The 115828-nt window shown below is 47.8% G+C and overlaps 3 protein-coding genes across 17 annotated transcripts; 1 reads left to right on the top strand and 2 right to left on the bottom strand.

Annotated features, from left to right (window-relative positions):
* Nucleotides 1-8949: 8949 nt before the first annotated feature.
* EPHX3 (epoxide hydrolase 3) lies at nt 8950-13770 on the bottom strand. Of its 5 annotated transcripts, none has more exons than XM_085012592.1 (8): nt 13731-13770; nt 12550-12922; nt 12264-12349; nt 11587-11744; nt 11360-11488; nt 9944-10047; nt 9729-9865; nt 8950-9637 (listed from the first exon to the last, which is right to left on the bottom strand). In XM_085012592.1, exons 2-8 carry the CDS (start codon nt 12790-12792, stop codon nt 9412-9414), a joined length of 1083 nt encoding a protein of 360 aa, XP_084868718.1. In that variant the 5' UTR covers nt 12793-12922; nt 13731-13770; the 3' UTR covers nt 8950-9411. The 5 variants fall into 5 exon arrangements, with proteins under 5 accessions (XP_084868718.1, XP_084868720.1, XP_084868719.1 ...); XM_085012594.1 differs by having other exon boundaries at nt 12550-12831; XM_085012593.1 differs by lacking the exon at nt 13731-13770 and adding an exon at nt 13358-13421.
* A 2450-nt stretch (nt 13771-16220) lies between these two features.
* Nucleotides 16221-110981, bottom strand: BRD4 (bromodomain containing 4). Of its 11 annotated transcripts, XM_085009425.1 has the most exons (22): nt 110384-110453; nt 53973-54291; nt 53047-53177; nt 52387-52458; nt 49734-49871; nt 48313-48448; nt 45701-45990; nt 44668-45030; nt 43718-43846; nt 37092-37301; nt 36320-36519; nt 35679-35974; nt 34509-34619; nt 24824-24876; nt 24314-24698; nt 23099-23698; nt 19347-19459; nt 19085-19247; nt 18819-18949; nt 18472-18677; nt 18148-18388; nt 16221-17814 (listed from the first exon to the last, which is right to left on the bottom strand). In XM_085009425.1, exons 5-22 carry the CDS (start codon nt 49842-49844, stop codon nt 17746-17748), a joined length of 3807 nt encoding a protein of 1268 aa, XP_084865551.1. In that variant the 5' UTR covers nt 49845-49871; nt 52387-52458; nt 53047-53177; nt 53973-54291; nt 110384-110453; the 3' UTR covers nt 16221-17745.
* On the top strand, nt 110167-113850 carry LOC146405447 (uncharacterized). Its single transcript, XM_085012599.1, has one exon. It carries the CDS (start codon nt 110307-110309, stop codon nt 110820-110822), a length of 516 nt encoding a protein of 171 aa, XP_084868725.1. The 5' UTR covers nt 110167-110306; the 3' UTR covers nt 110823-113850.
* The last annotated feature ends 1978 nt before the right edge of the window (nt 113851-115828 follow it).

Genomic DNA, 115828 nt, shown 5'->3' with positions numbered 1-115828 from the left:
AATTCAGAATTCCTGCTGTGGCACAATGGGATCAGTGGCCTCTTGGGAGTGCTGAGATGCAGGTTTGATCCCTGATCCAACACAGTGGGTTAAGGATCCGGCATTGTGACAGCTGTGGCTTAGGTCGCAACTACGGCTCAGATCTGATCCCCGGACTGGGAACTCCATATGCTGCGGGATGGCCAAAAAAGAAAAAATAAATTGAGATAAAATTCACATAAACTAAAATTACTATTTTTCGTTGCTGTGGCTATGGCATAGGCTGGCAACTGCAGCTCTGATTCAGCCCTTAGCCTGGGAAATTCCATATGCTGTAGATGTGGCCCTGAAAAGCAAAAATAATAATAATAATAATAATAAATTAACTATTTACATTTAAAAGTGTATGGTTCAGGAATTCCCCCTCTGGCACAGTGGGTTAATGATCTGGCTTGTCTCTGTGGCAGTATGAGTTCGATCCCTGGCCCAGAACAGTGGGTTAAGGATCTGGCATTTCCTCAGCTGTGGTGTAGGTTGCAGGTGCGCCTCAGATTTGATCCCTGGCCAGGGAACTTCCATATGCCTTGGGTGCAGCCAACAAAGAAAAAATAAAATAAAGTACAGTTCAGTGGTATTTAGTGCAGCCATCACCTCTATCTAGTTCCAAAACATTTTCTTCAACCCCAAAGGAAACCCTATCCCAATGAGCGGTCACTCCTCACCCTCCCTCCCTCAGCCCCTGGAAATCACTAATCTGCTTTCTGTCTCTTATGGACCTGTTCTGGACATTTCACATCAGTGGAATCGTACAATCTGTGGCTTTTTGTGTCTGGCCTTTTTCACTGGGTCTAACGTTTTTGAGGTTCATCCGCGTTGTAGTGTTTGTCAGTGCTTCATTCATTTTTTATGGCTGAGTAATATTCCACTGAACGGCTAAACCACATTTTGCTTATCCATTCATCTACTAATACCTTGGTTAAACACTAGAAGAGGAAGAGGTAGAGTTATGATTGTGGCTTAGTGAGTTAAGAACCCAACTAGTACAACTATAAATGCAATACAATTCACTGAGTAATTAAAAAAAAAAAAGAACCCGAGTAGTATCCATGAGGATGTGTATCCAATCCCTGGCCTCGATCAGTGCATTAAGGATCCAACTTTGCTGCAAGCTGCAGTGTAGGTCAAGGCTGCAACTCAGATCTGGTGTTGCCATAGCGTAGTGTAGGCTGGCAGCTGAAGCTCTGATTCAACCCCTAGCCTGGGAACTTCAATATGCCACAGGCGCAGCCCTAAAAAGAAAGAAAAAAAAAAAAAAAAAAAAAAGAGGAAGAGGTGATGGAGGCAGAGAAGTACAATTAGAGAGAAAGATGAATGAAAAGCCCGGGGTGAAATTTGAACAGCTGACTGGAGCCCAGCATGGGAGATGACCCCCAGCCCTGCTGAAGCTGGTAGATAGTCCAGCCCCAGGGGACAGGTACTGAGGATGTTCTGCCATTTCCAACTTGTGAGTGCAGCCTCCACCTGAGAGAGGGAGATTTCCACCCATCTCATGGGTCAGCCCCCATGGGGGTGGGTATCTGCCTATCCTGTGGTGATTTGGCTGGAGGCTTCCTAGAGGAAGAGCTGAGATCTGAACCCAGGTCTGCATGAACCCAGGCCACGTGGAGTAAAAGGGGTAGGGGTGGGGGTGGGGATGGGGATTGGACAGAGAAAAGGACAAACGTTGCATAAGTGGCACAGCCTGATTCACTGTGAGTATGCTGAGTCAACAGGCCCGTGGGGCAGGCAAAGCTTAAGTCTCTCACCAAGCCTATTACACCAGGAGGAAATCCAAGTCCCTCTAGCCTGCTTTCAAAGCCTTCAGACCCTCTCCAGCCCCTCTTACCCCTCTCATCATCACACTGAGACAAACTCCATCTTCATCCAACAGGCTCTGAACTCTCATGGCCTTTGCTCCAGTTCTTCCTTCTGCGTGGGACACCCTGCTAGTTAGAAGTTTGCTTCCTCCCCAAGCAGGAACTCACAGCAGATGTGTTCTCTTTTAAAAAATGCATTTTGTCCTAGTGATAGGGAATGCTCTACTATTTCCTGCCCATGCCACTGCTTTGCCCATGTTGGTCCCTCTTTCTAGAATGCCTATCCTTCTTCACTTCTTATACCTGCTAAACTCCTATTCTTCAAGATTCCAGCTCTAGGAAGCCCTCTCTGCTCCCAACCCCTGGCTCTCTAGCACCCTCTTGCCCTATTACATTGGCCTTGCCCACAAGGGGCTGTGGGTGTCTGTATCCTTCTATTTCTCCCCTCCTCTATACTGGGGGATCCCCAGGAGCCAGATATCACCCAGCATGAGACAGGCACAGAGAGGGCAACATGGGAGGGTTTGGTGCCTCAGAAAGTTGCTGAAGGACTTGGGATGTTCAGCCCAAAGGAGCCATCACCACAGGGACCCAGACCACTCTCTTCAATATAATTCTAGAGATCTTGGGGTTCCAGAGAAGGGTCTGGGGATCCAGGGGCAATGGTAGGGGCTGGGGATCCAGGGGCAATAGTAGGGGCTTCAGGAGTAAGGGTAGCTCCTCCTCTGATCTATCTGAGAAAGGATTTTCTGGTGGAAAGATGTTCTAAGAAGTGCTGAGCACCTCGTCACAATGAGCAACCAAGAACCTCTCCACATTTTGCTAGGCAGGAAGTCCAGAGTCTGCTACTCTGATGATCTAATGGCCCCTAGTCCATGGCAGGCAGACAGAGAGGGAGCATAATGGTAAAAACACAGACTGAGTTCAGCATGGGAAAGAGGGGGGACAAAGGGAAGATGCATTTACAGAGCTTCTATTGTGTGTCCCTCTCTGAATCCCCCACAACTCTAAGGGCACCCTCTCAGCAAAGCAGAAGTTGAGCAAGCCCATTCCAGATTTCTGTTGCTGCCCTCCAGCCATGGTCGTAGGAATAGTCTAAGGTGTCCAGATCCTCGGGGGACAGGACAGTTAGAGCAACCATTCCCACGGCTTTGCAGCAGGCAGCCACTTAGTTCCCAACGTAGTGGGGGTAGGGGTGGGCTTGAGCTGTCTCCCCTGCCCCTGCCGGCCTCCTTGGTCAGGGACTGCATTTCTCCTCAATGAGCTCAGTCCCCTGGGGATGCAGGACCTGGGGCCAGGCCAAGACACAGCTGCTGGGCCCAGGCCTGCTTACTGGGAACCTGAGAACGTGCCCTTGACTTGTCTCTTGGGACCACAGTCCCATCTTCTGCACATGGAAGCTAGGGCCAGACCCTCATGCCTAGGCAGTGGGCCAGGGAGCCCAATAAGAACCAGCAGGAGTGAGGGCTGCCAGCTATGGGACCCGGGAAAATAGTGGGAAGTCTGGACTCCAGTGGTTGTGGGCTGCAGACCTAGCCAGCTATCCTAGCCACTGCCTCCCTGGGGCCCTCTCATGCTCAAACGCTCCATGGTTCCCCACTGCCTAGAGTGACATCCTCCTCACCTCTGCTGGTTTCCCTTCCCTGTCTCTCAGCCTTCCCTGTCTTTGCACAGACTGTGCCCACTGCCCAGAACACCCTTCTCATACTCAGAAGACGGCTTTCTCCTGGCAGCTCACTCCAACCCTCCAGCTCTTCTCACCTTCATTCAATCATTCAACAAACATACTGAGTAACTACTTGGTGCCAGGCCCTATTATAGATGCAGGAGACAAAGATAGAGCAGATTCCAGACAAGAAACAAGAAGGCAAACAAAGAACCATAGGATGTGACATGATAGATGGAGAGATTTCAGTGTAGGGAGTAGCTGACAAGGGGACATTAGAACTAAGAACTGGGATTTCCCACTGTGGTACAATGGGATTGGCAGTGTCTCTACAGTGCCAGGACACAGGTTCTACCCCTGGTCCGGCACAGTTGGTTAAAGGATCCCGTGTTACCACAGCTTTGGTGTAGGTTGCCACTGCGGCTGAGTTCTGATCCCTGCCCTGGGAACGCCATATGCCGTGGGGCAGGCAAAAAAATTTTTTTAAATTGAAGAAATAAGACCTGAAGGAGGAGAACAAGGCAGTGAGGCAAACGGCCTGGAAGCATGTTCTAGACAGAAGCAATAGCACGTGCAAAGATCTGTAGAAGGAATGGGTGAGTGAATAAGGGCCATAAGGAGGCAAGTGTGCTGGGTGCAGAGTGAGCAAGGGGTGGGAGCTCAGGGAAGCTGATGTGAGCCACATTCCAAGGGGGCCAAAGGGTCTGAGGTTGTGTGGAAAGCACAGTGGACAGGGGGAAGCTGAGCTGATCAAGGTTGGAAAAGCAAACATTAGAAGGTCTGCCATTGAGAGTTCCCATTGTGGCACATTGGAGATGAATCCAACTAGTATCCATGAGGATGTGGGTCAATCCCTGGCCTCCCTCAGTGGGTTAAGGATTCAGCGTTGCCGTGAGCTGTGGTGAAGATTGAAGACTTAGCTCTGATCCCATGTTGCTGTGGTGTAGGCTGGCAGCTATAGGTCTGATTTGACCCCTAGCCTGGGAGCTTCCATAGGCTGCGAGTGCAGCCCTAAAAAAAAAAAATCTGCCGTTTCTTCTCCCAGGGACCCTTCCCTGAGGTTTCCCATGGTCTCCTCTGGCTCCCACAGCCTCTTTCATCTCAACCCTGTCCCCATCATGTGATCCTACCTGGTTCCCACATCATTCTGAGCTCTGTGGGCCTATGCTGAATCTCCAATATCTAGCATAGAGCCTGGCATATAGTAGGTGGGAAAATTGTCAGTGGAATGAATGAATGTGCCCAGCACATCTCAGGGGGAAGGACAGGACCCAGGAGTTGCCCAGAACCAGACTTTGAGATGTCCCTCCCTGTCTGAACACAGACATGTCTGGCCTGCATTAGTTTAGGGCTTGGTCAGAGGAAGGGATGGGGCTTGGTGGGGCTTCCCAGAGGAGGAGTGGGTATGAGGGCTGAGTGTGGAAGAAAGAGAAGTGAAAACAAAGGAACTCACTTCAATGAAGCACCTCCTGGCTCTGTAGCTCTGGGAAGGGGAAGCAGGGAGGCCACACCCCACCACTTTGGGGGGGGGGCGCGGTGGATTCCCTGCTTTAAGATTGGGCAGGACATCCAATGGATGTCTTGGCCTCATGGACTCCGGGCTCAGATCACTCCAGCCTTCCTTGCCCATGGCCTCACCTAGGACCTCATTTCCCCCCAGCCACTCCACCTCTGGACTGACATCACGACGTCCTTAACTGCCTCCTTGCCTCCCTGGCTTCTGAAACTTGTCTTCTTTCCTTCCTGCAGGTCTGGCACTTGTCCCCCCACCTTTCCTCCTGCTTCAGAGAAGGGAAGCACCTCCCCAGGGCTTTCCATTACCTTCTCCTCTGGCTTTGGCCATAGGTTGTCTCTTCCATGACAAAGTGAAATCTGCAGCCAGTGCTCATCACATACACACCCCTTCCCCAAGCTCCTCTCCCTCTCCCCTGCATCTCCCCCCATCTCTGGCTCCATTCTTTCCCTTCTCCACTCTGCTCCACTCAGCCCTGAGAGGCTGACCTCTACAGACTATATCAATGGATGTCCTTGTCCTCTAGTTTCCAGGTGGGTTTAGCCAATCGGAAGCATTGGAAGAAGATAAAGCGGGGGTGCTGGGAGGCAGAGAACAGGATATTAATCCTCTTATATCTTTCCCTGTAGGGTCACCACCTTGGCTGACTGTGTTGCCTGACCAAAGTTCCCTGTCCACACAATCCACACAAACCTTTCTCTGGGCTCTGCTAACATCCTTCCTTCCACTTTTGCAGTCAGAGGATCTGCTAACATCTCCTTCCCAGTCAGAGTGACCCAGAGATGTGATGACTCTATAGGGGTGTTCACCGGGTGTATTTCACCAACCCCCAAACCGTTGCATGTGGTCCCTATATCGAATCAGCCTCAAACTGCCTCATCTGAATGTGCCAGTTGTTCCTTCCAGGCTGCCTACTGGGCTCCCCTCTCTTCCCTTCCATCACTGCTTAACAGTGCTGAGAGCATTCAAACCCTCTGTTCTCAGCCCCTCTCGGGTTTCCTTCCTTATGATCTGCATGGCTCAATCCTCTCAGTCTCTCAGCAGTTTTTGACACCATGGGCTATACCCATCCTCCTTGACCCCAGCCCCCAATTCCTGGGGCACCACACTTGTCTGCTCCCCCCGCCCCCTATTCTGTGATTTCTCAGCCTGTCCCCAGTCTTCTCTACTCTGTTCTGGGGTGACTTCATTGCCCTTCTGCCCCACCATACATGGATGCTTGCTGGGCTGTCTTTGTCTTTAACCCATTAGATGCTTTTAAGTCCTGCTTCAGGGGTCTAGCCCTCTCAGATTGAACAGGCCCCAAATCTGTTTCTGGCCTTCCCTGTATATCTGTTCCTTCCCCAAGTGCCTGGAACTGGACCTCATCCTGTTTCCTGGACCACTCACATACTCCTTCCAGGCCTCTCCACCCACTCTGCCTCTGCCTCTTCACCAACCCCCAATAATAATCCAGACACACAGATCTGTCTGGGACCCTCCTCTGCTGGCCTCCATCACACTGGGGATCAAGCTCTTGGCTTGGTGTTTGAAGCCCTTGGCAATCTCATTCCAAACTTTCCTCCCAGTCTCACAGAAATGTTAAATCACCTATGTGTATGGGAGGCTTCCGTGGGTTGGGGCACGTTCTTGCAGGATTCATCTCTAGGACCGCCCCCTCCAATATTTCCTAATCCCCTTCAGGAAAGTGCCCCCCGCCCCCAGTTCCTCATTCCGCTTGGGCCGGCCACCTCGGGAGTGTGTCTGCTAGGCTTGTCTCCGCCCGTCCGTCCTGGTGCGGGGCTATGGCTTACAGCTGGTATGAGGGACAGGCAAAAGAATGGGTGACTGGACAAATGACTGCGTGATTAATGAATAAATGAGGGAAGGTGGTCTGAGGCGGGGGCTCAGAGACGGAAGAGAGAGAGGCCGAGCCTGAGACCGGCCTACGCCAGAGCCGTCCGAGTCCGAATCCTCCCGGTGCAGCTCCCTCCCAGAGTGATGCGCTCGCCTAGTCCCTCGGCCGTAAAAAAGGCGCGCCCGGATTGGCTCAGGCTGGGAGAGGCGGGTTTCGGCCAAGTTACGAACTGCCATTGGCTCACTTGCCAGGACTTTGCCCAATCAACGTGATCCTCCCCACTCCCTCCCCTCTCCCATCTAGTCTTTCTCCGGCGGCAGCCGCGGAGGCGGAAGACTGCGCCTTCTTGTTACCCAGGCGACCGTCAGCGGACCCCGTCGCCCCGGCAACTGTTGGAGGCCCTTGTCAGCCTTCGCTCGGGCCCCTCTGGTCACCCAGACAACCACTACCCGTTCCGGTTAACCATCAGCCCTTTCCTCGTCACCCTGGCAACGGGTCACCAGACCCGACGTCCTGATCCTGCACGCAGGCCTCCTAGTCCCAGGCTAAGGTCCGGGGCTCCCTCCTACTCTCGCCCATCTCCCGGGCCCCAGAGGTGGGAGGACGGAATGGGTGGGGCTCTGGGGTCTGGGCTGCGATCGGAGCTAACAGACCATCGTGTTCAGAGGCTTTGCGCAGCCCTAGGCCTGTCTCCTCGCTTTCACTCTTGCGTGGGACTGTTCAGCCGCCACAGGGAGCTTCTCAAAATGCAAACCATGTTCCTCCCCTGCTGAAAACCCTCCCCTGGCTCCTCTTGAGAATCAAATCCAAATTCTTAGAAGCCCCTGGCGGTCTGGTTGTGGCCTCTTCTTCAGCGAGCCACCCCCCTTGCTCTGCTCTAGTGGCCGCTTAATCGTCATGTTGCTACTCGAATAGCCCAAGCTTATTCCAGCCTCTGACCTTCTCTTTTCTTTTTTTCCTTTTTGTCTTTTTAGGGCCACACCCGTGGCATATATAAGTTCGCAGGCTAGGGGTCGAATTGGAGCTGTAGCCAGCGACCTACACCACAGCCACAGCAAAGTGGGATCCGAGCCGCATCTTCCACCTACACCAGGGCCCGGGCAACGCCGGATCCTTAAACCACTGAGGAAGGCCAGGGACTGAATCCATGTCCTCATGGACACTGGTTGGGTTTGTTACTGCTGAGCCATGATGGGAACTCCAGACCTTCTTATTTACTGTTTCACACTCCCTGAAAATTCTGTCTCCCAGCCAGGAAAACCTTTCCTGGGCCCCAATCTCTCCCTGCCTCTTGTCTGTTAATTTCAGAATGGGGGCTGTGTCCTTATTCACACTCTATCCCCAAGGCCTAGAACAGCTTCTGATCTGACACATAAAATGAATGAAAGGATGTTATACCGGGGACAAGGGAAGGCAGAGGGGGTGACCAGCAGGTAGACTTTGTCTAGGCAAGCCCATTCCAGAGAAAAGAGGATGTATTTCTGAGGTACACTGAGTCCCCAGATTGATTCATCATGTTGTTCTAAATCATGACAGTGTTCCCAAAGGGACAGGGAGATAAAAGTTAATGCTGTGACCAGTCTGGGGCTGAGTGGTTCATCCTTGACTTACACAGCCTTCATTTGGAGGCTGGAGCCAGGAGCCCCCAGAAAGAACCAGCAGAAAATGTGGTTAATCTGGAGAAGATTCCAGGAACTGGAGAGGCAGGCCTCAGACCCCAAGATGATCATTCAGGGAGCTGGTCCCTTCCTGTCCAAAATCTCACATATCCTAACAGAGCTAGGAACTGTTTTCCCATGGATCTGAGACTGGGATCCCAGGCATCTTTCCAGGCTGTGTTGAGAGAACTTGACCTCACAAGGCCTGGAGTCATGACCAGGAGGAATATCATGGGAGCTGCTCTGGATCTGGCTGGAGAGGAGTCTGGACATCCACCTACCTGCCCAAGAGGGTCCCCCCTTGGTGAGGTGGTCAGGAGCCAGGAAGGGAGGCCCCCTACTCTTAGGTTAGGAATACCCTCATCCGAGCTGTCCAGTGGAACACTGAATGCTGATGTGGCAACTGAGACCTTGAAATAGGGCTAGTGTGACCAAGGAACTGCATTTTTCATTGTATTTAATTTTAATTAATTTGCATTTAAATGGAAGTAGCCAGATGGGGCTACAAGTACTATATTGGGCACAGCAGCTTTTAGCTGAAGACTCAGACTGGAGGTGGAATCCAGGGATAGAAAGGTCAGAGTTTATGGTTTGTGCAGCTCTGGGCATTGACTTTGGCAAGAAAAGTGGGACCTCATGGAAGGGAGAGATAGGACACTCAGCATCCAGCTCCATAGAGAGGCACGGCGGGTTCCCAGGGTCAAAGTGCTTGCTCACACGTGCATGCAGTCATGCCTGTGTGTGACCATATGGTGGTGGTGTGCCTGAGGGCATCCACAGAAGCACTTGTGTGTAATCGAGGAGTTCCATGCCTGTGTGCGTCAGGAGTCCATCCATCCATATATATATATACACACATCGTGTGAACTCCTGAGTGCACGCAAGCCAGTGAGCAAGGGCCACTAGTTCAACAGGTCTTGTAAGAAGGTCCACATGTACTGATGCATTTCCTCAGCATTGCTCTGTGGGATCCAGTGCCCCACACCTGGCAGGATGTGGGCCTCCAACCGGCCAGGCACAAAACGGCTGCTGATGGCCCCCACCAGCCCCTGTTCAAGATAGGGGTCCTTCTCCCCCCATAGCAGCAGTGTGCGTGTGGCCAGCTCCTGGGGTTCCAGGGGGAAGTTCCTGTGATTAAGACAGACAGGCAGAAGGATGGCTGCCCCCCTCTCCTCACCCCCACAACTCTCCTGAACTTCTGCCCTGGGTCTGGACTCACCTGAATAGGTTTCGGTAGTAGTTGAGAGGCCCAGTGAGGCCACCAGGCTGGGAGAAGTCATAGAGGAAGGCTTCAAGCTCATTGGGGGTCAAGTGTGGGATGCCCCTCTTGCGGTGGGTGAGGGTGGTCTTCAGGATCTGGGCACACAGCAGGACACTGCTTCGGTCCCATCCCACGACCCTCCACCCAGCCCTGGGGCCTTTACCCTACCACACCTGGAAGTCAGACATGGACAGCAACTTCTCAGGCAGCCAGGGAAGCTGGAACAGGAACACATAGTTGGAACGGAAGAACTGGCTGATGTGGCGCATAGAGTAGTCTGGGGGTAGGGAGGAAAGTCAGGCATGAGGCCTGAGTCTGGGGTGGCCCCACACCACTGCACTCCACACACACCCAGGTCAGGCACACAGATGTGCCAATGCTCAGGAATGCCACTGCTGCCTGCCTGAGCCTGTGAGGACACTTACTGATCCTCTTGGCTGAGGCATCAGCTTCCCTCTGTGCCAAGTGTCACTGTACCCAGAAAACGAGGGTGCTTCTCTGTACAGCTCCCTGTAGCCCCCACAGCCACTGGAATGCTTCCCTACCTAGGCTTTGATGAATTTCCCCTGCCTCATTTGGCAAACGTTTATTGAATACATACTGTATACTAGACTCTGTTCTAGAACCTGGAGACAAAGCAGTGAATGGAACAGACAAACTCCCCTTTCCTCAGGGAGCTGGAGCTAGAGATAGACAACAACAAAAAGAAAGAGAAGCGCTCCTGCTGTGGCACAGTGGGTTAAGAATCTGACTGCAGGGAGTTCCTGTTGTGGCTCAGTGGGTTTATGAACCTGACTAGTATCCATGAGGATGTGGGTTCGATCCCCGGCCTCTCTCAGTGGGTTAAGGATCGAATGTTGCTGTTGCTCTGGCTGTAGCATAGGCCATCAGGTGCAGCTCCAATTTAACCCCTAGCCTGGAACTTCCATATTCCACAGGTGTGGCCCTGAAAAGCAAAAAAAAAAAAAAAAAAGTATCTGACAGTGGGCTGTTTGCTATGGAGAAGTGGGTTCAATCCCCAGTGCTGCACAGTGGATTAAAGAATCTGATGTTGCTGTGCTATGGCTCAGATTCAATTCCTGGCCCAGGAACTTCCATATGCCTTGGGTGGAGCCATAAAAAAAAAAAGGAAAAAAATTAAGAAAGAGAGAGCTTAAGCTGGGACTACAATACCGAGAATTAAAATCAGGTGAGATGTTAGGCATTGGGTAGCCAGAGATGACATCTCATGCTATTGCAGTCGCTTAGTTACCTATGTCTTCTCTGCCAGAAAAAAGCCATTGAACATATCTCGCCTCTGTTTCCCCAACTGGACCGTGGGTATAATAACATTTTCATAAGCCCAGGAGGCTTCTGTAGGTTACGCTATGCAGGCTCCTATCACAGCAATTGTTATCTGTAAGTGCTCAAAAATATTTGAGTCCCTCCTAGGTGTATTGTCATTGACTGTAGATTGGGAGCACTCCAAGGAAAGGGGCCCAGATTTACTGCTGTGCCCCCAGGCCCTGGAGTGTTGACTGGTGGACACAGAAGTGCTGACACAAACACACACCACTTCACACAGGCACATCCCAGACTCCCCGACACACCTTGGTACACTGACATGGGGGCAGCGCTGACTACTACCATCCGCTCCACCAGGGATGGATAGTAGATGGAGAAATTCCAGGCGAGGAGTGCACCCCAGTCATGGGCCACAAGGATGCACTTGGAGTAACCTGGGGGGGCGGTCAGAGGAACCAGAGTAAGTGAGTTGCCAGGAAGAGGAGAAGAAGGGGTGAGGGAGGCCAGGGATGGGATGGGGGCACATCCCCACCCAGGCCCAGAATGACATCCTGGATGTCTGCCATCAGCAGGTCGATGGTGTAACAGTCCATATCACTTGGTGCATCGGAGGAGCCATATCCCCGCAGGTCCACAGCCACCACGTGGAAGTGGCTCTGGAACTCCCGGATCTGGTAGCGCCAGGAGAACCTGTCAGGCGGGCCAAGGAGGGAGGTTGAGTCAGGATCCCCAGGCTGCACCTCTCCCCTACGCCCAGCAGGGGCCCTGGGCAACCCCACCTTCCTGCCCTGGACGTCTCAGAAGGAAGGATGGGGAACCCTAGCCTGAGAGTGAGGTCAGCAGTGCCTTGGGTCCAGGACAGCTTCAACATCAACACATTTTATTTTTTGGCCTGGCCCTCAGCACAGAAGTTCCTGGGAGAGCCATTGAACCCATGCTACAGCAGTGACCACTGCAGTGACAACGGCCAGGTCTTTAACACACTGCACCACAAGATACTTTGACCAGATATTTTGTCCCATCCCTTCAGGGCCTCCTGTCCCCATTTGTTTTCGTGTAGACCTCTTTCCCTGAGGGGCCTATCCGGGCCCTATACACTTTGTGCCCCCAGTCTACCTAGCCCTTATCCGCGCCTCCTGGCTGCCCTGGTGGTCCAAGCTCCACCTCCCCCAGCCCTGTGCATTCCAGGCCTTTGGGTCTCAGACATACCAGTTCTCCGGGAAGCCATGCAGAAACAGCATGAGGGGACCATTGCCGCGTCCAGCAGAGACATAGTGCAGGTGCACGCCTGAGCTCTGGGAAAGGGCACAGTATGCGACTTGGGAAACCCCTCTTCCCTAAGAAGTGTGGGAACACTTCACTTCCCACACCCCCCAGGCATGCGCAGATCCAGATTTGGATTCAACTATTTGCCACCCCGCACGGGTCTTAGACAGCCCCGCCTCCCTGGCTCCTTGACCCTCGAAACCCCGGTGGTGCCGCCCCACGCACTCACCTTGAGAGTCAGGAAGCAGTGCTCGCCCAGCGTGGGGTCGTTTAAGCAGGCGGGTGGGGTGCGCCGGGGTCGGCCGCAGCAGCCGCGTCGGGGCCGGCACAACACATGAGTGAGAGCGATGCAGCCGTAAACTGCTGCAGCCACTAGGGCCGCGGAGAACACGAGGCTCCACATGAAGGCGCGAAGCAGCTTCAGAGTGAGGCGCGATGGCGCCAGCAGGGCCGTCACCACCAGCTCGGGCATGTCACCGCGTTCCGGCACGACTGCGTGGCCGTCTAGGGTCTGGGCAAGGGGCACTGGCTGCAGCGGCAAGGCGGGATCTGGGCTGCGGAGCCCACCGCCTTTGGTCTGGGGTCCCTCCGTGCTGTCGGGGCTTGAGGAAAGCGCGGAGAGAAGAGGCTGGCAGCTCAGACCGAAACTGTCACCGCGCACTACTCACCTAAGTGCTAGGTAAACACCTGAGCGCGACGGTGATGGGGAACAAGGAGGCTCGAGGTGCAGGGGTGGAACTGCGAGGACCAGCCCTAGGGTGGTTGGGGTGGAGTCTTGGCGAGAAGGGAAGCTTGGGGCCAGGACTGTGGGCAGGATCAGAAATGCTTGGGCGGGGCTTAGGGGGGCGGGGTCTAGTAGGCCTCCCTGTTGGGTGTGTGGGTGGGGGTCAAAAGTCGAGAGGGAGAGATAGGGTCCTGCACAAACAAGAGACAGGGGGGCACCGTGGGTGAAATGGGCGGAGCCTGAGATAAAGGGGCGGGGCAGTGCAGGGTAGGTACCGCCTACCGGCTGGAAAGGTGAACTCAACTAGGCCTACCTAGGAGCGTTGCGAGGGCTTGGGGCGTGGCTAAGGAGGGTGCGGACGAAGGTGGAACCGAAAGAAGGCGGGGCCTAACGTTGGGCCGAGAAGGTCTGAGGCTGGGCCAGGATGGCTTGGGTGCGAGGGCTGGACCAATGAGCTGGGGATCGGCCTGCATACGGGCCAATGAGACGGAGGGGCGGGGTCGGAACCTAATATGGCGGGTCAGGCGGGTCCGGAAGCGGAAGGTGTGGGACAGACGGTGCCATGACTGGGGTTGGGAGGGTGGCGTGGGGTGTCGCCACGGCCAAAGCATGCCTTGGGAGACCCTGCCGTCGCCCTCTCTGGAGCTCCCCACCCGGAAACGCGCGACCCTCCCTCCTTGCAGCACCTTCTCCAAGCCCTGGTTCCAACGGTGGTTCAGCCGCCTCGACCCCACGATAGCCTCCAGTTGGTCCAGCGGACCCGTCGGCCCGCCCCTGCACAGATGTGATTGGACAGAGGCGGTCATTGACTTACCAATCTGCGGTTGTAGACGCCGGGGCTCCGCGGGTGGCGGCAGCAGGCGGGAGACTGACTTCTAAAGGATATATGCCTGAGCGCCGAAGAACAGGGATGGTTGTCATTGGGACTCTGGCCAAAGAGGTAGCTGAGTAGGGCCAGGCGAGAAGTCTGGCAGGATACCTTCTTCCTCCTGTTTTGCAAACTTCCCCCAACATCCCGAACATTTCAAGGTCATTCATCATTTAACCCTTACAACAACCATTAGTGTAGGTAGTATTATCACCTCCCTGTATTACGGTATAGATCACGAGCCTGAAATTCATTTGCCTAAAGCCTAATAGCTGGTTCAACAGCAATCAGAACTTGAGAAAAGCAGCAGTCTTGGGCTCCACCTTTCCTTCCCCCTGGAGGCAGCCATTGGAAAGATTTTAGCTTTTTTCTGGGGGTTGGTTACCTAGCTACCTCTAAATGTGCTTATGTGGCTACTTCCTGATTTACCTATTTGGGGCATTATCCATTGACTGTATCACTGTCACCACCACTGCACAAGCATTTTCCATGTTTAGTTTTCATATTTCTTTTAAACACTTCACCTATTTTTCATCACTTCCCATTTTCCCTGACACTTAGCACTGTTAGCCTTACCTTGGTATTGTCAAGACTGCTAAACATTATACTTGTCCTAGGACCATAATTAAGCCCATGGGTCCTTACTTAAAGGGAAATAGTGGTTTACGTGGTGCTGCCTCAGTAAACAATGCATTTCAGAGCTTAATAGGTGCCTGTGATTACACTGCTCATACTGCACAAGTGTTTGCCCTGCACACTTACCACTTACCTATTTTGCATGATTAGGCTGTATTGTGGCTTTGGCTTCATTTACATTTTCATCAAATCAATGGTCCAGCCACTTGATGATGCTGTATCCTGCCTGAGTACTCTAATCTGGCTGCAAGGTCTATGGGTGTGGAACTCCCTTCTTCCTCTGCTATAGAACACTGATTCCCACATTCCCCCTACACCCCCAGCTCTACCCTTAAAGAAAAAGACAGCAGTAGTCACAGGACAGTGATTTTATATTCAGTACAAATGTTTATTTTTGCAATGAGGACTGCACAACCCCCCCCAAAAAAAACCAAACCCCCCAAAAAACAAACCCTTTAGTAAATAAGTGAAAAGTCTACGAATTTCCTTCTACAAATGTCTAAAGTGTTTAATACAAGTCTCAGATTCACTGACATAATTATTGGCCAAGCAATCCGTGCATACAGTACAGTAGGGGCTTGTACACACCTCTTACTCTTGTATAGAACTAAGATTTCTAGTACTGTGGGAGGGATTGGGAAATGGCCAGAGAAATTAAATAGTAGATCCAAGTTCTAATTACAACTCAGAGAAACACCCATCAGGGAGGTGTGGAGAGGGCCATGGCAGTTAAATCTTTAGAAGGAAGGTGCAGACAAAACCATTTCTCCAGCTGAACAGTCAGACTTGGCCTGGGTAAGGTTCTGAACAAAACATGGAACAAAAATGAGAAGTGGGATGAGATGGAAGAAACCCCAAGGAACCAAAATGTAAGTTACACTTGAAGCAGCACTGGCTTATGAGGAAGTGTTGTGGGAGGGAAGGGAGGAGTGCATAGCAGGGGTGGGGCATGTCTCTGGCTGAAAGCCTTGAACTATACCATCAGCTAGGAGGTTTGGCAGATCCCAAACACAAGACAATAAAGGTCCTTTCTGGTCGAAAAATAAAGGGGGAATGTGGGTTAATAAACAGTGCTGGAAATGTTCCAATCACTTTGTGTCTTTGCATAAGTATAAATGATATACTTTCAACTTACATCCTGGAGGCCACTCTTGGGTACTGCCCTTGCCCTGTGGCTGGGGTGTTTGTGTGTACAGGTGAGCACACAGGCAGGCCAGCAAGATGCCCACCTAATAGGCTTTTGCAGGCAGGAATGTATGTGCGTGTGTGCTTGGGTTGGGGTGGGGTGGGTGGAAGATCCTATTTGGGGGTACGTACACTTATTTAAGAATATCTGGTTAACCCTGAGCTTAAATGAAGGGAAGAGTTTGGTAGAGGCAGAAAGTGGGAGAAGCGGCTCAAGTCCTCTGGTGAGCAGGGGACCAGGATGGAGGAAGGGTTAAGGGGAAGAATACTGTCTGAAGTTTGGCCAGGTTCTGCTGATGCATGTCACCAACCTAGGCCAAGGTCCACAGGAAGAATGGGTACCAGGGATCCCAATCACATCTTCGGCTTGGGGAAACAGCTCCTGGTCCCTCGTGATAGTTCTTGTACAGAGGTGGTCTGGGGGGCGCCCATGGGCCTAGCCTTGGCAATAGGTAGTTCACAAAGAAATGTCAGGGAGACGCCAGCATTAAAAAAGAGAGATGTGTTTATTCCATGATCAGTACAGACCAAATGCATATTCACTGTATGAAAGTCAAACCAGTCAGTGACTCCAGAGTTTGGCCAACACTGAGGCACCAGCGTCGTGGTGTAGAGTGGGTTTTCATGGCACACGTAACCTCACCAAGGGCTCCAATTATAAAATTAAAAAAAACAGTGGGGGAAGGGGCAGCCAGTTGGTAGGGGCAGGCATGAGGCAGGGAGCCTCTGCTTCAGGGTGGCCTATTGCCTATGGCCCCTTGGCCCTTCCTTTCCTGGTTTAAAAAAAAAAAAACTCAACATATTTGATATTAAAAAACAAAGAAGCCAACAAATTGGGGGGGGGAGAGAAAAAAGGTAAAAGAAAATGCATTTCTGGTTTTATAATTAAAAATAGACTAGTAAAGTTTGAAACAGTAAAATATAGCAGGTTTTTTTGTGTGTTTTTTTTTTTTTTTTTTTGTGGGGCTTTTTTTTTTGAGGTTTTTTTTTTGAGTTTTTTTTTTTACACCAGTTTGGTGGAGTCACCAACAAACTTCAAACAAAGATATGCCAACTATGTTTCACTACACAGTACAGCCACGGTCACACACTACCCACAGCGCGGTGGCAGCCGCCGCTTAATGAGGAGACGATCACACCATTTTTGAGATAAGCAGTGCCATTGTGTCTGGAGAAGAGAGAATTAAAAATAAAATAGAATCCAACAAAAAATATATATATAGGAAAAAAAATAAAACAAAAAAAAAACACAAAAACCCAGAAACACAGGTGGGAAGGAACTGACTTTGGTTGGTGGCCTCACTCGCCGGGCGAGGCCGGCCCACACACGCGCGTGTGACAGTCACCTCGCTCCAGATTGCCATGGACACACACACACCTCCACGGCACTATTCCCTTTTGCAGAAGCGAACACTTACAGAGAGCGGCTCTCGATTAAAGGCTTGTGGGGGGAGGGGAGGGGAGGGGAGGGGTGGGGTCTGTTCAAGGCAAAGTCAGTGCCAGCAAGGGGGTAGGCCAGAGCCCTCACCACTTCCAGCTCTTGCAGGCCTGCCCTGGTCTCCTGGGTGTGGGCAGGAGCAGCTGGGGTGTGGGGAAGGACTCCTGGCAGGCAGGACGTCACAAACGTCACGTTCTTGGGGACAGTCAACCAGTCACGGTGGTGGCAGCAACGATGTCCTGTGTATACTGTGTAGACATTTGGCGGAGAGAAGGGCCTCTGCCCCACACGCGGGGACTCAGGCTTGGGTCTGGCCGGCACTTGCCCATAGTGAGGTGTGCTCTGAGCCGACGTCCTGTGGCGGGTGGCGGGTAGCGGGACGTCCGGCTGGCTGTAAGGCAGACAGGCTCTGCGATCCTCAGCTGCCTATCAGGCCTGCCCCAGGCGTAGCATGCAGGAGGGCCAGGCCAGGAGACACCCCCTTGCCGCTGCTACTGCCTCCACCACTGCCCCTAACACTATGGAGAGTCAACGTTTTGCCAGAAAATCAAAGTCAGAAATCACCTAGGTGCTCTCAGAAAAGATTTTCTTCAAATATTGACAATAGATCACTCTGGAAATTCATGTCAATGGTAGCTGCCATCTGGAGAAGAGAGAAGGGAGGGAGTGAAACTTGGTGCCCTGTCTTTGCTGTGGCTCCAAACCCCCATCCCCATCCATCAGCATTGGCTATTTTCTCAGGGCCTACACTCCAGAACCTCCTAGCACTGGGCCTGAGCACCTCTGAAGCCTAGATGCCAACATGGTGCAGACAAGAAGTCCTGTTCTGACTACCCACCCAATAGTTCTCTGCTTGCACCCCACCTCTTAGAATGTGAACGCCCCCTGCCCTCTCTGGATTCAGGGTCCCTTTTCTCAACTCCTCAAGGGTGGATGGACCTGCCCAGTGGTTCCCATCAGAGACCCACCAACTCACCGCTTCCCGGCGCCTTCGCTCCTGCTCCTGCTTTCGGGCCAACTCCCTCTGCTGGTCCAACATGGACTGGGGCTGGGAGCTCCGGGCCTGGGGGGCGGCGGCAGCAGCTACAGCAGCAGCCTGTTGTTGTTGCTGCTGCTGCTGCTCCTGTCGTTGCTGCTGCTGCTGCTGCTCCTGGCGCCGGCGGGCCTCCTCGTGGGCTCGCCTGGCCTGCTCCAGTGCATCCTCATCCTCTCGGCTCCTGAGCAGAGCAGGGTTTCTTGTCAGGATGGGGACCACTGTGAGCTCTGGGAGCCCCTGCACCAGCCAAGAGCCCTCACCCACCTCATGCGCTCCTGCCGAAGCCGTTCCTTCTCCTTCTCTGCATGCTCAGCTTGTGCCTTCAGGGCCTTCTCACGCTCCTCCTTTTCCCGGGCCGCCCGGCGGAACTGCTCAAAGCTGTCGCTTGATGACTTGGCTGTGGAGGACGGGGTGGTGGGATGCTTCTGCACCAGGCTAGCCCAGGAGCCCATGTTCTTGATTTTTAGATCCTGCGAGGCAGAGAGACCATAGGGACTGGTGAGGGACTCTGCTCAGGCTCCTCCAAAGAGGCCCAAAGTCCAAGGACACTCATAACAAGGCATCTCCCTGGGGTGGGGGGTGAGGAACACTCATGAATCCTCTGCTCCTACCTTTTTGGGTGCAACTGGTGTCTTCGGCTCCTGTTTCTGTTTGTCCTTGTCAGGGGCCCCTGGTGGGGGTGCATTCTGCTCAGGGGGCCGAATCACGGGCCTCCCAACATCCACGGGCTTCATCTCAGGCCCTGGAACACAAATAGTCCATGGGCCTGGGCCCAGACCCCCCGACAGTGGGGCACGGCTGACTGGCCCACAGAAAGCTCATATCCAATGCAGGCCTGGGGACCTCAAACTTGGCTGGGGGTGAAGAGGGCACTCACGCTGGGGCAGATGGACGGGGGCCTTGATGCTCTCCGGGTGCTTGGGGGGCTCCGGCCGCAGCGAGGGGCTGAAGGGTTCACTGCGGATGATGGGTGAGTGGATCTTCTCCTCCTTCACCACCACCAGGGGCTGGGGCTGGACCACAGAGGCCGCACGCAGCTCCTGGGATGGCACAGGTATGGTGGCCGGTGAGGCGGAGAGGTGCCCCTGGATCCGGCCCGTGCCTGTTTCTGGGGGCTGTGGCCCAGCCCTGCCCTTTACCTGCTTCTTAGGCTGGACATTTTGCTGGGGTGGTGACTGGTGGGTCAGGCTCTGGAACTGTGGCATCTGGGGGGAATGTATCATAAGCGGAGAGGGGGCTTCACGGAGGTGACCTAGGAGAGGGGACAAAGAGCTTATCAGTATGTCTGATACAGAGGCCAGGCCATCCCAACCCAAGGGAAGCCTCACAACAGCTGAGCCCCCAGTATATTGGTCCTGTGCTTAGTGGGCAGCAGGGCTTTGTGGAGCCATGAGCTCAGTCCTGGTGTTTGATACTACTGTAACTGTTTCCATTAAGAAACTTTGAAAAGTACAAATATATATGATCCTAGATGGGGACTGAGCTTGAGTACTTTTTAAAAGCTCTCTAGATGGTTCTGCGGTATGACCTGGGTTAAACACAAGGTATGTTAATGACCCCACAGAGCAGGCAGCATGGTTCCCAACTGTCCCCATGTGGCTTGGCCTGTCTGCCTGGACAGCCGCTTTGGGTCTAGGGCCAGATACCCAGGAAACTTCCTAATACAACTCAGCCTGCAAAGCCCACACAAGAGGAGGAAGGATCCAACTGGCCTGCATTGCAGCAGAACTAGTAGAACAGGTGTTGAAGTAGTTCTTGGAGAAAGTGAGCCAGCCCATCCACCTTCATCCAATCAAAGGCTGCGGGTACCAGGCAGCCAGCACAGGGTAAGAGCCTGAAAAGAGCCCCTGGGAAGGGCTCATCAACCCAAACTTTTGGGAGTTCCCATCATGGCTCGACAGAAATGAATCTGACTGGCATCCATGAGTATGCAGGTTTAATCCCTGGCCCTACTCAGTAGGTTAAGGATTTGGAATTGTTGTGAGCTGTGGTGTAGGTAGCAGACATGGCTTGGATCTGGCGTTGCTGTGGCTGCAGTGTAGGCTGGCAGCAACAGCTGTGATTAGATGCCTAGCCTGGGAACCTCCATATGCGGCAGATACAGCCCTAAAAAGACACCCCCCTCAAAACATTAGCCTGACACTTACACTCCACTGTTGAGGAAACAACCCCACATCATAGTGGGCCAACACCTCAGGACCGAGCAAGCTGGAAGAGCTGAGTTCTGTCCTGGACAATTCCACCACCTCAACCCCAGCATGTGCACACCCTCTTGTAAGAATCCTTGATCTCGGGAGTTCCTGTTGTGGCGCAGCAGAAACGAATCTGACTAGGAACCATGAGGTTGTGGGTTCGATCCCTAGCCTTGCTCAGTGGGTTAAGGATCCAGTGTTACTGCGAGCTGTGATATAGATCAAAGACACACTCGGATCCTGCCTTGCTGTGGCTGTGGTGCAGGACCGCAGCTGTAGCTCTGATAAGACCCCTAGCCTGGGAACCTCCATAATGCCACAGGTGTGGCCCTAAAAAGCCAAAAAAAAAAAAAAATCCCTGATCTGGTTGGTCAGCTCTGGCATGGAACAAGCTATATTTGCTCACAAAGAAAAACCACCTCTTGGGAGTTCCTGCTGTGGTACAGTGGGTTAAGGATCCAGCATTGTTACCAGAGCAGCTTGAGTAGCTGCTATGGCACAGGTTCAATCCCTGGCCTGGGAACTCCCACATGTCATGGATGTGGCCAAATAAAGGAAACCATCAAGAAAATTAAAAAAAAAAAAAAAAAAAATAAGAATCTTACTGCAGTGGCTTGGGTCACTCTGAGGCACGGGTTCAATCCCTGGCTGGGTGTAGTGGGTAAAAGGATCTGGCAGCTGCAGCTCATATTCAGTCCCTAGCCTGGGAACTTCTATATTGCCATAGGTGGGAAAGCAAAAACAAAAAAAACCAACACAAAACCACCTAAGTGCAGCACCTATGCTCCTGAACAACCTAAGCTGGATTCTGCATGCCAGCCTTTCCACTGACTTCCTCCAGGACTGCCTCCAGCTACTGCCTGACAGCACTGACACCCTTGGGCCCTCCACAGGTTCTCTGGCCAGGGCACTCCTTTTCCTGGGCGTAGAACAGACCACAATATCCCTAGGTGTGGTGGACCTCCTTGCCCCTCTTTAGAGCAAGGAGACTCTTAATCTTAAAAGGCAGAACAGCTGTTTGGAAATGGTGATGAGAACCCCTCTGTTCTGTGCCCAGGCTCCCAGCTCTGTGTGGCTGGTTTTGCTGGCCCTGGTCTGGGCCTGCCACCATTCATAAACATGTAACTACAACAGCCTCCTGTCTGGAACGGCTCCCTCAGGAGCAATCTGTTAAGGCTGACCTGGGCTATGGCAGGCTCTCAGGACTATGACCTGTAAGAATCTCCTGCCTGCTGGTGGCTTTATTATCTCGCAGCACCTAGAGGGGAGCCCAGTAGCTCTGGGGCAGTGCCTGCAAGCTGGCCAGGTGCCCAGGAATCTTTGCCAAGTTTCCTTAGACTCCAACAACTTGTCCTTTGGCTCAAAGCCCCCGGCTGGGCTCCAATGCACATCACTCACTGTGACCCATTCCAGGCCACAGGAGCTCAGGAGGAGATGGGCCTAGACACACTTGAAGCACAGGAGCCAGAAGGGACCTGCTCTGTCCTGAGTGCTTACTCTTCCAAAGGCATCTCACACCTGCCTACCAATGGTCCCGACAGGGAAACTCAACCTTGCTCAAAAGTGGAAAACAAACACAACTGCATAGCTGCTGGGGACCAACACTGGTCCGTCCCAGAGAGGACAGCCAGCTGTTCTCAGCTCGGTGCACAATCCGATTGGCACCTGGCAGCTTTTGCTGGGTTTAGGAGCAATCACAGCCTGAAGTCAACAGCCTTGTGGTTCAATTTGCAAGTGGCGCCCACTGCACATGCCCCCTACCACCGCCCCCCAAACCAGGCTGCATGATTACATACGTCAAGTACTGGAACCTCAACTCTAATCCTCAGAACCATCTACCAGAACATTGCTCCATCATGGTCGGCCAGAACGGTTCAGTCACAGACACCTAAAAAACAAGCGCTCACGAAAGGGAAGAGGGCATGGCCTGCCCAATGCTGTTGTTGATGGAAAGCAGAGCCCCTGTTTCTGCAAGTTTCCAAACAGCCCTCACTGCCCAGACATGTTCTTAGCTCTGCCTAGACCTCATACCACACTGTTAAACTATCTCCTACTCATTTTCTGGTCACCTCCTCCAAGAAGCCTGACCCAACCCTGAGGAATGGAGCAGGTGCCTCCCCTGGGCTCCTGGCTTCCCCACATAGCAGGAATCTCATTGTAGTGTTAACACTTTTTTTTTTTTTGCTTTTTAGGAACGCACTTGTGGCATATGGAGGTTCCCAGGCTAGGGGTCTTATCAGAGCTACAGCTGCCAGCCTATACCATAGCCACAGCAAGGCAGGATCCGAGCCACATCTGTAACCTACACCACAGCTCACGGCAACACCAGATCCTTATAAAGCGAGGCCAGGGATCGAACCCGCAACCTCATGTTTCCTAGTTGGATTTGTTTCTGCTGAGCCACCACGCAACTCTGTACTGTGACACTCTTTTGACTGTGAGATCCAAGAAAAGGGACAATAGAGACCTTATCCTGTCATCTCAGCTTGCAAGCAAGATGGACACCTGATTAAAACACTGTATGAAGTATCACTGCATCCTTCCGGCTCTCTCTCAAACCAACCTAGAGCTTCTGAGGTTCAGTTCTGAGTCCACCTCAGCTTGCAGCACAAAACTGACCCAACTGGTTTCTCAAAAGACAAAACCTTGGGCCTAGGGCGAGCCTCCCTGGAGCAGGGGCAGGGTGGTGGTACACTTACCAGTTGAGTAGGGGTCTGACTTGTGGTGCCGGGGTGAAGGGTGATGTTGGATGACTTGCTGAGGCTTGGCAGGCTGCGGCGGAGGTGGCTGCTGGCCCGTGGGTGGGTGAGGAGGCTGCTGGCCTGGGGGAGGTGGGGGCTGCTGGATATGGGTAGGGAACTGCATGGGCTGCATATGCACGGGCCGTGGCGGTGGCTGGTGCTGCTGCTGGGGTGGTGGCTGTGGCTGGGGTGGTGGGGGAGGTGGCTGCTGCTGCTGCTGCTGCTGTAGCTGCTGCTGCACAGAGGGGTGAGGAGGGGGTGGCAGAGGGGGCGGGGGCTGGGACTGCACCTTCACGGAAGGGAGTAGTGGTGTGGGGGGCTGCACCTTCTGCAGCTGCTGCAAATAGAGCTGCATCTGCATGGAGGTGAGGGGTGGAGCAGGTGGATCTTCATCCTCCTGCAGTAGCACTTGGGGGGGCTGAGCCATGGGGGGTTGTGGGATCAAGGGTGGCTGGGCCAGGGCAGGTGATACAGCTGGGGGACGGGCAGTCTTGGGGGGCAGGGCGGCAGCTCGGTTACTGGGCCGTGATGGCTGCTGAGGCAGCGCATTGTGCAAAGCTGGAATGACACAACAGCGGGGCAGTGAGGCTCACATGCCCAGTGGCTCCCAGTCCAATCTTCCTCTCATTCTCATCTCCTACTTGCCTCCTTCAACTGGAAACCTCCCCCCACCCTCCTTGGCTTCCCCCAACTGCAGTATAAGAACAGTGTTCAGAGAGATCTATAGAATCGGGCCTCTCACCTGCACCCTCATGCCCTACACTCCTCCACACCTCCAACCTTCCTCCCTTCCTTCCAACTGCTCTGCGGGACAAGTCCTCCCTTATTCCTACAGTTATGTGCTCTACAGTATGTGTGCCCTTCAAACCCTCTATCCCGGACGAGAAGCCACAGAGGGATCACATCTTTCTCCAACTCACACTATGCCTAGCCTAGCAGAAGATACGAATCAGTATCTTCTGTGGCACTAACTTTCTGTGCAAGGTCTGGCCTGGGGTCTCTTGTGTAATTTCCATGATGGCTCTGAGAAGCTGCTGACTTCCTCTTAGAGAGAAGACAACTGAGGGTAAGTTAAGAGGAATTCTACAGGTTATGCAAAGTGCCCCAGCAGTGGGTAAGACCAGGGTGGGAAGGGGCCCTCCCAACACCTTGGTAAGCATGGTTGTAGCTCACCTGGAGGAGAGACCACCGAGTGCTGGTTAAGATGAGGCGGAGTGCTGTGCTCGGGAGGCTGGGGCAGGTGAGGGGGCAGCTCAGGCTGCGGCAGGTGCAAGATGGGCTGGGTGAAGTGACCAATGGGGTCGAACACGCTGCCTGGGAGTTGGGGTTCCAGGACAGGCACCTGCGCGGCGATGAAGGGCGGAGGCGAGGACTTCATTGCAGAGGCTGCCTGCTGTGGCATGGACGGTGGGGGAGGCGGGGGTGGGGGCTGCTGTTGCTGCTGCTGCTGCTGCTGCTGCGGCGGCGGCGGCGGTGGGGGCTGCTGGGGAGGCGGCGGGGGCTGCTGGGGCATGGGGGCCGGGGCCTGCTGCATCTGCTGATGGTGGTGGTGATGGTGCTGCAGACAGACAGACTGACATCAGGCAGGGCGACCCAGCCTGGATCAGACACAAGGTCCCCCCAGCGCCTACAGAGGCAGGTGGCTACTGCTCACCTGCCAAAGGACACCCAGAAACCACATACCTTCTTCTGCTCCCTCCCAGGGTGCCCCTTCTTTTTTGACTTCGGAGCCATCTCTGTGGAGGAAAAGAGAAGGTGGTAAGGCTATAGGGAAGACTGGGAGTTGGCCTTGAATGCAGAGCAAGGAGAGAACAGAGGGTGAATTCAGGAGAAGGACCAGTGACAGTGACAGGGAAGGTGACTGGGTTCTGTATGGAATGGGAGTTGGTCACAGGGAAGGGAAAGACTTGTGAGGTGTCACCTACCCATTTGCCTGCCGCCTTTTCCTAGCAGGGACCATGCCCAAAAAGCTTCCCTGCCAAGCTCCAAACCACTAGCTCTACTAAAAGAAGATACCGAATGCATTGGGAGCTGAGCTATGAGATCTCCTTGTGGGTCAGAGGCCTAGTCTAGAGTGACCTGAACAATTGCACCCCAACTGGCTTTGCCTTGGAACCATGTCAATGTCCATCTGACAGCTTAGCAAAATGAGGCTCGGAGAAGTTAAGGGACTTGCCCCAGGTCACACAGCTAAAAAGTTAACAATTCAGTGGCCTCCAAGGGCACCACCTTCTGAAGCTCGCTCCTTCCTACTCTCCCAGGGGAAGCAGAGATTTGAGTTGGGGTGAGAGAGACCACTGTTGCCAGCATGGGCCAAGGCCTGGCCACATAGCTGCGGGACAGGTAAGGAGAGTGCTGACAAGGGAGAAGGACACAGTGTATCGCACTTTGCAGAGGGAGAGACGGAAGCAGGCAGGTCAGCCAGGCAACCTCCCTGGACAACCAGGAGCAAATGGGGGAGGTGCTCAATGTCATAACTAGTAAAGGAAACCTCTGGCCAGACTCCCCTTCCTCTTAGGAGACGGGTGCCTCAGAAAAGTCCCTGTGTTGGGATGCAGTCAATGTGCTGCAGGGAGAAAGCAGTATGTGTCCCAGCTCCTCAGGAGCAGATAACTTGTTGCTACGAACGTGTGGTGTGTGCCTGTCTCTGTGAGGAGTGCACAAGAACCAACATGATCCCCTCTGCTCCCACTCCAGAGGTTTATGCTAGTGAACTTCTGTCAGCTGGGTGTCACTGCTGGGTGCAAACCTTGGAGAGGGAGAAAGGGAAAGTAGGCCCAGAAGCCCAAATAGTGCTAAAGAGTTAGGAGATGATGAAGTCACTAACCACCAGGTGGGAGGTGGGACCTATGTTGCCTTTCGGATCCCTGTCACTGACAGGCACCTCATGGCTTGGCCTGGCATCCCCTGGGCTCCCTGCCAGGGTGATGGCTCTTGATGCTGGTGTTGGAGGACACATGCTTTTGCCCAAAGTGGGGGCTACCTTTGCTGGTAGCTGCTTCATGGAGGACCGTGCTAAGCTTCTGTGAGGTGCATGGTCTCAGGGTGCAGCATACGACCAAAAGTGATCAGAAGGGGCCTTTTGCCCTGCAAGAGCTCACCATTTCATGCAAGAGACAAGACAATGACACAGACCTCAGCAGCTACTGACATATGTCCTCACACAAATGGCAGCAACTGGGGACACCTGGGACAAGGGAACTGTAGGCCCAGCCCCAAACCCAGACACTAGATATGCCAGGATATAGGGCTCAGGACTCTGGGTCACATATGAAACCTGGTGAGGACACTCTTGTGGTTCACACATACAAAAGGGAGCCGTGTGGGTGATCTGCAAGATGAGGGCCGCAGGACAGAGTAGGAACACTGGACTACACAGGCCGGAGGCCCAGGACCAAGGGGACCCTATATACATAGGGGTAAAGCATGGTAGAGAGAGGATGCTGAGCCAAGGGAGTGGGAGAGGCCAGGGCATCTCTCCAGGCCCAGATCCTTTCTCAGTATGGATTCCGGTAACAGAAACTGCTGTTCAGGAGAGGCTGGGGGCAGCTGCTTGTGCACCTTTGGGGGGCTGGGGTAGGAAGTGGGCCAATGGGTAAAGTCTGATCAGGACAGGACATTGTGCTATGCAGAGAAGGCTAGGCAGGGTCAGGGGAAAAAACACTTTTTTCTACCATAAAAGAGGGCCAGTGGCTCTGAGCCCAAACTCCCCACAGCCATGAGGAGAGGCCCACATGGGAACTAGTAGAGGCAAAATGTGATGTGGCCCTGAGAATCTATGGAGTGAGTGGATTTCAGCTGCCTTAGAAAGGTCACTGGGAGTATGTACTATTCCAAGGCTTCAGAGAAGTGCTGGGCAGGGCAGGCCTGAATGGGAAAGAAGGTGGGAGGTATATAGCAGACCCCAGGACCAGAGGACCAAAGGGACCAGCAGTGCAGACCAAAGGATGCTGGAGCCTGTTTGGGACAGCCACATTTGGTTCACTTGAACCAAGCCACATCTTGGTTCACTGGTTCACCGAGCCTTGTGTTGGAGTTACTGGTAGGGAGACAAGACAGGAAATGCACAATTTCACAACACACCAACCCCAAGACACCCCCACACAAAACTCTCTAGAAAGGGTTACATGAAGATGGCCTCAAGTACTGTGTTATCTTTATTCCATGAAAATCTTGAACTCAACACAAATTTCATCTTTACATAGGATGGTAATTGTACAAAGAAAACGTTTTTTTGTAAAATCTGATTAAAACACTGATTCCTCCCCACTCCCCCACCCAACTCAAGGGAAGGAGACAGGATAGAAGGTAAGGGCAGAGTTGCAGAGCCCCTCAACTGAACCAACTGAGAGCTTCAGCACTAGGAGTTGCCTGGGCCTCCCACTCCTCCTACAGCAACTCCTCAGGCCCAGCTGGCACCTCCCACTGCCCGCATGCTGGAGGCTGCCATCAAGGAGTGAACGGGCTTCTGCTCTCTCTGTTCTGTTCCTGGGACACTGGGCATAGATGGCAGTCAGGTCTAGAGATCAAGTTCTCTGCCAGATGGAAGCCCCATAGGCAAGAGGGATGGGATCCCTGGACAGTAAGGGTGCGATGACCACACATGACAGCTGGCCTGTGGCTATAGCTCATGTGCACGAGTGGGAAGGGGTGGGGCAGCACACAGGCCAACACTGTGGGAATCTAGCCTGCCATCTGTTCCAAGACAGCAGAATCTTCCCAGAAAGACAATGCCAGCGGCTTCCCAACTGTCCTGTGGGAATCTCTAGGCATAAAGCCCCCTGGCCCTAGACAGGCCGAGCTGTACTGGGAACCCATAAAACACAGGCCAAAGGGCAGCTCAAAATAATTTGTTTGGCAAATGGAGTTTGACTGGAAGCTAACAGGACAGAGGACCAGGGAGCAGCCTAGGAACTTTTAAGTATCACTGCAGGGCCCTGGAGGCTCTGGGAAGGCTGAATCTAGAACCCAAGGCCAAGGCCAGTCTAGGGAAGTTAGAGCTGCTTGGGCCCAAGGCCTTAAGGAGCTGAGAGGAGTGCCAGGGTTTCTGCACAGGTGGTGGCCAGCTGCACCTCCTCAAGGCTGCTTCTAGCTTCAAAAGAAAGCAGACTCCAAGATGCCAGGAGACAGCTAGGCTTTAAAGAAGTACACACAAACTACACTTAAAACAAAAAAGCTCTTTGAAACGCAGATGCTATTTCTTAGGGGACTTTTCATGTCAGGCAATTTTCTGCTGAGATGCTGGATTCATGACCAAAAAAGGGCCAATACTTATTTTGAGAGAGAGAGAGAGAGAGAGAGAGAGAGAGAGAGAGAGAGAGAGAGAGAGGGAGGGAGGGAGGGAGGGAGGGAGGGAGGGAGAGAGAGAGAGAGAGAGAGAGTAGGAAAAAAAAAAAAACAAAAACCCCAAAAAACTCCCCCCAAAACACATATTCAGTACCTCTCAGAGGGCTTGGATGATGTGGCCACCCTGACCTGCCACACTCCCAGTGGTTGCCATCATTTAGGAGGGTACTTGCACTGGCAATGCACCTCAGAGATGTGCACAGAACAGGCCTCAAAGGCTCTGCCGCCCATAGTGACTGATCTGCTATTGTGGGTTTTGAGAGCCCTTTCTTTCACACTAGGCCCAGATCCCAACTCCACTGGGGAAAGGGATGATGGGCTACAGGAGCCAGGTCAGCTGGCTGCATGGCCACTACTCCCAGGATACCCATCACTGATGGCCTGGCAACTCCTGCCCACTGTAGCCTGCTTCTAATTACCTGGGAGGAATGGGGAGGCAGCCTAGGAGGTACTTTCCCTATGTGACTTTAGGAGAAGAGGCCAAAAGAAGTTGGGAAAATGCCCAACAGACAACAACAGGAACAATGAAAACAGAAGAAAGACTGCAGGGGAACTGTGGGTCAGCTGTGGCTGATGACAGGATCCAGCTAATGGAGCCTCATGGGCCACCAGAGCAAAGGTTTACTGGGGGTCAGCCCCAGTGAGCCTTGCGGCCCAGCTGGCCTCGTCTCTAAAACCCCATTTCTCACTTCGGAAAGCTCTAGATATCAGGGTGTTCTTCCTTAGGCTGAGTGAGATCTTCCCTGGGCTAGTATCATTGCAAGGTCCAGGAGAGAAGCAGTTAGGATCCAGAGTCCCAGAAAAAGACGGAGGGGTGAAGAGAGAAAACATATTTGTGATGGGTCCTTGCACACAGAGCAGCACCACATGTATGTGTGTGCAGGGGGACTGTCATCACCCTTTGGGAGATGCCACCCCACCAAAGGATCCCAGACGACCAGGGAGGCTGGGCAGGACCGCCAGGCAGTCTTTACACAGGAGGCCCGGGTGAACAGCCAGGCAGGCAGCCTTCCCGGAGGCGGGACTAGGCGTGAGCTGCTGGGCATGACTAATCCACCCCAGGGGACAGGCCCAGGGCTCTGAGGAATTCCATAACTTGATGGAGTCCTGTCCCTTTCACGGAAGAAAATGGACTTAAGCTATAGCTTGCTGGGAAGGAATCTGGAACTGAAGACCGTTTTATTAAGAGTCCGTGTCCAATGATTAGGCAGGACCTACATAGAGGAAGAGAGAAACCAGTGTGAGAGAAATGGTGTGGAATGTACCATTCAAGTCATAAGAACAGAAGAACCACAGACTGAGTCAGCCTCCTCTTCCCTGCTTGCTGTCAGGGCTCAGAGAACAGCACCGCAGACTAGGAGTTCCGCCCCCTGCCTAAACAGCTGTGGGTGGGGACAGACCCACCTTCCCCTTGGAAGAGCCTCGGATCCAGCAGGCGTAAATAGCTCCAGAACTGCCTGAGCCTGTTTATGCTTCTAGACAGAACTGCTTCTAATGAGTTCCATGTGTGCCAAGTGCAGGCTGGTGCCTTCTTTTCTGGTCTTTGCACCTAAGAGGCTCCCCTGTCTATCCTTCTTGCCATCACTTCTGAAGAACTGGTGTGTCAGGCCCATTTGGCATCCACTGATGCTGAGATTATCCTCCCAGAGTCTGCTTTTCTGCACCATGTCTATCTCAGAGAGGTGATGCTGACTTTTCCTCAGGGCTTGGTGGAGATAAGAAACCTCAAGAAAGGGGCTCTGGAGTGCAGGACCTCTAGCTTACAGCCTCACCTGCATTCCTTCAGACCCCAAAAAACAAACACAGAAAATTATAAAAAGAGGAGCTGGTTACATAAACTGTTGAGTAGAACAAAAAATAAAAACAAGTTCAGGAAGAAAGTTGTCCTTTCTTTTTTCTGCAGCTCCTCTTGACTGGGGAAGGGGCATGGGGCTTGTTTCCAACCACATAGCAAAGCAGACCTTCTGTTGGAGAGGATGCAACCAACACTGCACTCCCATGGACTCCAAGGGTGTGTATGGGAAAAACCCGCTCACCAGATGGCCTCTCATTCAGGGCACATTCCACAAGGCTTGCCTTCACCCATGAGCACCAGATTCCCTCCAGCTACAACCCCTGTGAGTGGTGAGGGGTTACCTGGCGGTGCAGGCAGACCAGCTAGGCTGTGTCCCTCCAGTTCTCTTCTCACCCCAACCCCTGCCAGGGGACTTACCCCCTTCCCAAGAGCAACTGTCACACCCTTGGAACAGCAGCAGCAGGCCCCAAATTGGGAATGGAATCAAGTCCTCCCAAGACCCCGGGGATCGGAAGCTGAGGCTGGTTGTCTGGGAAGAATGCCCCACGGCCTCTGTCTGCACTTTCCAGCTCAAATCTTTCCAAAACATCAAGCATTCCTTTTCCCCCTGGAGCTATTAAGAAACACCCACATGCTCCGATCCTGGGAAAAGGAAACCAGGAGACAAAAATAGATGGAGTGCACTCCCTCTGCAACTAGAAGACTAGGACCAAGTCCAAGAGAATAACCCCATACTTCCCTGAACTCCTGGTCCCAGCCCAGGCTAGGGCCACTCCTGAGAGGGACAGGAGCTGTGTGTGTCCACCCCTGGCCCCCAAAAGACCTGTGGGTAGCATTTTGGAAGAGTCAGACATCAGCAATGTGATGGGGTGAAAGCTTAAGATGGCTCAGCAGCAGTGGGATGGTGGCACTAGTACCAGCAACCCCCATTCAAATACTGAACCTTCAAGTAGATCCAAAATTTAGCTAGGATCAAAGCCCAATGGAAGACTACGACCCAAGTAACAGCTGGGTTCAGAAGATGTGATGGGACTGGCCAACAGTGCTGCATGCTACTGGGCAGGAGGAAGAATACATGGTGGTCTGAGGCAGAGTTGGGAAAAGAAACACCCCCCCGCCCTAGTCTGCAGACCACTGCTTCAGCCCAAGGACCTGCCCATGTTCTAACAAGTTGGTGGCATCCTTGCCTATGGACAGTGGCCAGAGAGGAGTCTGTGTACCACTACCTTAGCCCCAATTTAGTGCCTCTATTCTTTTGGTGATTCATGTCTTTAGGCTGTGTTGGCAGAAAAGACAAAATAGGCCCTTATAGGAATTTCAGCTCTAATCCAAATGGAGAATAAGAACAAGGAGAGCAAAACAAGCCCCCAAAGACCAAGAGAAACACCTTCAATGCCCCCCGCCAAGCCCCATCCCCCCAAGGCAGAACCACCTAGAACTGGTCCCAGCAAGAGCAGCTGCTGGAGGAGATGCCTTGAGAGCAACTGCAGTTTCCTGTGCAGAACGGGACAGCAGATTGCTACATTCAGTGGAAATGGGGCACAGGCTCCCACTTTGGCACCTGAACTGTCTGAGCTGCAGGGCACAAACCTATAGTGTGGGTAAAAGCTCTCAGCTGGCCCAGACAGAGCTCTCCAGCGCACATGGATGGCAAAGGAAAAGTCAGGACCACAAAAACCAAGGAGAGCCTCAAAAAACCCAAGGTGGGGAGAATGCCTGGGAAGGAAAAGGAGCTAGTGCAGCCAAGGGAGCCGCCAGGGCTGGATTTCTGGAGCCTGGGAGCCTGTAGGCTGGCGGCTCCAAGACTGTAAATCTCGCCCTCTTTCCCGCCAGGACAGCTGTTCCCAGGACTCTCAGATTACTTGTTGCACAATCTTTCCATTTCTTTAAAAGGGGGAAAAATGTGAAAAAAAAAAATCTCGGCAGCAGCAAAGACCTGTTAGAAATGCTGTTATGGTCGCTCCACAGCAGGCAGCATGTAGGGCACTCAGAAGCATAGGAGTGTTACTGCAAATGTACCCTGAAAAGCTCAGGGGCCAAGGACAAAGGCCACAGTCACAGTTTGCAATTGAGACATCAGGATGTGATGATCATAACCCTGTAAGGTGCCACACTGGACGGGACCAAGCCACGTTCTTTTGACAATCAGGTCCTTTGCCAATTTCAACTTTGGGGGTTTTTTTTGGTTGCTCAGATCTTAGGAAAAAAGGCTGCGAAACCTGGTAGGAGAAGCTCGATAAAAAACTCAGGAGGTACAAAACTCCAGAGGCAAAAGCAAACCCAAGTCCTGGCAGGCAATGAAAAAGAGAAGTTAGCAGCCATCAGGAATGCTAATTGGATCCAAGAACATGGCCATTCACCCTGCTGAGGGTGGTGGGCCCTGGCCTGGGACCAGCTCTGCTTGAGCAAGTGCAGGGGTGCAGCACCCCCTGCTGGTCAGCTGATTTTTTTTGTGTGTGTGGTCTTTTTAGCGCTGCACTCGCAGCACATGGAGGTTTCTCAGGCTAGGGGTTGAATCCGAGCTGTACCTGCTGGCCTACGCCACAGTCACAGCAATGCCAGATCTGAGACGCATCTTCGACCTACACCACAGCTCATGGCAATGCTGGATCCTTAACCCACAGAAGCCATGGGTAGAACCTGCATCCTCACGGATACTAGTCAGATTAGTTTCCGCTGAGCCATGAGTGGAACTGATTTTTTTTTTTTTTTTTAATAAAAGCAATGGAAGTGGGTCCTAGTGAGGAAGAAAAAAGGTGAAGGATGGAGACAAAGGCAGCCAGCAAACTACCCACAGCAGTCTCTGCATACAATTTACAGAACATACTTAAAGAATTTATCACTCTGACCCAAAAAAATGAGCATTTGGCATCCCAGAGAAGCCCTTATCCACCTCATGGTGAGCCCCCCACTCATTTGGGAAGTTTGGTGTCCTTATTTATAAAGGGGAAGAGGAACAGGGACAAGGCCCAGAGGCCTTCTTATCCTCAGCTTCCCTGGACAGAGCTGGGTTGAGCCCACACAAGGACCTGTGGACCCACACACCAGAGCAGCACCGCTCTTTCCAACTGCTCTAAGTGATCCTCAAACTTTCTTCGCATCACCAGGTCACATTATTTATGTGAAAAGATTAAGTGGAACATACTGTTTTTTAATGTTTATTTTTCTTTTCACTTTTTGTTTTGTTGTTTTGGGTTTTCTTCAGCCGTGCCCGCAGCATGGGCAAGTTCCCAAGTCAAGGACTGGAGCCGCTTGAAGTGACAATGCTGGATCCTTAACCTGATGCGCCATAGGGGAACTCCCTTAAGTGGAGCTTATTGTTTATTTTCAGTAAGAATAAAATATCAGAGATGGGATAGGTACATGAAAAAAAATGCCAGGAGTCTTCATTGCCCAAACATGTTTCCCACTGTGAATATGCACACTGCAGCCTGCCTGCTGAACTGATGGAGCTGGGCCTGCCCAGGGACAACCTTGCTTGCCCAGACAGAGAAGGCCAATTTTGCCTCACAGAACAAAGCTGGTCACCAGGCTTCTTCCCTAGTCTCTCCTCTGGGCAATCTGAGCATCTACTCCCCTGAGAATAATCAGGAAAGCTTTATTTGGAGGAAAGGTCCCCTTCCCCACCACACAGCACTCAGCATCTCCACCTGCTTCTACCTCCCATGTCGAAGCTGTTGCTCAGGCACACCAGGGGGTACGCGTGCAGGCCCATGGAGCATGGAGAAAAGAACTGTTAGAGGTACTGGACACGCAAGTCTAAGTGCGTGCAGTTAGGAGCAGCCAAGGCAGCAGTAAGCACACTCTGCGGAGGTGGCAGTGCCCCAAGCCCTGGGGACAGCAGGGCTAAAAGCAGACTGTTCCACACCTGCCAAAGCACATCACCTGGAAGGGCTGTGCTGCATGCAACTGTGACACGGAAGATTGTGAAGCCTGCCAGGTCACATCAAGGTTAATTCCATCATCTGCCCCTACTTTGTTTTCCAGGGCTCTGCAGTGCCAATACCCCTGGCCCACCTGTCCTCCCCGCAACCCAGGCCATGGGGGTACAAAGTGCAGGGCTATCCACCCACATCCTCCCTCCTCTGTTAGAGGTTAACATGATGGCCAGGTAGATGGGAGGGCCCAGCAGGTTCTCATGACTACCATCTCTGGTCTCTAGCAGCCTGGATGCAAGACTGAGCACAGGCAGGAGTGCAACTAGACTCCAAGTTAATGACACCTAACCTGTTTCAGAGTCTTCGCTGTCAGAGGAGCTGGACTCGCTGGTGCTTTCTGACTCTGAGGATGAGAAGCCCTTCATCTTGGAGGAGCCAGCAATCACGTCAACTTTCTCAGCTGCAATAAAGCAACAGGGACAGAGTCAAGCAATGCCCAGAATCCCACAAGCCAGAGGGATGCTCCAAATGGCCAGCTGCAATTGTTCCAGACCCTGACCAGTCCCACACTTCCCAATGGTAAGCTACTAGCCCTACCACACTTGCCAGTCAAAACCTTGACTTAAACTGGACTTTCAAGGCCCTTCCAACCTCTCAAAATACCCCTCTGCAGGACTCACTGAGGATTAAGAGACCAGGGCAGGATTAATATAAGGAACTGATGGGCTTATGCTCTCTTGTTACTTCTCTGGCAGTGAGGAGAGATGATCTAAAGGGAACATGAGGGAGACAAAGCAAGACAAGGAAAGAGCCCCAAGGGATATCCTAGCACCTCAGTGTGCAGACTGAGGCTAGTGCCACTGGCAACGTGCCAGAGAGAGAGGGGCCAAAGGACCCCAAAAGTCAGCCTGCGTTGGAATGAAGGCTGTGTGCAAAACCCTGATGTGGATCCTAAGTTGTACTCATCTTAAGACAAAAGCTGTGAGCCAAGACAAGGCACTGATACAAAAGAGCTGCTTGGAAGATTTGTAGACAGGAGATCACAGTGAGGTAGAGAAGACAGTAGGCAAGTGCAGTAGCGACTTAATGTCTTTCCTCCTAGCCATGGCCCCCAACAAAGAGATCTCAAAGAAGTAGGGGAGGGTGGCTTTTGGGGAATACTCAGTGGCAGGCAGCAGAAGATGAAAACTGCTGCTGCTTAGAACAAGGCTTAGGACATCGAGGTGCAGGTGGATCCAAGACGGCCACCCAGCAGAGGCTGAGAAAGACACCAACAGCTCATGGTTGAGCGTGACGTCACAACACTTCAGCAGTTTTTACACTGAGAACACAGATTTTATAATGGTGGGGGAGCCTATGGAAGAAGAGGGCTGAGACTGGAAGGCAAAGTTAACTGAAGGTGCCAGTGGGGTGGTGGGGCAGTGGAATTGGGCAGCTCACCAACAGAGGTGCAAGGGTGGCAGCTTGGCACGACTGCTGAGCACTAGGAACACCCCCCCCCCAGGGGGCCAAAGGGCACCTTGAGGTTTCCTTTTCTTCCGTAAACAGGAGGTGACATAGCGCTCCAGTTCACGCAGAGTAGATGGCTTCAGGGTCTCAAAGTCAATCTCAATCTCATCAGGGTTGGAGTTCTTGAGCGAGGGCTCTCGAGACTGAATGATGTGCACCACGCGGCCCAGCTTTTCGCCAGGGAGCTTGTTGATGTCCAAGCTAAGCTGTCGCTTTTCCTCATACGACATGGGCTTGCACTTGTCCTCTTCTTCCGACTCATATGCAGGAGGGGGCTTGTTCTTCAAGGGTGCTGGCTCCTTCTTGCTATGAAGGGGTGATGCAGACACTATTAGGAATGGGCCCCTGGGGAAAGCTGGGCACCCATCCCTCCATCTGGGGCTTGGGGAGGCTTCCACATCCCCACCCAGCTGGTCTTCACAGAAAGCAAGGGATGCCAGCAATACCTTTCTGGGAGCACACGGGTGCAGCTGAGACTGCAAAGGGTAAGCCAGGGGCTGTTGCAGCTTGTCTTTGCTGTCCACACCATGCTACCTGAGATATCCTTCCTCCCTCAAAGGTCCATCCCAGAGAAAAGGGAAGAGAGGCAGCCTCCCCCTACCATCAGGAGTCCCCACCTGGCATTCTTGGGAGCAGGGGTGGCCCACAGACCTTGTGTTGCTGTTGCTGCTATTATTTTTCTTGGTCTTTTTGGGAGGAAGTTCCTTGGCTTTGCTTTTCTTATTCTCCTCCACCTCCTCTTTCTTTTTGTGCTTTTCTTTTTTCTTTTCCTTTTTGTCTTTCTCCTTTTTCTTTGGTTTGTTCTGCTGGGGCTGTGAAAGGGCTGCAAGCTGCTCGTGCACGGCTTTGAGCTGTGGAGAAGACAGGCAAGACACCCACCTATCACCCTGATCTCTGCATGGATCCTTAGCACTGGGGTTCTACAATGAAGGAGGCAGAGGGTGAGGGCTGGCCCTCAGCTCCATGACCTGTTGTCTCACCCAGATTTCCAAAGTGCCCATGCTCAACAGAGACTGTGAACACAGGAGCTACTCAAGCCCCATGGCAATCCTGGTTCTCTTCTAAAGAGGTTGAGCAAAAGTGCATAAACAAATGTGGCCTAATGGCCAGCTTTAAGGGAGAGGAGCATATAGGAAGGCCCAGGAAAGACAGTCATAGTGGCTTGGCTTCCTTCTAGACACGAGAATAATTCAGAAGCTTCGCCGCTGCCGAGAGAATGGCCATGTCATCCCACCCCCATACACAGTTTACATGTAAGTATGATCGATATGCATTTGGCCCAGCACAAGGGGGACCAGTGGGAATTCTGCTTTTGCTGGAATTCAATGCCAAGGACATCACATGGAGACCTCTAGTGAGGTACCTATCCCTGGACCATGAATTAGAAAAGAGGAGAGGGTGAAAATGGAGCAGGTGTCCTCACCTGCTCCTGGAGCTCAGCCAGTCGTTGGGCTCGTTCCTCCTCGGAGTCATCAGTGGAGCTGTCACTGTCTGAGGAGCTATCACTGCTGCTGTCACTGGATGAGGGTGGGGCCACGACCTTGGTGGGTGGTGGCACCGCTGGGGAGGACACAGCCACTACAGGCTCTTCGGGCTCGTCTGGCATCTTGGCAAAGCGCATCTCAAACACATCCTGGAGAGGGGGATGGTAGGAAGAAGCCATGCCCATGAAGGCTGCTGGGTATGCAAGCACATGGGCTGGGGGCACCTGGACCACAGCCCAGCATCACCACACTATCACTGGCTGCTGGAGTTGACTCAACAGGAAGCAAGAGCGAGGTTCAAAAAGGGCTGGGCCAATGGTGAGCCCCTTCCTGCCACCCCCCACCGCCCCCCGGCTGCTCTTCTAATACTCCTCACACAAATCTCTTCGAAGAGAAAGGTGCTCCTGACATGGCTTGGTACCCATTCCCTGGGAGACACAGCCCAGGTAAGGACACATGACCCACATCACAGGAGATAGCCAGGCCCAAAGAGGATAGCAGTCTGGGGATCCTTGACAATGGCAGGCCCAGATAGGACCCACAGAAAGAGTGCTCTGAGGCTCCTGTTAGGTCACTGCTCATTCAGTCAGCTCATCTCCAGGGAGTCTTCTGGATGCTAGGCCAAGCACCAGGACACAACAGTGAACAGGTTGGGGCCTGCAGTTTTACAATTCCAGGCAGAGGGAACAAAGGCCTGGAAGTGAGAGTGTGTCCCACACAAAGCTCACGGCTCAGTGAGGAGATCAAGTCCTTGCTGCGGCTGGCATATAATTGAGAAGAGCCATGTCACTGGCTGGGGCATCTTCAAGGTACATCAAGCAATGTGAGAAATGTATAGAAGAAATAAGGGGCATTGAGGAGACAGGCTATGAGAGAGAGCCAGCCTTGTGAGGTGCAAGCAACCTGAGCAGAGATCCTGGGCTGACTGAGTACAGGATTCCATCCCAGGAGATGCTGACCTTCCAATTTTGAGATTCAGAAATCTGATGGAGTTGTGTGGGTAACAAAACCTAGGGGGCAGCAACCCTTCCTGGGTACCTGGAGGTTCAGCTGTGTGTTGCCTTGCTAACTAGTTGACAGGTCCCTCCCCATCCCAAGGGCTCCATCACCAAAAATCCAGTGATGATTTAGGAGTGAGGAGAGCAGTGGAAGGAACAGGGCTGGCTTCCCAGCAGGATTCTGAGACCTGCTTTAAGCCTGGAATAAGTCAGTCAACATGGCAAATCACATGATAGAAGGGGCCTTTCTCAATTGTGAGTCGATGCCTGAGAGAACAGCACAGTCCAGAAAGGCCATGTGGTCGAGTTCCAAGGCTGCTATTAGAAACAGGTGTATTTGACAGAGCCCACCCTCTGCTATCTTGGTGGTTTTGAAATTAAGTACTAGAAGGTCAGTAACTTTCTAATTTATTTCAGAAATAAATGAGCAGATCTGAGGGCAACAGAGAAGACAAACAGGAGGGATTACCAGAGACCATCACTGCTCAGGATGCCAGGGAGAGGAAGGCTTCATACCAGATGAGCAAGACCCTCTGCCTACAACATCGTGGATATGGGCAGGCTCAGGTTCCTAACACACATAAGCATCTGCAAGAACCACGCTTGCTGTTAGAGAAATGTGTCTAAGAAGGTATCAGGGCATCAGGATCCAAGGAAGGGAGGAGGTGTTAAGCAGGACCAAGAACTTGGTGCTGCTAGGAGGCGACCCTTTACCAAGTGGAAGCTGTGTCGTGTCACTCATCTGAATCTAGCCTCCTCTGCCAGATGCCAGACAGTGCTACCCTTGCCACAGACATCCTTGCTCCTCCCCTACAGGCTGTGACTATTACGGAAATGGCAAGGCACCCACCCTCAGGCCTCCCCTCACTCCCTAGCTGCTTCTGGTCCTTGCCCTCCCAAGGCCCCAAGACAGCAAGGAGTATAAGACGAAAGGCTGCCGGCTTCCTGGTTGTGTCCAGATGAATGACCTTTATCTCCCACCTGCTCCTGCCCCAGTGCGGGGACATCCTGGGAAACACACTTGGGCCTGTGTGCCAGTAAGCCAAGGACTACCGCAGAAGACCTTTTCGAGTGGCAAAGACAGTCTCATGCCTGCTCTGTGGTAGATAGGAATGATGTGCTCCCTCAAAGGACAAACACAAATACCTTTAAGAACTCTGAGTGCTAAAGTAGAAACAGCAAAGGGTGGCAAAGAGCCTTTGGGGAACCTGAGACGTAAGAATGAGAGGGGCACAACAACAGCAGCAGCAGAACCTGGGAAGAAGGTATGAAAGACAGAGAGGTCAAAGAGGCATGTAGCCAGGCAAAAGGATGGTAAAATCGAATGTGATACAGCCAGGACAACTATCTCAAGAGGCAGAGAGAAATGAACACCAATAACCAGCACCCACCAGGGGAGCAGGGGCTCAGGCCTTCTGTGCTAGGGCCATCAGTGCCTCAAGGGGAACCCATCTCCTCTGTCTGGTGTGATATTACCTCCACCGCACTCTAAGAATCTGGGCGGTCACACTTCTTGACAATAGAGAGAACACTGGTTTCAGCGTAAGCATCTCCTCTCACTAAAATGCTGACCAGGACCATCTACTCTGGGCTTCCCCAGATTGAAGGAGAAAATTCCCTGCTCTCCTCCTTTAGTGAAACAGACATGTTCAGGTATTAAGAGAATGCAGTGCATGAAGATTCCCAGGCGAACCAGACTACAACTGAGCGTAGCTGGAAACCTTAGGGGGAGGTTTGCCGGGCTGGCCCTTCTTTTGCCATGTTTGGATACTGCTGTGAGGTTCTGCCATACCTGGCATACCCAGGGCAGAGAGGCTGGAGGCAGGGAGCAAAATGCAGGCTGCGGGGGTCCACTAGGTCCCATGTGCTGGGGATGCAGCAGTAAGTGGATACTCAGATGCATACATACACATGCACACACACACTCTTCCCCCCCTTTTTTTTTGTTGTCTTTTCTAGGGTCACTTCCCGCGGCATGTGGAGGTTCCCAGGCTAGGGGTCTAATTGGAGCTATAGCTACCGGCCTACGCCAGAGCCACTGCAACGTGGGACCTGAGCCGCGTCTGCAACTTATACCACAGCTCACAGCAACACCGGGTCCTTAACCCACTGAGCGAGGCCAGGGATTGAACCCACAACTTTTTGGTTCCTAGTCGGATTCATTAACCACTGCGCCACGATGGGAACTCCTCTCCTCCTCTCTCTTACACACACCTCAAAGGCTTCTTATCTCTGGGATCTAATGCAGGACCCCAACACATTTTTCTTTTTCTTTTTTGTCTTTTGTCCTTTTAGGGCCACACCAGCAGCATATGGAAGTTCCCAGGCTAGGGGTCCAACTGGAGCTGTTGCTGCCGGCCTATGCCAGAGCCACGACAACGCCAGATCCGAGCCGCATCTGTGACTTACACCACAGCTCACGGCAACGCCGAATCCTTAACCCACTGATCGAGGCCAGGGATCGAACCCACAACCTCATTGTTCCTAGTTGGATTCATTTCCGCTGTGCCATGACAGGAACTCTCCCAACACATTTTTCTGTTTATTTATTTTTTCCTTGCTGTAAAAACAACTGCTTATCACCAAGAATTTGTACTTTCTCTCAAAACAAAACTCTGGTAATCCACACAGGTACAAAAGTTCCTAAATTACTCCTCACTTCATAATAGAACAGAGAGCAGAGGACAGTACCACTAGTAGCTCTGGGCCTACCAGCTAGGGTGGCAGCCCTCTCAGCTCAAGCAACTCTCAGACTCCCAAGGAAACTCTGAGCCCAGGGGTTCCTGGCTGTCTTTGTGACCACAGGTGCCAGGTGATAGGATGTAGATTTCCAAAGGCCCTGAATTTAGAGGCTGTGAGAGTAATATAAATTGGATCTTTCCCCATATAATTCTCTGGGTTAAATCCCAGTCCTTGGAAACAGCCTAATTAAGAGATGGTAGGCTCCAACACCTCTTACCAAGGCAAACAAGGGCTAGGGTTCTGTTGCCTCTCCTCCCCAGTGGGCATAAACCATGCTGATTCTGGAGAGCTTTGAAAGAAGAAAAACAAAGTCTGAAATGCTACAAATACAGGACCTGCCTTCTAGAGGAGAAGCTCACATAGAGGGCCTACCACATCAATTCTGCTAAAGATACTGCCACCCACTTTCTGGCAATGTTACTTTCAGTAGCATGGAGACCCATCCTACAGTGGACAAAGAAGCTGGGGACAGAGGCAGTCCTGCGCTGAGTGGCTCACTGGGCATTGTCCCCTGTCCCACCTAAAGTGGACCCCCCTCAAGGGCAAGGATCTTTTCCTATCCAGCCTAGTATCTGGAGTCAGAAAAGAGACTGCTGTGTGATAAACACCTCAGCGTCCTCTTTGTTGAGTAAACGCCATGTCTGGATGTGCTCATGCCACTTTCAGAAGAAGAAAAACGCAAACAAACAAACAAACAAACAAAAAAACACAAAACCAAAAGAGAACCTTCCCCAATCCCCTGCCGAACAGGCACAAAAATTAGGAAGACATCTCCTGGCTGGCTCGACTACCCTTTCTTTTGGAGTTCCCGTCGTGGCGCAGTGGTTAACGAATCCGACTAGGAACCATGAGGTTGCGGGTTCGGTCCCTGCCCTTGCTCAGTGGGTTAATGATCCGGCGTTGCCGTGAGCTGTGGTGTAGGTTGCAGACGCGGCTCGGATCCCGCGTTGCTGTGGCTCTGGCGTAGGCTGGTGGCTACAGCTCCGATTCGACCCCTAGCCTGGGAACCTCCATATGCCGCGGGAGCGGCCCAAGAAATAGCAACAATAACAACAACAACAACAACAACAAAGACAAAAAGACAAAAAAAAAAAAAAAAAAATTAGGAAGACAGAAAGTAAGAATACATCAGAGGATATCTTCTTTCTTCTTAAATAAAGTAGCTCAAAACAGTAATCTTTGGTGCTGGAAGAGAACTTGTTTTGGTTTAGCTGTTTGCATGAGGGCAAATAAAGGTCAGGGATATTAATCTGAGCAAAGGCTACCCCACAAGTCCTCAGGCATGGAGGAGGGAGAGGGAGTCTCTGAGGGCACAACTGCCACTTGGTGGCTATGTATGAGAATTGCAGCAAAATTATAATGTCTGAGCTGCTTCAAAGATGAAAAACACAAATTGTGAAAAAGGCGCCCTGTGAAGAAAGCAGACAACACAGCACCAAACTAAATAGCATCTCTGTCTATGGCCATACCACCCTGAATGTGCCCAATCTCATCTAAATAGTCTCCCCTCCAAAAACAAAAAACCTCAGAGAATACAGAATTAAAATAAACTAAATAAATTAAAACAGCCAGTAGAAAAAGGAAAAAAAACTTCAAGTCTTAAGTATGTGTTTAAATAACAATAGCTATGTCCAGTCTATTAAGGTTTCCCCCCCCCGCCACGTTTTCAGGACACATCCTTTAAAACAAAGGCTCACCCAGATGGGCCCAAAGTGAAAGAACAAAGGACACCATGCCTTGGTCCAATGTGATGATGTAGGTACATACTATGCTAGTGAATGTGGGACAATGTGTGGAGCTTAACAGGGCTGGGAGATAGGCAAGCAGCAGGGCTCAGGTGACCTCTGACAGCCACTGACCCATAGGTCACCAAAGGCTTTTCTGCAAGTCCTCACTTCTGTCCTGGAAACATTTTTCAGATGGCTAAGAAAGCCTGACACAGGATATGCAGACCGGACCTGTACCTTTTCAGCAGGTGGCCTAGCCCACAGACTGCTATGATCCCAAAAGCAAAAGTGCAAGCGAGGGCCTTGGGAAGAAGAGGCTGGGAATTTTTAATATGTGTAGTTTAAAAGAATTAAAAAAACAAAAACAAAAACCCAGACTTTAACAGTACTAAATACTGAACTTATTCTCCATAATTTTTAATTCCTGAATTCTGTTGAAATTTGGGTATATATTTATCCCATTTTTTGAATAAAGAGAAATGGAATTAGTTCACACTGCCCCCTCCCTTCCACCCATGTGTGCACTCTACAGTGTTTATCACCCAGAATCAACTCCTAGGGGCCATAAATCCCACTCATCAGGGCATCATGGCCACACGGAACATCTAGAAGCAGCCATCCTGTAGTTAAAAGGCAACAAAGGCTTTCAAGGCTCTGGTGAAGAAAGCCCACAGTTGAACATTATTTCAGCTCACAACTATGACAGTGTCTACCTGGCAAGAGTGTCCCTCGTCGACTTGAAACAGGTCTGTTTTGGAGAAGAGGTTGGGCCATGTAGCATGTGTACTCTTCTGGCCAAGGGCACCCGAATACAGGTGGGGTTGTGGGGTGGGACTTTCAGTGGGACACCCCAAACCCCTAATGTCCAAGAACAAAACCAATCACCCTGCTTTAATCATAATGAAATAATCCCAATGTAAAATGTACATTTTTCTGACTTTAGTTCACTCTTTCAAAGCAACATGGCATAATACCAAAGAAAGTATAAAATAAAAATAAATAAATAAAATTTCCAAAGCCCACAGAGGCCTGGCCCACCCAGGACCCCAGCCTGCTCTGCTGCAGGATGCCACACCTGGAGCTTCCCCAGAGCCTCACCTGGAGCTTGCGGGCCATGGCCACCACCTCATGGTCAGGAGGGTTGTACTTGTAGCAGTTGGAGAACATCAATCGGACATCGGCACCAAATTCCTGAGCATCGCGGTACTCACGGGCCTCCAGTTTAGACTGGAAAAACAGGACAAGTCCTGGTTAACCATGGCTGCCCCTGCTCCAATGGGGAGGGGCAGCAAGGAGGGCTGCCTGTAGGAAAAAGGTGGCTTCTCAAAAGCTCTGGGTTTAACCCGACCCTAGTAGGAAAAGGTTATCACTGCAGTGCTAGCATGAGGTAGACAAAGAAACACTCAACAGTAAATCTCAGGGCTAGGAATTGTTCTGCTAGTATCCAAACCTACTCACCACGCCTGGCTAAAAGACGAATGGACACAGAATTCACAGAAGCTTAAACCAGAATTGTAAAGGGAGTGCTAGACCCAACTCTGACCTGATGTATACTTGCCTTTGTGACATAGGACAGGACACTGGTCAAAAGGAAGACAGCAATGTTCCCTGCTCTGCCCAAGTTTGAGCAGGTTTATTCAACTCGGAATAGGAGAAAAATGCCAAAAGGCTTAAAATAAACAAAACCGAAGAGGCCTCAAAATACATTACAATGAAAATGCCAGCACTTGCCCCTTCCATGACACAGAACCTGGCAAAGTCACCACTCCCTAAACTCTCCTGGAGCATCTACCACATGAAGGCCTCTATGGGCACTTGGCCTCAAGGCCACAAAGGGTTTGTCTTCAGCAGAGGGGTCAGCACTGCTGTGACTAAAATGGCCAGAGGATCTCAGATATCCCCCACAATCCCCAGCAGGGGGCGCTAGGCTTCTTTGGGCTGGTAAGAAGAGTTTTGTCAGCTACTCCTCTTGGAGAAGCCTCCTCCTAGACAGGCCTTCCTTGTCCCATGGAGCCCATTCCCCACCTCCTGGGGGTACATCCACTCACCTTTATAGTGCTCATGTCCATGGGGTGCTTGATGATGTCACAGTAGTCATGTAGGCCCAGCGCCTCCACGTCCACGGGCTTGTAGAATGGCCAGGCGTAAGCCGCATGCTTCTTGGCAAACATTTCCTTGAGGATGCCACTACAGCACTTAAGCTGCTCTGAGACCTTGCTGCTCTTATCTGGCGCTGGGTGCTGCTGCGAGTCGGGCACATCCTTCTTCGGAGGCTTAACAGGCCGGCTGCTCTCCCGCCGGGGGCCCAGCTTGGTGGTCTTGGGCTCCGGGGGCAGTGAGGGAGGCTCGTGAATGGGGTCGATGGTGGTGGGGGTGGTGGTGTCTGCTTTCCTCTTAACCCCCTTCTTTGTCTGCCGAGAGCACAGGCGTGATAGGCACGGTCAGAAGCGGCAGCCGGCACAGCGGGCCCTCAGGGTCACTCCTGAAGCCAGGTCCTTTCTAGGGTCTCAACACTCACAGGGAACAGGGCCCAAAGGTAATTCCACAGGTGAAGGATTGAAGACAGAGAGACCCTGTCCCACCACTCTGTTCTGCAGCTGGGACAGGACCCTGCCAGTGGCAGGAAAAAGCACACAACTGAGTGTGGGATCTGCTTATTGGAGACCATAGAGTCCTCCTAAAGCAGTTTCCTATAGATCAGGGAACTCTCCTAGAGCCAACCCTTGTCACTCTGGCCACCCATGGGAGGTATATCTCGGAACATGTTTAGACAGCATCTGCAAACATGTGGTCTAAATTAGAAATGGGGGAAGCATAGCAACTCCCTGGGAGGTTTGACTCAATTAGGGGATCTTTCTGTATCAGCAGGGTAGTAGCTTCTGGGCTATGCTCATTTAAACACAGCATGATTCAACCCCCAACCCCGCAACACCCACAAGTGCCCCAAGAACCAGAAGGACAGGTGACTGTTTACTGTAAGTCTCAATGAAATGGAGAGGAAGGAGGAAGGGGTCATTTAGCTGAGGCGGCAGGAGCCAGCCAGTGGCCAGGCTGAGCTAGACACATGCAGAGAATGCTCACCTTCACAGGTTGTGGGGTGGCCGCAATGATGGGTGGGTGGCTCTGCACGGGCTGGGGGGCTGGAGCGGGTGGGGGTGGTGGTTGAGGGGGCACCGGCGGGGGTGTCTGCAGTGGCTGGGGAGGTACCACTGTCATAACAGGGGTCTGGACGATGAGGTCTGGGGTGACGGCAGGGAAGGGGTGAGGAGTGGCCTGCACGGGTGGAGGATTCTGCTGAGGGGTCTGGGTCTGCGGAGGAGTCGATGCTTGTGTTGTGTTTGGTACCGTAGAGATGCCAGGTTTTGCCGACACTAGCAATCATAAAAAGAACAGGTGGTTAGATGCTGTGCCTGCATGCTGGCTGACCTTGTGGGGAGACACTGCCACACGTGGTGAGCACTCATCTGCATGGGCATGGCACACAGTCACTTATTTGCCTAAGAGACAGAACAACGGAATATCCTGGACCTCAGCAAGATCTGTCCACCTGTCCCAGGGGGCTTCCAAGAGCAGTGACATACCGTATTCTACACTTCCTGGGGTGTCCTAGCTCCAAATCCTGACTTGGACAAAGACTCCCCCCTCCCTCGCCCATTAGCATGAAGGCCTGAGTCAAAGGAGCAGGGAACATACAGTGAGAGTCAGCATCAGGACAGTGATAGAGAGCAAGTAAACAAACAAACAAAAAGCTCCTTGGCACTTTCAGGCAGAGCTGCCCTCATTCCCAGAAATGTTACTTCCTCAGTAAGCATTTTTGGCAGGGGGCCAGAATCGGCAACCCTGGCCAAGGTTTCTGGAAACTGACAAGCCCCTACCTCCTGAGACACAGTGGGAGGCCAGACAATTGCTGCCCTTTATAACCAGCTCAGACTATCTCCCTGCAATTGTGCAGGAGAGTTGCAACACCAAGGCCCCATGTCCCTCCTTTGTAAATACCAAACCCCTTGTCCCAGGCGGGGAGAGTGGGGCTCCTTGATTTAAAAATACTGGATGCTTCTGGGCAAGTTGCATGGCTAAGGGATGACCTTCAAGACCATCTCTCCTTGACTACCCCTCAGTACTGCAGGGGATTTAGCCAACTGCCTTTGCTCCCACAAAGTCAGTACTTCTGCACGAGACAGGAAGGCAGGTGAAAGCCCACTCCTTAAGAGAAGCAAACAACTCACAGCACAGGCCACCTAGCAAGCATCGCTTTTTTGCAGCATGGAGCTGCAGATGATAAGATGCAGAAGGTAGCTGCTAAAACTTTTCCTAGGCAGAAACATTTCACAAGTGGTCTACTCCCTACCAGCTGGCCTTTGGAATCCTTTGGCAGGTAGGGGGTAGGGATGGGTGCTAAAATATACAAAGAGGACTTGACTTCAGAAGACTATCAAATAGCAAACCTCAAGGATCTAGGAGCAGAATATTAATTAAAACTGCCTTTGATAGGGTTAATTTCTTTTATCTAAAATAAAAAAAAAAAAAACTAGGAGTTCCTGCCGTGACTCAGTGGAAACAAATCTGACTAGTTTCCATGAGGATGCAAGTTTGATCTCTGGCATCACTCAGTGGGTTTAGGATCCAGTGTTGCCATGAACTGTGGCATAGGCCAGCAGCTACAGCTCCAATTCGACCCCTAACCTAGGAACCTCCATATGCTGTGGGTACAGCCCTAAAAAGACAAAAATAATAAAATTAAAAACAAAGACTATCTGTGGCACTGGTGAGATAAAGAATTCAAATAACTGTTAAATTTTTTTTTTTTGGTCTTTTTGCCATTTCTTGGGCTGCTCCCGAGGCATATGGAGGTTCCCAGGCTAGGGGTCTAATTGGAGCTGTAGCCCATGGCCTACACCAGAGCCACAGCAACGAGGGATCCGAGCCTCGTCTGCGACCTACACCACAGCTCACGGCAACGCCGGATCCTTAACCCACTGAGCAAGGGCAGGGATTGAACCTGCAACCTCATGGTTCCTAGTCGGATATGTTAACCACTGTGCCATGACGGGAACTCTTGTTAAATGTTTTGAAAAGGTTATAATACTTTCTTTTTAACTGAAGTTCATCAAAAATGGCAAGGCCCATTTTTTTCTACTTTGGGGGAGGGTCACATGATCATATGACCCTCTGGGGCAGTTCCCCTGATGAACCTGGCCTCACCATACCCAAAACAGCAACAAGGCAACCAGAGCATATAATACAGCTATTGGAGTTCCCGTCGTGGCGCAGTGGTTGGCGAGTCCGACTAGGAACCATGAGGTTGCGGGTTCGGTCCCTGCCCTTGCTCAGTGGGTTAACGATCTGGCGTTGCCGTGAGCTGTGGTGTAGGTTGCAGACGCGGCTCGGATCCCGCGTTGCTGTGGCTCTGGCGTAGGCCGGTGGCTACAGCTCCGATTCAACCCCTAGCCTGGGAACCTCCATATGCCGCGGGAGCGGCCCAAGAAATAGCAAAAAAGACAAAAAGACAAAAAAAAAAAAAAAAAATACAGCTATTATATTATATGGTATTATACTATATGGTGGTGCATTCCACCACTCCTGGTCTCCCAATGAACTTGGAGAAGGTTGACAACAATGAGGGAGAAAAATAAAGCCAATTTCCTTATTTTGGTGTGAAGCTAACAGTGCTAGGGACACCAAAAGTACCCTACCTGCTTCTTTCCTCCCACGTCCTCTTCCTTTTGCCTGGACTATCATGATCTCAGTTTCTTCTGTGGGCAGTTCGTTGATTTTTTGCAAGAAGAGCTTCTCCAGAGCTTCTGCCATTAAGACTATGTCATCTCCAGGCTAAAAGAGGAGACACATGGTGTGAAGGTTGCAAAGCCCTCCCCACCTTTCTAGACAGAGCAAGAGCTCCTCACCCTCTGCCCCAGAGGGTGGAGTATCATAGTCAGGGTCCTTTACCAACCTGAACCCCAAAGGGCTGCAACAAAGCTGCACTATCTGGTATCATGGAGGATTCACACACCTGCAGGTCTGCTACCTTTCTAGTCTTTTAAGCTCTGATCTAAGAAACCATCTTAATGCCATAAGTGTCCATCAAGCTCTGCCAATCACAGGCAGGGGCCCTCCCCTGCAGTAGAGCCTCCACTGACACAATGCAACTTCAACAGAATTACGTAAATTCTTTTGCCACAGATGTGTGAGCAGGGTTCCAATAATGTTCCCCTGTACCCCCAAGGCAGCTCACTGGGGCTCGGAGGAATGCCCATTTCTCACCGCCTTATGGGTTCCCACTCTGCCACCTCATCTATAACTTATGATTCCCATTCAGCTCTAAGCTGAGAATTTCATCTGTGCACATTTCACTTAAACCTAGTGAAGAGAGTTGAGATTATGAACAAATGATCCGATTTCATGGGACAGCCAAGTTGAATGATTTAGCTACTATGGCCACGAGTTGTCAATGGTCACGTCCACGGTTCCAGATGTGGCAGGCCCCACTGCACCCTCACATTTAGGTTTCTGTTTGAGCATACCTTTTCATAACTACATTTTATTAGGCTCCTTCCTGATAATGTGTCATCTAAACAGACTCTTTAATGTGTTATCACTATCCTTTTATTTATATACATAAATATAAATATATATATACAAACACATATATAAAGTCTTATTGAAGTATAGTTAACTTACAAGGTTGTGATAATTTCTGCTGGACAACAAACTGACCTGGTCATATATATACACACACATCCATTCTCTCTCAAATTTTTTTCTCACATATATTATCAAAGAATACCGGTTATTAGAGTTTTCAGTGCTATACAGCAGTGTACTGTCCTTTTCATACCTTCTCTTCTGGACATGCTCAAGAATCAAAATCCCAAGGGCATCAGAAGTGCAAACTTTAAGCTAACAAAGACAGCTTAGAAACATGGCCAAAATGTTTGTGGTCTCAAAAGAAACACATCTAGTCACAGGCAAAACCAGTGGCCCTATTCATCTCTGCCTGCAGTGGTCTCTTGTCAGACTCAATCCTATCTGCTCCTAGAACCCCTGTCCTGGGTTCCAGACATGCCCACCTCCTCCTTTTCCCCAGGGCAAATGAACACAAGCCCCCACATCTCACCTTGTTGTAGATGTAACAATTTGTAAACATAGTGTTGAAGTCCTGGATACATTCCTGAGCATTCCAGTAATAGTTGTTTTCCAAGCGCTTCTTTATTGTTCCCATATCCATAGGTGTTTTAATGATTTTATAGTAATCCTGGAGAGCAGAGAGAAAGGCCAATGGTCACTTCTGCAGCCATATGGCAGTCATAGGTAGGCCTGTGGATCTCGCTCCAGATCATTCCATAGGAATGTGGACCTAACCTATTTCACAGCATTAGTGAGCCATCTCATGGGGGACCCCCCAAGATAAAGTGGATCAGGAAAGGACTATTAAATGCTGAGTGGCAATTTAGTGGGGACACGTACAAGTTTGCCAAGTGCCCTGTCTGGGAACAGGTTGTCTTTACTGAGATAAAAGTTTTCCTTTTTTTAAAAAAAAATGTTTAAATATCCTTTCATTTTTAATAAGCAATGGGGAAAGCATACAGCCTTTTAAAAAGTGGTTCTTGGAGTTCCCTTGTGGCACAATGGGTTAAGGATCTAGCACTGTCACTGCAATGGTTTGGTCCGCTGCTGTGGCATGGGTTCAATTCCTGGCCTGGGAACTCTTACGTGCCACAGGTGCAGTTTTCCTTACTCCCAAGTAGTGGTTCTTATCTCGTTAAAATAAGCCATGGTAGGTTCTACTTTTTCCACACCATTTGAAATTTTCCATATCCATAAAACACAAAATCCTATGGAACCAGCATTCAGGCCCACCAACAACTGGATCCCTTGCTTCTTGTCACACTGAAGAACCACAGAACAAAAGCCTCTACCTTCAGTCAAGTTCATTGCACTTCCATTTCTTCTACCTACATGGAGTCTACTACTAAGGATCCACTAGTATCTGGATACAGTTCAACAACTAACCAGGTTAAGTGACAGATAAGGAAACAAAGGGACAGCCTTCACAATCCTTAGTTTAAAACAAACAAAAAACCTCCCAGCAGCCCCACTCCTCAAACCTTCAGAACTTACTCTACAGGTGCTTAACAAAAGAAGCCAGATGTCAGGGGTAGATGTTCTAAATAGCTTTTCGAATCTAACTCTATCATCACACCTTTTCTATAAATCCAAATCTATTCTAAAAACAAAAGTTTATTTATAAAAACCACTATAGGAGAAATTTTGGACAGATCCGGCAGTGCCCAGATTTCTAAGTGGAAGGACCACAGAAGGCCGGGCATGAAGGGGGACCTGCATGCAGCCAGCCAGCCCCACCAAGAACCACATACTCTGAGGCTCCCATAATTAGGCTCAGGTGAAGTATGAGAACCAAGTCCAAGGTGGAATCTGACAGTAGAGGGGCAGGCCTATGTTTTAGCAAGCACTGAGGTCCTGCCCAGGAACAGGGGTGGACAGTACTGAAAAGGTGAACAATAAGTGTTAAGGTTCTGAGTTGCTCTTGCACTCATGAGAAAGGAACAGAAGCCACAGCATACACATAAAGGCTGGTACAGATCACAGTCCTGCCCCAACCGGGGCTGCACACACCAGCCTAGTTGCCCTGGCCAGGAGGCATTAAGGGGAGACTGAACCAGACTTTCTGTACTGTATTTGCTCTGACCACCTTTCCCGAGAGAACCAAGACGAAATATATATGCCCCAGGGAAAATTTAGATTTTATTCTGTGGCCAAAGATCTCAGGTGCTTGAGTTGGCCTTAGTGTGAAGTGGTTCAAGGCCCAGTAGGATAGTGGCTGAGGACAAAAAATGAAAGAGAAGGTGCAATGATGACAAACGGCGGTAGGGAGAACTGAAAGGGAGGCAGAGGCTTAGAGGGGTTTTTATAAATAAGGAGTACTGAATTAAAGAGGCAGGAGCTCCCACTGTGGCACAACGGGTGGGATCAGTGGTGTCTTGGAAGCACTGGGACACGGGTTCAATCCCTGGCCCAGAAGAGTGGGTTAAGGATCCGGTGTTGCAGCTTAGGTCTCTACTGCAGCTCAGATCTGATCTCCTATCAGCCCAGGGGCTCCATATGCCTCAGGGCGGTAAAAAAAAAAAAAAAAAAAAAGAAAGGGAGGGAGAGAGGAGCAGATATTCTAGTAGCAAGTCCAGCAGGGACCAGAGCCTAAACACAGGTAAAGGTCTGGAAGGCACCAGAAGACAGAAAAGGAATGAACCCTTTTCGAAGTGGCCCTGTTTAATATTTCCTGGAATAGGGAGTATTCCTGGCAAACTGGGCTTTAGCATAACATTGTTCCCAGCCAGCCAGCCCCGCCCCACCCCTCTGAGTCAGCTCCTAGCTCTCCCACTTCTCTGAAGATACCAGATCAGTACCACTGTCCACTGGCCTCTTCTTCCTAGGTCTGAGCTGCTGAAGGTGACATCTACAGTCATACTGTGGCCCCTGGGGTATCTGGCCTCCACTTCAGAGAATGACCTCAAAATCCCAAACCCCCTAACAGACCACCCACACTCATGTCTGTCCTGCTGGATGGGATACTGCTTTCTTGGAATCTCAGGCCCCCCCAGCCCCACCTTCTCCTGGGTCTTTCACCCTCTCAGCCCTCCTTGTCTTCTGTGCCCTTTGCATTTTCCTATAACCAACCCCTCCTCCACCTGACCCTGCAACACTTTCCCTTCAAAGCCAAATTTCTTGAAATGATGGCTTCATATCCTCACCTTCTCATTCACACCGTCGCGAATCTGGTTTCTACTTCTGCGTCACATCTTCCTAAGGTCACCAATGCCCTCCTAAAGGCCAACAGGAGGGTCAGGTCGGAATCCTCATCTCTTTGACCTCTCTGTAGTCTCTGATGTGGAAACTGGGGTGGGGGGGCGCTGCTCTCTGCAGGCGATTCTCCTGGCCTCCCACCTCCCTCCAGTGCTATAAAAGCTGTGGGTCCCCCTTGGATTCCAACTCCCAGCCCCTTCTTTCCCCATTCTATGCATTTGCTCTAGGAAAAGTCACCTCATCTGTGGACCCTACACAGTCCAGCCCACTGGCCCAGCTAGAAACTGGTATAGCGAGCTCTCCCAAGAGCTTCGTTTCAGTGATGGGCTTGCTGTCTCTACTCCTGGTTGTAGTCAAAGACAAGAGTGATCTCTCTAACGTCCAGATTTGGTGAGGACCCTTCTTTTGCTCCCCCACCCCCTTTCCTTAGCTAGTTTGTGGCCCAGACCTGAAGTGCCTCCTCCTGACTCTTGAGTGCATATGAAAGGTACTCAATGGATAGATAGTATTGGACAGCTGCCAGACACAGTGACTTTCAAGCAAGGAAGGTCACACTGGTATGTTCCTCCTTGAAACCAGATGTCTAGTAGAGGCTGAGGATCCTATACCTGTGCAGCTCTAACTTGTAGACCCTGTTGTCAAAAGCAACAATCATCTGATTTCAATTCCTTCATCCAGGGGTGTGTGGGAGATTTGGCAAACAGCAGAGGGCAATTTAAAGACAAATTAGTTCTTGATGCTTTGAAAAAAGGAAAAAATTAAACATGTTTATTACGTTTGCTCCCCAAGGTTCAGTTAGAGGTACAAGTTGAGTTTCCAGAAACATTTACAGGATGTCGGCAAACTCTCAAAGGAAAAAGGAGAGGAATAAGGGTACAAAAGAACAAGAGCAAGTGCAATGTGGCCACAACGAGGCGGGCAGGTGTAAGGGTGCAGGGGCAGCCAGAGGCAAAGCTGCACCCAAATCCCCCCTCTCCATCAAGGCTACCTCTACATACTTGGCTCGCTGGAAAATACTCAACTACCTGCCCTGTGCTCTGGGTGATGATGATGATGCAAGTACCAGAACAGGTACTATAGCCAAACCACTCCCCTTCCCACACAATCTGACCAACTACTTCTGCTGAGCCCAATGGGCCAGTCTGGGTGACCACATCTGAGAAGGGAGGACCTGAACTATCAAGTGACCCCACAGTGGCTCTCCCATGGGGCTGAAAGGCAAGTTGCAATGCAAGCATTCCTCCATTCCAGTTTTGATCTCTCTACATAGTATTTCCCAGAATCCTAATATCGAAGAAACCAGTTACTGTTTAAGCCAGTTAGCACATTCTCTCCCCTTCACTACTTTCATTCATCAGGACTACTGAAACCACTCACCCAAGGGCCCCGTGGGTGCTGGAGTTCAGAGCCAGGCCATGCACTTTCACAATGACTTCAAAGGCACCCCCATCTCCCAAAAGGTCCACCCGCACCAGAAGCAACACAGGAGGAGACCTGAAGAATAGCAGCTCCAGACCCTGCCCAAGTTACTCACAGGGAGGTTTAGCTTGACGGCATCCACAGGCTGCTGGAAAGGCCACGCAAACTGGTGTTTCCATAGTGTCTTGAGCACCACTTTGAGCAGATATTGCAGTTGGTTGGTCTGCCTCTTGGGCTTGTTGGGGTTAGAAGTCTCCGGGGGTGGGGGGTTGGTGCTGGCTGTATTGGCTTGCTGGGGTTGGGCCTGGGCCTGCGTTGTAGACATTTGGGTAGTTTCTAGTCCATCCCCCATTACTGGCAGATTTCTCAATCTTGTCCCAGGGCCGCTCTCCGCAGACATGCTACTGATCCCATCACATTCTTCACTGGGCACTCTACAAGGAAAGAGAAAAGCCACCATCAGAGAACAGGCAGTAGATGGGTGCCACTCACAATGATATTGCCCAGGGCTGTAGCCTTCAAAGGCTGAGTTCCTTTAGTGAAAACTGATTAGGCTGACTGGGGAGACACTCTGTGCACTAACTAAAGGGCCCTAGTGTCTACTCTCCTCAAGGACTCATCATCCAGTAGAGAAAAGAGATCAAGTACCAATTTTGAGGGAGTGGGCATGGAGTCCAGAGTCCAGTAGGAGCTGGAAGGGGCTGCGGGAGCTACAGAGTTCAAGAGAAAGTGGGTATAATAAGCATCAAACAAGTTTTCACATCTGTGAGTTTTGAGGGGACAGTGTGTGTGAGAGATAATGATTTGCAAGGCCCAAACTACATCATTTTCATTAAATTTCTTTCTTTCCTTTTGTCTTTTGTCCTTTTAGGGCCCCACCTGAGACATATGGAGGTTCCCAGGATAGGGGTCTAATCAGAGCTGTTGCTGCAGGCCTATGCCAAAGCCACAGCAGTGCTGGATCCAAGCAGTGTCTGCAACCTATTCCAAAGCCTACGGCAACACCAGATCCTTAACCCACTGGGTGAGGCCAGGGATCAAACTCGCAACCTCATGGTTCCTAGTCGGATTTGTTATCCATTGCACCATGATGAGAACTCCCATTTTCATTAAATTTCTTATTTATGGTTCATGAAGCATACAGCCAAATCGATAATTCCACTTGGCGAGTAAGGGCCGGGCAGGATGGAGCAGGAAGGTCACCACCCTTGAATAGCCCATGCAGTCCACTGCTGAGTGCTCAGGGCCAAGTCTTGTACTTAGGAAGAAAATTTTCTTGATAACTTAATGCATGTTTGCTGATGAAAGGTAACTAACTGCTGATAACATAAAAATGAATCCAGGAGTTCCCACTGTGGCACAGTGGTTAACGAATCCGATTAGGAACCATGAAGTTGTGGGTTCGATCCCTGGCCTTGCTCAGTGGGTTAAGGATCCGGCGTTGCCGTGAGCTGTGGTGTAGGTTGCAGACGCGGCTCGGATCCCGCATTGCGTGGCTCTGGTGTAGGCTGGTGGCTACAGCTCCAATTAGACACCTAGTCTGGGAACCTCCATATGTCGTGGGAGCTGCTCAAGAAAAGGCGAAAGACAAAAACATAAAAATGAATCCATACATGACCTACAATTTTATTAACCAGATTTTCAAAGCTTATTTATAAAGGTACAGAGGAGTACCTCCTGTGACAGCTCCTATGGAAGGAGAAGGGGGGGCCACATGAGAACACTTTTCAGTGATTAGCACTCTGTCCTACACACTGCCCTCAACCCCCTGCTGCTTCAGCCCACATCATGAGCATCATTTAAAGGGCAACTTTGCGCACTTGTCCAGTTATTCTAACAGGACAACTGCAGGACAGTGGGTGCATGGTTTTTACTGTCAAACTGCCCTGCAACAAACACATTAACTCATTCCTTTACTCAGAGTGCTGAGAGTTTCCATACTCTATTAATGAGAAGAAACATCTGCTTAAAAGTATACTGACCATTTGCACTCTTTTTCCAATACTATTCTACTGGCATGAAAAAGGAATGATTCTTCCTAGAGGAAGAAAAGCTGTAAACCAGAAGCTGCCTACATCTAACAAGCAGCTCTAGTAATAAAGCTAGGAGTTCAGAAGGGTAAGAAAACCTCTCTGGCTGAGGAAGTCAGGCAAGGACTTAGGAAAAAGAGGGTAGATTTTTAGGATCATGGAACTCTGAGAGACAGAGGGGACAGAAAAAACAACTGGCTGGCTGTGTCACAGCTTTCTGGAACACACTTAGCACATATTAGGCACTCTAGTTGCTGAATTACTTTATAATTCAGTCCAAGTGTAATTTAAAACAAGGTTCTCATAATGGTTTTTGTAAATGCAGTTCAGGTAAATTACCAAATTTTAAAAGCACAAGGAGGAGTTCCTATCGTGGCTCAGTGGAAATGAATCTGACTAGTATCCATGAAGATGCAGGTATGATCCCTGGCCTTGTTACAGATCTGGCGTTGTGAGCTGCTGTGTAGGCCGGCGGCTACAGCTCCGATTTGATCCCTAGCCTGGGAACCTCCATATGCTGCGGGTGGTACAGCCCTAAAAAGAGCACCCCCCCCCAAAAAGGCAAAAGGAGAGAACTTGCTATGTAAAACCAACTCGGTGCTGAGTTCATCATGGGGGGCTGTGGAGAGCTAGACCTCTGGCTCCAGGCCTCAATATAACTGACACAGCCAGGAAAACAGCTTTCTTTCCAGTGTGCTCTGGTTAACTATGGGCCTATCAATTGGCTAGAGAACCCAAAAAGAGAACGCTGCTCCAAAGAAAAAGGCTGCATCAGGGAGGCGAGTCATATGGGAGCAGCTGGAGGCCACCTCTTGCAAGACTCTGAATCTTTGTTTGCTTTAAAAGGAAGGACTCTTCTCTACCCCCATCCACCAAAAAGATAAAGAGATTCAAGAGTGCTTTTTGCCTAGTCATAGATGGGATGGATACTAATCACTCAAAAAAACCTGCCAAAACCTTGAATAATTCATTAATACTTTTAATGAACAGGAGAGGACAATAATGTCCAATGCTGGAGGAACGGCATGTTACAGCAGTGTAAGTTAGGTGTCTCCAGGTGGTCTTGCACCTGATGTTAAACTTTAGTGTTTAATGATTTCCAACTGCTTCCAAGATGCCAGGCAAGAATTTAGAATTTGCACCTTCCCAGGGTAACTCCCAAGATTTTAGAGAGAAAGGACAGCTCCTATGGCAATCTCTTAAGTTCTCTATGTGAAGAACACCAGCCCAGGAATAGGGTTTGAGGGTTGTAAAGCCGATTCCTGATACTTCTCTTCTGCATGCACTGTACTAGAGATGGAGAAGGAATACTCAGAAAACCAGACAGGCACCTGGCATGAGAGCATGATAGAGACTGGAGGTGGAGAATGGCTGGCCAGCAGCCTGTGGAGAGCATCCCCCAAGACAAGAGAGCAGTGTGCCATGAGTTCAGGACCACAAAGAGACATTTCCCTGAAGCAACTTCATTTGATGGTGTACATGTAAAACTTTGCAACAGCACAAGTTTGCAGAAGCACTGTGGATTGCGGAAGCATACTTTCCAAAGGCAGATGTGACTGGATAGGCCAGCTTCAGGTTCTGGGGAATAAAGGTACTTCCTTTTTCCTACCAGAGGTACTCCTGGTATAAGTATGGCCAGAAATAAGGGCTAAGTGGTCCTGGAAGGCCACTGGTGGGAGGGAGGTACATGAAGTACACTTGGCCAGGAGTTTGGAAATGAAAAAATGGACTCTGGAGCCCATACTTGAGTAAACATACCCCAATGAAAGCAGGAAGGAAACCACATACAGATCCAGGGAAGGGGAGCATCCAAAGGCTGAGGTTAAGATGTGGAATCTTGAGCTTGCTCAGAGAACAGAAGAGAGGGAGGAAAGAACAAGGAGCTAAGCTGAATCGCCTGACACTGAGTATGACATGGGAAGAAGGGAAGAAATCTGGCTGAAGGCATGTCACTGCTGACCTAAGGTGAAGCAGTCTGAAGGACAGCCTGAGGAGGGGACAGAGGGAGGTAGCACCCTGGAAGCTGTGTTCAGCTGTGCATGGAGCCTTGCAGACAAAAAGCATGCATTCCTTCCTGAATAGAGTGGCAAGGAAGAGAGAAAAGACTTCTCTATGAGTTCTGAGGTTTAGATGATAAAGAGTGGGACCTCAATCTCAGAGAAGCAAGGTCTAGAGTAAGTGGATGGGGGGGGGGGAATAATTTATTGGGCAACTACAGAAACTGGGGTTGGGGGCCAGTAAGACAGAAGGGGGAAACAGAATGACAAATGACACAAGCAAAATGCCACCAGAAGCCTTTGGTGGCCATGAATGAGATACAGGACAGCTGAGTGCTTGGACATAAGTACTGAGAGATGGATAGCACTACAGAGAAGGAAATAGGTCAGTGGGGTTTAAGGATGCCTGGAGTCAGCTGCAGAGGGTTTCCATGCAGTAGGGACAGCATGTCCAAAAGAGCAAAAGGGGACGAATGAACTGTGACCCCCATCATGAAGAGAAGCTTGGATGTGCTATGCTATCTCTCAGTGAGCCTGGGAAGCTGGATGGCATTAAGTGAGGATAAAGAATAAAGTGAAGTTTGGTTTCCACTAATAGATCTCTCCCAGAAAAAAAAAAAAAAAAAAGATTCAGGAATTACACAGCTAAGCAAGTGCCAGGTGAGCTAAGGCAGGCAAGGGACAGGAGCAGCCCCACTGTGAAGTATATATTCTACCCCTAGGGCAGTGGAGCTCTATTCAGCCACAAGGATGCAGGCTGCCATGGGGCCAAGTACATCCCACCAGGAGGAAGCAGCCCCATATATTTTCCATCAAGTAATGACATTCTGGAAATCTTCATTCAAAAAGTGTCCCCAAGGCAAGATGAAGTCAAGGTAACTGATTTCTATAGTTTCTGGGCAGGACTGTGCCTTTTCTCTTTCCAAAATGACTCTCAGCAAAACTAAAGGATGGTGGGCTCTGGACACAACCATTTGCCTTCACCTTCAAGCCAGATCCATGTGGGCCCTTGAGTCAAGGAAGCTGAATTTTCTGCTCAAATAATGAACAGTTTTTTCTACAGAAAACCTGACCCTTTAACTTTGTCTCTGCTTTAAACCACTACCTTTCTAGCCTGCCAACTCACATCTGATACCTAACCAGCTACAGTGACCCATCATAATACGACATGATTCCTGGAAGTTTCAGTTGACTTTAAGCCAAAGAAGTCTCCATTTGTGAGCTGAACATGCACCCATAGGAGGGTCCAATGGAAACAACTGGGACAGGCTGGTCCATCCTAAGTAATGTAAAAAACCAATAAATGCGTAAAACCCACACACTTGTAACAAGTGAGGTCAATTCCTAAGGAAACAAAATGCTAGAGGTTGATAGCTCAAATGCGAAGGCATGATATGAATTTGAGAGATGAGATGGATTCATAAGTACCTCAAAGTTTCCTTCTTTCCCCTCCCTCCTTCTCTCCCTCTCTCTTTCCTTCATTCTTTCTTTTTTGTTTAGGGCCACACCGCAGCATATGGTGGTTCCCAGGCTAGGGGTCGAATTGGACCTGTAGCTGCTGGCCTACGCCACAGCTACAACAACAGAGGATCCAAGCTGGGGCAACGCAGGATCCCCGACAAACTGAGCAAGGCCAGGGATCGAACCCACATGCTCAAAGATACTAGTTGGATTCATTTCCGCAGCACCACAAAGGGAACGCCCTTCAAAGTTCCTTTTATGAAGCACTGAGGACAAGCAATGACAGATGATACTCATGATCCCAACGTGAGGGATTGCCACATACCAACGACTGGGCAAGTGGAACCATCATGGGATCCCTGGGATTTCTGTTCTGTACCCACTTGGGGACCTGGACAGCATTCACACCTACAGTCTGCAGCTTGCAAGCTCAGCCTCCATATGCAAGTAAAACTCCTTAGGAAATTTTAAGCCATTCATTCATACCGCAGCAAAGAAACCAACAAGAATTTCTCTAGTCTTCTGTAAGCCAAGAAGAGAGGGTTGGTGAGCAGCTCTACCTGAGAGCCAGGACAAACTTTTTTAAGGCACAGATCCAACTGGGTGGCCACCTGGGGTAAATTCTTCCCACAGTGATTGCCACCACCCCACATTGTCCTTGCCCTTAGCATCGACACTCCAAACATAGTGGCCACAATGGGCCCTTCCTTGTCACCTTCATGCCATTCATTCACTCTATCTGGTGCTTCCTTGATCTCTGTCTAGTGGTTCCAATGGTCAGCCCCACCACACACACCTGGGAGCCCAAGTGCAGGGCCATCTTACTTCACCCTTGTCCTCCCAGTACATAGCAAGTACTTAGTAAATGGCTCAGGTACAGAAGTCACCCTACAGGGACCACAAGACTGTCACCCTAGGGCTTCTAGTTCAATTTCAAAACTCTGGAAAAGAAAACCACTAGGTACTCTCATGCGGAAAACGTGACAGCTTTACCCTCACTTGCTCAGCCAATGTGTCCTATCTGAGCTACATTCCAGGCTTGGGAACTCTGCAGTCAACATGATGTTCTTTGAGTGATTAAGCAATACTTGGGTGAGTATTGTGAAAAAGAATGGCAGGGCTGCTGTGGCCATGGACTCCTGTGGTGGATAAGGCAGAGGGAGACAAGTCTTGTGATGGACAGGGGAAGGTACAATTAATGCAGTACCAAAGGCACAGGTCTGGAAGCAGGAGAGATAACCATGCATGTGAAGAGTTGAAAGGAGGACAGGCAGGCAGGCAGAGCATAGGGGCCATGTGACCACGTTGGGCTTTTGTCTTTACAAGTCCCAGACTGTGGAGTAGGAAATGCAGTGAAAGAAGCAAGGGTGTGGAAAGTAGAGGAACACTTGGATGGGGCCCTGTGGTCAGACTTCAGGAACACTGGCGGCTGGAAACAATATAAGAATCTCATTCCTATCTGGAACATAGTTTCATCTTCATCTATACCTGCATGCTGCAGCACACTGTTTACAAATGTAAAAGATGGGATACATAGGGACTGAGTAAATCAATAAGGATGTATGCAGGGTTGCTCTCTGCATGCTCTGAGTCTTGCAGGAAATGAATGGCTCTCAACACCAAGGATCCATGGGGAGAAAGCTGAAAACTCAAACTTATTCTCACGACAGAGTAGACATTGTCTTCAACCAAAGTTTTACAACCAAAGATCCAAATGCTGTTCCCTGTCTTCACACTGACCTGTGGCCAAGAGGTGGGTGCCACCATGTACTCTGTTGAATTAGCTGAAAGTCAAGGAACAGAAAGAGAATTTCATTTACTGTTTCCAACCCAAAGAGGGCTGCATGACTCAGTGTGTCCGATGGGTGTGTCCAATTCCTGGATCTACTTCCAAAAGATACCTTATAACACATTCCTAGTTTAGAGGAGTAAGAAGAAAAAAGTGAAGAAAAATTAGATAGTCAGTGTCCTCGTTCCCAAACTTGAGTACTGAGGCACGCAAGGGTGTCACAGTAACTCAGAGAGGCACTGTGGGAACTATCAGCCAAAGGTAATTGATAATTAATGTTAGACTGTACTATATTCCTTTCGACAGAGGCTGACTAGCTACACTTTGTACTTGTAGTTCCATCTTCAGTCCTAGTCTCCCAGAAGTTCCACAAAGCCCAGCGACCTCACCCACCTTGATTCTGTCCTGTCCATTCACTCATCATCCTGAAGTGACATAACACATAGGCAGCAAGATGCAACAAGGGAAGACAAGAGCAGTTCAGGTTAACTGGAAGGCTTCATGAACTCTTCCATGAAATACAGCGACCACACTTAGCAGAGCTTTATGCAAACTACCACCAAATGCACCTGTGCCAGGGCTTATTGGAAAGCTCACCAGCAGGTAGGTACCTGCTGCCTCCGGGGCTGATGCCTTGTACCGAACACTTGACTGTATCCGCTTATTTAATCCTACAGCAAGCCCATAAGGCAGATAGTGGAAGCATCATCTTCATCCTCCAGGCAATGAAGAATAAGAGTAGGTGGTTTCCCAGTCAGCTGGAGGTCACCCATAGTCCATCTGACTGTGTCTCTTGATTGCTCTATATCACAGCTGCCTCTGCTCATCAAGCAAGGGGTGACAGTCAGTCCAGTTACCCAACACTGCTGGGCCTGAGGGTCTGTGGTTTGGCCGAAGGCACCCCACTTCCACATCCCAGCATATATTAGTCAACAGACCTGCCCTCTCTGCAAAAGCAGCTGCATGTTACATGACCCTCAAGCAAGTGAGGTTAACTTCCAAAGAATTTCATCCCTGTAAAAACAAATCAAAGTCAAGAATATCCTCATGGAGAATCCACTGTGGCTCAGAGGTTGGCGAACCTGAATGGCATCCATAAAAGGACGTGGGTTCAATCCCTGGCCTCGTTCAATGGGTTAAGGATCCAGCATTACCGTGAGCTGTGGTATAGGTGTCAGACATGGCTGGGATCACCCGTTGCTGTGGCTCTGGGGTAGGCCGGCGTCTACAGCTCTGATTGGACCCCTAGCCTGGGAACCTCCATATGCCGAGAGTTCGGCCCTAAAAAGACCAAGAAAAAAAAAATAATAATAATAAAAATAAAACAGCTTAAAAAAAAAAAAAAAAAAAAAGAATATCCTCACAGCACCTGGCCATCTATGACTTGGCTCACATCACAGGTGAAATTAGCAGCACACTTCCCTGCTGCTGCCATTGGGAGAGAGGTCAAGGGGAGAGTAGAGCAAATTGTTATTTATGCTTCCCAAGCAATAAATGGCCCTGGGGGCCACGGCTTAACTGGTTTCATGCCAAGAAAAATGCTTGCCAATGCCAACTGATACAAGCCTCATGAAATTACAAATTCACAGTAGCACACACCCTTCAGACAGAAGAGGTCCCCTCTCCATCACCGCAAGATTCTCCTATAAAGGATCATTTGGGGGAAGAGCGAAATTTTACCCAGTGACAAAGAAAAAGGGATAACCTAGTTATTTCTCAATACTAGTCAATCTGCAGCAAATCTTATCCTGTCCTAGGTACATCTTTCTTGAAATGCTGATTATACTGGTTCCAAAATACTAATATCAGAAAGTATGTTTGCTCCTGGTCCCAAAGCAGAAGCTACTTTCCATTCAGAGTGAAGGTGCCTGTTTCACTGTGTGATCTGTGTCAGTGGGGAAGCACAAGCAGGATTACTTTTCCATCTGACCAGCTCAGGCAGCTGGTGAGAACAGTGCTCGTGTCATCAGCCAGACTGAGCTGTCTGGAGCCTGGCCAGGGCTGTGCACTGAGGCAGCTCTTATAAGCCTTAATCCTCCTTCATGCAGCTTGTACACTCGAAACCAAGCAGCAGACACATTAAATTAGGGGCAGTGAAAATTTTGTACCACATTTTCCCTATGAGAGCTGCCAGCAGCTGGAGATAAAGTAAAAAGTTCCATTGTTATGTAAGGCTTACATCACGGTGTTGATGGTTACATCTGGGCAGATGGGCTTGTGAATTTAAAATGTTCCTGAAGAGTTCCCATTGTGTTGCAGCGGAAACTAATCCGACTAGGAACCATAAGGTTGCAGGTTCGATCCCTGGCCTGGCTCAGTGGGTTAAGGATCTGGTGTTGTCGTGAGCTGTGGTAAAGGTTGCAGACATGGCTCAGATCCTAGGTCGGGAGCTATAGTTCCAAATCGACCCCTAGCCTGGGAACCTCCATATGACTTGGGTGCCGCCCTTAAAAAAAAGTTCCTGAGATGGGTACGCAGTCAAAAAGAAAACAAAACTTTGATGTGGACAAGATCAAAACTGCTAAAACATATCAGCAGAGGGAGGCTAATTTTTTCTATAAAGGGTCGGAGAATATTTATAGTCAGCTGTGCAAGACATGTAGTCTTTACAATACTTCATTCTATATAAGACTGCATTCAGCAACAGCACTGCAGCTTACTGAATCACAGAATGCAAAATTAGATAAAATTAGGTCAAGTGGGTACATGAAACCATAAAATGAAGTGGGATATGGTGGTGGGTCTGTGGATGACTATACCCACTTACATTTAAAAGCCAACCAGAGTGTCTGTTGTGGCTCAGTAGGTAACAAACCCGACTGGTATCCATGAGGATGCAGATTCGATCCCTGGCCTTGCTCAGTGGGTTAAGGATCTGGCATTGCTGTGGCTGTGTCATAGGCTGGCAGCTGTAGCTCCGATTTGACCCCTAGCCTGGAAACCTCCATATGCCACAGGTGCAGCTCTAGAGAGACAAAATACATACATACCTACCAACCAACTGGGAATTTCTGTTATGGCTCAGCAGTTAATGAACCTGACCACTATCCTTGAAGACTCAGGTTTGATCTCTGGCCTCATTCAGGGGGGTTAAGGATCAAGCACTGCTGTGAGCTGTGTGTGGTGTAGGTTGCAGAGGCAGCCCAGATTCAGCACTGCTGTGGCTGTGGTGTAGGCCGACAGCTACAGCTCTGATTTGACCCCTAGCCTGAGAACCTGCATGTACCTCAAGTGCGTCCCTAAAAAGACCAAAAAAAACCAAAAAATCAAAAACCCAAAAAACAAAAAAAAAAAACCACCACCACAACAACCAAATAACCCCAACCCAATAACCTCTTGATGTGGTCTTTTGATATGTCTGCCTTCTTTACCTCGTGAGCTAGCCTCCAGGCACTGCTTCTCAAAGCAACCTTGACTTGGCCAAGTCTCCAAATTAGAGGCTGGAAGACTGACAGAAATACAATGGCGTTAACCTAAAGTCTACATACCCACTGAGACAGGTCTCAGGTTGTGTACTTCAGAAGTAAGGTAACAGCAACATTTTCTTCTGGTTGCCTCTTTTAAAGTTATTAGTCCGGAGTTCCTGTCATTGCACAGTGGTTAACGAATCCGACTAGGGGCCATGAGGTTGCGGGTTCGGTCCCTGCCCTTGCTCAGTGGGTTAAGGATCTGGTGTTGCCGTGAGCTGTGGTGTAGGTTGCAGACACGGCTCGGATCCGGAGTTGCTGTGGCTATGGCTGTGGCTGTAGCGTAAGCCTGCAGCTGCAGCTCCGATTAAACCCCTAGCCTGGGAACCTCCATATGCTGTGGGAGTGGCCCTAGAAAAGGCAAAAAGGCAAAATAAAATAAAATAAAATAAAATAAAATAAAGTTATTACTCCTACTCCTCTACCTGCACACCCTCCGCCACCTTTTCCCTTGGCACATGAAAGTTCCCAGGCTAGGGGTCGAACAGGAGCTGCAGCTGCCAGCCTATGCCACAGGCACAGCAATGCTGGATCTGAGCCACATCTGTGACCCAAGCTGCAGCTCGAGGCAACGCAGATCCTTAACCCCAGAGCAAGGCCATGGATCTAACCCATATCCTTATGAATACTAGTCAGGTTCATAATCCACTGAGTCACAAAGGGAAGTCCTCTAAGTGCCTTTACTTCCACACTTTTCATGCAGATTGCAAAGCCAACAGAGGCAGTGAGGCCTGGCACTTCCTCCGCTTAGATGAGTTTCCCAGTACGAAGCACAGGGAATAATGAATGGAGAAGAGAAGAATCTGAAAGGCAGCAAAAATGAGAGAGGATGTACACTTCACCGAAGATAGAGAATCTATTGAAATAAAGAAAATGTCTAAGAGTGAGAAAGTAAGATTAGCCAAGCGAGGCTAACATTACAGGCTTGGGCTGCTGGGGTATAGATCACACTGGTTCTCTGGAACTCTCCCATTTCCAACAAAAGGATAAAAACCAAGTTTATGATTCTCATGAACAAAATGTAAAGCTAGTACAAAAAACCCCAATTATGGTGTTTCTAGCACATCAAACACCAAGGAAACACGTTAGTGCTGACCGCCAAGCAAGTGCTCAAAGTTAAGATTGTTTGGGAATCTGGGAGGCCAAGAGTAAGGTAAACAAAGTGCAGTTGATGAACAATCTGTAATAGCCGATGGCTAGCAACACACCAGGGAGAGGCAGTCCACTGCATGTGGCTGAAATGTTCCAGCACACACCAGCTCACAGGCACAGTTAGTCCTTCTATGCATAAGTGGAAACAACATAAAACTGATCAACAGACCCATGAGTGGGAAAGGCTAACAGAGTAGAAGATATCCACACAAAAGCACATCATGCCTCTGAGCTTCTCTTCAAAGCAGCAGAATGGTAGCTGAGAGGGAGACTCAAGGTGCTCCTGGGATAGACTCACACTCACTGAGGACCAAAGGGGCTCAGAGAACAGGCTAACAAGAGCTTTCAGAGATACTATAACCCTGGCATCCAAGTGATTTTAGTCATGTTCATCAAGAGTCCTCACCAAAAGGGAAGGCCAAAGCAGCCTTCAAAGTTCAAAAGGAAACATGAAGACACACCAAGAAGCCAGGAAGAGACACATTTGTCAAGGATAAGGGCACACACTGACTCAGGGTTGAGAGATAAAGGAGCTCTGATGAAGAGCTGATGCTTATGGATGACCTCTTCATTAATGTTATTACCCTCTGACCTTCACTGTGAGGTTCAATTTTAAAAGATCTGAGAGGAGTTCTCATCATGGCTCAGTGGTAATGAACTCCACTAGCATCCATGAGGAAGCAGGTTCGATCCCTGGCCTTGCTCAGTGGGTTAAGGATCTGTTGTTGCCGTGAGCTGTGGTGTAGGCCAGCAGCTGCGGCTCCGAATTGACCCCTAGCCTGGGAACACTGTGGGCGCTGCCCTCAAGAGACAAAAAACAAAATATCTGAGAAAAAGAAGGATACACTGGAGTTCCCGCTGTGGCACAGTGGGTTAAGGATCTGGCATTGTCTCTGTGGCAGCGCAGATTTATCTCTGTGGCAGTGCAGTGGGTTAAAAGGACCAGCACTGCCACAGCTGCAAAGGTAACAGCTTCAGCTTGGATTCAATCCCTGTCCTGGGAACTTTCATATGATGTGGGTGCGGCCAAAAAAAAGGGGGGGGGGAGATGAATCTGTCATTACCAGGCACTCTCAAGAAGTGGCTCCAGCTAAGGTGACTTTTCCTCTCATCTCGTTTCACCTTTCATCAGATAGAGAACCCAAATAACAGTCAGAGCTAACAGTGTCTACACCTAGATCTGCACTGCCAAGGGTACAGCAAAGCACCCTTGACAGTCGAGCCGTACCAAGCAAGTACACCAAGGGGTTCTGGTTTCTATATAGCACTGACATCCCGACAGGTGCTTCTCTTCTCAGGTATGGGCAAGCCACCTCTATGCACTGCAAGGGGGCCTCTGCCCTCAGCAAACGTTCAATATCTACTTTTGCCCTGACAATCTAACCATGTCAGTTTGAGACATATGTGCAGACTTAAATAACCAACTGCCTCTAGATCTCAGTAACTTTCAGAGTGCAAAGAAGCCAGTCAGGGACAAAACGCGCACCATTTCAGATGAGAACAGCTAGGGAGGCAAAGAACTTGACGGGGCTCTGAAGCTTTGTAAAAAGTAATGTTCTTGTTTGCTATTAATTCCACCCAATTTACACTGAAGTAAAATGACCCACAGAAGTCAAGTGTCCCAACTTGATACTGACAGGAAAGTGGACAAGTGCTGGAGAGAAACGGGTAAACACCACAAAGTGTGTTTGATTTCTAGGGTGGGGGGCACTCACTCCCCTCACCCAGGTCTCCAGCCACTCTGTTCTAGGCAGAAGGACTTGCTGCAGGTGACCACTGGTAAAGCCAGCCCTGGATGCTCTGCCCCAGAGGACCATGGGCTGCAGCGGAATCTCACAAACTCAAATTTTGTTGCACAGCCCAGGTTTACACCCTGGCAGACATACAGTCAGGTCAGCTTGTCCTTAGCATCCACTTAGGAAAATAAGAGTTGCTCACTGGTAAGGAACTTCAGCCCCCCAGAAACCAAAATCCCTTCCCTAGTGCACAGACTATCACAATTCCAATAAACCTGCAGCATTTCCTGGAACTCTGCTGCCTGCCTTTGTATTAAAACCAGGAAAAATATTTAAGTATGTACGGTTAACGTTCATCATACAGGAAGCTTCAAAACAGGGTCTATCTAGTGAGTGTACAGAGTGACTGAAATAAAAATGTGTGCACGTACACATTTCTGAGTGAATAATGCCACCTGTACTCACTGGGTTTAGTAAATGGTTCGCAAAGCATGAGGAAAGCTGGAGACCCATATGCTACAGGCCAGTGGCCAGTGGCCCTTCCCCAGCTCTCTACATCACTCTCTGGGATTCTATGAGTTCTCCTAGACTCCATGCTGTGCATGTCTCACTTAGGAAGGAGCAGAACTGGGGCAACAGCCCCACTATCCTCTCTGGAGTCTCAATGTCTTCCCACCAATGATTTCTACACCTGCTGCTTGGGACCTGGGGCAAAAGCTGCAAGAGTACAGAAGTGTTCTCCCATGTAACCAGTAACACAGATGGGTGGCCATGTTCCTCCCACTCTCCACAAGCCTTATGCCAGTCAGAGATGTGGCTGAGCCCCTACCCTCTACCAGTCTACTTGGTGGAGAAGCAAAGGCTTCAAGAGGCATGCCCAGGGCTCAGGTCTTATTAGGACAGAAATGAGAAAGAGAATCTAGCCAAGATTCACCAAAAACAATAGGGCCTGAAGTCTTCAGTAGCCCAGAAAGGGAAGCCAGAGGAGGATCTGACAGAATGGCAGTGCAGGCTGCTGCAGAGACGAAGAGATTCTTCATGCTTGTACCCTATCTACATGTATCTGATAAAAATGAATGTGACTGGAGTTCCTGTTGTGACTCAGTGGAAACGAATCTGACTAGTAACCATGAGGTTGCAGGTTCGATCCCTGGCCTCACTCAGTCGGCCAGGGATCTGGTGTTGCTGTAAGCTGCGGTGTAGGTTGCAGAGGAGGTTCAGATCCTGCATCTGTGGCTGCGGCAAAGGCTGGCAGCTATAGCTCAAATTCAACCCCTAGCCTGGGAACGAACCTCCATATGCTGCAGTACGGCACTAAAAAACAAAAAAACTGACCACTGAAGCACTTTATTTTTCTAACAACCACATTAATGTAAAAAAGTGAAGTTAACAGTACATTCAATGACCCTAAATAAACCCAAAATATCATTTCAATGTGTAAACACTTCAAGAGACTGAGATATTTTACTTTTTTTTCATACTAAATGTCTGAAATCCAAGTGTGTACTCCACACTTTCAGGACCTCTCAATTCAGGAGTGAAATTTTCACTCAAAATATTTGATCTGTATTTAGATGTTATAAAGTCTGAACTGGAAAAAGTAGATTCACATACCCAAGATGTTCTAAATATACTTAAATGTTCTCCAAAACTAAACTATCGGTTTTAAATTTTAAATAGAATTCAATAAAATTTAAAAATTCAGTTCCTTAGTTGCATACCCACATTCTGATGCTCAAGAGCTCCATGAGATTAATGTTGGCCTTACTGTAAAGATGTAGAAGGTTCCTCCTTTACGAGCTAGAAGGGCTAGGGCATACATTTTAGGAATTCTGCCCCAGGGCCAGAGGGATCCAGACCAACACACATTCAGGGTTGGTTTGACCCGAGTCAGTTCACACCCACCACCTTCATCACCCAGACCCATCTGTGCTTTTTGCTTAAATATAATTATTTAAGACAAAACATGGGGAAGTTCCCATAGTGGCACATTGGTTAACAAATCCGACTAGGAACCATGAGGTTGTGGGTTCCATCCGTGGCCTTGCTCAGTGGGTTTAGGATCCCGCACTGCTGTGAGCTGTGGTGTAGGTCGCAGACACGGCTCCGATCCCATGTTGCTGTGGCTCTGCCATAGGCCAGTGGCTACAGCTCTGATTTGACCCTGAGCCTGGGAACCTCCATATGCTATGGGAAGCAGCCCTAGAAAAGGCAAAAAGGCAAAAAACATGAACATATCATGTATGATGTGTGAATCTGTATGGGAGAGACATATTTTGGGAGACAACATGGAAAATCTTAGTATGGAATGCAATTATTGTTGATTTTCCACAATGTTTATTGTGGTTTTACGGGACAATAACCCTCCTTTTTTAAAGAAACAGAAAACTTTAAAAACCTTTTACGTTACTCTTTTATTGTGACAAAACACACATAACATAAACTTTTTTTTTTTTTTTTTTGGTCTTTTAAAGGCAGAACCCACAGCATATGGAAGTTCCCAGACTAGGGGTAGATTCTGAGCTGTAGTTGCAGGCCTACACCACAGCTACAGCAACATATAATCGAAGCCATGTCTGGGACCTACACCACAGCTCATGGCAACACCAGATCCTTAACCCACTGAGCGAGGCCAGGGATGGAATCTCATCCTCATGGATCCTAGTTGGGTTCGTTACCACTGAGCCATGACGGGAACTCCCTATATAAACTGTTTTTAAGCACATAGTTTAGTGGCATTAAATACAATCACACTGTTGGGCAACTATTACCTCTCTCCATCTCCAGAACTTTTTTCACCTTGCAAAACTGAAACTCTATACCCATTAAATACCAACTCCCCATTTCCTCCTCCCTCCAGCCCTTAGTAACCACTATTCTACCTTCTGTCTCTATGAATGTGACTACTACTCTAACTACCTAATATAAGCGGAATCACACAGGATTTATTTCTTCATGACTGGCTTCTTTCACTTAACATAATATCCTCAAGGTTCATCCGTGTGTAGCCTGTATCACAATTTCCTTCCTTTTTACAGCTGAACAATATACCACTGTATAGATACATCATATTTGTTCATTTATCCATCCATGGACACTTGGGTTGCTTCCACCTTTTGACCATTATGACAATACTACTATGAACAAGGATATACAAGTATTATTTGGGGTCCTGGCTTTCAAGACAATGCCTTACTATCAAAGCGATGTTTGCTAAAGTACATGAGGTAAGATATCACATCTGCGATTTAGGAAAAAATGTGCACTGATAAAACAAATGTGGCAAAATATTAATTGGTAAATCTACTTTTTATAGATTTGAAAATTTTCCAAAATTAAGAGAAAAAGAAGAAAAAAGCCATTAACTTTAAAACCAGCCAGCATCTGCTGCTACAAAGAGCCAGTATAAAAATAAGTACAAAGAGAAGTTACCACTGTGGTGCAGCAGGATCAGTGGTGTCTCTGGAGCGCAGGGACGAAGGTTCGATCTTCAGCCCAGCACAACGGGTTAAGGATCTGGCATTGCCACAGATGTAGCATAGGCTGGCCCCTGGCCCCGGAACTCCATATGCATAGGTACAATGAAAACAACATTGGTGTGGCTGCAAGCCCAAGATTCTTAATGGCACTCGATGTACACAAAGGCAGATCAGCTCCCAATGAGACTTTCTCTCAAAGTGAACAGAAGGACTGTGAGAATCTCAAAGGGTAAATGTACCCCTTCTCCCATGGGGATTGCTGGTCATTTTACTTATGGGTTAGGCATCTCACAATTTGGGGAACACCTTTGAGGACAGAGAGAGCAAATTTATCGTAGACGTTATTTAAGGAACAAAACAAAGGAGTTTCTGTCATAGCTTAGGGGAAACAAATCTGACTAGCATGCATGAGGACGAAGGTTCGATCCCTGGTCTCACTCAGTGGGTTAAGGATCCAGCATTGAAGTGAGCTGTGGAGTGGGCCAGTGGCTACAGCTCTGATTTGACCCCTAGCCTGGGAACTTTCATATGCTGCAGATGAGAGCCCCCCCCACCCAAAAAAAAGGGGAAACCACCTAAATGCCCATCCTCAGATGAATGGATTAAGAGGATGTGAGATACACACACACTGGAATACTACTCACCCATAAAAAGAAAATAATGCCATTTGCAGCAACATGGATGGAACTAGACTCATACTAAGTGAAGTAAGTCAGCAAGAGAAACACAAATACCGTATGATACCACTTATATCTGGAATCTAATATACCACACAGATGAACCTTTCCACAGAAAAGAAACTCATGGACTTGGAGAACAGACTTGTGGTTGCCAAGGCAGAGGGGGGAGTGGGATGGACTGGGAGTCTGGGGTTAATAGATGCAAACTACTGCATTTGGAGTGGATAAGGAATGAGATCCTGCTATATAGGGAACTATATCTAGTCACTTGTGATGGAATATTATGGAGAGTAATGTGAGAAAAACAATATATATATGTGTGACTGGGACACTTTGCTGTACAGTAGAAATTGACAGAACATTGTAAACCAACTATAATGGAAAAAATCAAAATCATTAAAAATTAAAAAAAGAGGGAGTTCCCATCATGGCTCAGTTGTTAACAAATCTGACTAGGAACCATGAGGTTGCGGGTTCCATCCCTGGCCTTGTTCAGTGGGTTAAGGATCCGGCGTTGCTGTGAGCTGTGGTGAAGGTAGCAGACTCGGCTCCAATCCTGAGTTGCTGTGGCTCTGGCGTAGGTCGGTGGCTACAGCTCTTATTTGACCCCGAGCCTGGGAACCTCCATATGCTGTGGGAAGCAGCCCTAGAAAACACTAAAAATAAAAAAATAAAAAATGGGAGTTCCCGTCGTGGCGCAGTGGTTAACGAATCCGACTAGGAACCATGAGGTTGCGGGTTCGGTCCCTGCCCTTGCTCAGTGGGTTAACGATCCGGCGTTGCCATGAGCTGTGGTGTAGGTTGCAGACGCGGCTCGGATCCTGCGTTGCTGTGGCTCTGGCGTAGGCTGGCGGCCACAGCTCCGATTTGACCCCTAGCCTGGGAACCTCCATATGCCGCAGGAGCGGCCCAAGAAATAGCAAAAAGACAAAACAAAAAAACAAAACAAAAAAAAAAAACCATAAGAAATAAAAAGACTTTGAAAAAAGGAACAAAACAAGAACAAAGCGGGGGGGGGGGGGAGGCAAAGAGGAGGGGTCAGACCCAAAGACAATCCATTTGGGATTTCTGACACTGTGATGAACCCTCTACAAACTTGGATGGCTCCTCCTAGTAGCGTAAGGAGCACAGAGTCATTTTGCACTTCTTTTTCTCTGGCCTCAGCCACAGAGCAGCTGGTGCTAAGCTGGTATGGTGTGCTGACCAAGCTGATGGTGAGGAAGTCAAGTCAGCACACGAGGGTGGCTTCAGAATAAGGTGGAGGGCGCTGACCCAGTCAGATGAAGGAAAGTAGAGCTCTGAGTCCACCCTCAATTTATGGCATGAATGAGCTCTTTCATTGGCAAAGGAGAGCATGCAATGGTCAGAGAACAAGCACTGAGTCCTCAGTTCTCTACAGCCTGGTGAAAACAACCACCTAGGTCTCCATCATGCCAAGGCAGCTGGAACAGGCAAGGCCCAAATATGAGAAACCAAATAATGTGAGCTCTATAGTCTCTATCCATAACAACTGGTGGAAACCAAAGTGAAGAACCACTCCTGAATTGCTTCATTTCTTCCATCTCTGGCTGGCCTGTTCAGCTCCCCCATACCTTACTCAGCCCTCCACATTTCTGGGCCCAGATATTAAGACCCAGAGCCAGCAAGGGTTGAGATGCTTCACTCAGATGCCTCCAAATTACTCCAGCAGAAAGGCAAGCGTCTTACAAACTTAAAATCAGAACATCGTTTCTCCAACCCCAAACCACTATTAGGCCAGGTCAACCTAATGAAACCAAGAGAATGAAACCTAGTAAAGGAGTGGCTTGTGAGGGCACAGCTCTCCCCATGGGGCACCATCCACAGCTAAGATTCTGCCCTCACAGACAGAAAGGCATGGGGTTATAACTCCCAGGGTCCCACCACCATGACAGCAAGGGGCTCAGGTCAAGGAAGGTTTCCTGAGAAAGGAATTCACATTTTTGTTTTATTTTGTTTCTTGGAGAGGTTTGGTTTAAAGGCAGGATAGACAGTTAAAGTCACCGGACCTCTATGTTCAGATGGGAGTAGGGTGCCACATACTTGAACACAAGAATCCTCAATATGGAGTTCCCGTTGTGGCGCAGTGGTTAGCGAATCCGACTAGGAACCATGAGGTTGCGGGTTCGGTCCCTGCCCTTGCTCAGTGGGTTAACGATCCGGCGTTGCCGTGAGCTGTGGTGTAGGTTGCAGACGCGGCTCGGATCCCGAGTTGCTGTGGCTCTGGCGTGGGCCGGTGGCTACAGCTCCGATTCAACCCCTAACCTGGGAACCTCCATATGCCGCGGGAGCGGCCCAAGAAATAGCAACAACAACAAACAACAAACGACAAAAGACCAAAAAAAAAAAAATTAAATTCTAAAAAAAAAAAAAAAAAAGAATCCTCAATAACAGAGATATGCAAACAAGGTTTTAAAGCCCAGAGAATGGAGTCCCTGAAGATTTTACTGAGGACCCACTTTGGATTAAAAATAAGCTTCCATCAAGGCTCCCTCTCCCCATGACTTTTTTTTTTTTTTGTCTTTTGTATTGTCAGGGCCACACCTACGGCATATGGAGGTTCCCACGTAAGGGGTCAAATCCGAGCTGCAGCTGCTGGCCACAGCCACTCGGAATCTGAGCTGAGTCTTCAACCTACACACCACAGCTCACAGAAACGCCGGATCCTCAACCCACTGAGCTAGACAGGGTTTGAACCCGCAACCTCATAGTTCCCTAGCTGGATTTATTTCCCCTGCGCCAGGAGGGGAACTCCTCCCTGTGACATTTAAAACCAAGACTAGAGTGAGTGCCATGTAGATTATTAGAAGTGTACTCAAATGGAGTCAATGTTAAAAATTTAGTACTGGACCATTTCAATTCTCTTCAAGCTGCAGCAGACTTATAATGGTATTTTCAATGTGCCTTCACTAGTCCTGTTACCATGTTAGAGCACTAAAATAGAATCTGTTCCCTTGGAGTTCACTGGTTGCCATAGGAATGGCATCAAAATGCATTATACTTTCAGGTGAAGAAATGCACCATGGGTACTTAAGAAAAATGTTTATCAAATCCAGTTCAAACTCAAATCCTTTTAATAATAAATGAGTGTAAGAATACCCATTACACCTAGAACACAGCTCAAACAGATGTGTTCCAAGCCTGGGGAAGAAAAGAAAATTTCACAAAACACAAAGAACACCAGCCCTGTGGAAAATCCTTTAGAGAAACGCACCCTACCTGGCTAGGATGCCCTCCTGGGCCAGGCCCCACTATACTCTGCCCCTATCCAGGGCACACCCCAAAAGCAACAGAGCTCACAACACATACACACCTTCTCACTCCAAACCTAGAGTTGCATATTTCTGATTTATTCCATTTTCATACTGACCCATATTTATGAAAACATAAGCTTTCAACACCAAGAGAAACAAGTTCCCTCATAGTTTAGGTTGCCTATCTCTAGTGAGTAGAGAAAGATTTAACCTATTATAGATTTTATTTCAGTCCAAGGTACGATTTGAGATTTTTAAAAAAGTGTTTTTTATAGGAACTCCCTGATGGATCAGTGGGTTAAGGATCCAGTGCTGTCACTGCTATGGCTTGGGTTTGATCCCTAGCCTGGAAACTTGTGAATGTTGCTGTAGTGGCCAAAAAAAGGTACTCTTTATAAAGAAAAAAATTACCTCTACTGCACTACAGAGGTGATGGTCCCAACAAGAACTAGATGGAAAAAGGTTAAGCATGACGGCACTTTAGACCCTGCAAAATCCCAAATCAAGGGGTTCTGGTAAGGGTTGAGTTTGCCCCTGTTAACTCTGTTTTTGTGATCCACCTACTGTTCTCCTCACTAACCAGTATCTATCTGGGCTGCCCTGCTTCTTACTTTCAGTGCCCCACTTCACTTGTATGTGCAAATATGCATCTGTCTTGCATGGGTCTATAAGATGCTGCTGCTGAGATGAAGAACAAGCTGAAAACCAACTGGTCCAAGCTGGCCAAGCAGCAGAGGCTTGGGGATGACTGAGTATACCCCTGTCATTTGAAGTGCTCTTGGTTTGAATGAAAACTTCTAATTTCTGCTTCAGCCATTCAACACCTTACTGTATATCTTTTAACACTACAGGCTCTTGGGATTCAGTACAAAGACACCTGCCTTCATGGGCTTACATTCTGGCCTGGGGGGTGGGGGTACTGGGGACATACAGACAACCAAAAAAGAAAACAACAACTAAAATTATGAGATGTACTATGGAAAAAAAGAAAGGGCAGGGGGCACATGGCACTGGGGGTTTTAAAAGTCCCTACTCCATGGACTTTCATAAGCAAGGCTCTGTGGTTTCTGATCTCTTCCCATGTTACTCATATCATGCATCAAATGGAGTAACAGTCTACCTAGCTAACAAATTCTCTCCACTGAAACATCTCATTCATGTGTATATTATTCTAAAGATGGTTCCCCAGATACATATCTACTTTGAACACAGGAACTTATGGCTTATTTAAAAACACAGCTTCCATTCAGTGACAGAATCTTTACACCATCACCTTTAAAGATAATGAAAAAAGACAAAATTTATTCACTTTGAGAATTTACATCTAAGACAAAAAAACTCATTAAGCCAATTTCATACTATAATTTTCTCTTTTGCCTATTTTTTATTTTATTTTATTTTTTTAGCCTTTTAGGGCTGCACCCACGGCCATAGCATATGGAAGTTCGCAGACTAGGGTCAAACCAGAGCTGTAACCACCGGCTTACACCACAGCCATAGCAACATGGGATCCGAGCCTCGACCTACATCACAGCTCCCGGCAATGCTAGATCCTTAATCCACTGAACAAGGCCAAGGATCAGATCTGCATCCCCATGGATACTAAGGTGGATTCATTTCTGCTGAGCCATGATGGGAACTCCCTGCCTATACATTTATTATACAAGCATATTTTCCTGCAAAGAGTCAAGTCTGAGAGGCAAGTCATCCTTGACTCCAACCCTCAAGGCAGGATACAATGACAGCAAATCTTAGGTTTACATTGTTACAGCTAGAAGAATGCAATTTTTTTATGGTACATCAGTTATTGTGGTGGTAGTAACAAAATGATTCCTTAAATAAAAATAAATGTCATAATTGTAAGCCCTGCTGAATGACAGCTCTTTAGATGACCAAAGCCTGATTTTTCATTTCACAAATACACTCCACTTTTAATTAGGAAAGCAGGCCAAAAAGAGTACCCTCATTATAACAAGTCACTGTACTTAAATGTTCCCTACCTTAATCTTCTCTATCTCAGAATTCTCAGATGTTTCACAGCTCTTATGTGCCAAAGGCAAAAGCATGCCTTCATCTGGGGAGGTGCCTTCATGACCCCCACCCATGACTACACCCCGAGGACCAACTCTTTGCTGCTGGAAACTGTGCCTCAAGGGTCCTTGCCATGAGAAAACATCTATAGATGTTTAAAAGCCAAAACACCCCAGACTGAAAGTGTCCTCGATTTGGGGTTTCACAAATCCGGGCCCAAGAGGATTCCAGCAAAGGAGAACAGATCCATCCTCATAACTGGGCCAGGAAGGAGCACCTCCTTCTGCAGTTCAGTACCCTTGACTCATCTGAAATCACCATGCCTAGTGCACACCCAGGAGTCCTCCTAACAGCCATCTACCAACAATGCCAACAGCTCAAGGAGGCCAATAGGAGCATCACTCAAAACAGTGACAACCAGACAGAAAAAGCCAAGGAATAATAAACTCACTTTTAACTTAAAACAAGATTAGATGACAATATAAAAACCGAAGCTGAAAAAATCCTGAAACTCAACAATCAGAGTAGCTGTTTCAAGGGTTTTCTGGCCACTTGAAGGTCCCAGGAGGGTGGCACTGTGTGTAAGCCTACCCTACCACAAAGCTCAACACCATCAAGAAGACAGGCTTACCTCTGTTTTCAGGACACCAGGTTAGAAGCAGCCTACTGAAAGGGGAGAGGAGCAGTTTAAAGAAAGAAACAGCTGGCAATTCGATAATACCATGTCGTTTTACCAAAAGAAAAAATAGCCAAAAATGTAACTGTTATGGCAGAGAGCAACAGCCTTAGTCTACCTGCGCAGGCACCACCAGTTAGTCTGTTGTGAATATGATCAACATTCAGCATGGGGGCCCAGGTGGTTACCCAGAAGAGGTAAGGCACACCCATTAAATTTTCTTTTAAAAATTGTGGTAAAATATACATAACATAAAATTCACCATTCCAATCATTTAAAAATTTTTTATTGTAATTGACTTACAACATATTAGTTTCAGGTGTACAGCCAAGTGAATCAGATATATACATCCATTCTTTTTTCCCATATAGGTTATTACAAACTATTGAGTAGATTTCCCTGAACTATACAGTAGGTTCTTAGTATTTTATACAATAGTATATATATGTTATTCCCATCCTCCCAATTCCTTCCCCCCCCAGTTTCCCCTATTGTAACAATAAGACTGGTTTTGAAATCTGTTAGTTTTGTAAGTTATTTTGAATCATTTTTATTAGATTTTAGTGATATTAGTGATATACAATTTATTTTGTTTGACTTACTTCATTCCATATAATAATCTCTAGGTCCATCCATGTTGCTACAAATGGCATTACTTCATTCTTTTTATGGCTGAGTAATATTCCATTGTATATATGTACCACATCTTTACCTACTGCTCTGTCAGTGGACATTTAGGCGCTTTATGCATACATCTTTTCGAATTATGGTTTTCTCCAGATACATGCACAGGACTGGGATTGTTGGAGCATATGGCAGTTCCATATTTAGTTTTTTAAGGAACTTCCATACCGTCTTCCACAGTGCTTGCATCAACTTACATTCCCACCAATGGTGTAGGAGAGTTCCCTTTTCTCCACACCATCTCCAGCATTTATTGTCTGTAGACTTCCCCCCACCGCCGGCCTTTTTCTTTTTAGGGTGTACCCTCCACTTATGGAAGTTCCCAGGTTAGGTAGGGGTCGAATTGGAGCTGTAGCTGCTGGCCTACACCATATCCACAGCAACTCGGGATCTGAGCTGCCTCTCCAACCTACACCACAGCTCATGGCAACACTGGATCCTTAACCCACTGGGCAAGGCCAGGAATAGAACCCACGTCCTCATGGATACTAGCTGGGTTCACTACCGCTAGCCACACACAATGGGAACTCCTTGTAGAACTTTTGATACTGCCATTCTGACTAGTGTGAGGTGCTACCTCTTTGAGTTTTTTTTTTTTTTTTCTCCTTTTCTTTTCTTTTTCGGCCAACCTGCGGCATATGGAGTTCCCAGGTCAGGGATCCGACCTATACTGCAGTTGCAGCAATGCTGGATGCTTAACCCACTGTGCTGGGCCAGGGATCAAACCTGCGACCCAGTGCTCCAGAGATGCTGCTGGTCCTGTTGCACTACAGCATAAACTCCTCATTGTAGCTTTGATTACGATTTTAACCCTTTTTTTTTGGTTTTTTCTAGGGCGGCACCTGCAGCATATGGAGGTTCCCAGGCTAGGGGTTGAATCGGAGCTGTTGCTGCTGGCCTACAGCAGAGCCACAGCAACACCAGATCCTTAACCCACTGAGCAAGGCCAGGGATTGAACCCACAACCTCATGGTTCCTAGTCGGATTCGTTAACTACTGAGCCACGACGAGAACTCCCATTTTAACCATTTTTAAAGTCTACAGTTTAATGGCATGAAGTGTATTTACACTATTGTTCAACCATTGCTATCATCCATCTCCAGAACTTTTTCATCTTCTCAAATAGAAACTCTGTCCCTATTAAACACTAACTCCCACTCCCCTTCCTCCCCCTGCTCTGGGTAACCACTATTTTATTTTCTATCTCTATAAATTTGACTATTTTAGGTATCTCATATAGGTGGAATCACACAGTATTTGCCCTTTTGTGTCTGGCTTCTTTTACTTAGTAGTATCTTTATGGTTTATCCATCTTGTAGCATATGTCAGAACGTCCTTCTTTTGGAAGGTGAATGATGTTCCTTTATATGGATGCGCCACTTTGTTTAACCATTCATCAAGTGGACATGTGGGTTGTTTCTATCTTTTTGCTATCATAAGTGGTACCACTATGAACACTGGTGAAGGTGCATCCATTTTTACCTCAGGGCAAAGTTTCTGGTAATTTTAATAGAAAGTTTTCTATCTCAAATGGCTAGCAGAAATAGCTTCAGCACTTAGGTCAATCAGGGTCTCATATCCCAAATTTCAACAGGGCTCAAATACAGCCAAGACAGTGAAGAGTCTGTGACTCGCCCAGTTTATGTCTCTCCTCACAAGACCGTGCAGCTTTCAGATTCTCAATATTCAGCACCTGACTCAGAGTGAAATTTGGGTACAAACAAAGGTTTACATAACTGTACAGTTGGCAGCATCTGGGAAACGTTAAAAAAAAAAAAATTGATGCCTGGGCCGCTTCCCACAGAGATTCCAGTGAAAAGTATCCTGGGTAAGGGCCAAGTATTAGGATTTTCAAAAACTCCCTAGATTATGTCTAACATTCAAGCCAAGACCATGATCCATTATATACAACAAGAACTGGGGCACCAATGCCAGGACACCTTGGAAATCTGAGTTTTTATAAATGTAATTCACAACAATTTTCTCAAAATCTAAAGCTAAACATTTCTGCATTGAGTAAAACATAAATGAAAACAGCAAAGTCTAATGTTCTCCTTCCCCTGCATTTCTTCAGCTATAACTGAAAACATGCAGTTCACAGTGGAAGAGAAAGACATGCTGGACTCTGCATATACATCACTGTGGAGTCACCAGGCACTCCACAATGATCTCCACTAGCTAGGTGGAAAACACCCTCATGCAGAGATTTCCTAGGCCCACTTGTTTCCTCTCCAGTCCAGAAGCCCAGGGGACAGAAGAAGAATATGATTCTTCCGCCAGCACCGAACAGAACTGAAACTTGGCTATAATTCCAGGGCTAACTGCTGGGTGTGGAATTTCCCTCTTTCCCACTGTTCCCCTCTGCCCCAAGTCTTCTTAACATAACACGAGGGGAAAAACAAAAGTTCTCTAGTGGCTCAGTGGGTTAGGGATCCACTGTTGTCACTGCTGTGTGGGGGGTTTGATCCCTGGCCCAGGGAATTCCACATGCCAAGGGTGTGGCAAAGAAACAAAACAAACAAACAAACATAACAGGGCAACCAGCAACCTAGGACAGGTTCACATTCCAAAAGTCCATCAAGCCAGTTCTTGGGACTTCTCTGCTGGATTCCCAGGGAAGAAGGTAATAAATGACGGCTGGATGCCAGGACTAATCCAAAATGAACAGAACTGCGGATTTCCTTGGTGCCTGGGGCTCTAGGGCCTGGGTGACATTCAAGATTCCCAGGATGCATAGAGTTGGTGTGGGCAAGGCCTGGAGTTTGGGCCCTGCACGGTGAAGTGGCAAGTAAGTCAAAGGAAACAGTCAAAGATAGTGAATGGTGGGGCAGGGTATTTCAGACCCCAGAGGCCACTCAGAGAACAAACAATATATGCTTTCAAAAAGCGAAAAGATAAAATTATTCTGTGACTATTTCTCCAATTGCCTCAACACTCAATACCATAAAGCTACTACTTCATCCTATTTAGAATATCCAAGTCAGGTACCAATTGGAGGTGCCATGAACAGGAACAATGGCCCAGGAAACAAGCCATATAGTTGAAGATGAACCTTGGTACAGCCTGCCCACTCTAGAGAACCATCTTGCTAAAGGAACCTGCATCAAGTTTAACCTCTACTGAAGCCTGGGGGTGCCACAGTCTGGTATCCACACAGAATGTGTCCCTGGTACCTCAGGGCACTGGGCACATGATAGGATTCTAAGGATTCTAGCCAGGTTCCCCATCTTTCTAAAAGAGACGTGTGCTCACACATGTACCATTCTGACACGTACCATTTTTCTTTGAACATACTAGGCCTTCCCAGCCTGAATTACCCTGCTCTCCACACAGCTCCCCATCCTGGCAAACCACCCTCATTCAAGAAGCTTTCCCTGAATCCCAACCCCTGCCCACACCAAGTTTGCTTCAAGTGGCCTTCCCAAGAGTTTTTGTGGCCAATTTTTTCATTACAAAATAGTCACAGGAACTACTTAATACTGAGAAACTAGATACTATCCTCTTAAGATCTGGACCAAGGAATTCCCGCTGTGGCACAAGAGGATCAGCAGCATCTTGGGAGCGCTGGGACGTGGGTTCAATCTCCCCCGAGCACAGTGGATTAAGGATCCGGTGTTGGTGCAGCTGTGGCACTGGCACAGCTGAGGCCTGGATCTGACCCCTGGCCTGGGAACTCCATATGCCATAGGGCAGCCAAAAAGAGAAAGAGAAAAAAAAAAAGATCTGGACCAAGAGAAAGATGTCCCTTCTCACCACTCCATAAACATCATACTGGAAGTCTGGACTAATTAAGACAGGAAAAGGAAATGAAGAGAGTACAGATTGGGAAGAAAGAAATAAGACTGTCTTTATTTGCAGATGACTTGTCTATGTAGAGAATCCCAAAGAGAGGAATTCAAAACTACCTATTCACTAAGAAGCAACTACAGCAAGGTTGTAGGATACAAGGTTAATATACAAAAGTTAACTGCTTTCCTATATACCAGCAATGAACAACTGGAATATGAAATTACAAGTTACTATAGTATCCACCAAACTGATCATGTGTGTTCCCCTTCTCCAAATTCATATTGCTATGGACAGCATCAAGTCAATACTTGGCAAGTTGAAGGGGCTCAGGAAACATTTGAAGAAGTCCAGAAACTAGCCATGTATGCCAGCTATGCAAATCCCAAAGCGTGAGACAGAGGCCTCCCAACCCCAGAGAGATGCTTGCAGACAAGCCAGTATGTCTTTAGATAGTAGCAACACTAAAAGGAACAGGGAATCAAGAGGATCAGTGTAGGGGGTGAGGTGGCACCACAATGTGCAATGTACTGACGCCCTCAACTGCAGTGAACTTCTGAAGTGGTATTCCACCAAGGGCAGAGCTTTAAATTTGAATTTGAGAAATCCAGAGGCCTAAAGGGAGACAAACCAACTTACTCTCAAATCCTCTGAAAATCCACTTAATAAAGGAGGTGTGTTGACAGAGGCTCCTCTAGTCTGGTTCTTTAAGCACATAACCCCCTTTGCTTTCCTTTCCTGGGGGAGTGGTCTCTGATAGCAGTGACCCTCCCAGGTGAAAGACTTCATAGTCAGCAAAACCTTGTTTCAAATTCTGCCCATGAAACCCTGCGCAGGCACTTTAGTCTGAGGCCATTTTTCTATGGGAATTTTGTAATATCTACCTTGTGTTTTTGTGAGGAGGGAGGGAGGGAGGAAGGAAGGGTCAGCACAGCTTCTGGCAAACGATAATAAAATAAAAAATTAATTCCTTCTCTCCCACACATAAACAAGTAATCACAAATGGTGAAACAGTAGCAGCCCTCAGTTAACAGTCTCAGAATCTTCACAAAAGACACAGCATAGCAACCAGGTCTGGCATCATTGCTATTATGGCACCTTCAAATGTCAGAAAGGCCAGGGAGTCCTACCACTCTACCACGTGACCAGGCCACACACACAGACTGTGAGGTTTTCCTAAATTGTTCCTTTGTAGTTCTAAATCTACTGAGAGCTTTTCTCTTTCCTGTTGCTAAGAAAACATCAGGTGGAAATTATTAATTAATGTTAACCTCATCTTCACAAACAAACAATGTACAAACAAAACAGAAGTATTTAGAGTCCCTGTCCCTGTCTTCACAAAGTTTATAAACTGCCTTGGGGGGTGGAGGGGCCTCAGTTGTCATCAAAGCCAGACACACTCCCACACCTTCCTTTGTTCTGTCTACTGGACAAGTACAAGGAACTTTCTATTTGCATAGTTAATAGGTTTCTCTCAGAGTTTGTTGACATTTCATCTACTTTTGGATCCACCTTTGCAAGGGGCTGGGGTCTGGTGGGAAATGCCCTACTTCTGACAAAGGGAATAGCTCCAACTAGGAGAGACCTCATTTCCTCTTGTCTGATACCAGCCCTTGGGGGTTAGAGGGGATGTAGTAAAGAGGCAGGAAGCAACTTGGAAATGGAAGACATAATGGTTAACAGTAGCATGGAAAGGCCCAACCCATAAAGCAAACACCCTGGGCTCCCAAGGGACCAGCAGCAAGGAGGAAAGGGTCCTGACCATGTGCCCTCACTCCCCACCTGCGGCATTTCTGCAATCTCATCTTCAGGGTGAAGGCGAAGCATAACAGGAAGTTCTGTTACAACAAGCAATGTCCCCAGCTGGGAGAACCACAACCAACCACACACACAGGTGGCCAGATTACAGGTTATGCAGGAGGCAACAACTGTGATAAAGATCCACTTCAGGCAATGAGATACAGGGCAGGCCCAGAGACTTACAACCCAAATCAGACTTTATTATTAAGCAGTGGTTTATTGGTGAGCTCTGAGAAACACACAAACATGGGTAAAATCCCACAAACGGAAATATTTACTGTAAGCACGGCTGGAATATTTGGTTTCCTTTTGCTTGAATCTTGCCTAAGTCTGTATGAGACTGATTAACTCTAATGTCTGTCAAGAAAAGAACTGCAAAATGCTTTCCTTGCATTTTTTCCCTCCTTTTTTGGCCATCCTGCAGGATACAGAGTTCTCAGGCCAGAGATCAGATCTGAGCCACAGCAGTAGGAATGCCAGATCCTTAACCCACTATGCCAGGCCGAGGATCAAACCTGCGCCCCACTGCTTCTGAGACACCTCTGATTCCACTGCACCACAGCAGGCTCTCCTTCCCTTGCATTATTTTTTTTTAAAAGATTTTTATTTTTTCCATTGTAGTTGATTTACAGTGTTTTGTCATTTTCTACTGTGACACAGTCATATATATATAATATATACTTTTTCTCACATCATCCTCCATCATGTTCCAGCACAAGTGACTAGATATAGTTCCCTGTGTTATAGAGGCATTTGGGTGGGCAGCCATGGTAGCCCAAATGCAATAGTTTGCATCTACTAATTCCCTTGCATTCTTAATGTAAAAGCTTGTGGTCACATCATTTCTCCCCTCAGTCTACCCCTGAAAAAGGGAAGAAATTTTACTTCTCTACAGCTTCCCTAACACTTGCAAGCTAAACAAAAATCATAACAATCTATTTTCTACAACCAGAAAACCAGCTTATTAAAAAGAACACAGAATCATCCATTCTAGTAAAATACAAAATCCAATCCTACCCAAGGCCTAGAGAAATAAAAGACGTCCCACAATGAGAGCTCCCTAGGCAGTTGAGGCCATTTCCTAGGATTCCAGAATCTAGGTTACTGCTGACACACCATGTCACCTTCATGGGTCATGCCCCAGGCACTGTAGCAACAGCCCTCTTCCGTTGGTACAGAGCCATCCCTTACAGGTCATCACAAACATTTATAGATGCAGACACTTGTGGAGCAAATACACTCAGCTACCATGGCTGCCCACCCAAATGCCTGAGGCTCTGGCCTGACATTACTTACTTATGACCATGTGACCATCTCACAGAAAGACCCAATGTTTTATTAGAAGGTGATCATATTTATGCATGAACGGGCATAGCATCCCTCCCCCCATTCAAAAAAGAATCCTCCCCTTAGAGAATTCTTTCACAGTCACACAATTCTTTCACAATTATACCTGCTTCATAGGCATAGTAACCAACTCAGTCCCCTGGTGGGGTTAGGGGATGAGATAAAGGGACAGGAGAATAGTGCCTGGGACATCCAAGCTATGGCCAATCCTAGCTAAGAAGCAGTTTACTCTGATTCCCCAGCAATAGATGCCCTAGCCTCAGGCAGAACTCCCAATATAGACAGATGTAGAGGTAGCAGAAGGGGCTGACTACAAAGTGGCACAAAGGGAATGTGGGGAGGGTGTTGGAAATACTCTGTATCATGACTGCAGTGGTACATATGTCAGAGTGAATTTCATGGCATCTAAGAACATGTAAAAACAAATAACCCACGTCTGGGGTCCACCTACTTCAGACTGCTGCTGGGCAGGGAGGGTGGAAACAGACCTACAGGCAAAGAACAAAACCAACCCGATCTGAACTCCAACCTCCAGAATTAACCTGGGAGACTTTTAGCAACAGATATCATCATTTGACTAGTGATTCCTCATTTGTGAAACAAGAGTGGTTAACAAAGCTCATCCTCAGGATTGTCCCAATGATCAGCAGGCTTACAAATAGTGCCTGCCATATGTGTAGTGCCCAATGTTGTTCAATCACAGCTATTTGGGGGGTGGGGTATTGGGGAAGACATTCTGAAATGATCCATCCACCTTGTGTAGGCTGGGAACTGCTGCAAGAGGAGAGTAGCTATTGGAACACTGCTGAACAACTAAGCGTTTATAAAGTGCTTTTCTGAAAGGAAAGCTCAAGTTCAAGATAAAGAATGGGTTCTATGACTTGTGGTTTACATTTAAGACAGTAAAGTAGCAAGAGTAACAACCTTAAAGCAGTTATAAAAAATTTTTGTGGGCTGTACAACCACATTTCCTGCACTCACATCAGTTGGGAAGTGGGGCTACTTCCACCTCAGAGGAGGAGGAAAAATGATACTCAGCTCTTTAAGAGTGTTTAATGTACAAGACAGTTCGTGTGTGTGTGTGTATTTTTTTTTTTTCTGCATCCACGCATATAGAAGTTCCAGGGCCAGGGATTGGATCCACACCACAGAAGCATCTCAAGCCATGGCAGCGCCAGCGCCAGATCCTTAACCCTTCTTAACCCACCATGGAGCTCTATCATTAATCTTTTGAGAAAATTAACTTACCCTGATCAAACAAAGCTACTGTGTAGAATAATTTTTCATACTTAATATTTCCTAGAGGACCTTGGCCCAATTTTACAGTTTGGGTTAAATCTTGACTAGTAAATCTTTGCTCCTATAGGGTTGGGAGGGGGACTCCTAGGCAACGAGTGCTGGAGAGACAAACAACTTTACTGGAAACAGAACACTTCTGGTTTAGAGGGAGCAAGCAGCAACAAACAAATCAACTTTGCCTGTTGACTGAGCGCTCCTGATTAAAACATTTAGCTGTCATCACAATAAAAGATAACAAAGTTACACAAGTAGGGAAAGGTCACCCTGCATCACAACATCTATTTTCACATGTGTAAGCCCACAGGATTATTTACAATCAATATTCCCTTCCTACTGTGTTCTGGTGTGGATGGGACATGTGTATTGATTCTATCTGTCACCTTTAACTGTGATATGGCAGCCACTACCCACCACAAAAGACCAAAGCTTACAAACCACTACCCAGCTGTTTTTCATTGGGATGTCTCCAGTTTTTCAAGTGTGGACATTACAGGGTTGAAAAGGATCAACAAATGTTTGATGGCCTGCCCAACTCGGTGGTCCCCTCCATAAAACATGTATAAGGAAGCTCCTGATCAAAATGGCAAGCAGGAACAATGGGAAGTGCAACTGAAAAAGGCTCAAGAGAGTGCAATAGCCACTGCAAGAGACTCCATGAACAAGGCTTGGTCTCCTTTCTGACATCTGACCTCCCAGAACACACTAAGAAATGCCCGCCCATGCTTTGTGGTCATTACTTTTCTCCAGAGGGAAACGCAAGGCCTCTCTGATCACAGACATCTCTAATTGTACACCACACAATCCCAGCCCTTCTATCTCCCCATGAGTCAAGGTTGTGACAAAAACAAAAACAAAAAAACCAACCATTAGTTCCTGCTGTGGTGCAACAGGATCTGCAGCAATCTTGGAAGTGCTGGGACAAAGGTTTGATCCCCAGCCCTGCACAGTGGGTTAAGGATCCAGCACTGCCGCACCTGCAGCATAGGTCACAACTGCAGCTCGGCTCTGATCCTGCCCCAGGAACTCCAAATACCTCGAGGTGGCCAAATGAAAAACAACAACAACAACAAAAACAGATCCCAAGCCTCCTGTTTGCTCACAGGAATGCACAACGTGTGTGCACATGTTGTCATTGGCAGAAACTAAGCAAGCTCCTTTCAAGGCCCAAAGCTCCTGGTTAGAATGTCCAGACTCCACTTTGTGACTGTACCAGGGAGTTAGGAAGCAGTCATTTCTACAATGAATCAGATTTGCACTAATCAGCTCTAAGACTGAGCACCTGCCTGCAGCAGGCAAGTCTGCACAGGGATGAACATTCTCCAAGCTGCCAGTGCCCTGTGGGGGGATTTGCTGAGCATTCAGACCCAGCCTGGCGATGGTTGTAGCAGTTGGCAGGCTGTGTACTAGCAACAACTTCCCCAGTTAATTGCCAACTTTCCTTGAGTGTCCACATGCTTAGGGAATGCAGTTGGACTTAGACCAAGGAGCAATTACTGAATAGCTACTGAGATTTGGGGCTCAGTGTGCTGGGATGCTGTATTCTAACCTCACGAGAACTTTACACACAGTAGGGATCAGGGTCTCATTTTTGCAGTCAAGGACATTGATGTGGAAGAAATCATTTATAGGAGGTCACAAAGCCCAAAAGGGAGTCAGAGGCTGCATGACTCCTCACCCTATATGCAAAAACCATACACTTGAAAGGCAAAACTTTACAACTTTTAGAAGACAAAATAGAATACTTGACTTCAAGTAGTGTTCTTCCCACCAACTATAAAACGATGATTCATAAATTCACCTATATTAAAATTAAGATTGGAGAGTTCCTGCCATGGCACAGTGGTTAACGAATCCAACTAGAAACGATCCCTGGCCTTGCTCAGTGGGTTAAAGATCTGGCACTGCCATGAGCTGCGGTGTGGGTCAAAGACACGGCTTGGATCTGGCATTGCTGTGGCTCTGGCATAGGCTGGTGGCTGCAGCTCCGATTCGACCCTGAGCCTGGGAACCTCCATATGCCACGGTTGCGGCCCTAGAAAAGGCAAAAAGACAATAAATAAATAAATAAATAAAATTAAGATTGGGAGTTCCCACTGTAGCACTCCGGGTTAAGAATCCAATTGCAGTGCCTCAAGTTGCTGCAGAGGTACAGGTTCGCTCCCCGGCCTGGCACAGTGGTTTTAAGTATCTGAAGTTGCTGCAGCTGTGATGTAGGTCACAGCTGTGGCTTGGATACAATCCCTGGCCTGGGAACTTCCATATACTGTGGGTGCGGCCATGAAAATAAAATTTAAAAAAATTAAGATCTTCTGTTTGTCAAAAGATACAGTGTTGTGGTGAGACATTAAATTGGGGGAAAATATTTGCAAAATGTATTACACACAAAGGACTAAAACTCTATAAAGAACTCCTGCAAATCAATTTAAAAAGACAAAACTGGAGTTTCCGTTGTGGCGCAGTAGAAACAAATCCGACTAGGAACAATGAGGTTATGGGTTCGATCCCTGGCCTCGCCCAGTGGGTTAAGGATCTGGCATTACCGTGAGCTGTGGTGTAGGTCTCAGACGAAGCTCGGATCCTGCATGGCTGTGGCTGTGGCTGGCAGCTGTAGCTCTGACTGGACCCCTAGCCTGGGAACCTCCATATCCTCAAGTGTGGCCCTTAAAAGCAAAAAATAAGTAAATAAATAAATAAATAAAGCTAAAGGAAAATGAAAATGAGTACAACTTAGGAAAAGGTATTTCAAACAACTACAATAAATAAACACGAGAAGATGCTCAGGGGCCTGGTTAGTTTACAAATGTAAGAAATCCATTAATGTCAATGTGGGTAAAACAATTACTTCAACATTTTTGGATGTGGGAAGGTAAATGGATGTAACTGTTTTTCAAATTAATTTGGGACTGGAGTTCCCAGCGTGGCTCAGCGGTAATAAACCCAACTAGTATCTGTGAAGATGCAGGTTGGATCCCTGGCCCTGCTCAGTGGGTAAAGGATCCGGCAGTGCTGTGAGCTGTGTGTGGTGGAGGCTGCAGACGAGGCTGGGATCCCGAGTTGCTGTGGCTGATGGCATAAGCCAGCAGCTGCAGCTCCGATTTTACCCCTAGCCTGGAAACTTCTATATGCCACAGGTGGGGCCCTAAAAAGCAAAATAATAATAATAATAATAATAATTTGGCATTGAGTCATTCCCAATGGCCTAGTAATTTCACTTCTGGGCACCTACCTGAGTCACCTGCATATCTCGTGGATGCATGCAAGCAAGCAGAAGAATGCTATAGCAAGAATGCTTATTAATGGTGCCTCTTCTGTCCTCCTTTCCTCCTTCAATAAAAGCATATCTAATAAACTAAATGTCCACCAAGAGCAGAATGAATTGTGACACATTCACACTTTGAAGTGAAAATCAATGAATCAACTACAGCTATCAACATGGATAAACCTTAAATGAGGACGTGGCAGAAGTCTGCAAGTGGTATATACCACATTGATAATAAAGCTGAAAAACAAGACTAAGCAATATGTTGTTTAATAGTATTAAGCAACTGAGACAGAAGTAAAAAAGGATGGTGACCTCAAAATTCAGGATAAGCAGAGTTCCAGTCGTGGCTCAAGGGAAACGAAGCTGACTAGTATCCACGAGGACGTGGGTTCAACTCCTGGCCTTGCTCAGTGGGTTAAGGATCCCACGTTGCTGTGGCTGTGGTGTAGGCTGGCAGCTATAGCTTGGATTCGATTTGATACCTAGCCTAGAAACTTCCCATATGCCACATGTGTGGCCATAAAAAGACAAAAAACAAAAAACAAACAGAAAAAACCAAAAAACCAAACCAAACAAAACAAAAAAACAGAATGAGTAAGAAAATGAGGTAAGTAAAATAGCCCACATAAAACAGAGGTGACTAAATTAGTCATGCCAGGTCCCTTAAAGTCGGGAGATAGAAGTTAGAATCATTCTAATTTAAAGCCCAAAACACTGCACCTTTAATCACATATGAACGAGTACACAGTATCTTCTGTGAAAACAGAGCACCTCAGGGTTACGTATAAGCAATCCTCTCTGCTGGCCCCAATTCTCGTTACTAACAGTAGAGCTACTAGATCCCAGACACAGAATCTTCACAACCTTGAGGCAAGTGGGATGCTTTTGTTATCCTATTTTACTGATAGGGAAACGGAGGCTCAGTGGTTAGGCACCCTTTCCCAGATTACTGTCAAATGCCAGGGAGTCTACTTTCAGCTTCAATATCATGGTCACAGCTCACCTACTCACCTCCTTAGGTGGAACAATTCCATCTTCAGCATGCTCTCTAATGGCCAGTGTAAAACACATCAGAGGTATAGAGAACTTCAGCTACGCATGAAATTAAACACTTAGTGACTGGCTCATTCCCTTCCCAGGACAAAAGAATGACAACGGCAGTTTAACAGTAAAACGAGTGACTTCAGACGCGGCTCGGATCCCGCGTTGCTGTGGCTCTTGCGTAGGCCTGTGGCTACAGCTCCGATTCGACCCCTAGCCTGGGAACCTCCATATGCTGCGTGAGTGGCCCAAGAAATAGCAAAAAGAAAAAAAAGAAAAAAAAAAAAAAAAAAACCTGACATGATATCGTGAAGATGTGGCTTCAATCCCTGGCCTGGCTCAATGGGTTAAGGATCCAGCATTGCCACAAACCGCAGTGTAGGTAGCAGATGCAGCTCAGATCTGGTGTTGCTGTTGCTGAAGCTCCTATCTGACCCTAGCCTGGGGAATTTCCATACGCTGGGTGGCAGTAAAAAGAAGAAAAAAAAAGATCCTTGGTGAATCATGTCTTTCACCCTCCAGCCTTGACCAGAAGCTGTTCAGCAACAAGTACATGAATGAGATGGGTTCTGAAACACATCTTTATACTCAAGTACTCATGCATGGATTGGAACCCTCACCCAAAGCCAATTAAAACATTACTAGAATAAAATTTTACAGAAAGTAAGTCCTATGATACAGACTTAAAATTCAACCTCTTTAAACATCATGCATCCAGGGTCAAAACTATGTCACATGACAAGACTCGTTTGGGTGGAAGTATCCTCCAAGACCACTGAGAAAACAAACTACCCTCCAATTGCAGCTCAATTTGAAAATCAAAAGAGGAGCAAAAAAGTAAAAGCTGAAAACTACTTAACTTCCTCTAGGTTTAAAAAATTTTCATGGAGTTCCCATCAAGGAACTCAACTAGGACCTATGAGGACTCGGGAGTTTGATCCCTGGCCTCACTTAGAGGGTTAAGGATCAGTGTTGCCGTGAGCTGAAGTGCAGGTTGCAGATGCAGCTCAGATCCCAAGTTGCTATAGCTACAGATCCAATTCTACCCCTAGCCTGGGAACTTCCATATACCAAGGGTGTGGCCACAAGAAGAAAAAAAAACTTGTGTTCTAGTTTTTAACGTAGTGTCAACAAGGATATGGGGAAATTGCAATCCTCATACATTACTGATAGAAATGTAAAATGGGGCTGCAACTCTGAAAAATAGTTCAACAGTTCCTTCAAAGTTTAAACAGTCACCATATGGTGCAGGGGTACTGCCCCAGGTATGCATCCAAGAGAAAGGAAAATGTCTACATCAACAAAAACTTGCAAATGAATGTTCATAGCACCACTGTTCCTAAGAACCAAAAGGTGGAAACTGAATTGTTCATGAATTATAATTGGTAATTCTATATATAAGGCTATGGCCAGATTTACTGAAAGTAAGGGGGAAAAAATTTTAAGCTGCTTGCTTTTGGGAAAGCAAATTGTCTAGTACTCCTCTTCTAAGGACAGACATCTGGTACTTAAGCACAAGCACAGAGGATGAAGCAATTAAAGTTGTCCGGTCTTTTTTTTTTTTTTTTTTTGTCTTTTTGCTATTTCTTGGGCCACTCCTGCGGCATATGGAGGTTCCCAGGCTAGGGGTCGAATCGGAGCTGTAGCCACCAGCCTACGCAAGAGCCACAGCACTGCGGGATCCGAGCCGCGTCTGCGACCTACACTACAGCTCACGGCAACGCCGGATCCTTAACCCACTGAGCAAGGGCAGGGACCGAACCCGCAACCTCATGGTTCCTAGTCGGATTTGTTAACCACTGTGCCACGACGGGAACTCCCAATAAATAAAATATTTTTAAAAAAACCCACACAAGTCAAGCTACAGGGAATATATAGCCTAAATGCTGTAACTATAAATGGAATATAACCTTTAAAAAGTGTGAATTACAGAGTTCCTGCTGTGGCACAGTGGCTCAGGTCACTGCAAAAGTGAGGGTTCCATCCCCAGCTCAGTGCAGTGAGTTAAAGGAACTGGTGTTGCCTCAACTGTGGGGTAGGTAGCAACTACAGCTTGGATTCAATCCCTGGCCTGGGAATGTCCATGTGTCACAGGTACAGCCATTAAAAAAAAAAAGTGTGAATCACTATGTTGTACACCTCAAGTTTATGTAATAATGTGCATCAACCATACCTCAATTAAAAAAAAAAAAATAAGTCAAGCCACTTGCTGTCAAAAAGGCTGTGTTAGTGGGTTGGGTTGAGAAGCCAGGGCTGTGGGGTAACTGACAGACCCTGAGAAAACAGTTAGGCGTGGGGTCAAACCAAATTTTAACCAGTCACTTATTTTCTTTTAGGATGCCCTGAAAGATACCTGGCTGGACACCATGGTGCCACTGCTTAAACCATCTCCTATATGCTTTTGTCTGTATTTCACAGCTGCCTGATAAAAATCCTCCAACTACTCAATCAGTTTCAGAGCAAAAATAGGACATGAGAAAGTCTGTAGAACTTGGCAGGCTTCTGTGTTCAAGTTTTAACATATATACACACACACACACACACATATATATATATACACATACATATACATATATATATATATATTTTTTTTTGGTCTTTTTAGGGCCTCACCTGCAGCACATGGAGGTTCCCAGGCAAGGTATCCAATAGGAGCTGTTGCTGCCGGCCTACTCCAGAGCCACAGCAATGCCAGATCCAAGCAGTGTCTGCGACCTATACCACATCTCATGGCAACACCAGATCATTAACCCACTGAGCAAGGCCAGGAATTGAACCTGCAACCTCATGGTTCCTAGTCGGATTCATTTCCATTGTGCCACGATGGGAACTCCTTAACTTATATTCAAAATAGTCAAGAGGTTGGACTTCTTTGGTGGCTCAGTGGGTTAAGGATCCTCCATTGTCACTGCTGTGGCATGGGTTTGATCCCTGGCCCAAGAACTTCCACATGCCATGGGTGCAGCCAAATAAACAAGAGTGTCTAAGTGGGAAATAAGCACCTATAAACTGGAACTCAATTCCACCTTACAAAAAGCAGTACTTTGAGACTGAGAGGCTAACTATAATCCCTAAGAGATCTTTCAGTTCACACCCCCTATTTAACAAGCCTCAGTGCCTGGACTAATGATGCTTACTCCAGCTTTCTGCTCCCCAAACTCCCTCTTCTGTACTCACATACTTTCACTGGAGTATCAAAGGAAAAATGGAGGTAAAACCAAATCAAGGCATCTTGGTGACCTAGTGGATACCTTTTCAAGGTGAGGTTAATTCCATTTGTGTGAATTTCTTCATGAGACTGTTCACTCAGGAGTGTGGCACTGCGTTTAATGACCAGAATCCTAGAAGAAGATCTGCCCAGCCAAAGAAAGGACCCTATTCTGACCATTCTCTGCTCTAATGAGTGCCTCCAAAAGACAGGTTTTTTTGCTTGCAAAACCATCCAGGTCTCTGACCAGACTCAGCTGTCCTCATGGATGGACCAGCTGAAACAGCAGATCTTTTCGTACGCTCATAGCTGGTTGGTTTCTTCCCTCTTGGACTGGTTTGCCTGCAACCTCTCGGAGAGCACTTCCAAAGTCTACCTTGTGCTCATTATGTACCATCCTGACCATGTGCACAACAGAAAACACCTGGGCTCTAGAGCCAGGCTTTGCTACTTACTAGCAACACTGCCCAAGAAACCAAGCTTTCTGGGCATCAACTTCCTTACTGGCAAAACAGAGATGATACAAGTACACGTTTTCTGAGGACTTAAGGAATACATAAGGTCTTAAAAATCCAGCACCTGGCACAAGAGCAATCAAATATTCACTAAAATGGAGTGATCTTACATGGATGCACAAGATTCCCAGGCTGTGGAGGAGAACACAGTAGAGAAAGATAAGTGACCCATATTGCAGCTCCATACATTAAGGCTAACGTCGACAGCAAGCAGAGTGACTCCTGTTCAAATTTACTATTTCAGAACAGGCAACTAGGAGTTCCCATTACAGCGCAGCAGAAACAAATTCCACTAGTATCAATGAGGACGGGGGTTCAATCCCTGTCCTCGCTCAGTGGGTTGGGGATCCGGTGTTGCTATGAGCTGTGGTATATAGATCATAGACGTGGCTCAGATCCTATGTTGCTATGGCTGTGGCTTAGGCGGGCAGCTGTAGCTCTGATTCAACCCTAGCCTGGTAACTTCCATACGTCTTGAATGTGGCCCTAAAAAGCAAAACAAAACAAAGCAAGCAGTAATAACAGGAAAAAAGGTCCATTCAGAAAAGACAGTTCTTGGAGTTCCCGTTGTGGTGCAGTGGTTAACGAATCCGACTAGGAACCATGAGGTTGAGGGTTCGGTCCCTGCTCTTGCTCAGTGGGTTAAGGATCTGGCGTTGCCGTGAGCTGTGGTGTAGGTTGCAGGCGCGGCTCGGATCCCGAGTTGCTGTGGCTCTGGTGTAGGCTGGAGGCTATGGCTCCGATTCAACCCCTAGCCTGGGAACCTCCATATGCTGTGGGAAGCAGCCCTAGAAAGGCAAAAAGACAAAAAATAAAATAAAATAAATAAAAAAATAAATAAAAATAAAAACAGAAAAGACGGTTCTGGAGTTCCCATTGTGGCTCAGCAGAAACGAATCTGATTAGCATCCATGAGGACGCAGGTTCAATCCCTGGCCTTGCTCAGTGGATTAGGATCCTGTGCGCTGTGAGCTGTGGTGCAGGCCAGCAGCTACAGCTCTGATTCAATCCTTAGCCTGGGAACCTCCATATGCTGCGGGTGTGCCCCCCCCCCCCCAAAAGGAAAGAAAAGAGAGTTCTATGCTTTTAAAGGAAATTGCCTATTAACAGGCGACTATCTGTTAAAAGCCAGGAGTGTTGAAAGAACCATAGGCCCAGGGAGGGTACCCAGCTCTTAAAAGAGTGTAAGGGAGAGATACTCATATGACTTCCCAGAGCAAAGAGGTCCATAAATGTCCTGAGAAATGACATAGAGAACAAGCAAGCTAAACTGCAGGCCTGTCAGCTCCAACATTAGTAATTCAAAATCACACTTCTGGGGAGTTCCCGCTGGGGTACAACAGGATTGGTGGTGTCTGTGGAGCACTGGAAAACAAGTTCTATCCTGGCCCAGCACAGTGGGTTAAGGATCAAGGTTGCAGCAGCTGCAATACAGGTCACAACTGAGGCTCAGATCTGATCCCTGCCCAGGGAATTCCATATGACGAGACGTGGCCAGGGGGGAAAAAAAAAACAAAAAAAACCCCCACATTCCTGGGATTACAAATATAGGTATTATTTTGAAACAGATGAACATGAAAGTGATGTTATCTCCAATCTGTGAGCTCAACTGTTTTCTGGTACAAAAGGAAAACAACAAATACATACAAACTTTATTACTTAGCACCTTTTTAAACTGAAAGCAGTTCAGAGCTAAGTAATTTTATTATTTATTAATTTTTTTGTCTTTTTGCCATTTCTTGGGCTGCTCCTGCGGCATAAGGAGGTTCCCAGGCTAGGGGTCGAATCAGAGCTGTAGCCACAGGCCTACGCCAGAGCCACAGCAACTCGGGATCCAAGCTGTGTCTGCGACCTACATACACCACAGCTCACGGCAACGCCAGATCGTTAACCGACTGAGCAAGGGCAGGGATCGAACCCGCAACCTCATGGTTCCTAGTCGGATTTGTTAACCACTGCGCCACGACGGGAACTCCCTAAGTAATTTTAAATGAAGATTATAAATGCAAACAACTTACACATGGATGCTTCCACCTCTTATAAAACTCTTTCGTAAGCTATCTTGTTTGTTTCTTTTAATTACATAATAGAAAGGGGAAACTACTTAAGTAACAAAGCCATGTCAGTACAATAAGACTGTAATTCAACTGAGCAGAGCAATGGGATTAATTAAAGTCAGGCCCAACAGTAAATAAATGGGGAAAATATCCATTAGTCCATACAAGTTTAATCTTCAAATTTTAGAGAATAGAGAAAAGAAAAATAATTTTTAATATTGTTAAAAAGAGGACAACAAACCCCAAATGGAGTCCCCTATGTTAAGCCCCATGTCTACAAACCACAACTTCTCCTCTCTCCCAGAAGTGTAATCTTAAACCAGTCAACCAAGAATCACCTGGTCAGCACCAGCGAGACAGACCCCTGCCATCCCTAAAAGAAAACTGACTTTGCCACAAGCAATCGACTTTTTTTTTTAAGGGCCTCACCTGTGACATATGTATGTGTGTTCCCAGGCTAGGGGTTTAATAGGAGCTGCAGCTGCCAGCCTATGCCACAACCACAGGAGAGTCAGTTCTGAGCCACACTGGCAATCTACATTGCAGCTTGTGGCAACGCTAGATCCTTAACCCACTGAGCAAGGCCAGGATCAAACCAGCATCCTCACGGAAACTAGCTGGGTTCTTAACCCGGTAAGCTACCACAGGAACTCCCAAAATCTGCCTTTTCTTTTTTTTGCTTTTTAGGGCTGCACCCGTGGCATATGGAGGTTCCCAGACTAGGGGGTCAAATAGGAGCTGTAGCTGGTGGCCTACACCATAGCCACAGCAACACTGGATCCTTAACCCACTGAGCAAGGCCAGGGATGGAAGGTGCATCCTCATGGATACTAGTCAGATTCACTTCCACTGAGCCACGGCAAGAACTCTGAAATCTGACCTCACCCTCTCTGTTCATATAAGTCTTTCACTGGCACAGCTTTTTGGGAGATCTTTTCTATCTGCTAGATGGGATGCTGCCTAATTTATGAATCACTGAATAAAGCCCGTAAGACCTTCGAAATTTACTCAGTTGATTTTTTTTTTTTTTTTTTTGCTGCACCCCCAGCATCACATGGAAGTTCCTGGGCCAGGGACTGAACCCACGCCACAGCAGCAACCCCAGCCTCTGCAGTGACAATGCTGAATCCTTAACCTGCTGCACCACAAAGGAGCTCCAACTCAGTTGAATGTTTAAGGAATATGCACTATTCTTAGAAGTAATAGTTCTTTCCTATCCTTTAATAACTTCGTCCCAATTACAAAAGTATGAATTGGTTCAAAACAAAAACACCAAAAACGAGTTCCCACGTGGCTCAGTTGATTAAGTATCTGATGCTGTCACTGCTGTGGTGCAGGTTCAATCCCTGGCCCAGGAACGTCCACATGCCACAGGTGCAACCAAAAACCAAACAGAGTATGAATTGATTCCAGTTTATGATACTGAATTTTCCATTCCTTCTACCAGATAAGGATTTGGGGAAGGAGAGTAGAGTGGCGTCATGCACACCACTTGTGTAGCATGTCCATATTCGTAGGCATAAGCATTAAGTAAAGAATGGTACTTTCCTATCCCACAAGTTCTGTCTCCTTCAGTCTGCAGGTAGAGAGCAGACACTAAGCCACGTCAAGGGACCAAGGGACCATAGCCATAAATCTTTCTAAGTCTACCCAAATCCAACACCACCAAATGATCACGCTGGCTAGTAGCCCACTGGATTACCTTCCACAGCAAAGGCTCCAGGCCAACACCAAATTTTGGAGGTGGTTTTATGAACAGTGGAAGCAGTTTCAGTGAAAAGTCCCAGAACAAAAACCTTCCTTCAGCTGCAACTGCTGCAGTGGGCCCATTCTGGCATTTCTCATACCCAAAAAAGAGAACAAGCTAAAAAAGAGGGGTACACAGGGCTCCACGGTAGATCTACACCACAGTTGACACAGGTTACTTGACAGCTCTGTAAAAATCTCTGGAGGATTTTTCTTCTTTTTTTTTTTTTTTTGCTTTTTAAGGTCGCACCTGTAGCATATGGAAGTTCCTGAGCTAGGGGTCAAATCAGAGCTGCACCTGCTGGCCTAGGCCATAGCCACAGCAATGCAATATCCGAGCCTCGTCTGAGACCTATACCACAGCTCATGGCAACGCTGGATTCCAACCCACTGAGCAAGGCCAGGAACTGAACCAATATCTTACTTCATGGATACAAGCTGGGTTTGTTACTGCTGAGCCACAATGGGATCTCCAAACATCTGGAGGATTTTCATGAGGACAAACCAAAATGGGTGTTTCACATTGTTTCTGAGTCATAAACTTGCAAACATCTGCAAAAGCAAGATGAATGTAAAAAGGAAAGTTTTCAAAACCATCAAGAGCCTTTTAGTTAACATAATTTCTCATTCGTGAAGTAAAATCCAGGAAATTCATCTTAGTACATGCTCCTTAGACAGGTTTCAGGGTTCTGAAAACTGCCCCTGCCCCAAAGGGTTCAATGTTCAAACATACGAATTGTTCTGGAGAAAGGATCCACAGCATTGTCATCTTTTTTTAAAGGGACCACCAACCTCTCTTCAAGAATCAATGCTCTAGTAAGAAGCAGGGCTGGTCTCATCCTTGGCTACTAGACCCCAAATTATTTTGAGTCCCTTAAAGAACTAAACTCAACTAAAAGAATAAATCCAACAGCAAGAATTGCAGGAAAATGATTAGCAGTGCTTAACACTTGTTTTTGATTATGGAAATCTGGGTAGGCTTTCTGTAATACTAGAGGAATGCCAAGCAGCAGACTTCTCAAGAACTCAAGAAGGGAAACTGCTTAACAAATAGCAAAATCACAAATGTAGGTTCTTTTTGTGGACAACAATGAATCCAGTTTACTGAAATGTTTGCCATTACAATTTCATTCATGCAAACATTTGCTGCTGTTTACCTGCCTGGTCTTCTCACTTTCTCTTGATCTAAGCCCATTTCACTCCTATGTTTTCTGAGGGCTGTTTTTCTGGCCAAACCGGGCTCTGTTACTGAGTGTCAGAGTCCTCCTGTCCACCTAAGAGACTACTGAGACTTGGCTTGACTCATCTCAGAGCCTCCACTCCCTCTGTACCTGGAACCTGGTATAAACCACGTCTTTCTATTTAATCCTCTGCAAAGGATTTGGTATACACACATCCTTAACCATCTTCACTTTATCCTTTTTCTTGAGTAATTCATTCCAAGCCTTTTCAGCTAATTCTGGTTATGCCTTAGTTTGGAAAATTAGCTTCCCTTTCAGCCATCCAAAATTTCTTGCCTCAAATTAGAGGATACATTCCACTTCTAGTGTAAAAAACAGACTGTTCAACAAAAGTATCTCATCTAGCACGGCTCAAAATGATGAGCAACATGCTGCTGGGGCTACCACATGAGAGGTGAGCAAGTGGAGGGCAGAAAAGAGATAAATGTGCTACATTTGAGGCAGGTAGTTCTGCATTTCCCTCTGCACATGATCAGGGATGGGCAACAATCCAGAATCTTCCAGCCATCAGAAAGCACTCTTGACCTGAGGCCAGGATACTAGATAAAGAACTGCTCTGATGTCCCTGTTTGAGTCCTTGAATTCAGTCATGTCTGAGGCCCACTCCAGACCTCTTAACACATTAACCAACAAATTCTCTTTCATTTTAACCAGTTTTATGTTTCTGTTTTTTTAATACCAGAAAGGCCTAACCAAACAGCCATTTCCTAAAAGAATCAACATCTTGATTAAAAAGTTGGAGGGCAGTATCTGAGAATAAAACACAAGTAGCTTGCTTAACATACACACACATAATACTCTATACACTCTTGCTTTGCTTGTTGCAAACCATTGACAACCTTCACCACTACATGTTTCAACTTCTCTATTCTACTCTACCCTCCAAAGAGCTTCTAGCAAGCAGGGTAAGGAAGAAAAGAAACAAAGATCAATGCAGTTCACTTGCTACTAGAAAGCATACCCAGGACAGTTGCCTTTGGGCAAGTGATGAAGAAACAGACTGCAAAATGGCCACACACAAAAAAGGGTACCCACAGTTACTGTTGAGAGGTTATCTAAAACGAAGCTATTTTACACTATTCTGACATGATTCACAGTAAGAAACACTTTTTTTTTTTTTGCTTTTTCGGCCCCGACCTGCGGCATATAGAGGTTCCCAAGCTACGGGTTGAATCGGAGCTACAGTTGTGGGCCTCTGCTACAGCCACAGCAACACCAGATCCAAGCCACGTCTGCAACCTATACCACAGCTCACGGCAATGCTGGATTCTTAACCCACTGAGCGAGGCCAGGGATCGAACCCACAACCTCATGGTTTCCACTGCACCACAAACACATTTAAAAAAAAAATTTCGTGGCTGCACTGGAGGCTATGTAAGTTCCCAGGCCAGGGATTGAATCCAAGCCACAGCTGTGACAGTGCCGGATCCTTTAACCCACTGCAGCCAGGCCAGGGATCAAACACACATCTCTGCAGCAACTGGAGCTGCTGCAGGCAGCAACTGGAGCTGCTGCAGTCAGATTCTTTACCCACTGGGCCACAGCAGGAACTCCCAAGAAACACATCTTATCATGTACACAATACATAAAATCACAGCCAAGGTTTTATGAAATACCCATGGGGAATTCCTGATGTGGCTCAGCAGAAATGAATCTGACTGGTATCCATGAGGATGCAGGTTCAACCCGTGGCCTTGTTCCACGGGTTAAGGATCTGGCCTTGCCGTGAGCTGTGGTGTAGGTCCCAGATGCAGCTAGGATCTGGCGCTGCTGTGGCTGTGGTGTAGACCAGAGGCTGCAGTTCCAGATTTGACCCCTAGCCTGGCAACTTCCATATGCCACGAGTGTAGCCCTAAAAAGACCAAAGACAGACAAACATCCAAAAATATTCAGTATGTATTAAAACAAAAAAAACCCCTTGAATTGTGTAACACCCTTTGACATTTCCTTTTTCTCTGCCCTTAAACAATGACTGTAACCTACTAAATTCGTTTCATCACCCAGAGTTTGAAAAACACATATATAAAATAAAAAAATACTTTCTCTTAAAATCTAGATTGTGGTCAAAGTTCTCTGGAGCCCAAAGATATCATCTCATTTTACATATGAGAAACTGAGGCTTGGGAGGGTATGCAAGTGGTCCCAAGGAAGGTACACAGCAGGTGCAATGTATCCCTGCAGCCCAGTTCCTAGGTTCCCTCCCTCTCACACATATACCCTGTCCTGGCAGCTTCCACACTCCACACAGTCCTCCTGTTTCAACCCTCACAACAACAGTTTGCTCACCTGAAATACATTTCCTTAAACACAGAGGAAAACATTTTAAGTGTAAAATCTCGCAATTTATTTCACGCTCTTTTACACAAAACAATCCTAACAGGCCAATTTGCCTGCAGGCATGTATGTGTTATTGTCTGGGGCAGGACAAGGGGGGACATTAGCCACCTATGAGGACTATGAAATTACTAATTACTCTTTTTACAAATTGTATAATATCAAGACCAACACCTCTTCCCTGGCACTGCTTCCACAGTATGCCACTGTCTTCTAGCATAACAGCAACTAGGAACCAAAAATGAGTTTGAGCCTTAATCAGACACCAAGACAAGAAAGATGACCACAGGCAAAGTGAGGCCTGGACAGCTTTTCTTGAAACTCTTCAGGCAGAGCAAAAGAAGCATGCACCCCCACTCCATTAAAATACAAGACAGAGGCTTCCCTACTTGGCCCCAATCTGAATAGGATACAGATGTCAGCCCCACACGCCCCAACACACATACATTTTGTCTACCCAGTCAATGCTTAAGTGTATGAGCATTCTATTTTACAAATAAGTAAACTGAGGTTTAGAAAAATTATGTAACTTGCCTAAGGTCGAGGTCAAGGCCAGATGGGGGCAGGGCTGGAACTGAACCCTGACAGTAGACTCCAGAGTTCTCCCTTTTCAGTACACAGCTCCACCCAAGCCCAACCAACCCTGCTAGCCACAACCCAAAGTCCTGGAACTTCCTTTATTGAGCAGAACAGGCCAACATTTGTCAAGGGAAAAGATCACAGAATAGCCTATACTTAGGATTAACTTTAAAAAGCCTTTATCTGTAAGTATTCACAGATCAAAAAGAAACGGCATATTCATTCTTAAATTGCGGTTAAATGCTCAGATTTGACCAATCTCTCAAAGAAATATACTCTTCAATTGGGTTTAACACAAACAAAAGGCATTCTACATGGAACTGGATCCTGATAGCTCCTAGTAATAGTGACTGGCATCAGTCACTACTCTTGGTCAATAAGGCCCAAAGTTCATTAGCAGAAACTTAGCCTCCCAGCCAAAAACTCCACTTTCCTGCCTCCCCTTCCAGGAGGGGATTTGTGATACAAACCCTCTTGAAGAGATCAGGATCCTTTCACCAAGTCCAGATGTCAATACAATTCAAATTAGGGCCAAAGGAGGCAGAGAGGGTATGGAAAAGATGCTGTGCTCGTGCTCTAAAAAAAACTTCCACCAGCAACTTATGCTGACCATTGCCTTTGTTCAGATAAATAGGTTTTAATAAAATAGCTAAGTTACATTTTAGGCCTGAGGACACATTGGACCACCCTCCCCTACTGGATCATTTCTCCAAACTCTTCAGCCAACATGGAAGGGCGGCCCTCCCCGACCCCCGACCCCCGAGCAGTGCTGCATTTCCACTAATCCTCTTATCACCACTTTTAATCTCATTATCAGATAAAATCAAATCCTCGATTTAAAAAACCCAATCCCGGAGGTCCCCCTGTGGTGCAACTGGCAGCATCTCTGCAGCCCAAAGCACGCAGATCTGATCCCTGGGCCAACACAGTGGGTTAAAGTACCCAGGTGTTGCAGTGTGTGTTACAACGGTGGCTGGGATCTGAACTCCATACAACACTGGGTGGCTAAAAGAGAAAACAAACCCCAATCCCCACTTTATTTTTTCCTGTCTGAGCCCATGATATGTGGAAGTTCCTGGGCCAAGGATCAGACTCAAGTCACGGCAGTGACAATGCTGGATACTCAACCCACTGAGCCACCAGGGAACTCTCCCATTCCCACTTTAAATCATCTCTCCCACTGATATCTACTCAGAGTCACTTGAAGTAAAACACAACATAGAAAGGGATCTGAGGGAGTTCCCGTCGTGGCGTGCAGTGGTTAACCAATCATGAGGTTCCAGGTTCGATCCCTGGCCTTGCTCAGTGGGTTAAAGATCTGGCATTGCTATGAGCTGTGTCATAGGCCAGCAGCTGTAGCTCCAATTTGACCCCAAGCCTGGGAACCTCCATATGCTGTGGGAGCGGCCCTAGAAAAGGCAAAAAGAAAAAGAAAAAAAAAAAAGAGAGAGAGAGCAAGAAGGGGATCTGAAAGACACCTGGCTAATCTTGGTATCACCTGGTGACACTGTTCCAGAAATGCCAGCTGGTACAGCTTCCTAGCCCTCAACTGCTCTAATGTCTGGCCATCTCCTCCCAATTCTATTCTTCACCCTGAGCAATTAGAGCAGTAAGTAGTTAACCTTGGGAGGGCACCACTTTTTTACCCTTATTGAAAGATGAACAAGTGAAATTTGTAGAAGGCTGAAGGTCACACATCAGGCAGAAAGGCCAGGATTCAAACCGGAGCCTAACTGTGCCACAGTGGTGGTATCAGTCTTAGGAGTAGGCCAGCAAAAATGAGACAGGATTGGATGCCAAGAGGCTGTTCAAGACCTCCCCAGAACATTCAGATAACACTGGGCTTCTATTACAGAGTAAGAAATTCTGAGACTTGATTTCAGGAAACAAAGTCCAACTTTGGGCAGGAGAGAGTAGAAAGGTCAAAGAGCAAGCAAGATCTTGGAGATACTTCTGCTTCTCAGAAGGCATATAAGACCACGTTTTGTTTTTAAAAAATACCTCACCCTTATAAACAAGACACTGTCAAGCTCTGATTGGAGAAAGGGAACTCATGCAACTTTTGGGGGGGGGGGGATAGGCAAGAAACAGATTAAGATAGAATGCTTGTGAGAGATGCAAGCTGGCAGGCAAGGACTCTCTCATGGAACTTCTCTAGAAAACTAATTTGTACTACATTTCCAAAAATGCACACCCTTTGGTCTAACGATTCCACTTCTAGGTAGGAAAAGAGAAAACTTGAAAAATCATGTTCAAAAATAGAAGTAATGGAGTTCCCATCGTGGCGCCGCAGAAACGAATCTGACTAGGAACCATGAGGTTTCAGGTTCAATCCCTGGCCTTGCTCAGTGGGTTAAGGATCTGGTGTTGCTGTGACCTGTGGTATACGTCACAGACGCGGCTCAGATCTGGTATTGTTGTGGCCCTGGTGAAGGCCAGCAGCTACAGCTCCGATTAGACCGCAAGCCTGGGAACCTCCATATGCTGCGAGTGCAGCCCTAAAAAAACAAAAAGACAAAAAAAAAGAAAAAAGAATTGAGGAGTTCCTGTTGTAGCTCAGAGGTAAGGAACCCAACGGGTATCCATGAGGACTTGGGTTCAATCCCTGGCCTTGCTCAGTGGGTTAAGGACCTAGTGCTGCTGTGAACTGTGGTATAGGTAGCAGACTAGGCTCGGATCCTGCATGGCTGTAGTGTAGGCTGGCAGCTGTACCTCCGATTTGAACCATAGCCTGAGAACCTCCATATGCTGTGGGTGTGGTCCTAAAAAACAAAACCAAAAAAAAAAGAAAGGAATTAAACTGGAGTTCCCATTATGGTGCAGCAGGTTAAGAACCTGACAGGCATCCATGAGGATGCAGGTTTGATCCCTGGCCTTGCTCAGTAGGTTAAGGATCTAACATTGCCTCCAGCTGAGGCGTAGCTTGCAGATGCAGCTAGGATCCATCACTGCCCTGGCTGTAGCATAGGCTGCAGCTGCAGTTGCAGCTCCAATCTGATCCCTAGACGGGGAACTGCCATATGTCATAGGTGCAGCCATTAAAAAAAAAAAAAAAAAAAGAAAGAAAGAAAGAAGAAAAAATAGAATTAAATTATGGTACATTCATATAATAGAATTTTAGATAATCATTCAATCATTTAAAATTGAGCATTTTGGAAATGTTCACAATGTCATTTTTTTGGGAAAGTTAAGAGCACAATGAAATTTTGTTACTTGTGTAGTAAGAATGGCATAAAAATAGGATTAAGAATCAATCATTTTAGGAGTTCCTGTCTGGCTCAGCAGAAACTAATCTGACTAGTATCCATGAGGACAAAGGTTCAATCCCTGGCCTCACTCAGTGGGTTAAGGATCCATTGTTGCTGTGAGCTGTGATGTAGGCCAGCAGCTACAGCTGATTCGACCCCAAGCTTGGGAACCTCCATATGCCACGGGTGCAGCCCTAAAATTATAAAAAAAAAAAAAAAGAAAAGAAAAAGAATTAATCATTTTAACATTTAACATCATCTTAACACTGCACATTCCAAATTTTAAAAAATGATCATGCACTACTTTTGTTTAAAAAAAAAAAAAAAACCCTTACAATCTCTTTTTCAAATGATGTGAATCAACCAATGCTATTCCTCCTCAGGGTTTTGTTCAAGAACAGTAAAGATGACCACTCTGTCCTAACTTAGATACTGGATTCACTCTCCATCTATTTCTTTGGAATGGAATATATCCCATGATTTATGCTGGGTCATGCGGACATAGCTTATCAAGTTTAATCAGTTGTAGCCTGTTTAGACTGAAAAAAAATTGTTTTTAAAATTGTTCTTTATAACAATGGTACAGGTTTGGGGTGCATCTTCCAGCCTGTTCTCTGTACCTCACCAGCATTTGATACTATCTTCTAACGATGTACAATTTAAAAAAACAAATGGCTATCAAATCATTCCTACTATATACTACATGTCAACATGCTGACCTCCATGCACTTCCATTTCCTAATTCTTTTAAATGGCTACACCACATTCCAATAAGCTTTTTTTTTAACCCCTCTGTGAAAGTACTAACAAAATCAATGCAGTTGAAGTCATTGTGTATCCTCAAAAAGTTAAGTCGTGACCTAGCAATTCCACTCCTAAGTATCCACCCAAGACATTTTTTAATGTCCATACAAAAATGTGTACATGAATGTTCATAGTAGCACTATACAAAATAACCAAAAAGGTGGAAACAACCCAAATATCCATCAACTGCAGAATGCACAAATAAAATGTTAGATATCCATCCATACAATGGAATATTACTATTATAAAAGAAGTACTGATTCATGCCATAGCACAAATCATGAAAACATTATACCAAGTGAAAAAAGCCACCAAATACAAAAGGTTATATATTGTATGATTCCTGAAATATCCAGAAAAGCCCAATTTTAAGAAACAGATTTATAGAGTAGATTAGTGGTTGCATGGGACAGAAAATGACTGGTAATGAATAAGGGATTCTTTCTGGAGAGATGAAAATGTTCTAAGATTGGTTGTGGTAGTGGCTGCACAACTCTGAATTATGAAGAGTTCTGAGTTGTGAACTCTACACAACTCTAAAAACCACTTAACCGTACACTTTAAATTAGTGAACTAGCATTTGTGAATTACATCTCAATAAAACTGTTATAAAATGACTAAAAACTTAAAAAGGATAAAATTTTACAATAACAGTGTAATGCTCAAGTTATACATAATTTATATTCAATAAATGTTTAGGAAAATAAATGCATTAATAAAGAATATGGTACCATAAAAAAATCATTGTGCAAACATTTTTTTGTCTTCCCTTGTACATAGTAGAAACATAGGAACTAACTGTTGAAACAGATTGGCCAATCACGTGAAAATCAAAATATTAAAAGAGGCTTAATGTTTGAAAAAGGAAATCCTTTTTACTGACAGATTTTTACTGATTCATATTAAGAAACACTATCCAGGAGTTTCCGTCACGGCACAGCAGAAACGAATCCAACTAGCAACCATGAGGTTGCGGGTTGGATCTCTGGTCTTCCTCAGTGGGTTAAGGATCCAGTGTTGCTGTAAGCTGTGGCGTAGGTCGCAGACACAGCTGGGATCTGGCATTGCTGTGGCTCTGGTACAGGCCGGCAACAACAGCTCTGATTAGACCCCCCCCCCCCAGACTGGGAACCTCCATATGCCTTGGGTGTGGCTCTGAAAAGACAAAAGACAAAAACCAACAACAACACAGAAATGCTATCCATACTTCTTTATTACCCACTTCATCTCCCTCTTAAAATACTTTCCTCAGGTCAGGATTGAACCACAGACCAAACCCACTCACCACATTTCAAAATGCTAAGTGGGAAATGTACAATAGATGGTGCACAGGAGTAACTACATGCCATGCTGATTTTATGATTAATAAGTTTACTGCAACTTCTAGGGACTTTAAAGTTATCTTAGTTAAAATTCACATTCCCTGTAAGGCACCGCTGACCAATTATGCCCAATGTTAATATTTTATTAAGAGAAATTATTTGCCTTTGGTATTATGGGCATGCCAAATCTTGCTCAATTATCTCCCCAGTTTATTTACTCAGGGAATATTTTAGCTGCTCTTCTAGATGCTAAGGATACAATAAAGAATAAAAATAGGCAAGGCTAATCTAACAAGACCCTGCCTTCATGGAACTTACATTCTAGTAAAAAATAATAATTTAAAGAAAAAAACTTTTTATAAGCTCATGTCTTATGAATTAAGTAAAATGTCAGCATCAGCAAAGAATCCCCACCATCCTCACCATGCATTCAAACTTTTCTAAACACTAAAAATTTGAATTTTCAGCCCTTTTCTAAACACAAAGATTTATGAAACATTAGCAGCAGTTTTCAATGACAAGCTCTTCTTTCCTTTTATAGATTTGCTAAGAGCATAAGGACAAACATGCCTACAAGTTTATTCAAAATCAGAACTCAAAACATTTTACATCCCCACAATGGTGACAGACCATAACAATTTAACCAGACCAAGAGCAGATTTAACAGCCCTGGGTCTTCAAATCACTGAGATGCCAAATGGTTTTTGCTTAAAAACAAACAAACAAACAAACAAACAAAAAAACCCAACTCCAATCTCCCTCTAGAATTCAAAAATCACAAGTCATTCAACGGCCGAATTGTGTAACACAAAAATATTGCATCCCCCTCCAACTCCAAAAAGCAAAAGTGCAATTTAGTACAAAGATCACAACAACTGGCTCAAAAGGTAACTTTTGGAAACAAAGTCTAAATTCCTTTAAACAATTCAATAATTTAGTGGAAATTTTACAAAGTGACCAATGATTCTCTTGCAATTCTTAGGTTAATTTTTTCCCCCCTCCTCACCACCCAAACTAGGGAAGGTAGCCATGTAGGCACCTGAGGACAGCCGACCCATCATCCTTGAAATGCAGCCACTTCCATGTTCTAACTTTCATCTGTAGGCAAAGTTCTTCACCTTCAACAATTTGGCTAGGGCTGAATTCTAGCAAGATTCACGGAGGTGGGCCCATCTCGCTCAGATTAAGACCAACTAAAAAGCATTTTAGAGAAGAATTCATTCCACAATTTGAGCCCTTAGATACTATGTTTCCCACCAAGATTAAGGAGTACGGTAGATAAAGGAAGCAAATGCATTCAGATCAGGCTTTTCTCGATTTGGTGGACGGATCTGAGAGGTTTATCTTCCCCAGGTTGAAGATTTGAAGATTACTTATCTACAATGCCTCGATGGGAAGATCCCATACAAATTAAACTGAAAATAATATTTTAGTATATTAGCGGCAAGGTCATAAAACAGACTGTGCCAACTGTTCAAAAGTTCTTGAAATTGGAAACACATTCATAAATTCTGTTGTGTATCGCTTTCTTTACAATCTCCAAGGACTAAATTTCGAACTAACAATTTAAGGAACGACAGCCCCATTCATAAAAATCTCCCAACTGTTAATACAGCACCAAAGAGGCACTGGCTTAAAGATACGCCCAAACGGTTTTCGTAAACACGGACAGGTAGAGATCTCTCGAATTTAACACTTCAATTCTCAGGCGCAGATTCCAAGAGGTCACTTCTTGCAACCAGCACACACATAAAAATGAACCCAAAGACCAAGACTAAAGCTGCTCCAGGTTGCACAAAACATTAAATGAGTAAACAAAAACAACACTGCAAAAAACAATGCGTGGTCTTGAGTAAATGGGAGGTCAGCCCTCAGCAAAAGCACATGACTCATCCATGGGCCTGAATAGAAATATTTACAGTGTCCACTACACCCAAATGGGATTTCCCATCTTGAACCAAGGCCGGGCCTCGGGGGTATCTGACTCCGGTAAAGTTGGGCTATTTCCGTTTGGGGGGGGTGTCATTCCGTTTCGCTGAATCACAACTCCCCCCACATCCCCACCCCAAACCATCACAACGCACAAGACTGCAACAAACGAGGCCGTGGCAAGGACACCAGGGAGCACCGACCAAGCAAAACAAAGCGCCCAGTGAGGGGCTGCCAGATCAAGAGTGGATGGGTAAAGCGGGCCAGGCTCGCCCCTCAGAGCACAGCTTCCGCCCCCAAAGGGCCCGTCTCCGGCCAGGTGTGCTGAGGCAGCCTCCTCCCTCCACCTGGGGACCAGCCCGGTTCTCCGCAGAGCTCTGGGGACAGCCCGGAAGGTGAGGAAATGAGGGCGGGGGCGCGCTGCCCCGGCTGAGACAGGAGGACTCAGACTCCAGAGAGAGCGCGGGCCGGCCCCACATGAGCGCAGAGGCCGCCCCGGGAACCGCGACTGGGGACAGCGGTGGCTGCGACCATCACGCCAGGCCCGGACTTACCGGGGCCAGGCTCGCCGCGGGCTCCGCGGCGGCCGCTTCCTCCTCCTCCTCCTCCTCACTTGACAAAATGGCGGCGACAGGAAGTGCCGGGCGCCTCGGCCCGCCCCCCGCCCGCCCCCGGCCGCCCGCCCCGCCGCGGAGCTCGCGCCCCCCACCCGCGCCCCTGCCCTGTCGACCGGCGAGAGCCAGGGGGCGGCGGCGCCAACGGCGAGGCGCCCGCGAGCCAACAAGCCGCCCCGACGCCAACGGCGCAGGCGGCCCTGGCCCGGCGAGAGCGGCGCGGGGACGCGGGAGGCCCGCAGGCCCAAGCCCGCGTCGCCCCGGCCTCCCCGCCCCCGCGCCGCGCCGATGGCGTATGTACTGGCGCACCGGCCCCATTACGCAATGCAGGTTACGCGGGCTGCGCCGCAGACCCCGCCAGCTGCCCCTCGCCGCCTGACGCCCCGAAGGGCACCAGTCCTCACCTGAGACACTAGGCCGCACGCCGCCCCCACCGGCCGTCCGCCGCCGCTGCCGCCCCCTCCTCTTCGGACTGACTGCGCGGGGCCAGGGCCCTTCCGTCGAGCCCGCCGCTCCGCTGTGTTCACAGGCCCCGCTCGCCCGCGGGCACTGCCGGCAGCCGCCGCCGCCGCCGCCGCCGCAGCCACCGCTTCGGTTCGTCGGCTTCGGGAGAGCAGAACAAACAGCCCTGCTGCCGCCGCCGCCGCCGCCGCCGCCGCCGCCGCCAGCGCACTGACGTCACCGCGCACGCTGCGCGCGCGACCACGCGCTGCCGCCGCCCGGCGTGCGCGCCCCAAGACCATGCCCGGCGCGAGCTATCTTAAGCTAACAGAGAGCCGGGAGGTGAGTGGGGGAAACCCGTGCTTGCGGCCGACACGGAGGTGGGAATCCCCATGGACCAAGGGTGGAGGCTGAGGAGAAATCATGCAGACCCGAGGGAGGAGACTCCTTAATCGGAGGGAAGAAATCCCGCACACCGAAGGAGACATCTCAGACCGAGGGAAGGGACTCCACAGACCGAGTGAGGACCCCGAAGATTGAGAGGGAGAGCACCCCGAAGACCGAGGGAGGGGACCCCGAAGATCGAGGGACAGGACTGAGGCGAGACTGAAAGTTGGGCCTGAGGAAAGAGACCTGAAGGCAGAGGGAAACGTCCAAAAATTTATGAAGGGTCTGATTATAGACGCTCAAAGAAAGGGAGGACGGCGAATAGACAGAAACCGGTGGCAGAGGCGGAGGCAAGACACCTGTCTGAAGGAGGCTGCGCTGGTGCGGAGGCTGAAGGGTGTTGAAGGAAGCTGGAGGGGGGTGGTGCTGGAACGTTGAGAGAGCTGCGATGGGCCCTGGGGTGAAAGAAATGAAATGAGAGGAGGCTGTGAGCAAGACTGATGCGGCATCTTTCTTGGCCGGCTGGCGAGCCACTGAGCTCTAAAGGCTAGAATGTGTTTGCATTCTGGGCCTAGAGTCCTCTCCCTCTAGTTGTCCTCCAGCTGACTTCCTTATCCTTAAGACTCAAGCCACAAGTCAGTTCCAGAAAACAAAGAGATTAGACTTAGGTTGCTTACAGTTCAAAATGACAATCCTGTTAAAGTTTTCAAATGGGAAGCCATAACCTCCTTTCCCCTTTTGCCCTTATCTTCACTCTTTTAGCATTTCAAGCCTCGTTTTTTAAAAATAGCAAACTCGGAGTTCTTGTTGTGGCTCAGGGGTAAGGAAGCTGACTAGTATCCATGAGGATGCTGATTCCATCCCTGGCCCCACTCAGTGGGTTAAGGATCCAGTTGTTGCCATGAGCTGTGGAGTAGGTTGAGGATGTGGCTCAGATATGGTATTGCTGTGGCTGTGGTGTAGGCAGGCAGCTGCAGCTCACATTCGACTCCTAGCCTGGGAACCTCCATATGTAGCAGGTGCAGTCCTAAAAAAAAAGACAAAAAAATACAAATAGTAAATTTGAGGAGTTCCCTTGTGGCACAGCAGGTTAAGGATCCGGCATTGTCACTACTGTGGCTCCAATCTCTGCTGTGGCAAGGGTTCAGTCCCTGGCCGGAGAACGTCCACATGCTGCAAGTGCAGCCAGAAAAAAAAAAAAAAAAAGCAAGCTCAGTTCTTCTATAAAATCTAGGAACTTTTTAAAAACTCCTAATGGGCCCTTCTTTCAAAACACATTCATGTGCTAGGATAGCAGTCAGATAGTTTTGTCTCTGTTATGGAGTTTGGTCACTTTTCACTAAGGGCAATCATAAATTATTGATAGGTCTTAGGCAAAGTAAAGACTTATTTTTACCCTTTACTTTAACAACACATGAAGTGACAAATTATTAAGTGCCAGAAATAAAGGAGGTAACTGTAACTGGTTCATTAGTAAGCTTCCTTCTACTTCTGTATTACAGAACATTAAAATTTGTGACTATCTTTGGCTCCTAATTTTGCATACTTGGCAATTTATGGAAGATGATTGGAAATGGAAAAAGAATAGGAAGATACACAGGGCTTTGTAAATATGGAATAACAATCCCTCCCCCTTTTTTCAACTGACCCCATAAGAAGTTCCCAGGCCAGGGATCAAACCCATGCCACAGCAGCCACTGCAGTGACAACACTGGATCCTTGGATCCCTAACCCTCTGTGCCACAAGGGAACTCCTAACAATCTATCTTTCTTAGAAACCAGAATGTTTTCCATTTTTAAGCTGACTTTCCGTATAGTTGTCTTGTTGCCTTATCTATTTAACTTGCTGACAGTAAATGTTTTTGGAAGTGTTTGGTGCTACCAGTTTACAAGTCACATAAAAGCTTTTGTTATGGAGTCCTGTCGTGGTACAGTGGAGACGAATCTGACAAGGAACCATGAGGTTGCAGGTTCGATCACTGGCCTTGCTCAGTGGGTTAAGGATCTGGCAGTGCATGAGCTGTGGTGAAGATCACAGACATGGCTCGGATCTGGCATGGAAGCTGTAGCTCTGACTAGACCCCTAGCCTGGGAACCTCCATATGCCAAGGGTGTGGCCCTAAAAAGCAAAAAAAAAAAAAAAAAAAAAAAGTTGAAATAATTTTTATATATTGGGTTAAATAAAATGTTTAATTTTACCTGTTTGTTTTTACTTTTTAAAATGTAGCTACTAGAAAATATGAAATTACAGTTATGGCTTGCAGTGTATTTGTGTTGGACAGCACTGGTCTAGACTTTTTCATTCTGTGCATCAGTATGTATCTACATGTAGAAATAATTGTGTTGTTATAAAGCAAAAGACATCATTCTGTACTTGTTAATTTGTAATATGCTTTTCTCATTTAATGCATCTTGAAAGTCACTCCACATGAATACTTGGATATCTGCCCAATTGGGAGCTAACTTGGAGATAACATATAGTGTTGTTATCTGGTATAGATATATCATGATTTATTTAACCATTCTATTATATAGATTTATTTTCAATTTCTCCATCATAATAACAGATATTGCAATGAGAATTCTTATTATGCATTTCTCATTTTCTTTTCATACTTGCCAGTATTTTTCCAGGTTAAAAAAGTATATGATGTTTTCGGAAAAATAAAGGTAAATTTATACAACATGGCAAGCTTTAGAAAAGCTGGAGGGGAGTTCCTGTTGTGGTGCAGCAGAAACGAATCTGACTAGTATCCATGAGGATGCGGGTTAGATCCCTGACCTTGCTCAGTGGGTCAAGGATCCGGCACTGCCGTGAGCTGTGATGTAGGTTACAGATTCAGCTTGGATCTGGTGTTGCTGTGGCTGTGGCATAGGCCAGCAGCTGTAGCTCCGATTCACCCCCTAGACTGGGAACTTCCATATGCTGTAGTGCTGCGGTCCTAAAAAGCAAAAAAAAAAAAAAAAAAAAAAAAAAAGAAAGAAAGAAAGAAAGAAAGAAAAAAGAAAAGGAGAGCTGGAGCTGGAGGTTTTTGATTTTCGATGGTCTGAATCCATGCTCACTTTGCAGTGAGAACTTGCCCATGATGTTACATTGTGGAATTTATAGTTAGGTCCTAGAAACAGTGACTCTATGTTCACACATTTATAACATTTAGAACTTAGATCTCCTGATTCCATAAAGACTCTGCTTTTTTTTTCTCTAGCCCAGAAATTGACATTTTTTCTATAAAGAGCCAAGTAGTCGATATTTTAGGCTTTGTGGGCCATAAAATCTGTAATGTTGCCAGTCCTTGTTGCTCTACCATTGTAGTACAAAAGCAGCCATAGTTAAATTTAATATGTAAATGAATGGCTGTGGCTGTGTTCCAGTAAAACCTTATCGATTTTAAAATTAGAATTCAGGGAGCTCCCGCTGTGGTGCTGTGTGTTAATGATCTGGCATTGCCACAGCTGTGGCATAGGTTGTAGCTCTGGCTCAGATTTAATCCCTGCCCAAGAACTTCCACATGCCACAGATGTGGCCAAAAAAAAAAGAAAGAAAGAAAGAAAAGAAAAAGAAAAAGGAAAGCCATCCTTAGCTGGAAAGCGGTGTAGAAACAGAGCAGTGCAGATTTGTCCCATTGGCATTAGTTTGCTGATCCTTGCTCTAGAATCTCAAGTTTAGGAGTTCTTCTGTGGCACAGCAGGTTAAGAATCGGGCATTGTCATTACCGTATCTTGGCCAAAAAAATTTTTAAATGAAAGAAAAATAAATAGTTCAGGATAGCACTGCTCTTAAGAACCCACATGAAGACAACCCAAATGTAGAATGAATAGATTGTAATGTAATGAAAATGAACAAATCACAACCACACACAACAATGCAGATGAAACTTATAGACATTGGGAAACCAAAGAAGCAAGGCATACGTGTGATTTCATTTCTATGTTGATTTCTAAAATAGATAAAAATAGACTGAAGTTTTTAGGGAAATAAAATTATAAAGAAAAACAAGCAGGGAGTTCTCTTGTGGTGTGGGATCCAGCATTGCCACTGCTGTGGTGAGAATTCAGTCCCTGGTCCAGGAACTTCCATAGCCAAAAAAAAAGAAAGAAAAAAAAAAAAAAAAAAGGAAAAACAAGGAGGTAATTACCACTGGTTACTTGAAAGGGTGATTGGGAAGGGATGAGGAAGATGTGGGTGGCCTGTTTCTGAGGTATAGCAGTATTCCATTTCTTTTTAAAAGGTATTTTTCCAAGTCAAAGACCTGACATGGCCCTGCTGATTCACATGTGAATGGTAAAAAAACAGCATGGGAGTTACCATTATGGCTCAGTAGGTTAAGAATTTGACTAGTATCCACGAGGATATGGGTTCAAGCCCTGACCTCACTCGGTGATTTCAGCTTGGGTGTTGCTGCAAGCTTCAGCAAGCTGCATTGCTATATATCACAGATGTGGCTCAGATCCTGTGTGGCTGTGGCTATGGCATAGGCAGCTGCTGCAGCTCTGATTCGATCCCTAGCCTGGGGAGTTCCATATGCTATAGGTGTGGCCCTCAAAAGCCAAAAGAAA

Source organism: Sus scrofa, chromosome 2 (assembly GCF_054392235.1).
Source record: "Sus scrofa isolate SSC_HxYL_T2T_F1_AM1 chromosome 2, Sscrofa_HxYL_maternal_Yorkshire_Landrace_v2.0, whole genome shotgun sequence".
In the NCBI taxonomy this organism is placed as follows: domain Eukaryota; kingdom Metazoa; phylum Chordata; class Mammalia; order Artiodactyla; family Suidae; genus Sus; species Sus scrofa.
The sequence above is the reverse complement of the archived record's forward strand: the minus strand, read 5'-3'. Positions and strand labels throughout refer to the sequence as shown.

Excerpts from the sequence above, each read along its gene's own strand:
- EPHX3 (XM_085012592.1), bottom strand. The coding sequence starts at position 12,792 with ATGCCCGAGCTGGTGGTGACGGCCCTGCTGGCGCCATCGCGCCTCACT. Across the intron at positions 10,048-11,359 it reads CCCCATGTCAGTGTACCAAG|ACTACTCTATGCGCCACATC; the intron begins GTGTGTCGGGGA and ends CCCTACCCCCAG. Across the intron at positions 9,638-9,728 it reads TACTACCGAAACCTATTCAG|GAACTTCCCCCTGGAACCCC; the intron begins GTGAGTCCAGAC and ends TCTTAATCACAG.
- LOC146405447 (XM_085012599.1), top strand. The coding sequence starts at position 110,307 with ATGAGCGCAGAGGCCGCCCCGGGAACCGCGACTGGGGACAGCGGTGGC.
- BRD4 (XM_021079673.2), bottom strand. The coding sequence starts at position 54,257 with ATGTCTGCGGAGAGCGGCCCTGGGACAAGATTGAGAAATCTGCCAGTA. Across the intron at positions 34,620-35,678 it reads GAAGAAAAGGAAACCTCAAG|CTGAGAAAGTTGACGTGATT; the intron begins GTGCCCTTTGGC and ends GCTTTATTGCAG. Across the intron at positions 18,678-18,818 it reads CACCAGTTGCACCCAAAAAG|GATCTAAAAATCAAGAACAT; the intron begins GTAGGAGCAGAG and ends TCTGCCTCGCAG.